General features: G+C 39.2%; 3 protein-coding genes and 1 long non-coding RNA gene across 10 annotated transcripts; all 4 read right to left on the bottom strand.

Annotated features, from left to right (window-relative positions):
- Nucleotides 1-29,554: 29,554 nt before the first annotated feature.
- LOC129349038 (uncharacterized) lies at nt 29,555-56,991 on the bottom strand. 4 transcript variants are annotated; one of them, XR_008601840.1, is made up of 6 exons: nt 56,768-56,991; nt 56,448-56,508; nt 54,295-56,376; nt 46,868-54,197; nt 42,457-42,607; nt 40,062-41,548 (listed from the first exon to the last, which is right to left on the bottom strand). It is a non-coding gene; the product is annotated as an uncharacterized LOC129349038 (long non-coding RNA). The 4 variants fall into 4 exon arrangements; XR_008601839.1 differs by lacking the exons at nt 46,868-54,197; nt 54,295-56,376; nt 56,448-56,508; nt 56,768-56,991 and adding exons at nt 29,555-32,308; nt 36,624-36,695; nt 44,879-46,855 and having other exon boundaries at nt 41,252-41,548; XR_008601838.1 differs by having other exon boundaries at nt 56,448-56,991.
- Nucleotides 56,992-60,288: 3,297 nt separating this feature from the next.
- LOC111577019 (proto-oncogene tyrosine-protein kinase Src-like) lies at nt 60,289-85,310 on the bottom strand. Of its 3 annotated transcripts, none has more exons than XM_023283080.3 (13): nt 84,877-85,310; nt 76,322-76,603; nt 74,641-74,740; nt 73,631-73,648; nt 71,232-71,330; nt 70,855-70,958; nt 68,441-68,590; nt 68,160-68,315; nt 66,173-66,352; nt 65,843-65,919; nt 65,588-65,741; nt 63,904-64,035; nt 60,289-63,392 (listed from the first exon to the last, which is right to left on the bottom strand). In XM_023283080.3, the coding sequence occupies exons 2-13, from the start codon at nt 76,593-76,595 to the stop codon at nt 63,184-63,186; spliced, it is 1,653 nt and encodes a 550-aa protein (XP_023138848.1). In that variant the 5' UTR covers nt 76,596-76,603; nt 84,877-85,310; the 3' UTR covers nt 60,289-63,183. The 3 variants fall into 3 exon arrangements, with proteins under 3 accessions (XP_023138848.1, XP_035810046.1, XP_023138849.1); XM_035954153.2 differs by having other exon boundaries at nt 85,083-85,310; XM_023283081.3 differs by lacking the exon at nt 73,631-73,648.
- A 1,434-nt stretch (nt 85,311-86,744) lies between these two features.
- manbal (mannosidase beta like) lies at nt 86,745-90,212 on the bottom strand. The gene is made up of 3 exons (XM_055010728.1): nt 90,032-90,212; nt 89,447-89,632; nt 86,745-87,298 (listed from the first exon to the last, which is right to left on the bottom strand). Exons 2-3 carry the CDS (start codon nt 89,594-89,596, stop codon nt 87,188-87,190), a joined length of 261 nt encoding a protein of 86 aa, XP_054866703.1. The 5' UTR covers nt 89,597-89,632; nt 90,032-90,212; the 3' UTR covers nt 86,745-87,187.
- Nucleotides 90,213-91,785: 1,573 nt separating this feature from the next.
- On the bottom strand, nt 91,786-103,007 carry LOC111577020 (nuclear factor of activated T-cells, cytoplasmic 2-like). 2 transcript variants are annotated; one of them, XM_023283082.3, is made up of 10 exons: nt 102,645-103,007; nt 101,054-102,053; nt 100,683-100,854; nt 99,940-100,142; nt 99,067-99,239; nt 98,502-98,642; nt 96,471-96,526; nt 96,008-96,140; nt 93,967-94,620; nt 91,786-92,331 (listed from the first exon to the last, which is right to left on the bottom strand). In XM_023283082.3, the coding sequence occupies exons 1-10, from the start codon at nt 102,769-102,771 to the stop codon at nt 92,285-92,287; spliced, it is 2,706 nt and encodes a 901-aa protein (XP_023138850.2). In that variant the 5' UTR covers nt 102,772-103,007; the 3' UTR covers nt 91,786-92,284. The 2 variants fall into 2 exon arrangements, with proteins under 2 accessions (XP_023138850.2, XP_023138851.2); XM_023283083.3 differs by having other exon boundaries at nt 100,683-100,851.
- Between the last annotated feature and the right edge of the window lie 22,196 nt (nt 103,008-125,203).

The raw sequence follows: 125,203 nt of genomic DNA, 5'->3' as shown, positions 1-125,203 counted from the left end.
TAATCTTTAATAATAACACTGAAGTCCCCAGGTTCAATTACCAAAATCTAGGAGGCAGCATCTTTAAAAAAAAAAAAAAAAAGAAACATAAAAGGTCAATGTGACAATTCAACCAAATTAGTCAAACGTATGAAGGCAGACTGTCAAAATAGCTATTTACAGGGTGCCCAGATAACTCAGCTGGCTGACCAGGCCACTCATAAACAGGGCCTGCAGATCCTGATGCAGCGGTCATGGGTTCGACTCCAGCCCAAGACCACTTACTGTATATCATTCCCCCACTCTTCTACCCATGTTTCCTTGTCCTATACATAATAAAGGCCAACAAAAAAAACAGTTCACAGACCTCAAGCGTGCTTAAAATGTTACTATTTGTGTTCACTGCAATTGTAGGTAAATGCAAAACAAGAAAAGCATTCAGAGAACGCAGTACTCCACCAAGGCTGTTCATTCCCCCATATGGCATTGTCAAAAATGTAGAATATTTTCTTTGAAATGCAGCATTTTTTTTAGTCATTGATGATCAGAAATCAGGGCACCAAAGAATGTGGACATTTAATATAGACGTACCCACAAACAAAAGGACCTTGCACTGAGCACAGGCGTGTACTATACATGTGTACATTATGTACGGATACCGGATCGCATGACCTAAATATGCAGTGTGCGGCAGGAATTGATGGAACTTGGAAACACCCCCACAATTTAATCAGTTGTTCCTTGTATCATTTCTGATAAGTCGGATGAATTTGTAGTAGAATCGCAATCATGTGATCATCAGCAGGTAGCTGATGTAGCGTTCACCTGTTGTCATAGTTACAGTGACACTGTGCCACTGTCACGCAATGATACAGAAATCTTTAACAAATCCGTGGATCCAGACTATAAGCTGCATCACTGCCAAAATCTAATAAGGAGTTCCTTCTGTCATTTCTGACCTTCCCTGAAAATTTCATCCAAATCTGTTTTTGAGTAATGTTGCGCACAGAAAGACAGACAAACAGACAAACGTACGCCGATCGTCACATAACTCCACTGCGTTCCTTGGCGGATGAGAAACACTGCTACTACCTACAAAATGTTACTTGTTAATATATTTTATGTAGAAAGAGTGTTTTGTTTACAAGTTGTGTTTCTTACCTCCCAAAAGTGCAGAAAGTTGCAATAAACCAGAATTTTCCTTTAATTTAGGGGGAAAAAAAACAAAACAAACAAACCAAAAAAGAACTAAACAACAGTCCTCCTTCCTTGGCTACTTTTTCTTTGGACATTCCCGTCCTTGGTTCCAGTCGTTGCAGCTATTACTATGGGAGAGCCTAATCTGATTGCTGATCAGCACCGCTGGCTAAGTGCTAACTTGCTGTGACAGACCCCACATAGAGCCAAGAGGAGGGAGGACAGACGCCGCTGATCTCTGATCCCAGATCTGACAGCCGGCTCCCTCAGGAGGACACTGCCTGGGGTGTCAGCAGCTTTGATCCACTCAGGCTCCTCTCAGGAATGCACACCCACACACCCGCACACACACACACACACACACACACACACACACACACACACACACACACACCCACACACACACACACACCCACACACACACACACACACACACACACACACACACACACACGATCATCAGTGGCACTCCGATGTTTATGTAAATGCATGCATTCCCAATTTTTCAATGTCAGCCTCACTCCCTTTTTTCTCTCTGCTGTGTCAAATACACACACACTCATACATCTACACACACACACACCCACACACACACACACACACACACACACACACACACACACACACACACACATATTCCCACACATATCACAGGGCCTGGCCTGCTGGCACACAAACACAGGAGCTGGCATGAGTTGCCGAAGAACACACAGTCATCGCTATTTTATAATCAAATAATTTCTCAATCTTGTAACTAACACCCCTCCGCAGAGCATGAGCTATCAGCTTTGGTGGGCTCTGTGTGTGGTGTGTGTTTGCTTGGGCACACATCCTACACCTCCACACACAGCTCGCACATACACTTGAATAATCACATCTACGTACACATGGACAGCACGTTCACACACAGTTTCAGAGTGGGTTCATTCATGCTGGTCATTCTGTATTCTGACCGAGGCGGTTTCTGTTCCCTGTGCGAGCTATCAGCGCCCTCAGTAGGGCTGAGAGTCTATGTGCATTTAAGAATAATTAGCTCTTATCCTTTCTTTTTCTCTTCTCGCTTTTCACCTCCATTCACTTCCCTTCTTTGTCGACCGAAAACAATAAAGAGAGCAGAGATGAGATGAGAAGGATTCACATTAACTATCAGACTTAAAATGTTGCACAAAGCTTCCTCGTTCTTGCTAATCTTAAGTAAGACTAATTTGCAATGACTTTTTTCAGTCTTTATAGCGACAGAAAACATTTGACTTGCCATTGTGCAGGAGTGTGACTTCAGTAGAATTGAATCTCTGCAGTGTGGACCGGTGGCAGAGCTGAGATGTTGGGATTAACTACCACACAGGCAAATAATGCAGCTGCTTTGTAGCACTATATAGTTTGTACCAACACAGACAGACACATTTTTATTAATGCAAGTTATCGCACTATCATATCAAAAGATTTTTGAACTTTATAAATAACCGCTAAGCACTTATTTTCCTCAGTGAGTGAAGTCAGCTGTTTATTGGTGTCACATACTTGATGTCATTCATTCACCAAATAAATAACAATACAGTAACGTAAGTGTTCTACATATTCACTCACTTCTCTATATTGTAAATTCACTTTAGATAAGGGTTGTTAGATGATTTAAAGTTCAAAAATAAACCCTCTCCAGATGTTGCACTATGGAAGAGAGGCAGGAGACAGCCAGACTGCAATCTGAATAGCAAACGGTACCTTATGATGCCCACTTTGACTATCTTGCACTGACAGTGACTTCTTAATGTGGCAGTCACTCATTAAAAGGATTGACAATGTTTTCGATGTCTGACTGTATATTTCTAACTGATTCTTCAGATAAAAGTTGCTCACTGTATGTACAAAAAACCCTTTCTCAGCTGAGCCAGCAGACAGCCTGTGTGTGTGTGTGTGTAATTTAATAATAGGGCGCTTCTGAATGTCCTAAATATTATTGTTCTTAAGAAATCAAATTATGGTAACAGTAAAAGCACAGAGCACAGTACTCTGCCAAGGCTGCTCAGTTGTTGCATAATTTCTGATGGATAAGTTCCGATAAGACCACCGTGGTGGATTTGTTGTAGGATCGCAATCATTTGATCGTCAGCAGACAGCTGATGTAGTGTTCACTTGTTGTCATAGTTACAGTGACGCCATGCTGCTATCTTGCAATGATACAGAAATCTTTAACAGATATGTGGATCCAGACTATAAGCCGCATCACTGGCAAAATCTAATCACTTGGTCCTTTTCTTGGTTCATTTCTAACCTTCCCTGAAAATTTCATCCAAATCTGTTTTTGAGTAATGTTACGAACAGACAAATGTATGACAAATTGCCACATAACTCAGCTGCGTTACTTGGCGGAGTAATAAAAACTGCTGTTATGGAGACTTGTGATGCTCAGAAAAGCTGCTCTCTTTCATGGCCAGACCAGGCTTGGTATTAGATGTGAGTTAACTTTGGTGTAAGGCTACTCTGCTAACACTACATCCATCCATCCATCCACTATCTCTGCACCACCTAATCATCATTAGCATAGAAATCTATCCCAGCTGACTTAGGGTGAAGGCAGGGGACACCCTGGACAGGTCGCCAGTCTATTACAGGGCTACATATAGAGACAATCACACTCACATTCACACCTACAGACAATTTAGAATCACCAATTAACCTCAGCATGTTTTTGGACTATGGGAGGAAGCTGGAGAACCCGGAGAAAACCCACGCCTGCACAGGAAGAGCATGCAAACTCTATTCCCAGGCTGGGACGTGAACCTAGCTGACACTACAGAACAGTCAAAATTGTTGACCTCAGAACAGAACAGAGACCTGGAATCTTGTGCTCTGGTTTCTTGGAGCTGCATGCTTTCTTCTTCTGGGCTGCAAAAAACAAATCCTGCCTTCTACTGCCTCACCTGTTGGATGGTGGTTTAATGTTGCATTTGTGTGGTTCGGTTCAGAAGACCAGATATCATCCTGCCTTCCTCACACAGTCAGACATGTTGAGCCTGCTACAGATGTGACCCAAGCTCTTTAATCATCACATATTCACATCCATCCTGCTTGTCTGCAAGATGCATAACCCCAAACACAGAGCCAGAGAAAGACCGGCACTTTCGTCTCTTGGATGTTATTTTTTGCCCTTTGTCCGTTTAATTTCACCATGCAGAAGAAACTCAGCCAGGGTGCACTAGTGCCAGGATTTGCTCAGGCTGTCACCCAGAACTAAACAGTGCAGAGGGATTTTAGGCCTGTTGACAGTGCTGGGTGGTGTAACCAGGTGAGGTCTGAGATACTGTGATGTTTTGATGTTTTTTAAATGTGCTGATGAGAAGATAGTGACTGTGTTTGAGCCTGATGTTGTAATCCCACACCGCTGCAGATGTCTCAACATGTTACAGTATAATCAAGAAGAGGAATGCTGTAATGTCTGCTATTTCTCTGGGGAGCTTTGATGCTCACCATGGATCTAGTTTGCTGTTTTAGAGCCGTAGGTTTTCCAAGCAGTCATTGTTGCTCGACAGATCTATCCTTCAAAGGGTTATTCTGTAGTTTTAGCCACAGTTCCTACTGCTTGAGATATAATTCTACTCAATAAAGTCAATAGTTAATAAAAATATGGTGTCATCACTACAACAAAGCCAAATGGAAACAGAGATGATTTGAACAGCTTAACTAGAACCACTTTACTTGGAGAGCACACCTGAGGTGTTGGTAATAATCCCTTTAAGATTAGATCAACTTTAATGACCCCTTACTGAGGAAATGTGCACGTTAGAGCAGGTAGATACAAATGAGGCTGAGAAGAAGCAAGACAAGAAATACAGAAATACAATAAAGTTCAAATGACAGACATAATGTTTACTTTTTACACAGTAGAATTGCCTTTTCATATCTCATACATGCCCCTTTTTGTATGTACAACCAAATACAACCACACGAATGCCTCTAGAGAGACTGTTCAAAAGTGTACACAGCAATCCTTAATCCTTATTTTAATGATTATCACATTGCTGTTGTATATGATGGCTTTTTGTCCTGCCTTTGTGAGTGCAAAGTTTCAAAAGACAACTTACAATCTAGTGACTCCGCCAAGGAATGGCAGAGTTATGTGACGATGGGTGTGCGTTTGTCTGTCTCTTTGTCTGTTAGCAACATTACTCAAAAACGGAGATTTGGATGAAATTTTCAGGGAAGGCCAGAAATGACGAGGGCCATCTCATTAGATTTTGGCAGTGATGCAGCTTATAGTCTGGATCCACAGATTTGTTAAAGATTTCTGTATCATTGCCAGATAGCGGCACGGTGTCACTGTAAGTATGATAACAAGTGAACACTAGGCAGCTGATGATCACATGATTACGATCCTACTACAAATCGACCGTTGTGGACTTGTAGGGATTTATCCATCGCAAATCATACAAGGAACAATTGATTAAATTGTGGGGGTGTTTCCGAGTCAAATCAATTATTGCCGTCCACTACATATTTAGGTCACACGATTTGGTGACTGTACATAGCATATTTTGTTCATTGGTCATTTTGCTTGTGGGTACATCTATATTAAGTGGCCATATTCTATAGTGCTGTGATTTCTGCCACAAATTTTTTTAAGATTTCAGCCGTCAGAAATGACGACGGAGAAGCCTTGGCGGAGTACTGCTCTCTCTGAATGCTTTTCTTGTTTATTGTGATTGAACCCCTTTCCTTTGGTTACATTCATGCAACAGTCCTTGTGGTTTGTTTGTCATGCATCAAAATGCATGTTTTTTTCCTATACAGACATTTAATATGTAATGATTGTGTGTAGTGATAAGAAGTATTGTGCCAGTGTGTATCTCTTGTATAACACTAATTGTAGCCACTACACCAGAATCTTTGCACAGCCCTGCATTGTTCCTGAAGCGATGGTGAATTGCAATGGTATTTACACTGGACTGTCACATGAGTTTGAATGACTGAAGATTTGTGTAAAATCTGTCTGACCACATGTGTTTGTTGCCCTGCCTTTTTCGAGTTTTTACAGGATTTCCACATTTCTTTAGTTTAGACTTTAGGAGTAAAACCCAGGCTGTATGAAACATTAACTTATAGCTAAAATCAGTTTATTTTCTACATTGATTTAGGGTTTTTGTAGATTCTCAAAGCAACTTCTCTTTGAGTCAAGTCTTTGTAAAACATCAAAAGAGTGGAGCTGCAAAATATAGCACAAGTAAGAAAAAAAACACCACCATGCACTTTTTCTACAGATCCTCAAAGGATCACGGTGGGATTTTTAAAAATAATGCTACGTTCCTTTGATTCATATACAAAAGTATTGCAAGCATATTAATTAAAAACACAAAATAAATAACATTTGGGGCTCTGTACATTTACCAATGCATTAAAAATGTAATGTTTTAAATTAAATTCTTCATGTAGAGCTTTGGAAACAAATTAAATAAAACTTAAATAAAACTTTAAAAAAAACTTTTAAACTAAAAAGGTGTTTTGCCACAAATAAGCAGTAAATGAAAGACTTTGGAACACAGCTGAAGGACGGTGAGTTGGTTATGAAATCATTCAGCTGCTGGAGTTGCTCTTTGTCCCACTGTGCTGCTTTGCCAAACAATCACCCTTCACCCACACAAACACACACTGCCGGGACTCCAGAGGTTGGCAGCTGTAAGAGCCGTGTGTTGGTTTTACACGCTGATCTGTCATCGTATAGATCTGGCGGTCACAGACAGCCTCACTAACTGGTGAACTGGAGGTTTGTCATACCTGGTTGATGACGTCCTTATGAATACACAAAAAGCATGGAAACATACAGGCGTGCATTCATAGTCGTGCATAAATCAAGGACACACGCACGCACGACCACGAACGCCGACTCAAAGAGAACATTGGCAGCTGAGACACAGATAGAGTGGTTAAGTGTGTGTGTTGGAGCAAAGTGTCTCATGACACTGACAGTGAGAGCCAGATGGAGATGGATCTCTGGCAGAAATGTACACTCAGGGAAAAGTTGAGCAAATATTCAGAAGCACTGATCGCTGACAGATGATTACCAGCCACAGGCTTATTTATTCCCCCAGCTGCACGTTGCCACAACTGCTGCTCTGTCACTCCAATTCTGCAAAGTTTCCATCTCCATTAGTGTAATGAAATGTATCAGAATGAATTTGTGCTATTTGCCCGTCGACAAGGCGTCCCTTTTAACACGTGAACCACCGCTGGGTCAAAACAATGATGTGTTCATTTCATTTTACATGAAAAACCCAGATGGTTTTCAGTTTCTCTACATATGAAAATGGTGTGATTAGGACTGCAATGAGAGCATGAAAAAGTTTGGAGTTGTTTTATCCTTTTTCCTACAACCAGAGACATAGAACAAAAGTGCGAGGAGCACATTTTAAAGTCTATTTGCTCTTAAATCATTTTCCTACAATATTACAGCTAAATTGTATGGCTATGGCATCAAATCAATCATTTAACCAGGCGTCTCAAATGTCAAACTGCGGTTCAGATACTAGATCAAAATGTACTGCAGTTACCTGTGGGTAACCATGACAACAGGCTCTGCTTTCTGCAGTGTTACCAGTTAAATCAAATCAGACAGCATACACACTCTTATCATGTGTTCATTAATATTTTTGACGATACTGTGGAATCTTTAGCGGGTTATTTGTCATGACTAATCTTCTGCAGATGCTCATAACTTTTCTTTTTTAGGTGTTTTGGGTTTTATAGCCTGCAGACTTATTGAAGCCAAAATATCTGAGCCTCTGGCAGATTAATAGCAACTAAATACCCAGATTAAGATAAAGCAGAACTGAAAAGAGAGTAAATATTGGACTTCGGTGTCTCAGGTGACCAAATGTGACTGCCAGTGAATTTCACAGATAAGGATATTTTCTGTATTTCTATACATACAATGCCTGTAAAAAAGTATTCACACCTGTTGGAAATGTTCCCCAGTTTATTGCTTTTCAACATTAAATCATGGTTGATATAATTTTATTTAATTCATCATTTTCTTTGCCACTCTCTCATAAAGTTTTGATTGTTGAATAATCCGTGCAACGGTTATGCACAGTCTCTTCTGTCTGAACTGTTGAAGTTTCTAACTCCTTCAGAGAAGTCATAGGTGTCTTGGTGGCCTCTCACTCCCCTCCTTCTTGCATTTTTACTCAGTTTATGGTGACAGCCTGCTGCAGACAGATTCACACGTGCCATAATCCTTTCATTTCTTAATAATGGATTTAACTGAATTCTCAGGGATATTCAATGACTTGGAAATGTTCTTGAATGTATCCGCAGACTTGTGCTTTTTGATAGTCTTTTCACAGAGTTACTTTTGTCTTCATGGTGTCATTAAAGCCAGAAGTACGGATTTCACCAGCGACTGGACCTTCCAGATACAGGCGTCTTCTTGCTACAATCATTCGAGACACATTCACAGCACTCAGATGATCTCCATTTTAAAATTTAAAAAATGGTGTGACTTTTAGCCTCAATTGGCTACAACTATGGTGAATTTTTAAAACCACTTTAAAAGGGATGAATATACAACAAGAAAAGCAGTCAGAGAGCGCAGTACTCCGCCAAGGCTGTTCTTTCCCCCATATGGTATTGTAAGAAATGAAGCATATTTTTTGTAGAAATGCAACATTTTTTATTAGTTATTGATGATCAGAAATCACAGCAACATAGAATGCGGCCATTTAATATAGATGAACCCACAAACAAAATGACCTTGCGGTAAGCACAGGTGTGTGTTATGAATGTGTATGTTATGTACGGATACCGGATCGCGTGACCTAAATATGTAGCAGGCGGCAAGAATTGATTGAACTCGGAAACACCCCAATGTTGTGTACAGACAGACAGACAGACAGACAGACAGACAGACAGACAGACAGACAGACAGACAGACAGACAGACAGACAGACAGACAGACAGACAGACAGACGGCGATCGTCACATAACTCCGTCACATTCCTTGGCGGAGTAACAATCACTTATTTCACATCATATTTTGAATTTATTGACTAGACTTTGTGAAAATGTGTTTTATTAATATTTAAAATAAAAAACAAATACATGTGGGGTGGAAACCTTTTGTAGGCACTGTACTTGTTCAGCGTGGGTGGCTGCAGTGAAGATCAAACCTCAAACTGTCCTTCTTCTCAGTCTACTGCATCTGCTGTAGAAGTAAATGTATAACAGCATGTAATGACAGTAAACAAGGACGAGGAGGTGGAAACTTTACACTTTGCTTGCTCTATCGCCATCTTAAGAGCTGGATAATCTCATGGCATGTGACATATCTGGTTTTGCTTCTCATATCTTCTCAGTTAGAGGAGAGATAATAGATAGCTAAGTCCTCGTCTTGTACAAGAATGTGCTACTTTAAAAATGTGGCCACCCACTTTCCTCTCAGAGCCTTCCAGATTGTTGTTCTTCAATGTACAATCATCATATCTCAACTTGCATTAAGCTCCCGTGAAATAACTGAGATACATTATCATGTATGCAGCATTCTGTAACCGAATACAAGTGCTTTTCATTAGTTTAATGTTTAAATGAGCCCGAGCCTGGATTGAACATGTGTTTCAATTTATGCCATGTGAGGTTTTCCTGATTTATGCTGCTCTGTGTAGACACTTTGCAATGTCATTGTCCTCCAGAATGGAAACTCACATCAAGTTGTGTGCAATCACTTTCGCGAACCGCGTCCAAACTGTAATTTAGATAAAGCTTTTCAGCGTAAGTAATTCAATTACGATAATATACAGTTGGGCGCTGCTTCTATTTTGGGGGTTTGTTTGGCAGGCAGCTGTGAAGGAGAAAGGATTGTGTGTAACAGATGAGCAGTGGCGTGTTTGCGGGTGATAATTACTCTCATCGTAACAATCTTCATTTTACTAAATCAGGTAAAATGTGAGCGATCCAAAGGAGAGAGACGGTGAGGGGTCATGAGTGTGACAGATGTGGGCAGGAGTCACATCTGGTTGGTATAGTGTACAAAATGGAGCTAATGGGGTGAGAGGGTGAGGGTTCGAGGCTGGCAGATGTCAGCAGAGGCTGCGTCTGTTGTTGACATAGCTGCCATCTTAGGTCTTCTTTTCATCCGTCAGCCGGAATTGACCAAAGATCCCCACTGCTTTGTAATATGACCCAGATGATGGATCTCCTGCCACGGGGAATGTTCGGGCACACACACACACACACGCACACACACACGCACACACACACACACACACACACACACACACACACACACACACAAATACGTAGAAAGGAAACACTTGAACAAACACACTCTCTCTTTAGACACATGCACACATTAGCGGTCTCCTCTGCTGCTGCTGTCATCTGCCATTTGGATCCATATCAGCTGCCTTCCAAATCTGCCCACATATTATTTTACTTGACCTCAGCCGGCAGAGGAGATTTCGCCCCGAGTTGCAAATGGGATCCTGACATGCAAAAGTCATGTTGGATTAAATCCGCAGGCCGAGCGGGACCTTTAACTGGCCAACTGGAGATACTGATACCACCCGCTCGCTGCCACTGATGATTTATGAGCAATGTAACACGTAATCATCACATTCTTTCAGCATCAGACTCCCATGAAACAGCAGACGTGGATGATTATGTAACATGTGCAGCACATTTTTGAAAATTAAAAATAGGTCTTGTCTTGGGTTGAACATGTGTTTCAATTTATAGTCTGCAAGGTTTTTTTCTTGATTTATCCTGCCTGGCATACAGACTTTTCAGGTTGACTGAAATGCCATTGTACTTTGTGCGGTAAATCAAACACACCTCGAGTATTTCAGGTGACCTGGGTCAGCTACTATTGTGTCTCATATCCTCCGCTTTATAGCTGTTTTCCAGTCTGTGCGTGAAAGAGGGAGCGAAACAGAGAGGAAGGGAGGGCGGGATGCAGCAGTGGCAGTCTCATGACTTGTCACATTCCAGTGGAGGTCTCTGCAAGGGCTTCTGGTCCCAGTATGAGAGATTAGAGGAAGACATGAAGAGGCCGGCCGAGGCGAGAGCTGATCCCGACCACAGATAGCACCTCCGGGGGCAACGGTAGCAGTTTCATGTTGGTGGTCTGCTTCTATAAAACGACCAGTACTCGGTTAATTACCACAGAAGAGCTGAAGAAAGACCTCTGGAGGGGTCAAAGTTTGCAACTACAATGTAGAAACAAATATTTAGTCCGCAGATATTTCCTTCAGTAGTTGATGAAGAGCTAAGAGGAGGCTGGGTTAGGGTTAGTTGTGTGCTGATGTTGCTCCCTGTCAGCTGGATGTGTAAACTGTTGTCTGTGTCTGTATTGAATTATTAATTATGGTGACCTTTCTGCTGCTCCTATTTTTCCCCAGTGTTTCCAAAAGTGGTTTTATTTCATGAGGACGGATGTTTTATTTAATGCAAAAATCTTTTCCTCAAGGAACTGTTTAACCAATCCATTAGCGCCTCATTGTTTTGAACAAACTATGCAGCAGATGTGTCAAAGTCATTTTAGTTCAGGGGCCATATTCAGCCCAATTTCATCTCAAGTGGGACGGACTATTAAAATCAGAGGATAATAACCTGTAAATAACAACAACTCCAAATTTTACCTTTGTTTTAGTGGGGAAAAAGTACATTCTGAAAATGTTCACATTTAAGGAATTATGTTTTTACAAAACATCATGAACAACCTGAAATTTTTTAAGAAAAATCAGTTCAACTTCAGTAATATTATGCCTCAGTTCACACATTACAACCTCCAGATCAGTGTTTCTACACAGGAACAAAACATTTAGTCATAGGTATCTGGAACTGAATGATATAGTATTTTACTTTATGATCAAAATGACAAAAACCAGACAAAAAAAACAACACAAACGAGACAAAATATTACAAAAATCAGACGCAAAATGGCAAAAACGAGATACAAAACGACAAAAATGAGACAAACGACACGAAACAAAACAAAAAACACAAAAAATGTTACAAAGTGACAAAAAAATGGACAAACGACAAAAACAAGACAAAAAAATTACACAAATGACACAAACAAGACCAAAAATGACAAAAGCGAGAAACATAACAAAAAAGTAGTAAACAACACAAGCCAGACAAAAAAAGCCCCAAAATGACAAAAACGATACAAAACATCGAATAAAGCAAAACACAAAATGACAAAAATAAGAAAAAAAACACAAACGAGACAAAAAGGGAACACAAAACGAGAAAAGATAAGAAACAAAATGACAAAAACATGAGACAAACGACAAAAGCCTGATAAAAACAACAAAAACGACGAAATATTACAAAAATGAGACACAAAATGACAAAAGAACAATGAACAATGTAGTATTTTACTTAATGATGAAAACAACTTGTCATGGTCTAGACATTATTTTAAATTTGTAGTTTTGCAAATTTACAATTTGCAGTTAATGTCTTCTCTGTAATTTTTACACTTTACAAAGTCATTCCATGGGCCCGATTGGACCCTCTGGAGGGCCAGTTTTGGCCCACGGGCCGCATGTTTGACACCCCTGCTGTATACGTTACACTATAGCTAATCGTCTCTGTTGATTTTGGGATTTCCCCTGGGGACGGGCATGTTTTTTTTGTTTACTTTCTATGCTTTTGCCGTATACGTGTGACATGAATTTCTGTGCAAAGTGGGAGTTAAATGTGTCTTTGTGTTCATGTATAGTTCTGGAATTGTGACGATAAATGCCTAATGTTGTGTGTGTGTGTGTGTGTGGGGGGGGGGGGGGGCAGAGACTGCATTTGCTGCTGTTTGTGGTAATACACATGCAGAGCATTAAAGAAAGACCCCGGGAATGTTCTACATTTGCAATGAAGTGCAGAAAGAACGTCCTGGAAAGTGTGGGATTTACTCACTATGCAACACAATGCAGCCCCACTACAAACATGATAACTTTACAAGGTGATAATAGTCAGTGTTGTGTTTACAGCTTGTTTACATTACCCCCAAGTGGCCAAATCTTCAGTTCCTGCAGCTTTGAGCCTGAAACTGTCAGAGTTAAAACTATTTTAAGAGCAGACAGGCATACCTCCAATCTAAAATGATTTATTCTAACATTAACTTGGCATTAAATCATGATTTTCTTTTGTTTTAGGAGCTCCAGCAGAGACTTAGCTGACAGAATTTCTTGCTAAATTGTCCCTACAACTTTTTCTTTTCCAGCAACAAGCAGCAGTAATTACACAGCCCGACTGTTTGACTGAGCGAGGTGTTTGAGTCTGCAAAACAAAGCCTCTCCATCCTGTGGCTTTTCTTCACTCTCAGCAGGAGATAAAGAGCCAGAGAGAGATTGCCGTCTTACTGTCATGCTGAATTCTCAATGGTTTCCCGTTTTTGTGTGTTTGGTTCTAAACACCTCTGGATTGCAGATCTCTTGTCTGATTGTAATCATCATTGCCTTCATTTTGTGCCACTCCAAGCCTGTAATTTAGTCGGAGATATTGATGCTGACAGATGCGGTGAGAAGCAGATAAGGACGGAGAGATAAGAAGAGGGTAACGGGCAGGTGAGGGAAGACTTTGCGTGCAGGCAAAAGCCCCGAATCTCTTTCTCGCTCTAATTTCATACCTGCAGACAGGTGCTTGGCAGGGCAGAACGTGCGCGTGAGAGGCGGAGGAGGCGTGCAGAGGGAGGAAGGAGGAAGACCTTCAGAAGGGATCAAAGAAGGTCACGCTGTTCCTCCCGCTTCACCCCCACACTCTCCCTCCTCCACTGATCTGGAAACGATAGATTTCATTCCCGCTTTCGCTCCTGAAGAGGGGAAGTGGTGTCGGATTATCGGGGCGGGGCCTGAGGACGCGATGTGGAACTAAGACCAGAATGCAGGACTTGTGTGGATCATCACGACACTCTCAACGGGAATGAACGATGCCATGTCCGCTAAGCAGAAGCTGAGTTCTTATGTAGTTCTAATGAACACACCAGTTTCTCTGCATGATGGACTGTAAATGTGTGTCCTCTAAGGGGAGCAGAATAGATGGGAAAGTTCAAATGTATCTTTGGTTATTTTTGTTGGAATTTTGCTTCCCTCCCCAACGGTATACTGACGGAACTACTTTTTTTCGTCATTATTACCAAGACTTTAAGTTTTGCTCTTGTCGAAGTGCAAAAAGTTACCAAAAATTACAGATAGTGCTTAGTAAAACCACAAAAAAAGTCTTAATTTACATTTTGGCTAAACAAACAACAGGTTAAAATTGTACATATTGTTCACAGTAAAAATTAATATCTTTACTCCGCCAAGGAATGCAGTGGAGTTCTGTGACAATCGATGTATGTGACTCTGTCTGTGCACATTACTCAAAAACGGTAACGGATTTGGGTGAAATTTTCAGGGAAGGTCAGAAATGACACAAGGACCACCTGATTTTGGCTGTGATGTGGCTTACAGTCTGGATCCACAGATTTGTGAAGGATTTCCGTGTCATTGCGAGATAGCGGCATGGCATCAATATAACTATGACAACAAGAGAACGCTATGGCTGATGATCACATGATTGCGTTCCTAAGTGATACAAGGACCAATTGATTAAATTGTGGGGGTGTTTCCAAGTCCCATCAATTACCACCACCCGCTACATATTTAGGTCACGCAATTCAGTATCCATACATAACGGACACATGTATAACACATTCCTGTACTCAACGCACGGCCATTTTGTTTGTGGGTACATCTATATTAAATGGCCACATTCTATGGTGCTGTGATTTCTAATTATCAATAACTAATAAGGAATAAGGAATGCAGACACAGACTGAGCAGCCTTGGCGGAGTACTGCGCTGTCTGAGTGATTTTCTAGTTAGGAATAGTCATTTGCTCTATTTCAATGTGTGACCGTAAAATTACAGCTTTACTATATTTAAATCCACTAAAAAATATTAACATTTTACAGATTTTTGCCGTTATTGCCATATTTTTTTGTTTTTTTAAACAATTTTTGAACAGTAATATATTCCACCTTTTTCCGCATGTTTTTTCTGACCCCCTTGCTGCCGGATTGTCACTTTTTTAACAGGAATTTTATTTATTTTTTGCAGTGTATAACTGAACATGTGTTTATTTCTTCAGTTTGACCTACACTGGCAGCACCATTCTGATCCAGACCATAAATGTATATTAAAAAGAACATCGTGTGCCACTCCAAACTGAAGCCAAAACGTTTCTGTAACGGGTGCTGCCATTTGTGCTGGTGACATCCTCTGCTGGTAGTGACATCACCAGTACAGCATGACAGCGCCCATTTCCCAGATATTCCAGTTTCCCTTTTGCACAATGAAAGGAAGTGGTGATACATTGGGCACCTTCATATTCAGCCTATGGTAACTCAGAAACTACTGGAAGGCTTTAATGACTTTAACGGTCTCCTGATTTTTCCTCAAGTGCCACCATGAGGTTGATATTTGAGGTGTTGGGTAAAAGGTGAAATTGGATTGGATTTTGCAGAGACATTCAAAATGTCCAGAGGATGAATTTGATGATTTTGGGGAACTTTAATTTAGCTTAATCACCATAAACAGGTTAATCAGGAGAAAAATTTGTTTTTTTGGATTTTTTTTTCTCTTGAAAAAATACATTTCCTGACTCCTGCACAGTTTTTAATGGAAAAATGCCATGATATAACAATACTGTAATTTTTGCGTTTAATTCTCAAAAAGAATAGTTTTTCTTAGTTAAATGTACATATCGTTGTACTGGTAATGGAAACATACTGCAATAATTACAACAAATAACATGGCAATTTCTGCATTTATTACATGTAAAAAATACAGTTTGTTACCAATCAAATTGATGTACTTTGTGTTAATAACGGACATATGCTTTAATATTTATGACAGCTTTAACCGCAATTTTTGCTAAAAATGCACATAATAAATGTTAAATACACTAACTGTTGTGCTGTGTCAAAAATGCTGCAATATTTATAGTAAGTTATACAAACTGTATTTTATATAGTATTTTCATGTAAATTTTAACATTTTTAAAGGTTAAAACTTTTTATCTTACAGTAAAATATGGAATGAAGCACGTTTTTTAACCCTGAAATCAACAATATCAATACATTTCTTTACCGTAAATGTAGAAAATGTTTTACTGTAATTTTACGGTGCATTGTGGCAACCACTGCTGCCGGGATTTTACCGTAAAACAAACTTTTTTTCTCACAGTGAGAGCTGCTAGTAAATCTGTCAAATCTAGCTTAAAAACATTTTTATAGCTATGAAGATGTTCAGTTGTTCTTTCTAAAGCTTTTCTGATACCTTGAATCAGCCATTTGTTCAGATTCTTCAGCCTTCTTAAACAAAACTGTTATTTTGGCTTCAAATTCAAACTGAATACACAATCAATAATCATTGAATCTCAACAAACTAAATGATCGGCATTTCTGCTGTGACCTCTACTTAACCTCTCTTTTGAGTTTGCCTGCTAATTCATAAGCAAGTGTGTCTTCTGCTTTGTCGACTAATGCCGTTTCCTTCCAGTGCTTTTCTTTCGATTGCCTAGTGCAGGCATATTTGCTACAGCCATCCTGATGTATTATGTTAAACTTCGCTATAACAATAGGCATCCTATTTCGAGGCTTTATGGTATTTAATTCATGCGGACAGCTCTGCACAGACATAATTCTCATCTGTGGAGTCTTTATAGAGCTGTTGGACGATGTGTATTTACGACTGGAGTCCCTTTATGATTTCTCTACTGTAAAGGAATAACAGCCTGGCAAGTAGAGGTGGAGCCCCCGGCCATTATTTACTGTGGTGTTGTACCTCGGAGACGCAGCCGTGATACGGGACAGGAGGCATGCGGGAATTAAATTACACCAGAAATTTAGTGATCCTTCAAAAGAATGGGCTCCCTTGTTGGATAGGTTTACCTATGTTTCGGCGATGGAGTTCCCCCTTTGGAAATGTCTTCAGGAGCAAATGGCAAAAACAGGTCGGAGGGAGCAAGTGAAAAATTTCAGATGAAGTGTCGAGGCGGTTTGTGGGCGCAGCGTGCGGTTGACATGTTGGCTCCTGTGTTATGGGCTCAGAAAGCTCCACGCTGTAGGTTCAGTTCAAGAGAGAAGGCCCGATGTCTAATTACCTGTTGAGATGTGGTTTGGATTGAAGCAGCTCTTATGACAGTGTGTCTTTTTTCTTGATGAGGAAATTACAGTCTTCAGCTGAGCTCATATTCCCTTGATTTGCATCTTGAGGTCTTCACCTGCTCCCATGCTCCTCTGTACATTTAAATTATGCGTTGGAAGAAATTCCCCCTCATCAGATGTGAAGTGGGTTTATTTTCACTGCTGCCTGGAGGAGCTGGAGTTTTTTTTTTTTTTAAACTACGAATTTGCACATGAGAAATATTTTGATTGCATTCGATAATAACACCCTGTAACATAAATGGACCTCAAATGCACCTTGTGACTTCTAAGATAATCGCATTTATCATCTGCAGTGTGTCTCCAGAGCTGAGTTATGGTGAGGAGCGCGTTGAGTAAACTGGCGGTGACGTGAGATCAAACAGCATGTTCGTCTGTGTGTTTTTGGTGTGTGTGGAAGGATAAAGGGCACATACAGGGCAAGCAGGATTATCGGGCTGCCCTTGATAACACACAGGTGGCTGATCTTGGGGCTTAGTGTCTGTCCAAAATGTGACAAAAACGTCATAGTTTAGTATGTCGTCCAAATGTGACAAAAACTTCATAGTTTAGTATGTCGTCCAAAATGTGACAAAAACGTCCATAATGTGACAAAAACGTCATAGTTTAGTATGTCGTCCAAAATCTGACAAAAATGTCATAGTTTAGTATGTCGTCCAACAAGTAGAAAGGCGGTGCCCGTGTAGCTCAACTGGTTGTGAGGGTGATTCTCAAAAAGCAAAACACTGGTTCGATTCCCGGTCATGACCCTCGACTAAAACATCATAGTTTAGTATGTTCTCCAAAATATCACAAAAATGTCATACTTTACTATGGTGTTTTTTGGGGCCAAAATTCATGATGATTTTTTTTTCAAAGAAAACCTTTCTGGAGTGTTTTTCACAGCCTACTTTACATTATTTCATCATATGGCACGTTTTTACAACATGTTGAAAATTCGCATTTTTTTTTCGACATAGTATACTATGGCGTTTTTTTGCGCCAAAATTCATGATGATTTTTTTTTTTCAAAGAAAACCTTTCTGGAGTGTTTTTCACGGCCTCCTTTACATTATTTCATCATATGGCACGTTTTTACAACATGTTGAAAAATCGCATTTTTTTTTCGACATAGTATACTATGGCGTTTTTTTGCGCCAAAATTCATGATGATTTTTTTTTTCAAAGAAAACCTTTCTGGAGTGTTTTTCACGGCCTACTATACATTATTTCATCATATGGCACGTTTTTACAACATGTTGAAAAATCGCATTTTTTTTTCGACATAGTATACTATGGCGTTTTTTTTGCGCCAAAATTCATGATGATTTTTTTTTCAAAGAAAACCTTTCTGGAGTGTTTTTCACGGCCTACTTTACATTATTTCATCATATGGCACGTTTTTACAACATGTTGAAAATTCGCATTTTTTTTTCGACATAGTATAGTAAGGTGTTTTTTTTGCGCCAAAATTCATGATGATTTTTTTTTCAAAGTAATCCTTTCTGGAGTGTTTTTCACGGCCTCCTTTACATTATTTCATCATATGGTACATTTTTACAACATGTTGAAAATTCGCATTTTTTTTTCGACATAGTATAGTAAGGCGTTTTTTTTTGCGCCAAAATTCATGATGATTTTTTTTTCAAAGTAATCCTTTCTGGAGTGTTTTTCACGGCCTCCTTTACATTATTTCATCATATGGTACATTTTTACAACATGTTGAAAATTCGCATTTTTTTTTCGACATAGTATAGTAAGGCGTTTTTTTTGCGCCAAAATTCATGATGATTTTTTTTTCAAAGTAATCCTTTCTGGAGTGTTTTTCACGGCCTCCTTTACATTATTTCATCATATGGTACATTTTTACAACATGTTGAAAATTCGCATTTTTTTTTCGACATAGTATAGTAAGGCGTTTTTTTTGCGCCAAAATTCATGATGATTTTTTTTTTCAAAGAAAACCTTTCTGGAGTGTTTTTCACGGCCTACTTTACATTATTTCATCATATGGCCCGTTTTTACAACATGTTGAAAATTCGCATTTTTTTTTCGACATAGTATACTATGGCGTTTTTTTTGCGCCAAAATTCATGATGATTTTTTTTTTCAAAGAAAACCTTTCTGGAGTGTTTTTCACGGCCTCCTTTACATTATTTCATCATATGGCACGTTTTTACAACATGTTGAAAATTCGCATTTTTTTTTCGACATAGTATAGTAAGGCGTTTTTTTTTGCGCCAAAATTCATGATGATTTTTTTTTCAAAGAAAACCTTTCTGGAGTGTTTTTCACGGCCTACTTTACATTATTTCATCATATGGCCCGTTTTTACAACATGTTGAAAATTCGCATTTTTTTTTCGACATAGTATACTATGGCGTTTTTTTTGCGCCAAAATTCATGATGATTTTTTTTTTCAAAGAAAACCTTTCTGGAGTGTTTTTCACGGCCTACTTTACATTATTACATCATATGGCACGTTTTTACAACATGTTGAAAAATCGCATTTTTTTTTCGACATAGTATAGTAAGGCGTTTTTTTTGCGCCAAAATTCATGATGATTTTTTTTTCAAAGAAAACCTTTCTGGAGTGTTTTTCACGGCCTACTTTACATTATTTCATCATATGGCACGTTTTTACAACATGCTGAAAATTCGCATTTTTTTTTCGACATAGTATAGTAAGGCGTTTTTTTTTGCGCCAAAATTCATGATGATTTTTTTTTCAAAGAAAACCTTTCTGGAGTGTTTTTCACGGCCTACTTTACATTATTTCATCATATGGCACGTTTTTACAACATGTTGAAAAATCGCATTTTTTTTTTGACATAGTATAGTTAGGCGTTTTTTTTGCGCCAAAATTCATGATGATTTTTTTTTCAAAGAAAACCTTTCTGGAGTGTTTTTCACGGCCTCCTTTACATTATTTCATCATATGGCACGTTTTTACAACATGTTGAAAATTCGCATTTTTTTTCCGACATAGTATACTATGGCGTTTTTTTGCGCCAAAATTCATGATGATTTTTTTTTCAAAGAAAACCTTTCTGGAGTGTTTTTCACGGCCTCCTTTACATTATTTCATCATATGGCACGTTTTTACAACATGTTGAAAAATCGCATTTTTTTTTCGACATAGTATACTATGCTTTTTTTGTGCCAAAATTCATGATGATTTTTTTTTCAAAGAAAACCTTTCTGGAGTGTTTTTCACGGCCTCCTTTACATTATTTCATCGTATGGCACGTTTTTACAACATGTTGAAAAATCGCATTTTTTTTTCGACATAGTATAGTAAGGCGTTTTTTTGCGCCAAAATTCATGATGATTTTTTTTTTCAAAGAAAACCTTTCTGGAGTGTTTTTCACGGCCTACTTTACATTATTTCATCATATGGCACGTTTTTACAACATGTTGAAAATTCGCATTTTTTTTTCGACATAGCATAGTAAGGCGTTTTTTTTGCGCCAAAATTCATGATGATTTTTTTTTCAAAGAAAACCTTTCTGGAGTGTTTTTCACGGCCTCCTTTACATTATTTCATCGTATGGCACGTTTTTACAACATGTTGAAAAAATCGCATTTTTTTTCGACATAGTATAGTAAGGCGTTTTTTTTGCGCCAAAATTCATGATGATTTTTTTTTCAAAGAAAACCTTTCTGGAGTGTTTTTCACGGCCTCCTTTACATTATTTCATCGTATGGCACGTTTTTACAACATGTTGAAAAATCGCATTTTTTTTCGACATAGTATAGTAAGGCGTTTTTTTTGCGCCAAAATTCATGATGATTTTTTTTTCAAAGAAAACCTTTCTGGAGTGTTTTTCACGGCCTACTTTACATTATTTCATCATATGGCACGTTTTTACAACATGTTGAAAATTCGCATTTTTTTCGACATAGTATAGTAAGGCGTTTTTTTTGCGCCAAAATTCATGATGATTTTTTTTTCAAAGAAAACCTTTCTGGAGTGTTTTTCACGGCCGACTTTACATTATTTCATCATATGGCACGTTTTTACAACATGTTGAAAAATCGCATTTTTTTTTCGACATAGTATACTAAGGCGTTTTTTTTGCGCCAAAATTCATGATGATTTTTTTTCAAAGAAAACCTTTCTGGAGTGTTTTTCACGGCCTCTTTACATTATTTCATCATATGGCACGTTTTTACAACATGTTGAAAAATCGCATTTTTTTTCGACATAGTATACTATGGCGTTTTTTGCGCCAAAATTCATGATGATTTTTTTTTCAAAGAAAACCTTTCTGGAGTGTTTTTCACAGCCTCCTTTACATTATTTCATCATATGGTACATTTTTACAACATGTTAAAAAATCGCATTTTTTTTCGACATAGTATACTATGGCGTTTTTTTTGCCAAAATTCATGATGATTTTTTTTTTCAAAGAAAACCTTTCTGGAGCGTTTTTCACGGCCTCCTTTACATTATTTCATCGTATGGCACGTTTTTACAACATGTTGAAAAATCGCATTTTTTTTTCGACATAGTATAGTAAGGCGTTTTTTTTGCGCCAAAATTCATGATGATTTTTTTTTCAAAGAAAACCTTTCTGGAGTGTTTTTCACGGCCTACTTTACATTATTTCATCATATGGCACATTTTTACAACATGTTGAAAATTCGCATTTTTTTTTCGACATAGTATAGTAAGGCGTTTTTTTTGCGCCAAAATTCATGATGATTTTTTTTTCAAAGAAAACCTTTCTGGAGTGTTTTTCACGGCCTACTTTACATTATTTCATCATATGGCACGTTTTTACAACATGTTGAAAAATCGCATTTTTTTTCGACATAGTATACTATGGCGTTTTTTGCGCCAAAATTCATGATGATTTTTTTTTTCAAAGAAAACCTTTCTGGAGTGTTTTTCACGGCCTCCTTTACATTATTTCATCATATGGTACATTTTTACAACATGTTAAAAATCGCATTTTTTTTCGACATAGTATACTATGGCGTTTTTTTGTGCCAAAATTCATGATGATTTTTTTTTTTCAAAGAAAACCTTTCTGGAGTGTTTTTCACGGCCTCCTTTACATTATTTCATCATATGGTACATTTTTACAACATGTTAAAAAATCGCATTTTTTTTCGGCATAGTATACTATGGCGTTTTTTTGTGCCAAAATTCATGATGATTTTTTTTTCAAAGAAAACCTTTCTGGAGTGTTTTTCACGGCCTCCTTTACATTATTTCATCGTATGGCACGTTTTTACAACATGTTGAAAAATCGCATTTTTTTTCGACATAGTATAGTAAGGCGTTTTTTTTGCGCCAAAATTCATGATGATTTTTTTTTCAAAGAAAACCTTTCTGGAGTGTTTTTCACGGCCTCCTTTACATTATTTCATCATATGGCACGTTTTTACAACATGTTAAAAAATCGCATTTTTTTTTCGACATAGTATACTATGGCTGTTTTTTTTGCGTCAAAATTCATGATGTTTTTTTTTTTTTTTTTTAAAAAAGAACAAAACCTTACCATAGTGTTTTTCACGGCCTACTTTACATTATTTCATCATATGGCACGTTTTTACAACATGTTGAAAAATCGCATTTTTTTTACGACATAGTATACTATGGCATTTTTTTGCACCAAAATTCATGATTTGTTTTCAAAGAAAACCTTTCTGGAGTGTTTATCATGGCCTACTTTACATTATTACATCATATGGTACGTTTTTACAACATGTTAAAAAATCGCATTTTTTTTCGACATAGTATACTATGGCTGTTTTTTTGCGTCAAAATTCTTTTTTTTTTTCAACGAAAACCGTTCTGGAGTGTTTTTCACAGCCTACTTTACATTATTTCATCATATGGCACATTTTTACAACATGTTGAAAAATCGTTTTTTTTTCGACATAGTATACTATGGCGTTTTTTTTGCGCCAAAATTCATGATGAGTTTTTTTTCAAAGAAAACCTTACCTCAGTCCACCACTTCCTACTCCTGTGCACACACACATACGCACACAGCTAGACAAACACAATACCTGTGCCGGGAGTTGCAATATCATGAGGGAGCTCTGGTTACTGTCTGGGTGCACAGCTTTAGGGTGGTGTAGAGTCAGGAAAGGGATGAAATAGATAGTCAATGTAATATTCTGCCAGTTCGTGCAGAGGTGAGTGGTTACTGATGGAAGCTTGGTTGTGTGAGGGATATATCTGACCTCCGCCTGGTTGATTTAAACTTTAACAGCCTGTTGCTGGAGAACTGAATGAGGCAGAGGGGTGGAGAAAGAGCATTTTAAAGCACAAATAACGTAAGCAATCACTCTTTCTACATCTCTGAGGCACATTCCTAAGTGACAACGATTCATCTTCAATTTCACACCAGAGTTTTCCCGCGTAAGACCCCCATAAAGTGGTGCTCGAGTGAACTAAAACTCTCCATGGTCTGCTGTTGGTGTTAGCGGTGGGGGCCAGAGAGCGAAGGAGTTGACATTTATGGATGAGGTTTTCCACCGGCTCTACTATCAGGTTTTAAGAGTTGTTCCTAGCAGGGAGCCCCTCAGTGTGCAGCGTTAAGGGCCGAGCGGAGGGACTCAGCTGACAGGATCTGGGGTGGCTGCACTGTATTCACGGAGGCTTTGTAAACTGCGGCTGTGATGTGAACATCCATCACTGCCCGGCGGCATGCTGGGCTTCAGGATGGGGGTGCATTCGTTATACTGACACGGCCGGAGGGGCGGCGAGGAGGGGAGGGAGATGGAGGTCAGGATTAGGGAAGTGGGGCAGAGCAGGCCGGGGTCAAGACTAGGATGCAGAGGTTGAGTGGACCACGCAGGCGCGAGGGTTCGAGATAAGGAGATTTCTGTGGGGTTTTAGAGGGGAATCAGGCTCCATGGCAGCAGTCTAGCCACGGAAGAAATCTCAATTGTTCGCTAGTCTTTGCATTATTTGGAGGGGATTCAAGGAAAGCAGGCTTTGTGTGGATGATGCAGGAGGCCACATTTTAGGAATGTCATTAACAACAGTACAACAGCAACACGTGGGCCAGACAATAAAACTGAGGAAAACACTTTTTTTCCAAATATTGCTTCAAAAGTGGGTCTCATTATGAGTTTAGGATTAGTTGCCGTTTTCCCGTTTTCAACAGTTTAAACTCATTTTTTTCACTGATGCTCTTGCAGGTGGAAATAGCGCCATCAAAATTATATTACAAATCTCATAAAAATAATAATGTGCTGGTCTGGTCCCAGTACTTCTCAGTTTCTCCTGCCTCTCTGTGGCCCAGTTGCTTCTACAGAACATTTAAACTGTCAGAAAAGGCTCTTAAATAAAGTGTATTGTTGCATTTTTAACTAAATAAACATGAATAAATACAGCATTTGATGGGGATTGTGTTCAGCTGTGGACTAGCAAGTACAGTACAACACGTTCATGGCAGTACATGTGCGCCAATGATGAGCATCTATTTTAACACAGTGACTTTTGGACACCACTGGAACTGAATGGCACAGACGAATCAGATACATCAAGCTTTGGCTGCAGAGACAATACTTGTTAGTAGGATCAGGTGTACCAACAGACTTATCCTTTAAATGAAGGTACAAGCTGAGAACTTTCTTAAGGAGGCAGGATTGTAAAACATCAATTTAACTCAATGACAGTGAGACTGCTGATCCCTTTCCTGTCCCATAATTTCACATACAATTTATTCATATTGCTGTAGAATGCAGTTTCAGGGGAAAATGTCACATTCTGAAGCAAAACAACACATTTTAAATTGTTTTTCACTGTAGAGAGCATCGCAAAGGCAACCTTTTGCATCTACATTGAATTGAGGCGGCAACAGGACTGACAATAGACACCCTAAAGATAAGTGAGAGAAAAACACACAAAGACATGACTCTGGCTTTCCGTGTACAGACAACAATGGAAAAATGATTGTTTTGTGTGTGTCTTGTGCTCTCTTCTCAGCCTCCACCCTGTAATCTGGACTAACCAGGGTGTCTGGTGTTGGGTGGTGGAGAGGGAGGAGTGACACTGACAAGGAACATCAAAGCAAAGAGAGGAAGGCGAGAGAACGGGGGAGGAAAGGGGGAGGCGATTAGAGTGATGGAGGAGAAAGTATAGATCTGGAGCAGGGCTGAGTGGAAAACATGACAGGGAAACAACAGGTCTGAGCTAATTGTCCTGTTTCAGAGCTTATCCGACTCTGGAACACGACCAGTTGCAAGATGGGGATCTTCTGTGTGAAACCGGGATAAATAAATCTCTGTCGCACACGAAACTTAGCAGTGATTCTGACTGATAGTGGCCTTTATAATTCTCTGAGCTGATTGCTTTATCATAAATAGCATCTGAGGGCCAATTGGTCCAGAGTGTCAGTCACACAGACAGTCGGGCTTTTCACCCTCCAATCACACATAATGATTTCCATTTGCTAGCTGCAGGCAACAGGAGAACTTTTGTCTATCGGAACACAAATAATTTCCCACACTGAAGCAGAAATAACTGGAAACCCTCAGTTCAGTGATATGTGAAAGATAACTGGTCTCAAACTTTCCTTCTATCTTCTAAAGCCAAGAAGACAAGACGTTTTTAGCTGAGTTATGTCCAGAAATATGATGTTGAGCAATTTTAGCAACAACAGAGAAGTTTGTATCACAAATAAGATTCACAAATACAGGAAGAGTTAGCGATAGAAGGATGACCAAATGAAGAGAAACGAGGAGGGAAAGAATGGAAAGGACATGAGGAGGAAAATGAGCAGAAAGGAGAAGAAAGAGGAAGAATGAAAGGAAAGAAAATTTGAAGAGAGGAGAAGTGGAGATGAGAGGATAGACGAGGTCATAGGAGGAAAGAAAAGAAAGGATGGGAAGAGAAGGCAAGGAGATGAGTGTGAAGGAAGAAAGGAAACTAAGGAGAAGGGCAGGAAGATGGAAATGAAAGGAGTGAAGAGGAGATGAGAGGATGAAAGCAAAGAAAAGAAAAAGAAAGGAGAGGAGATGAGTGAGGAGAATAAGGAGGAAGAAAGAAAAACAAAGGATGACTTGAGTAGAGAAAAGGAGAGGGGAGGAGAAGAAAAAGATGAAAAGAATAGAGGAGGTGAGGACAAAGAGGAGAGGAAAGGAGAAAAGATGAGAGAAGAGAAAGCAAGGAAGAGGATACAGGATGAGAAAGAAGAGAAAGAAATGGAGATGAGGAGGAATAATGAAAAGAGGGAGGATGAAGAAGAGTAAGAAGTACAAGATGAGATGATGAGAGAAAAGGAAAAGAAAGGACAGGAGAGAACAAAGGAGAAGAGGAGAGAGGAAAAAAGGCAAAGCAGAGGATGATGGGAAAAAGAAGAGAGAAGTAGGAAGAAGAAAGAAGAGAAAGCTGGATGTAAAGAGGTCTTTCTGTTTCACACTCCAGTGCAGCTGAAACCAAACGTCCACAACATAACATCTGTTGTGTTTGGCCGTGGTTCTCTCCCCCCTCTCCTCCTCAGCCGACCTCTCCGAATAAACCATTCGACTCTCCCTCCCACGAAAAAAACCCTTTATCTGGCCATCCATATACGACTCCTCTGACCTGGGAGGAGGAGGAGGAGGAGGCCGTGCGGGGCTGAACGCGAAGAGGAGGCTACAAATATACGATCCTCTCTGTGAGAAGAATCTGCCCCGTTGAAGCCAGAGCATCGGATGGTCGCATATTTCTCCAAACACAACAGCATCTGGCTGTAACGTGCAGTTATTATAGATCGTAGCTTTGCTGATTCAGTGATGATCTCATGCTCTTCTGGCAGCAGATTATCTTGCACTCGTCCTAAACAGCATCTCAGGTTCCTGTTTTTCTGGACACATGAAGCACAGAAAAATTAACTGTATATCCAGTCAAAATATTTTTAAAAGTGCCTAAATGGGGCTTTAATGAAAGTGCTTTTTCTGTGTGGAATATCAGATGAACAAGTGTTTGTTTGAAATATCTGCCGCAAGAGCTCAAAATTTCTGCTGTATTTGCATATTTAAAAGATTCTCATTGGATTCATGTGAAACCTTTGAGATTTGCAGGGACATAATAATAAAAAACTGCGAAGTACCCTCAAAAAAAAGAAGAAAATCCATGTTAAAAGTTTAATAATCTGTCTTTATCTTTTACTGTTTTACACCATGGAGCCTCAAAACTTACAAAACGCCTAAATCAAGAAAGCAGAAAAATCGGCAATGTTAAATTAATAAAATGTTGTATAGTGAGGCACAAAAATAATCAGTTGGTACCATGAGTTAAAATAGATTTTTTGAATAATCTGTTTAGCTTCCTCATTTAATTTGCTTGTAAAACCATGTTCAGATGACAGAGGAAAACAAGAACAGCATTCAGAGAGCGCAGTACTCCGCCAAAGCTGCTCATTCCCCCATATGGCATTGTCAGAAATCCAGCATTTCTTTATTAGTTATTATCAGAAATCACAGCAACATAGAATGTGGCCATTTAAAACAGATGTACCCTCAAACAAAATGACCTTGCACTTAGCACAGGCGTGTGTTATGCATGTGTACATTATGTACAGATACCAAATCACGTGACCTAGATATGTAGTGGGCGGTGGGAATTGATGGGACTCGGAAACACCCCCACAATTTAATCAATTGTTCCTTGTATCATTTCCGATGATAAGTCCTGATAAGTCCACAGCGGCCAATTTGTAGTAGGATCGCAATGTGGTAGTGTTCACTTGTAGTCATAGTTAAAGTGACGCCATAGCGCTATCTCACAATGATGCAGAAATCTTTAACAAAAATTTCCCTGAAAATTTCATCCAAATCCGTTAATCCGTTTTTAAGCAATGTTGTTCACAGACAGACAACAGACGGCGATCGTCACATAACTCCTCTGCGTTACTTGGCGGAGAAAACAGGTAAAGAGAGGCTTATTGCTGCAAATTCCACTTTGGTGCAATTTAAATCCAGCTTATCTAAAACCCCTGATTGCTATAGACACTGAACTCCAGCCTAAACAAAAAGCCTAAACTAACTTTCCTCATAAAACTGCACCTGAACATTAGTTGTCCATCCTGCACTGCAAAGTGCTTGATCAGAAAGCTTTCACTTTTTTTTTTTTTTTTTTTTTTTTTAATAAACATAGTTTTGGTTGTCTGTTCTGCCTTTATGTGTTTTATCTCTAGAATCTCTTTTACCCTGTGACTGTGGCTCCTTCTCTGTGTGACGTTAACTATGTCGTGTCTGACAGGGAGCTTCTCGCCCTCCTGTCTGTCTCCAGCACTTTTACTAATCAGCCCCACAGTTGCCCTTTTGTCTCCTCCCGGTCTCCTGTGCCTCCAGTCGTGTCAGGCATGTGGACCAATAATAACCCAGCCAGGTAGCTCAGCCATGTGGAATTTAACATTATGTCCCGGGGCATGTTGGGCCCCTGGTGGGAGAGTGTGAGTGGACAGGAGACAGGCAGCGCAATCTTGGGTTTTATCAAGAAACACAAATCAGTGCTGTAGATAGTTTACAAGATGGGTGCTTATATTTTAGACCATTACACCAAAGCAAGTAGATGGATATTTTAAAAAAAAAAAAAATACATCTGTGCTTTAAACACTTAGAATTAAGAACTCTAGATACAAGACAAACAAACAACAACAACAAAAAAAATAATAGATGTTTGTTGGTCACCCTGAAACTGTAATAGAATTGGAGGACATTTGGTCTTCAATAGTTTTTGAAAAATTAACCTTTTTTAACAGCTTTCTCCTACACATTCAACAATAATAGGTAATAAATTATGAAAGGCTTGATTGTCTCAGCTTACACATCAATAGTAGCATTTTTATTCCATGTTTTATTTTTTGTTTGCTAACTCTACAGTAACAGGGTTGCTAATCCATGCTAATGGATAAAGCTAGATATTTAACAAAATCTGCCTGAGAGTTTCCAAGTTTTTATGTTAGATTTCTTCAGTAATTTAATGAGAGTTATCAGCAAAAATCAAGTGTTCATTTGATGAGCTTCATTTCCTAAAACATCCAGAATTGGAGTTTGGAATTATCTTTAGCAGCTGTAAAGTTTCTGCTCCTTTAAAGTTCACAACACAATGAATGAATTCCTAAAACACTCTCAATGCTGGAGAGCGTTTGATGCTGAAGCAGTGAGCAGTTTTTCCGTTTCTTCTCTGGAGATGCACAGTGAGGGACGTCTGCAGAGACTGAGAAAGAGTCTCACCACATCCTGACATGAGGAAAAAGACTTTATTGAAGACTACAATGAGAAAAACTATCAGACCGCAGACGGCATGCATTCAAGGTGAGCTCTGAACATTTGATCTGGAACAGGAATTCAATAACGGCAGCATGAGCTTCATTTTAGTCTGTAGCTGCTGAATTCATGGATGAATCATCTGGCACTAGAGAAGAAGACCATCAAACATCCACGTCAGCTGATGGAGGTCCAAGAGTCTCACCCAACAACCAAACTACAGAGTGAAGACCTCAAATCTGATTGGACGGCCTCCTATTCAGCCACGTGTGAACAAATTCCTCTAAGCTGATTTGTTTTCTAAAATAAATCTAGTTTGAGTCCTAATCTATGCCTATGTGTTTGCTTCTTTACACCGCTGTTAACAGTTTAGGCTGTTAGATTGTTCCAGATAAGACAAGTACAAGATTCTTCAGAGCCGTTCTACCACGAGCCTGACAGGAAGAACTCCAACAGCTACTGAATGTTCCTGTGGTTCCCTCAAGGCTACAGGAGGAGCCCTACGAGGACGAGCCGGTCCACCTGATGGAGGCCAGTCGCTGCGGTTCAAAGCCAACACCGACTACGTGGACTTCTACTGGACCACACGGAGGCCTTCAAACCGGACCAACAAGTTCAGCGACTCCCCGACTCGTGGGTCTGAGGACGCCGCTGAGCCTCGGCCCAACCGGCCGCCTGTCTGGGTGTTTGAGTGCTGAGAGGTTTGTGGATGCATGTGAACATGTCTGTGTTGAAACAGCAGCTTTTGACTCACTAACGCTGGGAAAAACCAAGAGCTCCTTTATTTGTGACTTCCACTAAAAAACTGATGAAAATAAGTTTGCCAGGGTTCTGACTGATAACAGATTATTAAATAATGAAAATAATCATTTAAATATTCCTTTAAACAATCCTTTTAGGTCTACATTTCCTTTACACTGTCTTCTTGGTATATGTACAAGTATTTTGGGTGGAATATACCATTAAGCCCAATGTTCAAGGGTTCTTCTGGGAATATACCATTAAACCAACCTTTTAGGTAAATGTTCCAAGATGTTGGGTAGAATATACCATCAGATCAACCTTTTAGGTCTACATTGGAAGATTTTAGAGTAGAATACTACTCCAAACTATCCTTTAGGTCTACATTTAAGGTGAAATACTCCTTTACACCAAGATTTTTTTGGTCTACATTGAATGATTTTAGGTGGAATATTCCTTTGAACGAACTTTTTAAGTTTATGTTCAAGGATGTTGGGTGGAATTTACCATCAGACCAACCTCCGAGGTCTACAGTAGTGAATTTTAGGTGGAATATACCATTAAACTCACCTTTTAGGTCTACATTGGAGGATTTTAGGTGGAATTTTCTTCCAAACCGTCTTTTAGTCTACATTTAAGGGTGTTTAGGATGGTATATTCTTCTAAACCAACTTCTCAGGTCTACATTTCAGGTGGAATATTCCTCCATACTAACTTTTTTGATCTACATTGAAGGATTTTTTCTAAACCACCCTTTCAGGTCTATATTTGAGGTTTGAGGTGGAATATTCCTTTTAACCAGCCCCTCAGGTCTCTTTGAGGATTTTGGATGGAATACTCGGTTAAACCAACATTTAAGGATTTTTGGTGGAATGTTCCTTTAAGATGGATGTGTGAGGACCTTGTAGGTGGAATACTTCCTGTAACCAACCTTTTAGGTCAACATTCAAAGATTTAAGGTGGAATATTCCTTTAAACCCACCTAAATTTCATGTCTTGATCATTATCAAGTGAGAAACCTCAATCCAGACTCCTCATAATGACGTTTGAGATTTATGCTGCTGTTATTTGTTTAGTCCAGACGAAATGACAGAAATCCACAACTGTAATTTTATTTCAGGACTCGGTTATTAAATGTCAAAACAATCCGTGTGACTCTAAAAACTCAACAGCTTTACAAACTCTAAGATTAAACTCTCCACAAGGATCCAAAATAAGTTGGACTTTTACATGATATGACATCACTCACCCAGCCCTCTGGACTTCCAGTAAGCTGTGTTCCTATTGGCTGTCCAGGTGGCTGCTAGGTGTTATCAGGAACACCTGAGCAGCTCAGTGTCTTCCTGCTTTATTTAGCTGCAGGCAAACATTTCCTCTGCTTCTGTTCACCACTGAACTGGGTTTGGCTCCGTTGCTTTAGCTTGTTCTTTAGGCGTTGGCTTGCAGCTTCCAGCAGTAAAATCGTCTTTAATGTGTTTCTTGGTGTGTTTTAGGGCTTTGTACTGGATAGTTGTCTTAGTAAATGTGGTGCTTTAGCCACAGTTAGCTGAGTTGTGTCTTTATCTTGGCTGTAGTGAGTCTTTAGAGGTTTTTGGTCAGACACATTCTGAATTCTTGTTTGTGAACCAACATTGGTTGTCCAGAAGGTAAGAGTTCCTGTCCTGATTCTCTGTTCTCAGAGGTTCTCTGGTAGGCTGCAGGAGACTTTAGCGTTTGGGTTGTGCTAGTTTGGTTTTTGTACGGTTTCATTTGGACGACTATCTTGAGGCCCCTCCATGTGGTTTAGTGAGGTTTTCTGCAACAGTTCTACAAAGCAACCTGCAGCAGAAGAGACTTAGAGTTTTTAGAAAGTTCTGGAGACCAGACTTTAGAGCAGCAGAAGCATTTGTCAGCAGTTTGAGCAGGAGAAGGTGAGCTTCAGAGTAGAAATGAGACAGAAACCTTCTTGACCAAGAGTTTGAGCAGGTTGTGAAGAGTCTGTAGTTCTTTGGTCTGAAAGCACAAGAAGAGTCGACTCATTAAAGAAGAAAACAGGAGATATTGTTGCTTCTTCTGTCGCTCTGAAGTTCCCAGTTTCCTTAGACTGAATATCAAGTTTATATTTTAAATGATTTCCCATGTGATCCCAACAAGACTTCAATAAACTCCCTCCATCCCCTGGACACAACATATTTTATTACCATGTTAAATCTTTTTTTTTTTTAATATATTTTTGAGTTTTAATCATAGTTTTAGCATAGTTTTTTTCTCTTTGCTTGTTTAGTTTTGTCATCTGTGTAAAAGGTGCTAAACAAATAAAGTTGAATTGATAAACTGAATAACTGACTAACTCATGATTGTGACAACAAAAGTATTTTCATTGTGATTAAAGGATTTGTTTCATTTTTAAGGTTGGGGTTAAAATCTTGACAGAAAAAAAAATTAAAGAAATAAACTACATAACAAAAAGCAATTAAATCAAAGGGGGAAAAAATTATTACAATAAAACTTTAAAAAAAATGTATAGTATTTTTTTAAATGTTTAATATTATTCTTGTTTAAAAAGTATTTTTTTAAATGTTTAATATTATTCTTGTTTAAAAAGTATTTTTTTAAATGTTTAATATTATTCTTGTTTAAAAAGTTTTTTAAATGTTTAATATTATTCTTGTTTAAAAAGTATTTTTTTAAATGTTTAATATTATTTTTGTTTAAAAGGTATTTTTTTTAAATGTTTAATATTATTCTTGTTTAAAAAGTATTTTTTTAAATGTTTAATATTATTCTTGTTTAAAAAGTATTTTTTTAAATGTTTAATATTATTCTTGTTTAAAAAGTATTTTTTTAAATGTTTAATATTATTCTTGTTTAAAAAGTATTTTTTTAAATGTTTAATATTATTTTTGTTTAAAAGGTATTTTTTTTAAATGTTTAATATTATTCATGTTCAAAAAGTGTTTTTTTAAATGTGTAATTATCAGAAATATTTTCTCTGTAATTTTTAATAATGTTATTTTAAAAAATGTGTTTAATTTCATACTTACATGTTTTGTATCGTGTTGAATTATCTAATTCCATATTTTGTCTGTTTAATATCATTTAATTGTAATTAATGTTTAACTTTATTAAACAGACAAAATATGGAATTAGATAATTCAACACGATACAAAACATGTAAGTATGAAATTAAACACATTTTTTAAAATAACATTATTAAAAATTACAGAGAAAATATTTCTGATAATTACACATTTAAAAAAACACTTTTTGAACATGAATAATATTAAACATTTAAGAAAATACTTTTGGGGTACCTGTATAGCTCAACAGGTTAAGTGGGTGGCCCGTGTACAAGGGCTGTTCCCTGACGCAGCGGTCTGGGTTCGATTCTCACTCATGGCCCTTTGCTGCATGTCTTCCCCCAACTCTTTTCCCCTGTTTCCTGTCCTTCTCTCACTGCGCCTATGAAAATAAAGCTGAAAAAAGGCCAAAAAAATAACTTTAAAGAAAAAAAAAAAAAAAACTTTTTAAACAAGAACAATATTAAACATTAAAAAAAACACTTTTTAAACAAGAGTAATATTAAACATTTTAAAAAAATACTTTTTAAACAAGAATAATATTAAACATTTAAAAAAACACTTTTTAAACAAGAATAATATTAAACATTTAAAAAAAATACTTTTTAAACAAGAATAATATTAAACATTTAAAAAAATACTTTTTAAACAAGAATAATATTAAACATTTAAAAAACTTTTTAAACAAGAATAATATTAAACATTTTAAAAAATACAAAACATTTAATTAGATTATTAAACCTTTAAAAAGACAAAACATTTAATTAAAAGATTAAATGTTTAATTATAAAATTAAATTTTAAAGACAATAAAACTTCAAATAGGAATTAAACAAAATACAATGAATCATTTAAAAAGAAAATTAAACATTAAAAGGTGGTAAAATATTTAACAAAGATTTAACAAAAAAAAAATTCGTACTGATTATCTTTTACTTGGTTCCTGGTTGGAATGCCCATCAATGTCAATGTGAAGTTCACTTTTAGTTCTGATTATTTATTTTTATTTTACTAACACCCATTTGCTTTTAAGCCCCTCACATGTTGTGTTGTTGTAAACTTACTCTTTCAAATAAATACTCATCTAACCCTCTGGAAACCAGCATTTGGACTGTTTTTGTGTTGCTGCTCACCTACTTCAGACAGCCGGGACGTAACGTTTTGTGGACTAAAGGCTTTTCTATGATGTTTTTAGAGTGACATACTATACTATGACTTTTTTGTGACATTTTGGACGACATACTATGACTTTTTTTTATATATTTTGGATGACATACTAAACTGTGACATTTTTTTCACATTTTGGACAACATACTAAACTATGACATTTTTTTCACATTTTGGACGACATACTAAACTATGACGTTTTTTCCATATTTTGGACAACATACTAAACTATGATGTTTTTTTCACATTTTGGACGACATACTAAACTATGACTTTTTTTCCACATTTTGGACGACATACTAAACTATGACGTTTTTTCCATATTTTGGACAACATACTAAACTATGACTTTTTTTCACATTTTGGACGACATACTAAACTATGACTTTTTTTCCACATTTTGGACGACATACTAAACTATGACGTTTTTTCCATATTTTGGACGACATACTAAACTATGACTTTTTTTCCACATTTTGGACGACATACTAAACTATGATGTTTTTTCCATATTTTGGACCACATACTAAACTATGATGTTTTTTTCACATTTTGGACGACATACTAAACTATGACGTTTTTTCCCACATTTTGGACGACATACTAAACTATGACGTTTTTTCCATATTTTGGACGACATACTAAACTATGATGTTTTTTTCACATTTTGGACGACATACTAAACTATGACGTTTTTTCCACATTTTGGACGACATACTAAACTACGACATTTTTTTGACATTTTGGACGACACTAAACTGTGATGTTTTTTTCCACATTTTGGACGACATACTAAACTATGACGTTTTTTCCACATTTTGGACGACATACTAAACTATGACGTTTTTTCCATATTTTGGACAACATACTAAACTATGACGTTTTTTCCATATTTTGGACAACATACTAAACTATGACGTTTTTTTCACATTTTGGACGACATACTAATCTATGACAGTTTTTTCACATTTTGGACGACATACTAAACTATGACTTTTTTTCACATTTTGGACGACATACTAAACTATGAGGTTTCGGTCAAATTTTAATCATCTTCAGGAAAGGACTTCCTCTTTGAAATAAATAGCCGCCTAACCCCCTGGAAATCAGCGTTTGTCCTGTTTTTGTGTTGCTCCTCGGCGACCCCACACAGCCGGGTCGTAATGTTTTTTGAGCAACACACCATACTATGACGTTTTTACAATGATGGTTCTACTATGGAACCAGTTTGACATGTTCAGGTGTTCTTTGTGTGAAAACTCAGAGATTTCAGGGATCAGAAGGTGGTTTTCAACTTTCTTTGTTAACTTTCTGCTTCAACTTTAAACTAAATTTCCTTCACTAAGCCAGCCCTCTGGACTTCCAGTAAGCTGTGTTCCTATTGGCTGTCCAGGTGGCTGCTTGGTGTTATCAGGAACACCTGAGCAGCTCAGTGTCTTCCTGCTTTATTTAGCTGCAGCCAAACATTTCCTCTGCTTCCTTCACCACTAAACCGGGTTTGGTTCCGTTGCTTTAGGTTGTTCTTTAGGTGTTGGCTTGCAGCTTCCAGCAGTAAAATCGTCTTTAATGTGTTTCTTGGTGTGTTTTAGGGCTTTGTACTGAATAGTTGTCTTGGTAAATGTGGTTCTTTAGACACAGTGAGCACATGGTGCTAATGTGTGCAGTGATTAGTGGATTTGCTGCAGCTGAGTTGTGTCTTTATCTTGGCTGTAGTGAGTCTTTAGAGGTTTTTGGTCAGACACATTCTGTATTCTTGTTTGTGAACCAGTGTTGGTTGTCCAGAAGGTAAGAGTTCCTGTCCTGATTCTCTGTTTAAAGAATTTCTCTGGTAGGCTGCAGGAGACTTTAGCGTTTGGGTTGTGCTAGTTTGGTTTTTATACGGTTTCATTTGGACGACTATCTTGAGGCCCCTCCATGTGGTTTAGTGAGGTTTTCTGGAACAGTTCTACAAAGCAACCTGCAGCAGAAGAGACTTTGAGAGTTTTTAGGAACTTCTGGAGGCCAGATTTTAGAGCAGCAGAAACATTTGTCAGCAGTTTGAGCAGGAGAAGGTGAGCTTCAGAGCAGAAATGAGACAGAAACCTTCTTGACCCGTGTGGTGAGGTCCTGTACCAAGAGTTTGAGCAGGTTGTGAAGAGTCTGTAGTTCTTTGGTCTGAAAGCACAAGAAGAGTCAACTCATTAAAGGAGAAAACAGGAGATATTGCTTCTTCTGTTGCTCTGCAGTTTCCTTAGACTGAATATCAAGTTTATATGTTAAATGATTTACCATGTGAGCCCAAGAAGACTTCAATAAACTCCCTCCATCCCCTGGACACAACACATTTTAATACCATGTTAAATCTTTTTTAAAAAATATATTTTTGAGTTTTAATCATAGTTTTTTTCTCTTTGCTTGTTTAGTTTTGTCATCTGTGTGAAAGGTGCTAAACAAATAAAGTTGAATTGATAAACTGAATAATTGACTAATTCATGATTGTGACAACAGAAGTATTTTCATTGTGATTTAAGGGTTTGTTTTATTTTTAAGGTTGGGGTTAAAATCTTGACAGAAAAAAAAATTAAAGAAATAAACTACATTTAAAAAAAGCAATCAAAGGAAGAAAACATTTAATACAATAAAACTTAAAAAAATTAAACATTAAATACAATTAAATGATATTAAACAGGCAAAATATTGAGTTAGATTATTAAACAGAAGCTACAAAATATGTAATTATGAAAATAAACATTTTTCAAACAAAATATTAAACATGAAAGATGAAATATTTTAGATAATTAAACATTTAAAAAATACAATTAAACAAGAACAATAAACATTTTAAAAATACTAAACATTTAATTAGATTATTAAACCTTTGAAAAGACAAAACATTTAATTAAAAAATTAAATGTTTAATGAGAAAATTAAATCTTAAAGACAATAAAACTTTAAATAGGAATTAAACAGAAAATACAATGAAGCATTTAAAAAGAAAATTAAACATTAAAAGGTGATAAAACATTTAAAAAGAAAAACCTTAAAGATTTAATCGAAAAATTAAACATGGGGAAAGAAAAGGAAATTTTTCAAACAAGCTGATAAACATTTGAAAAAACAACAATTAAACATTAAAAAGACAAAACATTTGGAAATCAAATCAGACATTAGAAAAGAATAAAAAGGTGAGAAAAGAGCAAAACAAAACATTTAAGAAGAATCAAACTAAAGACAAAACATTTGAAAAGACACCAGTTAAACTTTAGAAGATCAAATTAAACAGAAGAAACAATAAAATGATCAAAAGAGCAAAAACAGATTTCTTAAAGTGTTTTCAAGTCTAAAATGAAAACATCAAGTTGTTTCTTCAAACATTTCCTCTTTCTATGTTCTTGGTTTGATTGTGGACAGATTTACTAAGAACTCATTTCAGAAAACTGCTTTCCAGATAAAGTCTACTAGTAGTTGAAGGCATTGATCAAACTATTGTTACCTTCTGATCTCCACAAACTTTACTGTTCAGTGAAGAGAATCAAAGTTTGTTGAGGATTTCTAAAAAACCCACAGGTGAAGGTCTGAGAAGAACTCAGATGGATGGTCTAAATGTGAAATCAAGACTCATGGTCACAAGTTTTAAGGGATCTGTTAACCATAAAGTTCAAACTAACAGAGAAGTACTGAGAAACTTTTAAGATTTCAGTCCTCAGACTGTCTGAAGGTTCAAACTAACAGAGAACTACTCAAGAACTTTTCGGATTTCAGTCCTCAGACTGTCTGAAGGTTCAAACTAACAGAGAACTACTGAGGAACTTCGAAGATATCAGTCCTTGGACTGTGTGAAAGTTCAATCCAACAGAGAACTACTGTGGGACTTAGAAAATTTCAGTCCTCAGACTGTCTGAAGGTTCAAACTAACAGAGAACTACTGAGGAACTTCGAAGATATCAGTCCTTGGACTGTGTGAAAGTTCAATCCAACAGAGAACTACTGTGGGACTTAGAAAATTTCAGTCCTCAGACTGTGTGAAAGCTCAAGTCCTGAGGACTCGGTAGGTGTGGAGGCTTGGAAAGTCTTGGAACTGAAGGTTCAACCCTCCAGCACAAAGGCTGAAGTCCAACCTCCTGAGAAAAACGGTCGAGTCGAGACTCAAGTTAAAAAAAAAACTCGAAAACCACAAAAAATAGATGATAAATGTGCAAAAAAAAGAAGTTTTAGTATCTGAGCGAGTAGCTCAGGAGGATAAGAAGAGGACTACCAAGCGGAGGGTCGCAGGTTCAAGACCCACCACCGGCACTTTTCTTTCTTTGTCTTTGTCAGGATTTTGAGAAAATTTAAGAAGTGTCTGGTCTTGAACCAGCGACCTGCAGCTCCATAGGCAAATCCTTAACTCACTGAGCTACAGATCAGATACAAAGAAATAATTTCGTCGTCCCTTTGGCATCGTAGTTCCTCAAGTGACCTCACGGGCGGAGCCAAGGCGGAGTCTGGGTGGAGCCGGGGCGGAGAGTAGGCGGGGAGGTGGGTGGCGGCCTCCCCCCTCTACTCCCCCACATCCCCCCACCACCCACCACACCTTCCCCCGCCCCACGAGTTCTTCGAGTCGCCACGAGTTCTTCTAGTCTCCACAGGTTTTCCCCAGTTTCTGGAGTTTCCACCAGGTCTGAGGCAGAACAACTTGTCATGAAGAGGTGTTGAAGCCGGCCAGGATGGACTGACTTTTTACAGCCACTGGAAGGAAGACCACTAGAAGAGCAGGTCTTTAACCACCATCCAGAAAATCCATGGAGTTGGTCAACTTTTATCAACCTCCATCCACATGTTCAACTTCATATCTTTGAGATTTTTAGCACCACAAACCTTTAGTATCACACTTTATTATCAATTATGACTTTAATGGAATCCACCAGCAGATTTACTTTTTGTTGACAAACTTTATTCTTGTCGTCGTTGGACTGCAGTATTTAAAACTCTTCCTTCTATTTGACCTCATGTTTAGTAGTTTTAGTGGAGAAACTTATTTTAATTGTCCAGTAGTATCTTAAAAACCAAATAATAAATTTGATTAGTCAAGATGTTTAAATTTCTTACTTTGTCATGTTTTAAATATGACAAAAAAATATAAAAATAAAGTGTCTTGAGACAATTTGACCTGTAACTGGCGTTATATAAATAAAATTGAATTAAAACTGTATGTATCTTGTAATGTTGGAGTAATTCAGCCATATATGTTGGAAAACACATTTTCTTTGTCCATTAATCTGTTGATTGTTTTCTCCACTAATTCATTTCTTGTTTTGGTTTATAAAATGTCAAACCCAAATCTATTCAGTTTACTGTCATAAAAACCAAAAAGATTTACATTCATGATGCAGGAATCAGACAGTTTTTCACTTTTTATCTTAGTTTAGTCAGAAAGATAGTTGATAATGTGTGAATTGTTGCAGCGCGTGAGCTGTAGAAGGTTTTAATCTTTGGGGCCGAGTGTCAGAAAACATTTAGAAACCAACATCAACAAAACACTCAACAAAGATTTGAACATCATTAAAGGGAAATCCAACTTTTGCATGATAATGTCTAATTAAAGGACATTTATTTCCAACGTAAATGTGTGATATTCATCCTCTGGAGCTTTCTCTTCACATCACTTCCACCTGCACTGGTTTGGTCGGGAGCATGTGCAACAAACATTTGAAAAACTGCACTTTAACATCAATGAATGACACTGAAGTTTAATCTCTACATAAATGAGACTGAGTCTGGATGTGCTGCTCTGTCATTAACTCCTAAGTTTAGGGAAAGTTCAAACAAAAGAGGACAGTTCAGATAAGACTTGAAAATGAGCTTATTTTGAACAAACATCTCAGACTTTCTGAGCTTCAGCACCTCTAGCAAGATATTTTAACAACAAGCAACTCAAGAGATCCAGAAGTTGGAGAGCGTTAGCTTTAGCTGAGCCAAAGAACATGTGGGATGCTAACCTAGCAAACATTTCAGACTTTCCTCTGTGAATTCTGAGAAATACTTTCCTATTTAAAGACAGAGCTACACATCTTAACTCAGTCTCATGAAAACAGACTCTAATTCAGTGTCATCCATCCATATTAAAGTGCAGTTACCCAAAATGTTTGTTGTATGTGCTCCAACAAAACCTGTCCAGGTAGAAGGTCACTTTGACAAACAGGAAGTGGAAGATTCCAAGCAGATTTATAGAAGGGGGAACCGGACTGTACTAAGTGTGGTCGAGTATAAAGGGGTGTTTTGTGGGTTTTTAAGGCTGATAATGATTATTATTGAGACATTTGGAGTATGTTCATTTGGATATTCATTTGCAGTAAATGAAAGTATTTAAAATCTTGGAGTTAAACTTACAAGAACACAAACTCTAACAGAAAACTTTGTTGATACGTTTTTGTTTTGTTTACAGATGTTAAGTTAAAGAAGTTTTACTCGTGACGTATAACCAATCAAATCATTCCAGAAGACAGAGCGACCACAGGTAGATAAAGGTTCAGAGCCAAAGTAGCGCCATTTTTAAATGTATTTATTACCGTAAATCAGTAAAAAATAAAATACTGATAATCAGTAAATCAGTCAGCCCACAATTACTACAATTCTACAATGTATGTCTCTTTCCTTTGACTTGTTATTTGTACAATATACGATGTATATGATGGCGTTTTTTCATACCAAAGGCTCTACTATGATGTTTTCTAAGAGACATACGATGCTACTCTGTTTGTTCTGGCCCTGGGCCACTGCACTCCTCCTCTGTTGTTTTCTGGATTGTACTCAGCTGCATGCCTTCGTCCACCCGGCCTCCGTTGACTCGTCCCGCCTGCCGTCTCTGGAGCTGAAGCTGGATTGGAACAGACCAAAGTACAGTCCAATCACGATGCCAGCTGCCTCTCAAAAGGCTCCTTCATCTGGCAGGTGGCGGCACTTCTCCTGAGGGGAAGCTGAGCTGGCCCGGCAGAACTTTGGAGATGTGGTCCAGTGGTTGGTGGATGTGTGGGGAGATAGAGAGGGACCTTTGAATTGTTCAGAAAGGAAAACAGGAAACCCATTGGTAGTTTTAGTTTAGGGTGCTACTGCGGTGTGTTTTTGGGTTTTAAGAGGTGAACAGGAAGAGTTTTTTTTTTGTATTGATTATCTTTCACTTTGTTCCTGCTTGGAATGCCCATCAATGTCAACATGAAGTTCACTTTTAGTTCTGTTTATTTATCTTTATTTTACTAACACCCATTTGTTTTTAACCCCCTCACATGTGTTGTTGTAAACTTACTCTTTAAAATAAATACTCGTCTAACCCTCTAGAAACCAGCATTTGGACTGTTTTTGTGTTGCTCCTCACCTACTTCAGAGAGCTGTGGACTAAAGGCTATACTCTGACGTTTTTAGAGCGACATGCTATCCTATAGGCTTTTTTAATTGACATATAACTATGACGTTTTTTTTGTTTTAGTTTTTTTTTTTGTTGTTTTTTAGCAACATATTCTAAGAATTTGAACAGTTTTAAAAATTACTATACTTTTACTTGTGCAATGAAATATTATTCTATGGCATTTTTAGATGACATATTATACTCTGATGTTTTCTTGAATAACATACTATTTTGACAATATATTGCACTATGACATTTTTTGAACCACATATCATACATGACAATTTTAGGCAACATCCTATCATTTTGCACTTTTTGAACCACGTAATAATCAGTTGGTTTTTTTGCCGACATGCTATACTATGAACTACAGGCCATACTATGTTATTCTTGAAAAGTATACTATACTTTGACATTTTCTGAACTACATCCTGTACTATGGCGTTATACACAGAGTGCTTTGGTTCCATGTTGATTTATAATCTAGATTTTTTTTCTGTTTTGTTTTTTGACAGGATTTCCACAGACCTGACCGTGAACACCACTGACACCCACCTGAGGGAGACGCTGCCTAAGATCTCAAGGCTGCTTGGTCGTGGTCTTTCTGGTCCTGCTCCAGAACGCCTTCATCAACTACGTCTTCTTTTGAAGAGGCCCTCAGATGCTGCAATCTCTGACCAGTTCTGGAGGAACTGCTACTTTCACTCTGTAACGAGACATCAGTTATTTTAAAGACCCAGCTCCTGGCGGCTTTGAGTGAAAATTTAACATCCATCAAAACGAACTACAGACAGTTAAATCTGAGCTGTTTGTCAGTATTTCAAACATCAAGTCCGACCCTGCTGCCCTAAAGCACACTGTGGGTGAAACGGAAACTTTACTCTCCACATCACCGACGACATCGTCACACTCCAAAGCTGAGCACCTGTCTGCTGAACTTTTAAAAGTGGACTATAAATGTGTAGAATGTGAGCAGCAGAACAGATGTGATCAGAAAGAAGTCATTTTCTTTTTTCTTTTCTTTCTGGTTGACTTGATGCTGTCAGATGCAGATGTTGGAGCTGATTCTGATCTTTCAGGATAAAAAGCTGCTTTTCCTTCACAGACTTTTCAGGAACTTATTCTCTCAGGTTTTCTCTGCTATTTATATTTTTATTATCTGTGATTATTTCATTATTGTAAAATAAAGTTTGAGCCATAAAGACTCATTTAGTTATTTTAATCCTGAAATCTTTGATGTAGCAGAACTAAACTTCCATTTTCCTTCTTGTACTTCTGATACTAGAACTAAACGTATCTTCAACATGGATCATCTGCTTTTAATGAATCAGCAGCAACATCACAACAACAAATGAGACAATTTTCAACAAATTAACAAAACTGATGTCATTTAAAACTATCAGAGTCTGATTTAGTGTCAAATTAAAGCTGATTACTGACAACTAGAACATTAACGTTACTGTTTTAATCACATTTAAGTTTCTTGAACGTTACATTAACATCAACCAGCCAGTTTTATGAACTTAATGAACCACATTACAGGAACACAACACACTTCAGCTCCTTACAGGAAACAACACAAACATTGTTAGCTTGATGCTATATTTAGCTGCTAATCAGGACTGGTCAGCTAGCTCTGTTAGCATTGCTAATTCACATTAAAGCTAATATTCACTGGATGCTAACTCTCTTCTCTGGTCAACACACACAAATAAACTCCACCGACTCCTGGGTTTCACTGCTCACATTATATCTGACTCTGAAGTTGAACGTAAAGTTCATTAAAACCGGCATCGATCAGTAAATTATCATTTATTACCAACCAGCTGTCAGAGTCCTTCAGTGTCTGTTGGTCCAATCAACCAAAGGACTGAATTACTGAACTGAAAACTGATTAAAACAGGACAACGGACAGTAAAAATGTGTGGAAAATGTGCTGCTGCTCCACCGATAAATACCAACAAACTATAACAAACTTGGTGGAAGTGTTGCTTTTAGTGATTTTTTAATAAATAGCAAATATGAGGATTTTATTTTCCTGGAAGTAAAAGGAAGCGCTGCTTCTCCATAGTTTTGCTAACTTAACTTTAGCTGCACTTTCACCATGTTCTAACAGATAGATCATTTTTTTATATTAAAATAGCTGCACTTCCTTTGTATATTTGGTCGTTTCTTATGTTGCTGCTGTTTCATTGCAATTATATTTTAATAATATCACTTTAAATACAGATAATTGAAAAGAAAAAAACTGTCTCTGTAATACTTAATGAACTGATATGTCATCTAGTGTTAAACTGAATAAGTATTCTTAATAATATAAAATGTAACTGAGTGAGCTGTATTAATTAAATTGAGATATTTCAAATTGAAAGAAACACAACATTGACTGAAAGATTTCAGTCAGTTAAACCTTAAATTCATTTACCTAAGAAAACCATCCTTTAATGTCTTGCCTTAAAATGACCTACATTTTTTAAAAAAATATAGGTGCAAAGTAAAAGTTTCACACTAAAGATGAATCACTGATGAACATTTAATTGCTCAGCAGATATTCAGGACTACTGACAACACAGAACCTTAACCTTACTGTTTTAATCAAATTTAGGTTTTCTGAACGTTACATTAATGTGAACCAGTGTCTCCATGAACAGTTTTATTAACTAAATGCACTACATTACAGTAACACATCACACTTCAGCTGTTTACATGACACTCAACACAAACATCGCTAGCTTAATGCTACGTTAGCTTAATGCTACGTTAGCTTTAATCAGGCTACAACTGAACAGCTAGCTCGGTTAGCATCGCTAACATTAAAACTAATATTTACTACATGCTAACTTTCTTTTCTGGTCAGCACACACAGAAACAAACTCCACCAACATCTGGACTGCATGGCACACATTATATCTGACACTAAAGCTGCATATAAAGTGCATTAAAAGCGGCACCGATACGAAAATAAACATTTACTTACGGAACTATCAGAGTCCTTTCAGTGTCTGCTGGTAGAATCAACTGAAGGCAGAAAACTGGTTAAAACAAGCCAACGAGAAGGTAAACTGTCTGTGGAAAAGGTTCTGCTGCTCCACCGATAAATAAACCAACAGTTATTATATCAGAATTAATCCAAACGAGGAGAACAGAGTCTCTGCTGCCTCCTCCATAGGACCTGTCAAGCTTTCCAGACCGGACTGTCAATCAAGTAGTCCCGCCCCCTGGCTTCGCAAAACTTTAACGCTCTATAAAAAAATCAATATTGATTTATTTTAAGATCGGCCACCTGATCTCTCATTCTGACCATGAAAACTCAAGAAAAAATATGTATATACAGTCTATGCACCGTACTCTGTTTGGCTCCACACTTGCTGATGACCACTTCCGGTCTCAGAAAATGAAAAAACGGACCTTTTTTATTTCCGTCGCTTACTGGTTTTACTTTTTTGTTATTCTAAATATAAAATGAAAATCAAAGCATTTTTAAAATTTCATATATCCGTTTTTGATCATGAAAAGGAAAGATGCCTTGTATTTCAATTTAAATTTTTGTATTTTAAAACGAAAATCAAATAACCACTCGTTTGTTTTTCAATACCCGTTTCAGAACGGAAAATCCAATTGCCAAAATATACACGGACCCACATGCATAGTAATTATTATTTAAAATAATATGTTGATTAAAAAAATGTTGCCACAATTACAAGAGACATCAATAAAAAAAAAACAAAAAAACGGAGGTTTAGGTTTAATTTTAACAGTTTTATTTGAGATTCAATTTGGTCATCAGGGGAGAAAAATGGTATTTTAGGGGGAACTCCAGACTTATCTGGTATTTTAAAAAATATTTTCAAACATTTTTTTCCTGTTTTTTTTAGATTTAGTCTCAGGACAAGTGAATTTACACAACAACTCCATGTTTTAGTACATGCACATGGATTATTTGACTTTGATGGGTGGGACATAAAATGTCCTCCAGTTCTGGATTGACCCAGTTCACATTTTTACTCCCTTTACCATCATTTCTGTATTGAGTTTTGCACAATTAAAAAAAAATCTCTGATCAGTGTCTATAGTAGGTGTTTTTGCAGTTTGTCTTTTGTTCACATCTCAATTGTTTATCTGGATTATTTTGGTATATGAGTTGACCGTGATGTCAGTGTACTCAGTTTTGCATTATGGGACATTTTGATCACCTAAATAGCATTTTAAGAGAAAGAGTTATTACTCAAATAAGAATCTGACTGGATCACACAAAGATCTACTTCTGCACAATCATAAAAGCTTTCACTTATTTTGCCTAATATGTTTATAATGTAATTATTCTCCTGTCTCAACAAAATATAACTACGTGCTTGTAAAAAGTCTTGAGCCACAGATATTATTCCATATGTGGGCAGATAATAGAAAAGAGTAGTGTGATTTAGTACTGTAGCCTTGTTCTTTCAAGTAGTTCCAACAATTTCAGATGAATGCTCTGCAATCCATTAACGCAAACTTGTTCTGTGCAGTCAAGCTTTGCTCAAACCCACAAAACTTCATTAACACAGCTGTCACACTCAGAAATCCTAAATATGTGAAGCTGAACTTATGTACTATAAAAACCGAGGGAGTCTCAGATTTGAATAGTTCATTTAGCAACACGAAAGATAAGTTGATGTTGAGACGTTAAGAAATATCATACCAAACTATCTGCTTCCACTATGTTCTCCGCCAGCTGGAGTGTTTCTGTGGTGAACACACAAGACGAGAGTCTGAAACACACTGCAGAGTATGCATGTGTGTTTTCCTACGTCTCCGTTATCAGATTGTTCTTTCTTTATCCCTCGCAGATAAACCATTCCTCTAATAAAACCTGTGTAATGACACGTGTAGCATGCTTTGCATCAAAGAAGTGAACATACATCCAGATAAGCTGATAGGGCACATACTGCACACACAAAAAGCCCTACTGTTGCACTGCACATACTTCAGCCCCCATACACTTCTCATCCGACCTCCCATTCCTCTTCCTCTCTCGCTCTCTTAGGACGGCCAGTCGGTGGCTTGCAGAAGTGGGGGCAGAGTGATTCATGAGCCGGGCGGAAGGACTGCGTATGAGCACCACATGTCTCTTCAGTTGCATTGCTATCCACGCACACATACGTGCACGCACGGACATGGTGACAGGTGCAGCCCTGCAGGAGAGGACGTGGCACTGAAGAGGCCCTTGTTAACGCTGGCACCGGACCCTCAGCTGTGCCCTGTCGCACCACTGGAGGCTGTGTGGTCACAGGGTGATATATGGGCGGCTCTATAGGAGCAGACACGCCATCATATTCATTCATTGTGAAGTAGCGAGCACACACAAGCTCTGTATTCTGTCCAAGACGATGATGAATATTAATTATCTGAAGACACGTATTAAAGAGTCACTTCATTCAAATAACAGACATTTTCTCATTTACACTAGTTGTGCTTTGCTTTGCAGTTTGTTTTTTCTTCTACTTTTCCAGGACGGAGTCAGTCACCTCTGAGCTGTTTGCCTCCTCCCCACTGTGGATTATGTGAAGCAACAGGGGACACAGTTTCTGGAAAGATATATTGCTGCTGATTAACATTTTTATTGCCGTTCTGCGTCAACAATTTTCTCAGGGACTGTTTCTTCAGAACAAACGAGTTCCAATGAAAACTGTTCACAGTCAGGTCTGAGGATTATCCAAAATAAGCAGAACTGAGTTTCTAGAAAGTGAAGTTGCTGTTGAAGGAGATTTTGTAATGTTGTGAAAACTCAAGTTTGTCCCCACCTGAAATATCCCAACTACTAGATGGATTGCTGTGAAAATTGGTGCATGTATTAATGTTTCAAATACGATGAATTTTAACACATTTAGTGGTTCCTTACGTTTACATGCAGCACCACCAATCAGGTCAAAATTGTAACTTGTGCAATACATATGGAACAAGAAAAGCACTCAGAGAGCGCAGTACTCCGCCAAGGCTGCTCAGTTGTTGTATGATTTCTGATGGATAAGTCCCGATAAGTCCGCAGCGGTGGATTTGTAGTAGGATCGCAATCATGTGATCGACAGCAGGCAGCTGATGTAGTGTTTACTTGTTGTCATAGTTACAGTGACACCGTGCTGCTATCTCACAATGATACGAAAATCCTTAACAAATCTGTGGATCCAGACTATAAGCTGCATCACGGCTAAAATCTAACCAGGTGGTCTTTGTGTCATTTCTGACCTTCCCTGAAAATTTCATCCAAATCCATTAGTCCGTTTTTGAGTAATTGCTAACAGACAGACAGACAGACAGACAGACAGACAAACCAACGCCGATCATCACATAACTCCGCCTCCTTGGCAGACTAATAAGTCACTGGACATGGCAAACATTATATATTCTTAACGTCAACTTGTTAGTCTCAAAACAAGCACAGCCTCACAGAAGAGAAAGCATCAGTGCTTCCAGATTAGACTGAGAAAACATAACTGAATCAGAGCCTGCATCCTCATAAAAGTAGCCCAGTTTAATATGGTACAAGGCAAACTCCAAACCACAGCTAATAAATAAATAACAAGGTGGACAGGGTTCTGAACAATCCGACCCAACCCAATAATAAATTATTATAAAATTCATAAAATAAAATGATCTTGTTATTTTTAATTTTTGTGAGAAGATGCAGGCTCTTTTGTCTTAGAGCTTTGACAGGGTCATTACTATATATCAGGAAAGGACATGAAAATAAGTTTTAGCTCAGTTGCTCTGACAGTCATTCGCAATAAGTCATTGCAGATTTAGTGGAAACTTCCCAAATATTTCAAAAAGAAGCCCAAAATAACAAAACCGCCACAAAAATATCTTCACCTGCCCAAAAAAAAAAAAAAGTAGCCGAGTAATTGGATAGAAAAATGCTCCATCTGGCAACACTGAGACTTTGACTTCTGGTTTGTTAAGTGTAATATTTCATCGTGGTCAACACCACAGATGATGTTCAATTGATTATCCATGTAATTCTAACGAGGCCGTGACTGAAATGTCAGATAAAGACATTCTAAAACATACTAGTAAAACCAAAACTATTTGTGTGGGTACATACCTCTACACTGCAAAAAATAGTTTTTTGTGATTCAGGTTCAGCTGCTTCTTTAATTGCTAAACGGTCACAAAGTGTTGAAATGTTTTTGATATTAGTGTTTCATTTTTGCAGTTGACACCTGGAGCCCCATTTGGTAAACACAGAACATTTCGCTATCGATGAATAAAAATAATCCTATATAAAACAAATTTTAAAAAGCTTGACATCTACAGATTTTTTCAGATTGGTTGTGAAAAGGTTTAATAAACTAGGGTTTAAATAATTTTGGCAGCCGTGAGGGAGGACCATTAAGCAACAGCTTAAACTGAAGGAAAACAGTAAAAATCACCACAGTGAGGTCATGGGGAGGTTATGAACTGTTCAGCTGGTGGTGATGATATAAACCCACTTTCCAGAATGACACATTCCTGCTGACAGATGCCTAAACTATACATTCACACTTGTGTATATTTCTCTGTCCGTCTTTCATTCGTGCTCTCTGGGGGGGGTAGACGATTTAACTGGTGAGACTGAAACGAGGACAGCGACGGGCAAATGAGCTGATTTGTCAGAGCCTGAGACAGCTGCGTCCTCTGAGAGCAGCGGCGTTAATAGACACATAAAAATGTTCGCACTGTTATTAATATCGCATGGAGATATTGTGGGTAGTTTATATTCTGCTCTGTGTGTGTGAACACGGTGAAACCGGGCAGTGTTGTTAGGAGCCCTGTCCACCTTGTTTAATAGTAGAGACGTGTATCGGTGTGTGCATGAAGAGAAGTGTGTTTTACAGAGGCCCTGAACTTCCATCAGTGTGTGCTTTTGTATTTGGTCTGAGCATGTGCAAACATTTATGTGTAACCAGAGGAATGCAGAGGTGCCTCAGTCAGAGGTCCACCTTTCTGTCCATCTCATGAGCGTGTGCTTGCTAGTGTGTATTGGTGGTAGGTAGTTTTTAATCAGGATGAGTCTCCATTTAATCAGCAGCTGCCACAAGAATGACTCTGTATGTAATAATATTCTGATTATTATTTAACTTTTCCTGTAATGCCACCATGACACCAAAATGTTTCAGTCTGTCTAATAGATGATGCCTGTAATCAGTGATCAGTGTTAAAACACTGGCATGTCATTAAGCACACATTAGCATTAAGCTCAAAGCACCACTGTGTCTCAGTATTTAGTTCCTTGCCTTTCTTGTTTCTAGCTAACCCCATGAGGAATTCATGGTTTATTCCTTCTCAAATCATCAGGGGCCTTCTGTTTAAGCATCTCTGATTTGCTTGAAACATTTTTTTAATCACAAATTATAGACATTAAAATTATATCTGTGAAATTTTAGCATCATATCTAATACTTTTTGACATAACTGAAAAAAAAATGTCTATTGACCTACAGTCAGCACATTTCTTCATGCCTTGCAACTTGAAGCTATATTTGGATGACAATATCTCAGGAGCTATTAAAGATCCATCCACCCATCTTCTATACACCACGTTATCCTCTGTAGGGTCATGGGGGAGCTGGAGTCTATCCCAGCTAACTTAGGACAGGTCACCAGTTTATCACAGGCTATATATAGAGACAAACAAGGACACGCACATTCACACCTACGGACAATTTAGAATCACCAATTATCCTCAGCATGTTTTTTAACTGTGGGAGGAAGATGAAGAACCCAGTGAAAACCCCCAGAAAGATCCCAGGCCGGGATTCAAACCGGGGACCTTCTAGCTGTGACGTAGCCGTGCCACCGTGCAGCCCGCTATTAAAGAAAAAACCCTGAAATTTTTAGTCATTTTTAATGTCATTGATTCTGAACTGCACTTTTTAGGAGAAGAAGGGCACTCCTGAGGTCCCTTTCCTCAGCAATCTTTTCCAGTTCCTCCTGGGAGATCCCAGGCTAGATGACATATGTAACTGTTCCAACAAGTAAAGGGTCCATCCAGGGGTGTTCTTCCTACTGGACATGCGGGAAAACCTCCAAAGAGGGCACCCTTAAAGTTTCATCATCAGATGCCTGAACCACCTTAACTGGCTTGTTTCAATGCAAAGGAGCAGCAACTGTAAGTTCCTTCTACATGTCCAAACTCCTTACTATCTCTAAAGTGGAGCCCAGCAGCTCTACAGAGCAAATTCATTTTCATTACCATCGTTGAGAGTTGGAACACAAATCAGCTGGTAAATCGGGAGGTGTGCCTTCCAATTCAACTCTTTCCTCACCATGTTGGTCTGGGAACAATAGCTCCATTACTGCAGATGCTGCACCAGTTGTCAATCAGATAAATCATCTCATTTGCTTGGGGCAGCAAAGCACCCCAACCCAAAGGGAGCATTCCATCGGTTTCCTCTAGACAACCGCGTGGTCTCAGACTTGGAGGTGCTGACTCTCCTCCCAGCCATGTCGCACTTGGCTGCAAAACCGCCCCAGTGTGCACTGAAGGTCACGGCCCGATGAGCCTAACAGAACCACATCATCTGCAAAAGGCAGAGATACAACTCTGAGGTTCCTAAACCAGATACCCTCCTAACCAGCTGCACCCTGAGATCCTGTCTGTTAATATCACAAACATAATGAAGACATGGGCAAAAACTGCCAGCACCCACTGGAAACATGTTTCACACTGTGTCGAGAATATGAGCACACAGACCTAACTCAAGGCTAAAACGACTAAATGTTACGTTCCACCATGATCTGTTTTCATATGCAACATCTGTACACATTTGTATTCTTCTGTCACACAAAACAAACATAGAGACATGTCTTTTCACAAGATGAGGTACAACTTGGAAAATGGACAAATAATGTTTAATTTTTACAACAATATCTGGCAATACTATCATATACCACCAGTGACTTCTGAACGCCAGGCACATTGTATGTTCAGTCCTATAGCTCACAAAGTCAATCTCACAAGGCGGATTTCATGGCAGCTTAAATTTGAGGTGTTCTCTGTTATGATCTTAACAGATGCTTGGCAGCCAATCACAAATATATTTTGCAGCCAAGGCTTAAGTACACATAAATTTACACTACCCAGTGTTAGCTAGACTCATATTCAGGTCTGACAAGCTAATCAGCAACAAGTGTGTTCATTCACAACTCCTGTTACTTAAAACAGAGTCTCAAGTCTCATAACTACAATATACATTGTCTGAATTACATTCTATCAGGCTATGATCTCTAAATATTGAACACTATGTAATAGTCTGCTTCAAAGGAATCATTCCTTTGGGGAAATTTTCCAGAATACTTGCTGCACAGTTTCAAGTGCCGTACAACATTAGGAACCAAACCCTGAGCCTATACATTTCTGGGCCTGTGTGCCGGTTGTTGTATGAGGCTGCGGGACTGCTGGCTGGTTGATGAATGAACCAATAGCGTCCTGGCTTTGTGATGAATAGACCAATAGAGGATGATGGATAACAGTGAAGGGAGCAGGCAAGGAGTGGATCATGGTCTCAGTGAGTCCTGAAGCATGAATGTAGCAGCAAGATGTTAAAATCAGGAGAAGGAAAAGGGAGGCAGATAGAGGAGACAGGTAGAGGGAGAGTGTGTTCACAGTGATAAGTGAGGGGAAAAAGGAGTGAGTGGGAAAGAGCAATGTGACAAAATGTTAGCGAGGGGAGAGCTGACAAAGGAGGGGAGGATTTATGAGCGGGAAAAGGTAGACAGAGTGGAAACTAAGGCCGAAAGACAAAAAGAAAGACCGAATGACATAAAAGAAGGAGTCCACAGCCACGGTAACAACTCCGAGATAGTACTAAGGGTACTATAAGCACGTTTAAAAAGTGTGAACATCATTTATTATACCCCAGCACAGTATAACAATCTGTGCCAAGGCCCATTTGGAAGAACAGCAGGCATCAGGTGTCAACTAGCTGTACCAAAATGAGGATATGGAATCAAGATTACACAACTGTCTGCTACTTTTTCCAAACATGGCCACAATTATATAGTTTCTTATACTGTTAAGTAGATATCTGGTTAGACAAATGCATCTAGCATTGATTAGATAAAAGTCCTTTTAAAAAGCGTGCAGAGTCTCATCCTTGTCTGTGCATCTAACTGTTTATACTTGTGACTCATGGATGATAACATCAGCGTACTGTGGTATGGAGCATTAATGTGAATCCTCGCCTGCAGGGGTGCTGGGAAGGGGGACAGTCACACTCAGACACAGTTCACTTCAGTCATAGACAGTTTCGGAGTGCTCTAAGACAAAGTGAAGCTACAGTAAATGCTAATGTCAGTGTTAGTATAATTTATCCTGAGCCGAACCTGGACTTGGCTGCCATTTTCAACGTGATGATGATGTCATGCATGCAGTTGAGGAACATCTGGAGGCTCAAAACATGACCTTCTTCCGTGAAGGGATAGCAAATCTTCAACATCAGTGTACCAAGAACATTGAAGTTAAATGAGACTATGTGAGGCCCGAGAACTTTTTGAATTGCCCTTGTATGTCACAGGATGCTTGACTTGTTGGTGGCACTAGATGAAAAGTCAACAAATCTCCAAAGTCTTCAAGAAGTTGTTGAGATTTTTGAAGCTCTTTCATCATTGCCATCATTGGATTTGCCGCTAGCAGGGGGAACAAAAGGATGAAGCATTGAGCATATTCCCTGCGTTATTCACTGACAAAAATCCTTCTACTGTGTGCCGTAACACCACAAACAAGGTTCAAAAAATAGCACGAAATAAAAGCCCACAAATTTGCCTGGCAACCCTGCAAAAACAGATTATGACAAACAAAAAGAGCATTATCCGTTCATCCTGAGTCCCAAACTTCCAAAAACAAACAAACGAAAGGCAGTGAAAGAGTGTGAGATAACCCCTTTAAAAAACTCCTTTGAGCCCATACTGAAGAGAGATTAAATCCTCGGCTCATTCCAGCATCAAAACAGTGGAAAATGCGGGGCATATTTTAAGGTCTCTTGAAGATGTGTGCACAGGTTTTCATGCGTATCAAAACTGTCCCAACACAGTTCTCGCTGGCACGAAATGACTGAGCCCGAGGCGAAGCTTCTCCTGCCAAGGTGACTGATATCAGTAATAGCTACAGGGTGCGACTTCATGCCACAAAGAGCTCCATAACCCATGGCAACTTGGCAGGCAACTTGTAAGGCGCTCATGCAGGTCGGACTCCAAACAGCTCTGTCAACACAGCACGGCGCTTCACAACAAAGGAAGACTGATTAAAGTTTGGGGCCGTCTGCACACCTGTTCATCCCCCTGATATCAAAAAGAATCTCTTGTTACTATTCACGGGCTGCGCAGTGTGTATCCTTCAGAGTCTGACAGAGCCATTAAGAGCACAGAGGAAACTCACTGGATTGTTCGTACACGTAGCTGAGTGATCTTCCTGCTGTTTGAAGTTAGCTGATGATGGAGAACATGTGGGTCAGTTTCTGCTTCCTGGACCAGGCCTTAACTTCAAACAGAGAATATCTCGAGTGCAGAGGAGGAGGTACGAGAAGAAGAATTACAGGAGGGAAACAGTGAAGTAGTGAAGAAAAGCATTGGAACTGAAATTGTAAAAACAGATGATGTTGCAGTATCAGTCTATCAGTTCACACAGCTCATTTACCTCTTCCTGAGCTCTCACGTCATGAAGGCAGATTCTTGCTTCCAGATATTTACATCAATTAAAGCGGTGCGCTACAGAAACGCTCAATTAGAAGTAAAAGTTCTGCAATTAGAAGTACAGAAGTATAAGGAATACTATGTGCTTGAGGTAAAAGTAGTTATTATGCAGAATTACATCTAAAAGTAGTATTTTTTTAGTTGTAATTGATCAAAATAAAGATACTATAAGTGCTTTGTATTTGGCTATATAAAGTACCATATTTCCTTCTGAGGTAAAATACTAATATTTTTATATTTACTTCAGTTTTGTACTTACTGCAGTAACTTTTCACTCCTGTTCATACTGCAGCTGTGTTGTAAGGTTGTGTCCTCTGATCCGGAGCAGACTGGATTGAGCTCATTGGGACATTTTATTTTTCTAGAAAGAGCCTTAAATTTGAGTTGCTGAAACCATTAGCCAATTAGCTGTTGTCTGTTTCCAGTAGGGGCTGCACAGTGGCGTGGTGGTTAGCACTTTTGCCTTGCAACTACAAGAGCCCCCGTTCACATCCCAACCTTCCTGGGTTCTTTCTGCATGGAGTTTGCATGTTCTCCCTGTGCATGGGTGGGTTTTCTCTGGGTACTCCAGCTTCCTCCTACAGTCCAAAAATATGCCTGAGGTTAATTGATGATTCTATATTGCCTGTAGATGTGAGTGTGATTGTTTGTATATGTAGCCCTGCGACAGACTGGCAACCTGTCCAGAGTGTCCCCTGCCTTTGCCCCACGTCAGCTGGGACAGACTCCAGCCTCCCTGTGACCCTATAGAGGATTAAGCGGTGTATAAATAATGGATGGATGGACGTTTCCAGCAGAGGATTCTGAAGTCAGACAAACAATCTGTCGAAGTGATGACCAAAGGCCGCTGTTAGCGGGATAGAGATGTTGCTCTGTTACATGAACTATTGAGGAAGTTTTATGTAAACACTCTGGAGCTTTTGTGTGACTCCTGCCTCTACAGATGCCCTTGTGGCAATTGTGCATCTACTATTCTTACTAATTCCTTGCATTTGTAAGCATCAGCTACTCCTCTATCAAAATTCAGTGAGGGTGTAACCAAGTTAGGACTGGTGAGGGTCTTCTGGTTTCTTTTAACATGGAACCGACAACACCACCGAGGGACTTTCACCCTAAGAATGTTAACAATCCTGCCTCTCAACAGAGGGTTTCCCCTACTAAACACAGGTACGTGCACAAATGAATACAGAGGCGTGTTTAGAAAAATATAAATACAATTTTTTATTCTGGTACAAAAATATGTTCCGCACACACACTAATGTTACTATAAATGCAGTTATTAAAACTGACAGTCACACAGGCCCTACACAGCTATGGAGGGGAGAAACCTGACTACTGAGCCAGAGAACCAGCCACAGCAACCTGAGGATAAACACACAGTAATGTTAATATAAATGCAGTTATTAGAAATGGAGGTCACACAGGCCCTACGCAACTATGGAGGGGAGAAACCTGATTACTGAGACAGAGAACACAGCCACAACAACCTAAAGATAAACACCCACATGGGGAGAAACGAAACTAAACTCGAACGGCAAAACAACTACAAACTAAAAGAAACAACAAAATAAACAAGCAAAAAGACAAGGCAACAGAGGCAAAGCTGTAATGAAACAAAGAAATGTTTAACCACAATCAAGCAACAGAACGATAACAATAAACATAAACATTTTGGTTACCTCGGATGTCCGACCCTACACACGCATGACGCCGCCGATAAGCAGAGACACCGTCAGCAGACTCTGCACTGCAGCCACAGAAGACTGGTCTTAAAAGAAGAAACAATATTAATACAAAATCTAAACCTTACCAGTGTTTCGCGTGCTGCACAGCGCCTACCTGTCCAGGAGTGTTCAGGAGTATACTGGAGCTACGTCCGTCAATCAATTTGAACCCCCTGCTGCAACGGCCAAACCAATCATTAGTTCCCCCACAGCTGTATGGCTGATGGCTAATCAGCCGGTCACAAGAGTATTTACTGGTACAAAGCAAATCTTTTTTTTTCTGAATACCAGATGACTGGCAGTGCAAACACTTGAAATAAACAGAAACTGCAGCGGATCATCCAGCAGCAAACAGCTCTGATATCTTGATATCTTCATCCGCGCTGACAAGCACGCACACAGACCGGGTATCATTTAGAAATAAAGAGCGCCAACCTGGGCCATTAGTGGAGAAAAAATAAAACTGGACTATTATCCGCCTCCCCTCTGGGGTTGCCGTGCTCCTGTCACTGTAATGAGATGAAAACAAACAGTAACTGTAGCCCTGTGTGCTATATTTTTGTGTGTATCTGCAGCGCTCTCTCGTCTGGTATCAATGGCAGTCACTTAGAGAGTGTGAGTCAGTGTGTTTACTGTTTTCACAGATGGAGCTTTGACACTGTCTGGATAACTGAGATAAATGACTCGCACTGCGGCTCAGCAGATGGGAAAAACAACAGCCAGTCACACACATTAACCGCACATGCGCAGATATACTGTATATGCTCGTGCATGCCTGTGCAGTCACCGATACCCGTGTGCACGTGCATAAAAGCAAGCATGCGCACACGATAGATGAAAGTGATCTTTTAGGCTTGGTGCAGATGCCAGCTCAACATCCCCTTCGCTAAAACAGACTCTGTCTTGTTAGAAAAGAAACACTTTATCAACTGATACGTTTTTGCTGCTAATCACAGCAGAGCAGAAAACCACAGGAAAGAAGTAGCTGTTCATTAGTGGGGGAACGTCAGCTGCCGATTGGCTCAATATGGCCACAGATTCAAGCCAATATAGGCAGAAGTCATCTGTGATCAATTACCAGCTGCAGTTACTGTCGGTGGGGTGGTTTGACGTAAAGCAAAAGACAGAGACAAAGTGAACACGGGGGCCAAAGAGGTCTTCCCACGTGTAATGAATTTTAAATTACAGTCTAGTGCCAAAAGTCCGATTTTCTGAAAAATGTATCTCTAGCTGTAATCCATCAAGTCATCTGTAAATGGCGAACAAAGGTTAATGTTGTTTAGCGGAGGTTACCACACAGCAGGTGGGTTGCAATCTGCTGCTCAGTGTGGCCTGCTGCTCCTCGTCCACCAAGTGCCCTTGATACGCCTGACAAATACTGCCACCATGTGGAGGAAAACACCTCCACTGCCCAGTGAGGCCTGGCCCCAGACATTAACTTAAACCTCCCTTAATCTCCTGTTAACAGATCCAGTATAAAGGCAGCTGTAATGAGGCAACACATCTGTTTTAGGATGTAATTATTTTCACTACTGCCTCTTGTCTAAGTCTTATAGTGTTTTACATGAACAAGAACCAGAAAATGTAATATAATGTCAACATACAACAATTGATCAGTTCTTTCAGAGAACAGACAAGGTCAGATGTATTAAAGACACCTGCTGCAGTCAGTTCAGCTCGTAGCTCATTAAAATCCAGGTATTGTTGCTGCTTGCTAATCTGATGAAGGGCTGATCTATTATGATATTGATGAATATCAAAATGCAGAAAATATAGGCAAAAATTCATTAAAATGATTGAATGGAAGTTATGCTACAGACACATACACACACAAAAAAAAACTATCAGCAGGTGCTGCAGTAAGCAAAGGATCAAGTTTCATTTTCCATTGCCTGAAAAGAAGGTTTTTTATTCACATTAACTGGAGCTAAAATTATTGGCTGAGGTACAGAAGCAGGACCACACCTCAATCACCCCCCTTCCTGTCGTACACCTATATACACTGCAAAAGTTTGGGGTTACCCAGACAATTTCATGTTTTTCATGAAAACTCACACTTTTATTCATGTGCTAACATAACTGCACAAGAGTTTTCTAATCATCAATCAGTCTTTCAACACCATTAGCTAACACAATGTAGCATTAGAACACAGGAGTGATGGTTGCTGGAAATGTTCCTCTGTACCCCTATGGAGATATTTCATTAAAAAATTCCAGCTTGAATAGTCATTTACCACATGAACAATGTCTAGACTGTATTTCTCATTAATTTAATGTTATCTTCATTGATAAAAACAGCTTTTCTTTCATAAATAGGGACATTTTTAAGTGACCCCAAATTTTTGAACAGTAGCATACACCACTGAGCCCTTCCCACTTCTTTGTTCTGCTTCTTGTGCCTTCCGACCCTCAGTTTGCCACAATCTGATACCGATTCCTCTTCCACTTCAAGAAGGTCCTGACGGCATCCAGAATCCTTGCATGTCCCCTCTCCACTCCTTCCTTTTTCACGCAGCTTCCAGCTGAGGGATTCAGGGTCACTTAATGAAGGCCCTCGAGGCATACATTACACCCACTCTTTGTTTCTTTCTTATGAGGGTCTGCTGCTGATCGACTAAGCGTTTCCCTCCACATCGCATCAGCTCAACTCAGTCATCACCAACATAACGATCCTTTGCATCCAATAAACAATCAAGCTTTGGTCCTTGCTAGTGAACAGTCAAAAAAAAAGTTAAAAAAAATAATTTCTTGATTTTACCTTTCTTTTTTTCAACTGAATTACGTCCAATAAAAGAAAGATTGAAAGAAAGTTTATATGCAAAAGAAATTTCAGCATTTCAAATTGCTTTTGACTAATGTTTTGTCCATTTTATTATCAACTACTTTATTGTAAATTTTTATTTTATTGCCAGTTCTAATCTGATTCGAGTGGGACATTCAACAAGAATATTTACTCCACCAAGGAATGCAACGGAGATATGTGACGATGGACGTACGTTTATCTGTTAATCTGTCCTTCTGTCTGTTCACAACATTAGTCAAAAACGGACCAACGGATTTGGATGGAATTTTCAGGGAAGGTCAGAAATGACACAAGGACCACCTCATTAGATTTTGCCAGAGATGCGGCTTAAAGTCTGGATACACAGATTTGTTAAAGATTTCTGTATCATTGCGAGATCGCGGCATGGCGTCACTGTAGCTATGACAACAAGTGAACGCTACGTCAGCTGCCTGCTGATGATCACGATTGTGATCCTACTACAAATCGACTGCTTATCAGGAGTTTTCCGTCGGAAATCATAAACGACTGAACAGCCGTTGTGGAGTACTGTGTTCTGAGGGCTTTTCTTGTTTTAAAACACCAAGGAAAAAAGTGTTTAATTCAGGAGACACTTGATGCCTCAATGTGTCAGAAATTCTACCATCTTGAACTGATGATCTTAGGCTCGCTGACAGCCGTCATTTTACCTCCTTTCACTGCTGACACTTCAGACACTTGTGACAGATGCATTTAAACCATGAAAGAAGCCTTTAATCTGTTCTAATTCTTAAGAGTTCATAGACTAATTCCACCAATTCCTTCCAGCAAGTACACCTCAGTTAATACCCCAGAAGAGGCACTTTCTTTGAGGACTTCCACTTCAGTCATCACCTACACTCTATCACCTACTTTCAGTGCCTTACACTTAAACTCAAATTGTAACTGCAATGAGCTTCTCTATATTAACTGGTTGCACTACATTTCATTCATGAAATCCTCCTCCCTCATCGCCTGAAAGTCCCAAACATTCTGACTTGAACTGATCATTGTCACATGACGTTCTCACTTCCCTACACATTTAGCCTGTGGTGCAACTCATCATTGTATTAAGAAGTGACTGAGTCACGCACCGGTGGCGTGATATATCCAAGTCCTAAGACAGCACACACACCCGCACACACCCTTATCAAAACACATTTGAAATATAATTTATTGCACATTTAAAGATCAACATAAAGTGGCACAATACTTATTTCAATCCTGTTACACTTGAACGAAAAAATCTAATAAAAATAAAATAAGACTAAAGAAGTCCTTACAAAATGCTCACACCTTCTGTTTATGGTCATTGTTTTTGACTTTTGAACAAAATGGCCTTTAAGTTGCAGGAATCCCAGACTGAAACTGCATAGATTTATAAAAAAAATAACAGTGATAGTTTAAAAAAAAAAAAAAAAAAAAAAGACTGAGACACTTTATTATGGCACAAAAAATCCAATCGGACCTTGGCGTTACTCATACTTGTCATGAGCCCACTGACTTACACTTTGTCCCAGTGACTTGGAGACGGTCCAGTGAGTCAAAACAAACAGGGTAATTCCCATTCTAAAAGAGGAAAACACTGAATAATAATATGTTCCCGGAAAGATCCATATATATATTCATATAAATAAGACAAACCCGATTCTGAATTGTCTTTTGCAGATGTAGAGGTTTCAAACAGAGTATTATTTTTTAAAAGTCGAAAATTAAAACATTATTTAAGCTCCGTTTACAGTAGCATCTTATCAATGATTAGACATTTTGGGAGCAGGCGTGTGTCACTGTAAAAACCTCAACATGGAGGTGCAATGAAAGAAAAACTATACAAAAACAAATTACATGATAGTCACAGTCATTTGTTTAAGTTACTATTTACATCTTTGACCTCATTTTTCACGTCATCACAACTCAAACTCCCTTTGTGGTTTCAGAACTGTCCGTATTATTGATTAAATTAGCCATCGTCATTAATTGTCGCTGGATAATAATCATTTCATGATGTTGATCTGTCTTATTGCTGCGTGGCTCATGTTTTAATAACTGATTTCATACCACTTGTTGGCAACTATCTCTAAGTTTCTATCTGCTGTTGTTGTATAGACTACATCATAAAACAAAGCACTGTGAAATGTGTGACACCCAACATAAATAAATGCCATTTAAAAGTGGAGTACATGGTACAAAAAAAAAACAAAACAACCCTAAAGAGCTACAGTATGTACAGTATGACAGTGAAAACTGGCAGCAGTGGGTGAGATACAAAAAAAGCGGTTTGATGGTACTGATGTTCAGAAGTCTGTATATGATCCCTCACCTGAACCTCGAGTAAAAGTAAACATACACGCCGATGTACAGTACAGCATAAATACAAACCCAGCCAAGAACGGCACAAAAGCATGCTAACTGGCTTCAAAATCAATTCTAATAGTAAAGTCATAAACACAGTTTTATTAGGGTTACCTGATCAGAGTTTTACAGTTTCATTAGGGCTGCCTGGTTGCATACTTTATATGGGCAACAGCTGAGAAGTGAATCAAACCTTCTGTCGACTTCAGCAAACAGAAACAGGTTTGTCTGTCCTCATTACTCATTAACATGATGTTTACTGGGGAGGGGGTTAAGTAAACAGTTGCACGTTGAATAACTAAAAGCCTCTTGATAATAAAACAGTATATACATGAACAGCAGTAAAGAAATGTGATTTGTTTGGCACCACAACAGGAGGCTTTTACACTCAGGGTTTTTCCCGTAGTGAATTAGATATTTACCAGAAATGTGATCGATTTGGCAGCAATGTCAGCCTTTTAACAGGTCACATAAAAGTTTGATGAAAGTTACCCCATTCATCTGAGAAACTTTATTTATTAAAACTACCCTTTAGTGCCACCACGACAGTGCTAATTATTATCAACGCATCCTTCCAGTTAAAATCAAGGTCAGTCAAAACAACAAGCATTCAGACGCTACCTGCATCAAAATCAGCTTTTAATCAAGGTTGGATCCAGCAGGCTGTTCAATGTATGGCAAGAAATACAGCTAGAAAAGGGAAGGATGGTTAAACAAGAGAGAAAGGCCTCAAATGTTCATTGAAATGATCTAATTCTCAGCGTTACAGAACCTGCCTGTTGAACGTGTTTACCATGGCCCTACCACGGTAGCGAGTGTACCAAGCTTGCCTATTGAAAACCACTGAAAAAAAAAAATTGTAATGAAATCAGAAAGTTATTTTTTGTCTGCCACTGAACAAAACCTTGAACCACGGGACATGTATTGTCCAAGTAAACATAAAGATAAAGATGCAAAGTAGAGTTCCAGAGCTGAGTTATTTGGAGACACTTTGAAGAAGCAGCACTTGAGAAAACTGGAGAAAGATACTGAAAGTCAGACAGAAATAGAGGAAGAGAGGCAGAAGGGAGATAAAGGACGCTAAGAGAGACAGACTTTCCTTTGGCACCTGAGCCACAGTGGCAGTGCTCTTCTGTGGGCGGAAAAGGTACCAGACGAGGGTAAAGAGACACGACAGAAGAGGGAAAGAGGGAGGTTTCACTAAACAGCTCATGCCCGATTGAAATATCCTCCCTTGACCTTCTCTCTTCGACGGGAGGCTTCTTTATTTTTTCCCTCTCGCTCCATCTGTAGATCCTGATTTGGTTCCTCCCACATCAGTGCACCTTTCAAAAACATCTACCCGCAAGTTTAGTCACTCGATTTGATCCGAGCCAAAGTCTGTCCGGCAAGAAGTTGTCCATTTACAGCTCCGAACCTCTTTTCTGCAGGAGAGCTTGAGTAAACAGTGAGTGCTTGCAGAAAGGAGGTTCTCCGGGTTCTTCTGAAGCGGTTCCTTAATGGCACTCGAGGGGGACTTCTGCGGGTTTCTATCTCGGTTCTGCTTCCACGGAAGAGTCTCAAGTTCCTCACAGATGAGTTTCACAGGCTCAGATCCTCCCACAGGCGCTCCCTCTGAGGTCGGTTAGTGCAGATCGTTCTGTGCTGAGGCCACCCCCACCACCCCCCATTCTCCCCTGGTTCAGTTCAGCGTGTGGTTCTATAGGTTCTCCCCAGGCTGATACTGGGGTTCTGTGGAGGTGAAGTAGTCCTCTAGGAAGCCCTGCAGGTACTCAAATGTAGGCCTCTCTTCTGGATCCTTCCTCCAGCAGGAAAGCATGAGCTCATGCAAGGAGCTGGGGCACTCAGCCGGGCAAGGCATCCTGTAGCCGCGCTCCACCTGGTCGAGCACCTCGCGGTTAACCATACCTGGAGAGACAAGCAAGAAGTTAGACTGAAGAGAAGAAAGGCCATCATTCAGTAAATCTGGCAGATTCAGTTAGATCCAGTTCTAGTGTGGGTGCTTTGCAAATGAACTGATGTTTTAACAGCCTGTAGTTTTAGCATTTCTATCCCTGAAGCTAACCACTGCCTTCAGATTTACTATATCTGCTGATTGTTTTCATTTTGATCTACAAACAAAAAGAGATCGTCACAAATACGACAGTGCACAATATGATGTCCTCAAATAGCTTGTTTTGTGTCAGCAACAGTGGAGAACCCGAAAACAATCCCCTATAAAAGGAAAAGTAGCAAATTCTCACATTTGAGAAGCTGGATCAAGATATTTTTTTGCATTTTATTCTTGAAAAATGATGACTGATTTTCTGTTAATCGACTAATGATTTCAGCTTCAATTATTCTGTCATCCAACATGATTCCAACATGTTTGTTTGTTCTTGATAAATTGTGTGATTTTCTGAAGTTGACTGGATCTTACCTGGATAGGGAACCCTGCCTTTAGTTGCCAGCTCTGTGAGCAGCACACCAAACGACCAGACGTCTGACTTGATGGTGAAACGACCGTACAGAGCTGCCTCCGGTGCTGTCCATTTGATGGGGAATTTAGCTCCTGGGAAATATTAAAAAAGTTAAACTTAAATGCACCATGATGTAAACTAACATGTTACATGCATATTACCTTTTTCATTCTTTTTTTTTTTAATCTGTAACCAAACCTATACTTCTCTCTGTGGCTAATTTGAGAGTTGTAAAGCTAATATATGTAGATCGGTTCCTCCAGGAAAATTCGAATTCAACCAATCTCTGCAAATTCTGCATGACCTTGCAATTTTGTCCAATCACCGCAACTTTTCCGCAATTTTGGCCAGCCTCTCATGAGTTCCACCAATCATAGCAGTCCCCAGCGCAAACGTAATGCACGTACATCACCAAATTCACTTCCTTGTTTTTGATTGGAAGATGCAGACATGTGATTCTAATGTCTCTCATTTACCAACAAAAATTACGGCTAGAGACCATGCAAAAAAAATAAATTCATCGACAAAAACTTTTCTACCGTGAAACATATTAGGAGAATGGCTGAAATGAGCAGACCACAGACCAGACTAATCACCGTGATGGAAGCTGTTGCATCCACAGCTGTTGGAGCACTGAAAGAATGAATGTAAGTTAGATTAATTACTCCACCAAGGAACGCAGCTGAGTTATGTGACGATCGGCATACGCAAATCATTCCTCTGTTAGCAACATCACTCAAAAACGGACAAACAGACTTGGATGAAATTTTCAGAGAAGGTCAGAAATGACACAAGGACCAAGTGGTTAGATTTTGGCAGTGATGCAGCTTATGGTCTAGATCCACGAATTTGTTAAGTATTTCTCATTGAGATAACGGCATGGCGTCTGATAGCGGCACGGTAACCATAACAACAAGTGAACACTACCTCAGCGGCCTGCAGACGATCACGATTGCGATCCTACTACAAATCCACGACTGTGGACTTATCAAAAATGATACAAGGAACAGTTGATTAAATTCTGAGAGTGTTTCAGAGTCCCATCAATTCCCGCCGCCTGCTACATATTTAGGTCACTCGATTTGGTATCCGTCCATACATGAATAACACACGCCTGTGCTCAGCGCAAGGTCAGGGAATGAACAGTCTTGGGGGAGTACTGTGCTCTATGAGTGCTTTTCCTGTTAACTGACGTGACAAGCTGTGAGCGTGTGTGAATACCATACAATATGAAATTGCCACTGACAGTTATGTCCAAATGTGATTCATTAGTATTAAATGATCATTTTGTGTCTTAAATCTTCCAACCACTTCATGTTAAACCAGTATCTGGCTGGTGCTAATTTACCACCGTTGTATTCGAGCTTTTGTGTAAATGGGTTGGAGTGTTAAAGAATTAGTTTTGGAAAAAATATTGTCAATTAAAATGTTGAAACATGTTCTATAAGCTGAAAAAATGCATATTTTTTAGCAACTGTCACTGTGTCCCGGAATTTCACCACAACAAATACGCTTAAAACATTGCAACTTACATTGCAATTTTTTAGAAAAGCTTCTGCGATTTCAGGTATTTTAGGCCACAACAATCTTGAAAAACACCCGCGAAATCCTGGAGGGACTGATAGATGTAAAGTACAGACTTACCCTGTCTTGCAGTGTACTCGTTGTCTTCAATGAGTCTTGCCAAACCAAAGTCAGCCACCTTACACACCAGGTTGTCTCCTACCAGGATGTTGGCAGCGCGCAGATCTCTATGGACGTAGTTCATCCTCTCCACGTAGGCCATGCCTGCCGCAATCTGGAAGGAGAGAGGACAGTTTTCATATAATACTATCATTTTTAGAGTGTGAACAAACAAATCACTAAACCTCAATGACAATGAATCTTTAGTAGTTGTACCTGAGCAGCCATGTCTACCAGCTGAGGCAGGCGAAGCATCTTCCCTGCTTCCCCTTTAAGGAAGTCCAGTAAGCTGCCTGCAAATACAAGAGCAACAATACTGTGTTTATAAAAACTACAATAGCAGATGATTTGTCAAATGAAAGATAATCACTAAACACATAAATATCAGTTAGCAGGACTGTCATTTCATCCATCTCTTGTGTTTGTGAAAGTGTGTTACTAGAAATGTCTACATTGTAGTGCCAATACAACGATTACAAAATATATTAACTACTTTAAAATCCTCAAATATTAAATATTAAAGGTTCAACACCCAGCCCTAGTTACCTTGGCTCATGTACTCCGTCACAATGTAGATGGGTTCCTCAGACACTACGGCGTACAGCTGGACCAGCTTCTCGTGCCTCAGCTTCTTCATGACCTGTGCTTCCTGAAGAAAGGCCTCCGGAGACATAGTGCCAGGCTTCAGAGTCTTAATGGCTACCCGTGTTGTACCGTTCCACGTACCTGTCCAAACAGAAACAAGATAACCTCGTTGTGTTGTTCAGGAAAGCTCTGCCTCCCTTCCTGAGTCTGACACATCACTCATTACTGAAGATTTAATATGGAATAAGAGTTAAAACAGCTTTTAAATGGATTTAAATTTAAATTATGCTCATGTGTTGCATATATGAGGGTGCTTCAAAAAGTTCTTGGCTTCAGCTGAAAACAAGGAGCCTATTTCTCATTTCGGGGTATAACCTTATACTATAAAGCGTGATATCACTGTCCGCAAAAACTCAAATGTTTGAAGCAATTCAATTCAATTCAATTTTATTTATATAGTGCCAATTACAATTCAAGTTGTCTCAAGGCACTTTACAGAACCTATATGCCTGAACCCCCAGGGCAAGCCCTAAGGCAACAGCGGCAAGAAAAAACTTGCTTTTAACAGCAAGAAACCTTGAACAGAACCTGGCAATTATGGGAGTACCCATTTGCTTTATTTTTTTTTTAAAGAAAAAAGGGAAGGAAAGCATCAAGCTGTAGTGCTGTTGCTTCAGCACAAATAGTTCCGTCCACAGGTGGCAAAAGCAGCCAAATGTGGCTGTAAACTGTTGCCCCATGACCCTGACTGACCTGACCTGCACCATGTGACTTCCTACTAGTGTGGTGGTCATTTTGAGAGTGATGATGAAGTCATGCATGCTGTTGAGGAGTATCTTCTATCTTCCTCCATGAAGGGATAGAAGCTTGAACATCGGTGGATCAAGTGCACTGAAGTCAAAGGAGACGAGGTTGAAGAATAATGCATTTCTCCTGTGACATTTTCTGGGGAGGCCGAGAACATTTTAGAGTACCCTCATACAGAGTCTAACCCAGGGGTGTCAAACATGTGGTCCGCGGGCCAAAACCGGCCCTCCAGAGGGTCCAATCTGGCCCTCAAAGTGTTAAAATTACAGCGAAGACATTAATAGCAATTTGTAAATTTGTAAAACTATAAATTTAAAATCATTTCTAGACCATGACAAGTTGTCTTGATCATAAAGTGAAATACTACATTGTTCATTGCTCTTTTGTCATTTTGTGTCTCATTTTTATAATATTTTGTCTTGTTTTTGTTGTTTTTTGTCTTTTTTTGTCTGACTTTCATCATTTGTGTGACTTTTTTGTCGATTTTTGTCCCATTTTTGTCATTTTGTGTTTTGCTTTATTCATTGTTTTGTGTATGGTTTTTGTCGTTTTGTTTCACGGTTTTGTCCTTTTTTGGTCTCGCTTGTCCATTTTCTTGTTGTTTGTAACTTTTCTGTCTAATTTTTTGTCACTTTTTTTTCTCATGTTTGTCTCAATTTTTGTCATTTTGTTTCTCACTTTTGTAGTTTGTGTGTCACTTTTGTAACATTTTGTCTTGTTTTTGTTGGGGTTTTTTGTCTATTTTAAAGTAAAATACTATATTGTTCAGTTCTAGACACCTGTGACTAAATGTTTTGTGCCTTTGTAGGCACTCTGTGATCAGGAAGTTGTAATGTGTAAATGATAAACTGAGTCACAATGTTGTTGAAACTGAACAAGTTTTTCTTAAGAAATTTCAGGTTGTTCATGATGTTTTGTAGAAGGATAATTCCTTAAATGTTTACATTTTCAGAATGCACTTTTTTGCACTAAGACAAAGGAAAAATTTGGAATTGTTGTTATTCATCAGTTATTATGTTATGATTTTATTGATCCAGTCCACTTAAGATCAAATTAGACTGAATGTAGCCCCTGAACTAAAATGAGTGTGACACCTTTGGTCTAACCCATCTATTGGCCATTGTGTGTGAGGAATTCATACCCATCCAGACTTCTCCAAAGCAGCCCTGTCCCAGTTTAAGGTCAAGGCGGAGCGACTCCCGGGGAATCTCCCAGGCGTCCCTGGCCAGTCCCTGGGTCTGAGGTTTGGCCACAGGACAGACGTCTGTTAGAGCGTGGCACAGTCCATCAGAGTGCTCTGAAAGAGGGGCAGCAAGAGAAAGTGAAAAGGGCAGGTTGAGGCCGGTGGTGTTACAAAAGGTTAACTGTCGGGGCTGTTGACATTGTCTAACTATCAGGGAGCAGATGTGTGTGACTACTCACTGCGGTAGTGGAAGACTAGCTGCTGTAAGCTGGTGAACTGGGTGCGGGAGGTTATGTAGAAACCTCCGCTATCCAGCTTCCTGATCTTGTAATGTTTAACATTCAGGCCTTTGGTGTTGTCATAATCCAGCACTGACAGGCAATACGCCCCTGTAAAACAAGACACAGCGACAGACAGAGACAGGTTAGATCAATAACACCAGGTGGCTCTGGGCCTGTGTGTCAGCTGCTCTTTGGAGTTTCCAAACAGCTGTGCCTGTTGGTCCATTTAAAAGCCATGTAGATCCAAGCACGCCTTCACGTCTTTGTCCAAGGCCAGCTCCTGTGTAAAGGTTAAAATTTTCAAGGGCTTCATCAACTTGTTTTATGCAGCAGCTTTCCAGAAAAACTCCACTTCACGATCCCTAAAAAAAAAGTTGTTAAGCGGAAATGACAAAAATAAAACAACAGATAATTAGGTTAAAAATGATGACAAAAATAAAGAATCCAAGATCTTGCAAATGTAAAAGGAAGCAAACTTGTAAAAATATGTGAATCAAAAGACTGAACCGACGTAGCAAACCTAAGCTCAACAGGGAGGTTGTTCTACAGCAAAACAAAATGAAAAATCAATCGTCTTTGATCTGGAGTTTTGCTGACTGATGTTTGCTCTTCTTCCCTCATCAAAAAGAAAATCTAGTGCAAGAAAGACACGCTTCCAAAGGATAGCAACGTTATTATGGCAGTAGTACTGCTGAAGTTTACCCCTGACCTTTCCTTCCAGGTTCAAGACCAAACTGTCTTGACTTCATTTCTCTCCTTTGGTTATCTACAAGAGGGTCATAACTTGTGTGCCTGTAGCCTGAGCCTTTAAATGGGCAGATTCATCTTGAACGGTCCTCCGTGATTTAAAATGTTCGACTACATGTGAACGGCATGCTTCTGCTCGTCTCTGTCACACTGTGAACCTCACATTAGACATCTGATACTGAACGCTCCCAGAGGCCAAAGCAGCTCCTGCCAGAGCTCCTCCTACCCTCCCTGATCCTCCCCCTTTCCTACCAGTCTCCCCCTTTTACAGTTCTTCCCTCTCTTCATGCCTCTCCTCCCCACATCTCAGAGTGTGTATGTTGAGAGAACAGAGACTTATAGCCAGGGGGAAATCGAGCACCCGCCTAGGTTGACCTAGTTCTGGCAGAGTGATTCACCCCTATCCATTCACAAGCCCAACCCACTCCACTCTTTTCCTTTTTCCCCACACTTCCTCCAAAACAACCCCCAAAAGAGTCCACCTACGTCACAGAGACTAGATCTGAGTGCAGACTTTCAGAGAAAGATGCAAAACTCTGCCATAAGCGTAGAGAACAAAGACACGGCGCCACAGGCTTGTGTGAAAGTTAACAGATGACTTAATTACAAGGTTCTGCCTCTTTCAAATTGAGTCCCTAAAGATCTACTTATTTCAAAGTAAAACACATCTGCTGCACGACGTGAGCTCCAGGGACGCAGAAACAGTGTCATCACTTCCTTTTTTCACACATTTTTAATGCGTGCAAAATAAAAAGGCCTTCTTTTTATTGAACATGTTTTGCAGAGAGAATTTTCTTAGATGTTCCGTGTGTTTCCTCACAGCATTGTTCACTGCTAAGAAACACAACTGTAAGCCTGTAACTCAGGAACAATCTCTGATTCTTTGACAACTTAGTTACAGCTGCAACTCATACTTGTTTTCATTATTAACATATAGCATTTTTCCCTTAACTAATTGCTTAGTCTACGGTCTCTGAGTCTAGAGTGAAGCCTTTAATGTGCTCATTTTGTGCAACTAGCAGACCAGAACCTTAAGATATTCAATGTAATGTCACATATGACAAAGACAAAAGCCACATTTAAGAAGCTGGAAGCAAAAAGTGTTGTCAATTTGCTTGAAAAATGAATGAAACTAATTATCAAAATAGTTGCCAATTATATTTCTTCAGACTAGACTAATTGTTGCAGCTCTAAATCTCATTGTCAGCTTGTACCCACAATGCATAATTTCACTGTTGCAGTTTAAGTTTTGTGCACAAATGACTTTATCTTGTTCAATAGGCAGTATTTGGGGACCTAAAATGGGTAATACTTCTTACAAAGATCATTTTATGGTGAAGTTAAACCAACCTTTGCACATTAAGTAGGTTGCAACTTTACCAGGATCACATGTGAAAAGCCTTGAAAAATACCCCGACCAAAAACACGTTGGTTAAAATAAGAAATGGCACTTTGTGTAAGTCAAACAGTGTTACTAATTTGTTTTCCTTTCCACATTAAATACTCAAAGTGGCTAAGAGTCATACGTTTAATGCACCATTATGAACTGGTGCAGAGAAAGGGGGAAAAGCTAACTGGTCTTGATAATGGCTTTTGCCCCTGGAGTGATGCATCTGCTCTCTCACCTTTAGTGGTCTCACTCTCCCTCACCAAGAAGGTTCCTCGTCTGTTCTGCAGGTTCAAAAGGAGCCTCTCTGAGTCGCGCCGAGTGATCTTCCCAAAATACCACCTGCCAAAGTGGGCCACAGAGAGGAAGATCAGTGAGGAGCTGCTGGAGCTGGCAGGCAGAGCTAGGTTTTTTTACTGGAAGTGTGTATGAAATAGTGTGCCAGTGCACTTTAGACTTTATTTGCAAACATGGCCTTGTCACGCAAGCATCATTATAATGCACACAGAATACAACTAAATTGGACCTCAGCACTGGAAGCTGCCTTTAAATGTATGTAGGGAAAACAAACAGCACAGTAAACTGCGAGAGCGAAACAAGGAGAGGATAATGTACTCTTCTGCTTGGATGGAGTCGGACGGAGCCACATAGTTGCTGGGGATATAACCACTCTCTCCTGTCGTCAGGGAGCGAGCGAGCCACCAGTCCCCTTCTCTGTGGAGGAGGAAGACAGAGAAAGACAGAGCAGGGGAGTCAAGCATAAACGAAAAACTGAACGAGACAAGCATAGCATTTCTTAGTTTCAAGATCTCCTAGAAACAGTAGTTTATGGGGGAGGAACACTTAAAGAGTATGAATGATGTTAATGTACATTTTTCTTATTGTCGACAAATCCCATGAAAAAACCTAAACTATATGACTCCTATTCCTTGTCTCTGTCCCTCACTTTTGGATCTTTAACTGTTGCTCTACATCTTGACACACAATCTAAAAAGCAAACTAGAGCAATAATTTACTATTACAATGAGAACAATGTGAATCTATATTTTCTTGTTGTCAACAACCCCCCCCAAAAAATTATACATATATATATATATATATATATATATATATATATATATATATACTAAATATAATCTGTTGCCATCGTATGCCTTTATGTAAACAAGGTCTATTTGGCCCTAAATTCCGAAATGAAGGGAAGAATTTGAGGTAATGGGTTGGACTGAAGTAAGACTAAAGGTGTAACACAGATTTGATCGACAATTTATACTACATGCTTTAAACAACAGTCAACCATCACCAGACAGGGTCATTTTTGACCCCAGAGGACAAAGGGTGTATGGCAACTGGTGACATCGGTGGATTTTTACATGTAGGACTATACTACTACTGTTCAAAAGTGTGAGGTCACCCAGGCAGTTTCACGTTTTCCATGAAAACTCACACTTTTATTCATGCACTAACATAACTGCAGAAGTGTTTTCTAATCATCAATTAGCCTTTCAACACCATTAGCTAACACAATGTAGCATTAGAACACAGGAGTGATTCCATTAAAAATCAGCCGTTTCCAGCTAGAATAGTCATTTACCATATTAACAATGTCTAGACTGGATTTCTGATTAAATTAATGTTATCTTCATTGAAAAATAACTGATCTTCTTTCTTTAAAATAATTCTAATCAAAATGCACCACGTTCCAAGTGCCTGTTTATCATGTTTAGTGATGCATTTAGTGCTTTTAATTTAATCCAGTACCTTTGCCATCATATAAACCCCACAGGTCTACTTCCATCCTGGCAGCAGTAACATGGATCAGATACAGGCATCTGGATGTTAGCCTACTATAAAACTTGACCCAGACACATTCTGTTACATGTCAACATCCAGAAAAAATCTAAATCCAGCTCAAATAGTCATTTACCACATTAACAATGTCTAGACTGTTTTTCTGATTAATTTAATGTTATCTTCATTTTTAAAAAATGCTTTTTTTTCCAAAAATAAGGACGCTTCGAAGTGACCTCAAACTTTTGAACGGTAGTGTAGTTCATGTATGTCTTGCATAGACAAACCATTATCGAGCCCTGTGTAGAATGGTCTGACTCTACCTCAATATAATTCTGCTATAGGGAATGGTGGAAAAAAAACAAAAACTAAGGTGTGTTTTTTCTTCTTCTTCAAATTGATAACAATTGTCTTTAGAAGTACTAACAACAGGAATCTGTAATGGTGTTTACTCAAAAAAGCAGGAATTTTTTTGGTGGAACATTTGCATGCAGGGAGGTGAGCACTGTCCTTCAAACGGTTAATTCAACGGATAAAACCTCACAGGGCTCTTTTATTGCACAATCCAAATCTTCAGCAGAACTCTGGCTGCCTGGAAGTTGTTGTTGTCGGTTCCCTTAGTGAAGGGCATTTTGAAAACGGTAGCATGTAGATAATGGAAAGGGTGTTATATCTTATAGACTAGCTGTGGATGAACACATTTGTGTCCAATTATGTTAGTTTCAGTAGTTTCATTAGATTTGTTTCCAATAAGAAAAATATGAAACATTATCAGATTTATCTCAGAAATATTATAGGATATGTATCTACATGAAGTTTCAAACCTCATATTCCTCAAACAACTTCCACATCATTTGACTGAAACCCACAACGCCCTTAAAGCAAAAGTGAAACCTTTTCAAAAAACGCACACCTCATCCCACACCAAAGTTCACAGAATGATGTGAAGTAAAATACATCCTTAAGAGAGGAACTAGACAGGCACAGGCAACCTTTTATTCTACGTGTAGTCCCTCACTTTTAGACCTTGAACTGTTGCTCTACATCCTAACACACACAAACTACCAAGCAAGCTGGAGAATTACTCAGTATCTCTAATATTTACTAATTCATCACGGTTACACTCTGAACTTGATCAAACAAATCCGTGCAGCAGCAAAGGGACTGTGAACAAAAGGTTGCATAAGGGATTTTTTTTTTTTATTGCATTAAATATTACTGACCTGAAGCTGTACTTTTTCCTAGGAGAAACCATGAGGCATGAGAAAGGAAGAGAGAGGGAGAGATAACAGACACAGCAGACACATCAAAACACAGCAAGGAGACACAGCAAGGCAAGCAGCACAGCACAGACAGATAGCAGAGGAGCTGAATATGCTGTGGGACTACACCGTGGGGCTGATTTAAGCTCGACTTTCCATTTTAGTGTGGTTTATAATATTTGTAATAATTCCCCAATAGGTTGGTATAAAAGTATCCGTCATTTACTTTGCAAAAATGACCAAATCTTCATGTTATGTTTGATTGATTTACGGTATAACTGCTTGTAATTCATGATTTGCTTTTAAAATATATCGAAAAATCTGCCATGCCCTGAATAGCACTTTGCAATGCAGATATTGCACTGTTTCCTTGTGCATAAGGTGTGAAGTTATTCTGTTTTCAGCCCTACAATGTGGTGCCAGACTATAGATAAAGAACAGCAGACCTGATTTATGGCAGGAAGTTATGGAAAGAGCTCATAAGGGGGAAAAAAAAGACAAAACACCATTGTTCTGATGTTAAACACCTGCAGCTTTTAAATACACATCTAATTTCTTAAACCTGCTCCTTCTAAATTTAAAAGACAACGTTACACAGACAAGACTTCAACATGTGCTGACGTCCAACAGGGAAACACACTTTTCCAGGCGTCATCTGTGTGGAGGAAAGGAATGTGAGCGCACGTCTCAGTATGGCAGGCTCCCTATAAAGTGTCTTTAAGATTATGACGATGGCAGTTGCCCAAGAGGAACAGAATGCATTAGCTAAGTGCCGTTCTGCTCCGTTTTAGCAAACAGATGGGCAGGATCGCTCAGCAGTTACCACTTCCGACTCTCGCCGCGTGTTTGCGTTCATTCACATTTGTGCGCATCCGTGCTCACGTGCTCGTCGAGAAATCTGTTCATTTAGATAACTGCGAAGTGGTGGCATTGGATAGAGAATGAAAAGACGGATGACTGTTGTTTCTTACGTGTTGTTGACAATCTGCAACCGGTCGCCTTTCCTAAAGGTCAGATCAGATGCTGTCCGTGACTCATAGTCATACAGCGCCACAAATGTAGTCACACCTCCTGCAGGAAACCACACACAGAAACAGAGATATTCATTTAGGGAAAAATGAAATGAAAATAAAGTTATTAAAGGCTACTTCCTCTTAATTTATCATAACACGGGCCTATTCTGTGAATGTGCTCTGTTAAGCTTTACATGTGAAGTTATTTTGCTCTTGCTCTGGGGACTAATGAAATACACTGACTTTCAGACAGCCAACCAATTGTCCTTGGAGGGCAAGGCAATCATATTAAAGGTTTTCTATTTTCTGTGAAGCTTTGTATCCCTTCTTTTTAATGAACCTGCAATTTAAAGCAGGGAATTCTCCGGCCAATCATCGATCGGCTCATTAGATGCGCTGCAGGACGACGCGACCAGCAGAACGGTTCCTGATACACCAGCAGGCCTCTGCTCTCTGGATGGAGCAACATTAAGCCAACCATCTGGACAGTCTAGACAGCTCAAATGTCAAGCAAATCTGGACAGTTTGGCACATTGGGCTTCAAAGTCAAAGCAACAGTTTTAAGTCAGGCTGCTTGATGGTGGGAAAAACAGACAGCTTTCAAATATTTTTTTGTGTCAAGGTGACTCACTGTGGATCAGGTTTTAGATGTTTGTCTTTTCCCAGGACTTCTGTGATTGCACGTTAAAAGCAAATCTGTGGGCTGACTCAGAGATAAGTCAAAGTTCTTATCAGATCCTATTAAATCAGCTTCTCAGCTTCATTCACACTTAAATTTGCACTAAAAATTTCAAACACAGCCAACAGCTGGTTAACTCGGCTGGAAACTGGAGGCGATGCAGAGGCTTTTCTCTCTCTGGAGACACTGACTGTTCAAAATTTCAGTTCATTTACCTCCATAGAGGAGGTGGGTGAGAGGAGGATGTTGTCAAAGCTCACATCCATCATGGACAATCCCTCTCACCCACTGCATGACACTGTGGGGTCTTTAAGCAGCTCCTTCAGCAGCAGACTGAGACATCCACCCTGCAAGAAAGAGCGCTATCGCAGGTCCTTCATTCCATCAGCTATAAGACTTTACAACATCAGCATCACTGGCTGATGTTAACATAAACTGGACTACATCATTACCACCCCAAACCATAAAATTTGCACAGACATTCTTGCACTGCACATCTCTGCACTTTTAAACTTTATTTTTATTTTTATTTTTTCTGTTAAAAAATTTTGCCACCCTTGTATATATTGTAAATAAAGCTGCTGTAACAATGTAAATTTCCCCTGGAGTGGGGAGAAATAAAGAACTTTATCTTTATCTTTATCTTTATCTTTATCTTATCTTATCTTAAAGGTTGAAGACATTTCTATTTGGTGCTGCATTTTATTGAGTTAAATCTGGCACTATTTTTCACACTGAAAATGTATTTATTTCGATTCTTATCACCCTGGTTAATCTATTAATCTGATCTCTATCGCATTTTATTTTTTATTATTATATTCTACTCTTATTAGAAACCTATTTGTGTCTTTTTATATTGCCTTGTTTTATCTTAATGTCTTTTCTGTTGTTGAAATTTGCTACATACATAAACTTGCCTCACTTGGTCTTACCTGACCGATTTAATCATGCATTTCCTACCTGACAGAGGTCCTCTCTGAGGTGACGTGACAGTTCCCGTGTGGTCCACCCCTCCAAAGAGAGCTAACTCAGGAGTATTTGTCGGAGCGTGCTGGTGCTGCCCCTGGTGCCCCCTCCTGCCAGTGCCGACGGCAGGGCTCCTGTTGGGTGTTTGGGTCTGCTGGGCAGGGCCCAGGTGGTGGAAGTGCCCGCTGTCTGAGCCTGTGCCTATAGTACCGTCAAGGCTCATGGAGCGCTGGCCTGGCTCCTTGGGCTTGCTCTTGCCCGCCCCCATGTGCAGACCTGAAACGAGAGCCAATGACAATTAAGAATGCAGCACCTAAAGCTCTCAAGCTGCACTGCCACAGCTTCTGACCATCATGAAATGACAAAAATGTACACTACCGTTCACACAGACAATTTTATGTTTTCCATGAAAACTCACACTTTATATTCATGTGCTAACATAATTGCACAAAGGTTTTCTAATCATCAATTAGCCTTTCAATGCCATTAACTAACACAATGTAACATTAGAACAGAGGAGTGATGGTTGCTGGAAATGTTCCTCTGTATCTCTATGGAGATATTCCATTAAAAATCATCTGTTTCCAGCTAGAATAGTCATTTACCACATTAACAATGTCTAGACTGTATTTCTGATTCATTTAATGTTATCTTTATTGAAAAATAACTAATTTTCTTTCAAAAAAAAAGGACATTTCAAAGTGACCCCAAACTTTTGAACGGTAGAGTACTTTAAGTAATTCTAATCAAAATACCACCACATTCCAAGCACCTGTTTAGCATATTTAGCATGCATTTAGTGCTTTTAATTTCATCCAGTACCTTTGCCGTCATATAAACCCCACAGGTCTACTTCCATCCTGGCAGCAGTAACATGGCTCAGACACAGGCATCTGGGTGTCAGCCTACTATAAAACTTTTATTTAAGTGCAGTTTGACCCACACACATTCTGCTGCATGTCAATCCAGAACAAAAATCTAAATGCCATTTCTCTGGACAGTTTAAAATATAGATTTTTTTGTAAGACACGGTTCAAATTCAGATGCACATTTGGTAGATATGATACTTTCAGGATGACCAAGTCCAAATGAGATAAGAATCCTGTGCAACTACTGTTTTAATCAATCAGAATTTAACAGTGTTGATTAAAAAAAATTCACTGAGAAACAGGAACTGACGTTGACTTCTCAAACTGAATTCCTCTCAGCAGCGTGCACTTTGTGAGCGTCACTTTCACTTTAGCTCTTCTAATCCACCACAGAGTATCCTTGGAGCTGTTCCAGGTTCAGTTAAAACCATTTAGCATGCGAGCACTCTGGGAACAGGACACATAAAAAGCACACATGCATTCAAGGTCACTCCTATCTGATTCAATCTGTTCTGAATCAATAAGCATCTACAAGGAAAACAGGGCTGCAAACAAAAGGAGCCGTGGGCTGCACTGAAGCCGAGCGCTAACATTTGGTGACATGACAAGGACACAACAGGTACCAATTCTCGTCCCTGTTCTAATACCGATAACATCTATTATGACCCGATGACATGCAACGGGTCAAGAATGTGCCGTCATCGTCAGTGCCGACAATGGCAAACACGCTCAGACAGTAAAGTGCACCCACAGAAAGTTGGAGTGCCTTGTTCACACACCAAGTCCAATGCTTCCCTCCAGGCGCTGTGCAGTGACTCACTGTGAGACCAGCTATTTCAGGCCAGCTGAAACAGAGACAGTCACACACACATGAAACAGCCTTGTTCCTTTGTGAATAGAGGCACTCTCAGTTCCAGACAGAGTGTATGCATGTGCGTAGGTGTGTGTGTGTGTGTGTGTGTGTGTGTGTGTGTGTGTGTGTGTGTGTGTGTGTGTGTGTGTGTGTGTGTGCGCGAGTGTGTGTGTGGTTATGTGCATTAGCAGCTGTTCCTTGGTCTCTGGGAAACGAGGCTCAGTCGCACACTAACACCCGAGCACAGTTGCGTCTCACATCCTTTTTCCAACACATGCATGTACCCTTGCGAGTGTTTCCAGCACACTTGTGTGAGTCTGACAGACAGGACAGAGGGTTATTAACAGACAAGGAGGAAGGAACTGCCGGTGGCTGTAAAAAGAACATGTAGGTGGTTGTTGTATATTGCATGGACAGCTGAGGCTTAGTGGGTGTTTTAAGTGTGATGTGTGAGCATAACATAATTACACAGGTCTGGGAATTCTGAAAGACATGGAAGGATCCCACTGTGAAGATGCGTGGGCGTGTAAGCTCCTGAGTGTGCGTGAGTGCGCACGAGCGTTTTCGAGCATGCACGTAAAGTCATGCAATCTTGATTCAACTCCTGCCAGGATGTAATCTAGCGCACTGGGGGGTTAACGTATCCCATGGTGCAACACTGAGTCACATAGAGATAGGCTCACAGGCCTGCAGAGAAAGATGGACAGGATTGTGTGATTTGCGTGAAAAGTAAACCAACCACTCGATTCGTCCAGCTAGTCCAGATATCAGGAATCGACTTCGTGGCCGGTTGGATCTACCAGCTCTCTGATGATCTAAACGCCACCAAAATGACAAAACATCAACAAAAGTGGGCCAGGACCACAGCTCCACTGATCGCAGTCTTAGCAGGTTTTAAAGAATGTTAGAGGAGCTTATGCAATAGATATATTTAGCAAGCCAGATAGTCAATATATGCATACAAACAGGAAAAACTTGTGGTGGAAATCTGTGCAATAGATAGTAAGTAGAATTCACCAAAAAAAATAAAGATTCCTTACTGAATGTCCCATTACTTCAGATTTACAACCACTGACTGCTGAAGAAAGCAAACTTTCGTGAAGCTTGAAATATGGAACTCAGTCCTCACTTTTCATCACTGGTCCAAAGCTTGAGCCTCTAATCTACAGGACCTCTCTGTGACAGAAATCCTGTTCTAACTCAAATTTTCACTGCTATAGAGATGGATTTTTTAAAAAAGGAAAAACTATATACAGTATAAATCAACAACAAAAGATGAAAATATAAGAACTAATAAGACATTTGATAGTATGAATAGAAAGAAACACATTGTTGCCATGGGAAATGCTAGATAATCTGAAATAATTTAAACAAAATCGATAAATAGCACTTCATCATTGCAGATGCGACGCGAGATCAGCACACATCAGATATGTGGATGTGTAAATATACTGTGATACTAGTGTAGATGCAATACAGAATGACACTCGATGAGTTGATGAGGTTTTAGATATCTGTCTCCAAACTGATACCAGTTCTACACATTCTTATCAAACACTATTAAAAGTGTGTATTATAAATGATTATGCCATTTTTGCAGTCTTATTACTCCGCCAAGGAACGTGGCGGAGTTCTGTGACGATCGGCGTACGTTTGTCTGTCTGTCTTTCTGTGTGCAACATTACTCAAAAATGGATTTGGATGAAATTTTCAGGGAAAGTCAGAAATGACACAAGGACCAACTGATTAGATTTTGACATTGATCCAGCTTATAGTCTGGATCCACAGATTTGTTAAAGATTTCTGGATCATCGTGAGACAGCGGCACGGCGTCACTGTAACTATGACAACAAGCGAACGCAACGTCGGCTGTCTGCTGACGATCACATGATTGTGATCCTACTACAAATCGATCGCTGCGGACTTATCGGGACGTGTTCTTGTTTAACCTTTTTGGTCACATCTGGACTAAGTTGACAGAATAACTGAATTATACCTTTCTCATATCATATCAAATCTGCATTTCACCGCTTCCTCCTTGCTAATATATACAGTGGAGCTTTGTGAATTTGGACACAGTACAGAAACTTCTTCATCGTGCGCAATGCAGCAAGGCAAGCATTTGGCAGAAAAGGGGTCATTTAACCCTGACGCTCTGATTCTGGCTTTGATCTGGTCCCAAATTGATTTAGAAAACTGACCAATCATTAGGATTAATCTCACGCTGATGAGGAGAGTAATGATCCTTACAGTCAGGTCCTGTGAGAGCTGCAGTGGCCAACACTAAACTCCGGATCTGTCCAGGACGCTGTACACACCGGAGCACCCTTGAAAGCCTCAGAGCCTGCGTATGTAAACAGTACAGCCGGCTCTCTAACACAGCCTCACGCCTTTTCCTAATATGGTGTCTGAGTGCCCTAATATCAATAAGTGCGAACACATGACTCCATCCAACATTGTGATATAAAATGGAGCAGAGAGGAGGAGCGATATCGATTCAGGATCACAGACAAACCTATACATCAGACAGATAAAACGAGCAACAGGTATAGGGAGGGTGTACTGTAGAGTCTTGTGAACATAGAGGAGTAGTAGAAATGAAAAAATGATGAGGAATGGGAGGTTTCAATCCCTGTGAGTCTTTCCATACAACAGGAGTGCAGAGGAACGTGGGAGAAGCAGACTGCACCGCGCTGCTTCCATTGCCAGCGACTGCAACAAGAACAGGCACCTGAGCAGCAGGAGGGCAGGATGGGAGGAAGGAAGTGAGGAGGGAGATGAAGGAGGAAGATGGTGTGGGGGCCAACAAAGAGGCTCTATTTTCCTGGTTTCCCAGGACGCTGAACCTCTTTCCAACAATAACCCCTGTTGCTTTGCACCTTACATTATATAATCATGATATTACAAATTACTTATCCTCATTTATAAATCACAGCACTCGTGTGTGGAACTTAAGGTGCCTTCTGGATGTTATTATGTCTTCTTCTTCAATAGGAGTTGCTTTCTGGTACGGACGGTGCTATAAAGTCATTTGATTTGTGGTTTGAGAATGTCGATAAAAGGGTGACACAACGCAAAGACTCGCCGACTCCGTGAATCAACCTCTGCCTTTTCGTGTTGTCGGATGAGAGATTTTGAGGATTAGATATGAATCACGCAAATACAGGTTTCGCTCAAAGGCTCGCTGTCTGAGTGGTATTTACCTCCGATCCACAACAGAGTTGAAGAGCACTTCAATATTGACAGTACATTTATCTCCAACCTCTGTCTTTCTCACAGTCCCAGTGCTGAATGAGCCTTATAAAATCTATAAACTATCTCTGAACATGAACTGAATACTGTGGAGAAAGAGGCCGAAAGGAAAAGGAAAAGCGTCCAAATGTTTAAGAGGACTGCCGGTTGATAAAGCAGAAAAGTCCTAATACATTTCTGGTACTGAATCAGGTCAATAGTTTCACTATAGTATGTATGTTGTTCATCCGATCTGAATTTTGTGTACAATGAAACCGTCTTTGCTTGCTGTGTAGTTCATTCTGTCCATACTGGCCACAAAGAGTCCTGCTGTGATTGTGGTGTAAGAGATGGAGGTAAAAATTTTGTCATCTGAAGTGATCATCATGCAGTTTTCTTTGGACATTCGTCGCCCCCACATGATGGTGATTCCCTGACATTTCCTCTACAGTCACTACATCCGCATGAAATTTGGTTCAACCATTTGTTGTCACCAGAAAATGATTCCTCCTGAGTTTAGTGTTGACATTTGTGGCTTTGGCTCCAATATCTTTACAGCTATCACATGCATTACTGTGGCTATTCCTGCAACAGAATGCAATAAATTCCAGGAAGATGCTCGTAGCATTAAACACCACACTGCTTCTGTTTACCTCAAGTTGTAAAAATCCTTCTGATAAGCCTTAAAACTCGTTAATCCGATACTCCAACTGGACTTCCCGGATTGTATTTCATTGTCTCACCACTTTCTTGACAACACCCACCAATGATGACCCCTGCTCTGTTTTATTGCATGCAGTCCCTGATGAATACAGCCTGTACACTCACAGCACCACTCTGTCTCACTGTTCATCCACCGCAGCCCAACAAGGAACCATTGTTTGAGGAAACAATGAAGGAATTTGGTGCTAAAATGACTTGGAAAGACACCCACTCTATCAGACGAACACTGATGAAGTCTCATATTAGCTTCAGGTGAACTTAATGTGTCCTCGCACAGAACGACGACTGCAGACTTTGTCTTTTATGTCGTGTCAGGAAGGAATCTCTACACAACAGGCAAAATGCGAACCCGTTCTTCAAATTTTGGATTATCTGATGTCAACATTGTGCTTCAGGCCATTGCAGTTTTCCTTCTGGCCTTGCAATTATGTTGAATTATCTTCTAAATACAAACCAAATGCCAACATGTTCTGACGATGGGTGATTCTGTTTTAAAGAGAAACGGACATTCAAAGACCACATTTCAGTACTATAAAGTTTAAAACTCTGATTTTGCACAGCTTGCAAGTACACACACACAAACACAAAACTAACTCATTCTCACGTTTGACCTGCCGCATCAAACATTTGTAATCCTCCATCTGAAGCCGAGCACAGTAGGCTGTGCATTTCTGGTCGGGCACATGAGCACATTTGGCCACGGCGAACCTCACTGAGTCACAACAGACGGTAACAGTTGCCACCGTGCTGCAGAGAGTGAAGAACCTCCAGCCAATGTTTCAGCTGAATGGGAAAATTACAGTTTGCCCTTGGGAGGGGGAGGCGAGGGAGCAGGAGAGGAGGGAGCAACGATAGTTCCTCAAGATCAAAACGAGAGGAAATGTGCACATTAGCGTCACTGTCTCCCTCTGATATATGTGCCGTGGTGACATGAAACATTAAGAGTTCACGTACGGTACATGAATAATACGCACATCATCTGTGTCAGGGAGAGAACGGGGCTGAGAAAAGACAATGCGGCCACATTAATCATCAAGTCTCTTTTTAGTCCTGTGAATCCCATCTTCTTCACTGTCTGTCCCCCAAAATGTTTCTTTTTTGCACAGACTCTGGGAAGTGTGAGCCTGTGCCTGGCTGTCCCATCTCATCTACCGTCTTCCTCAGCAGCAGGCACACACAGGAAAGGCCACATAAAGAAGAAGAAGAAGAAGCAGAGGAAGAGGAGAAGGGGGACTGTGGCTCTCAGCTGATAAAACCCATTTCCGTCCATGTGGTGGCTCTGGCAGAGAGTGATCCAGGCCAGGAGGAATGGCTGCTACGGCATGATTAATTTTACAGGACGTGAAGGCTGTTTCATGTCACACTCTTTGCGAACGATTAGCTCTACAAATCGGGCTTTTTTTTTTTTTTTTTTAAAAAGACAGTCAGTAATTTCAATTTACAAGCAGCTTATTTTGGTCATTTAAAATAAAAATAAACTCAGGGTACTAATTGTAACATCTGCTCTCCTCCCAGTATGCATAGATTATCTGCACATATAAGCCAAACAATTAAGTGACTCATAATGAAGTCAATTAAAAGACAAATAATAAATCAAACAATTTTGATGAACAAAAATCTCTAGTTTTCTCATCTCCTAAAATGGGAATCTTTTCTGGTTTTCTTTGTCTCTTGTGGCAGTATATTAACTGGGTTAATTTGGTTTTGTACTGTTGACTTGACAAAAGGAGACATATACAGATGTAACCTTGGGCTGGTGGAACTTCTCAGTGTTTTTTCTGATTCTCATGGCCTAATTATTAACTATTGACTGAGAAAACACCCAGTAGATTAATCATTTCCACTCAAAACTAACCTTTAGCTGCAGCCTTAAAGCCAACATGAGTCCTTTACTGCCCCCTGAAAGGGAACATCATGTATTCTGACCCACTTTCTATAGTCTTTCTGCTTGGAAATCATTTCTGAGTAATTTTAAGGACGACTTCAGCAATCACACAATGCGTCTCTCCATGCTAAGCTAACCCCATATTTGCCAGATCACATCCTCAAAGGTCGTCCAACACTGAGCTTTCCCATGATTCAAGCATCTCATTCAAGGCAAAACTGAATCCACCGCCTTATGGAAATTAGTTGGAACTTGTCCAAAGCCCCCCCTAAAAAACCAACTGTAAATAGATTAACCACGTAATTAAAACTCTATATCCACGGGATTAAACACCAGTTGTCAGCAAAGCTGCCTTCAAAGAAACACGGGGTGGGGTAGTTGCTGCCTACAGGAGTAGCAGCTGTCAAAATGATAATGTCTTTGCTATGGGATGTAATGGGGGACGAATAAAAAACGGAAAAACATCCACTGTTTGCCAAACGGATCCACACTGCGCACGTAAACAAGGATTTGTGAATGGGATCTAAAAACAGGGACAATGCTCCTGTGGCTGTCGTGGGCTTCGGCTCCCATACGGCGCATATGCGGCCCGATGAATCAAAACAGGTGCTGTTACAGCTCCATTTTGAATTTCGATGGATTGTTGGCTTTATTTTTTTTTCCCGTGCGCACTCGATTTGCCGGTGCATTTGTGGTCGTGACAGTCAGAAATGTGACATTTGCACGCGGGGCTTTGCATTTTTGCGGGGTGTGTAGTGAATCGTCAACAACCCGAGTCCTGGCACAGACTGGAGTGGCACTGGCCAAACGTGCGAGCAAACCCTGGCTGAATGGCCTGTGCAACAATGAAATACAGTCAGTGGAGATACGCTGTGCGTAAAACATCCGTATGAGGGGAAAAATGCGCAGCGACAAACCCGCAGCCCCACAGCTAGTAAACCGAAATAAACCCTCGCAATAAAAGGCTACGAAGCTCCAATTAACTCACCTTTTACGCGTCTGGAGATTCAGCCCAAAAATCAGAGACGCGCAGCGAGGAACCGTGTTAGATCCGAGCGGCTGTCCTCATTAGAAAAATAATGGAAGCGGATGGCCAGTTGCTGTGGAAACCTCGGGCCAGCCACGAATCCCATTTAGCGATTTTCGGCAGAATCGCAAGAGGAGGAGGAGGAGGAGGTCATGACGGGGACTTGCCTTATGGAGCAGAGGGCACAGCTGCCGGGCGGCTGCGGTGGGCCGGACCAAACACCGAAACTGTTCAGCTGGGGAGAGCCGACGGCGCGGTGAATTCATGCGACGGAGCGGGAGTGGCGCGGTGTGGACGAGAAGACATGCCTCGTAGGGGGAAAGGCACGGGATAGTGCATCACTGACGAAACACGAGAGCGCAAATATGATGAGGCTGGATTTTTACGCACTTTACGCAGCAACGTCGGCGTCGGAAGAATTCACGTCGCCGTTGCGTAACAGTCAAATTGTCCGAGGCGTTGGCATACACGACAACACCCCCGGTTAGCCTTTCTAAAATATTTAATCGTCACGACTTAGACGCTTTATTGTAGTAAAAGCAGCGCGACACGACACATATTATGAGAACATAGAAATCTCTCCTATATCCGGTTTGTGTCACCAACTGGTCCGGCTAGCCACATCGGTTGCTAAGCGACACACGACTTCTATTACGAGCGGAAAGTTCCTTGCGGCAACTTCAAACCGGCGCATTAATATTAAAAAAAAAATAATACTAATTTAAAAAAAAAAAAAAATATATATATATATATATTAATATTCATCAGACAACCACAACCGCAGACTGTATTTTTTTCAAATCACTTTTTAAAACCAATTTTCGTAGACTTGCTTTTATATGATTTTCGTCTTTTATACGTTTTATTCATTATTTTTTAAAAACTTTTTTTTTTTGGGGGGGGGGTTCCCCACATTTCCTTTTATTCCACTTTTACCCCTCTTAATTTGATATGGAATTTTAGTGCTTTCATTTATTTAGTTTGTTGTTGTAGATTTATTTTGTAAATCTGTTGTCTTCCTGTGTATCCTCCCATCTTGCCCTGTCTGTAAAGCCCTCTGTGAAGTCTTTTATTCTATATATTGTTTTCCTTTAATGTGATAGGGCTTTGTTGGTGCTTTTATCTTATGTTTTGTATCCATTACTATTTGTTCAAATAATTTATTTCTATTGAAATTCACATTTTTCATGTTGTATATTTTACTGTTTTACTCCACTTTGTAAAGTCTGTTTTTGAAAGGTTGTGTATAAATAAATGCATTATTATTATTTTATGTAATAGTTATAATAATTATATACAGTCTGATCACAACTGCTTTCAGGGAACTTGTATTATAATTATTATTATTATTATTATTACTGAAATGCTAACAACATCAATTCCAATTATGGTAATATTAAAATAATTTTTTTAGTAAAAAAATACTGAATATTATTGCTCAAAATCTTTCTTTAAAAAAAAAAAAAAAAAAAACTATATCACTTTTATGGGAAATTTTCAAACAAGAGCCTGGCCATAGTTCCAGTTTGCAAAACTGTGATAATTATATATCAGATAATCTGCATTTTTCTTTCATTTAAACACAAACATTTTAATGGCAGTGCTGTTATTTGATTAACAAATGATCAAATTATTTGGTGTCCTAATTATTTTTTTCTTTTTGCTTTGGACTCTCATGACATCTAAATACAGTAAAAAGTTAAGAGAAAAAGTATTATCAAACAATCATTACTTGCCCCAAAACAGGCAATTCTAGTGGCAGAAAACCATAGCTATATATTGTAAGATTAGGACATGATGTCATTCTGACTCATTTTAACCAGACTGTGAACAGCTGACTACATGTTTATTTGTCTGTTGTAATGCAAATACAATTCATTCGATGATGTTCGATTATAAACAAAGTAAATAAAAACATACCTAATGAAATATGTAGTAATAATTAGTCAGTAAATGCCACAGTAATTAGCGGTTTGTAATCCTGTGTTGAATGAGAATAAGACACAGCTAGAGGTCATTCTGAAGAGTATCAGTTCAATGAGCATCAGGTTTTGTACACATGATGAGTGTTTCATATACTTGTAGTGACAACTGAAATGCTAACTTTCATAATCCAGTATTGGCAATGACCAATCACACCCATTCACACAATCAGGACACACACACACACACACACACACACACACACACACACACACACACACACACACACACACACACACACACACACACACGCACACGCACGCACACACGCACACACGCACAAAGCTATTCATCGCTTTTTCTTGCTCTCTTTCTTTGGTTTTTGTCGAATCTGAGGTGCTGGTCCTTTAGGTTTTTTCATCTGTTCAGCAGATTTACCATCAGTGGACTCGGTTTCCTCCTGTAGAACAAACGCGGGAAAAATTTAGCACCCTGCAATTCAACAGAGAGGCTCTGAGGTGTTGAAATATGGTGTTAAAATACACGACTGCTAACCACATAGAGGTAAGTGTGATCTGGAGATATATCTGATTAATGACTTTGCTGAAAACACTAACACAAGGGTTAATTTTTCAAATTAAACCTGTCATGAAACAGTATTTTATACAATATAGTATGAACTGAAGTGTGAACAATTAATATACACTTTGGTAATGTTTTTTTTTTTAGTTTGTGGTTTCCCTCATATCTCACCATGTGTATGAAATTATCTCAATTAAATGGACAGCTGAATGAAATTCCCAAATGCATACATGCCAAACAAAAGAAACTCTGACAGGTTTCAGCACTTCCTTTCTGTCAGCACAGCTTCTGTGAGTGCAATCTTTCCTATTGTTCTGGCAGAGGAGACTGACAGCAGGCTGCTGTGAGAGATGAAATGGCGAAATACTGTGGAGAGTAATCAGCGCATCTGATAACAATGCCTGAAAATAGAATAATTAGACAGTGGATTTAATTGCTCTTGTCTATAAATAATCTCTCCTGACAATTGTTAGTATGGAGATTGTGAGAGTAGCCCTTGGTAGCTCTATAGTCACAGGCTTTCAACAATAAGATACTCCACTTGTTAAGTTACATCAGGCTTTTCTGAATTTCAGAAAGACTGATTTTTAATAATTTTTTTTTTTTTGCAAACTGTGCTTTTGTAGAGCATCTAGATCTGTCAAGCATCACATAACAAAAAAAAACACACAAATAAATTCACTTAACCCTCATGCTGTCCTTAGGGTAATTCTGACCAGAAATAAATTCTTTTGCTGTCGTACACTTTTATGTAACAAGGTCTATTTGGCCCTAAATTCCGAAACGAACGGAAAAAATTGTGGTAATGGGTTGGACTAAAGTAAGAGTAAAGGTGTGATGCAGAATCGATTGACAATTTATACTATATGCTTTAAATAACAGTCAAACCAGACGGAGTAATTTTGACCCCAGAGGACAAAAGGTGTATAGGTAACTGGGAAGACATTATAAGGGTTAATTAATATCCTGTTATCATCAGCATTGCATTATTTTGGTATGACATGTAGTTTGAGTGCGGGAGATTGTGCTCCCTGGACATCATAACAAGAAACTGAGCTCTTCTGTGACATGGCAGAAGTTTCCACAATTCTGCAGTTTCATTTAGCAACGTACATCTGAGAACATTTACATCACATGCGCTGACTAAAGACTGTCGACCTACTAAATGAACTTGTCTTTATGGTGTCACTGCACAGTCTTAAGAACCATTATCTCTTCTTGAGCCCAAAATAGATCACTCCTTATTGGAGTAATGCTGAACAAGTCTAAATGAGGTCAGTGATCCAAGGCATAAGAAATGCCTCTCTAGAGTCTTCACGTATGTAGTGAGCACATTTTTTCATTTGTTGTGAAAAATTAAACTGGGCGGCAAAAGAGAAATGTTTTTTTCCGTTATAGTTACGCTAATTTACAACCAACTCAAACTCATATTGTCATGCTGTGAAGAAATAAACAAAATTTAATTGCCCTTCACAAAAACTTCAGAAGAGCGTTTGGAAATCAGTGTGGGAATGTTCTTTGAATACATCTAAGCCATCAAAATGACTGAACAAATGATTGAAAGGCTTGTAAATTGTGGGCAACATCTTAGACTTATTTCAGCAGTTCAATTCTGATAATAAAGTGAAAATAAATTGCCAATTTAGTTTTTTTAATGGGTTAAATTGATAACACGAGTCCAGGTAGCTCAGGTAACTGACACGTGAAGAATCTAGATGTCATGGTTTGCCATATTATACCAATCACTTCAACTTTTAATGTCCTCCAACAACAACAAAAAAAATGTATAAAAAATGTCATTAATAAAATACATGACAAAAATAGATGTCACCTTGCATGATACTTTAAGATATTATACTTTATGTTGTCATGAAAGAAAAGAACATCAGTTAGAGGTGTACAGTGACGTTTCGATCACTGCCTGTGTTCGATTTGTGATTCCCCTCATTTTACCGGAGCTTTATAACATCCCTAACCCTGGTCATTTGCAATCTGTGATACCTAACATACCGTGGTGTCTACCCACCTGTTCATGGCCCTTGGACGTGGGGAAGATGACAGCCAGGATGCAGATCAGCTGGAAGATGGCGCCCAGAAACAACCCATAGCGCAGGATGCTTTCTAGCAAAGTGGGCTCAGGGACCTCTGGAGGGGACAGGTCCAGCTCTGCAGACATGATGCTGCTCTGTTTGGTCTTCCTTCAGTGACCGATCTGTGGAATAAACAGGAGCACAGCCAGGAGGAGGATATATCAGTGACTCAGTAAGTTGTGTGTGTGTGTGTGTGTGTGTGTGTGTGTGTGTGTGTGTGTGTGTGTGTGTGTGTGTGTGTGTGTGTCACAGGTAGGTTCAAGGGGTCCCAGACAAAACAAAGAAGCTAAAAGTAGCTACAGTCCCACCAACATTATAAACACCTAAGACAGTTCGGATTAGTGAACAAATAATGCATCCTGCTCTCACATAATGACCATGATTTAAAAATAACCGTTACTGTACAGTTTTTAAAGTGAATAGACCAAGTTAGGACTCATTTACACCGCAGGGACAGATCTGCTAAGGTAGAGAAGAGATAGTTACACAATAAGCGTCGAGTATGTGGAAGAAAACCTCACCAGTGGAAGAAGCGCTTCGCTCGTCTTTACAGTTACAGGAATGTAAACGTCACAGTCAAAGCAGAAACAAAACTAAACAAAACAAGTAAAAACGCGAAATGATACCAATGGGTGAAAAAACCCGCTAGTTTGGTTTACAAAGGCAGAAAAAATAAATCGGATGAGACGTCATCACCCTGCGCCGCGTTTCTGCTCCGGGAGATGATTGGTTTGAAAATGTCGCCCCCCAACGGTCGACACGGGCATCATTTTACTGAGCCTCGGATAAAACACAACAGTTCACAGGAGGGTTTACAACACATGAAACTACACTATCTACTGTTTTTTATGACATTGTTCAATTTGTTGTAGAAAAAAAAAATAAAGAGTCAAGTAGGAGAGTCTTTTACTTCCTCGTTGTTAGTTTCACAATCTCTTTACTCTTCATTATTTGTGTCTTTTTCTATTTTTAGAGAATGTTCTTGTTTGTTTTCTTAAACTCTGTCTTGTTTTGTCAGAATTGTAGAACAGTAATTTTGCATTTCACTGCCCATATTGTGTGAGCATGTGGCAAATAAAATTTAAAAATTCAACATAGTATTTAAAGTTGTGGTGATCACCTACCTGGGTGGAATGTAACTGAGGCATTTTCTTAAAACTTCTATCTATCTATCTATCTATCTATCTATCTATCTATCTATCTATCTATCTATCTATCTATCTATCTATCTATCTATCTATCTATCTATCTATCTATCTATCTATCTATCTATCTATCTATCTATCTATCTATCTATCTATCTATCTATCTACACACATCCATAATATCTGAAAATTCCTGCCTACAACAGATGACTTCTTGACCTCTTCAGCAGTTTATCAGTAGGCTATATTAATAAATGAACAAATCAATCAATAACAACAAAAACAACAACTACTGCAACAATAATAATAATCACTGACATAGCCTGAATGCAAATTGTAATTGAATATTTTGTTGTGCAATATTGCAACTTTTTTCCACTACTTCTATCTACATAAAATTGAGTTTAGCAATTCAGGCACAATTAGTTTAACTTTTAAAAAAATCAATTAGAGTAAGTTGGTAATTTTTTTTTACACAAAATCTATATTTTAATATTTAGACATTATTTTCTTGCTCTAGTCAAAATGATTTAAAATCATTTGTGCCACCTTTTAAACATTTTTTCTTTAAAAGAAGTACCCACCCATCCATTTTCTATACACTGCTTTATCCTCTGTAGGGTTGCAGGGGGCTGGAGTCTATCCCACCAGATTTGGGACGAAGGCAGTTCACCCTGGACAGGTCAACAGTCTTTTTTCAATTCATCTTAATTCAATTAAATTCTATGTATATAGCACCAATTCACAAGATATGTTATAATCAAGACAATTTACATAGTAATGTGAAGACCTTATAAAATTTAGAAACCCTTCCTTTGGCCTTAGAGTTTTTTCCAACCAAGAAAAAGTAATCTAATTTAGTATGTATTTGGTAAACATTACCAGATACACCTCATGCAATATTAACAGAAGTATGTTATTCAGAGAAATTATTATAGTAAAATATATAAGATATTAAATAAAATATAATTTACCTGATACATGAACAGTTTTTAAATAACTCAAAGGCAGTTGTAATATGTATTTAAGGAAGCACTTTAAGTGTGTAAATTAAGAATATTGAATTTTATCTCCCCTTCAAATCTGCACTTTACATACTCGCAATTAATACTCAAACTCATTCATTCATTCATATAAACAGAATTTATTTAATATAAAATATTTTTCTACATGCTTACAAAGAGCAATTGTACAATTATATGAACAAAGTGAAGTCAAATATGTTAAAGTGAAGAAAATAAATGCACAGTATAAGGTAAGACACATGTTCTACTCTCTTTCAAAGGCTATAATGTACGGCTAACTTGAAGGCTAACAGAGAGCTGAGCCATTGTTTATGTAAAATGTTGAGGAGTGAAATGAGGCGTGATGGTTGGCAGAGGACTGGCCAGTAAACCACCACCCTTTCTACAGAAACATGACGTAATCCTGACATAAATTTAATACAAGCCAGTAATTGGATCAGTTTCTACTGTTTGACAAAAATGCCTGCCACCAATTCTTACAAATACAAGCTTCTTCCAAACTAATCAGGATTTTATGTTAAATAGTTCCTGATGCCTCAAGACAACACTTGCTGCTTAAGCTTTTATAAGAGATGGACATCAGGACGGATGTAGGGCTGCAGGATCACTCTCCACTGTGGCCTGTCATGTCTCTTCTTATGATGTCGTTCACTGGAAAACATTGAAAATAAGGATGAGCAACTATAATCTTCTCAACAACATTTAATTAGTCAAGATGAGACGCTTATTTCAGGTAGCAGTTTAAAGGAATTTATCTTGTATTTCTAAAGGTTATGTTGCTTTAACCTCATCAATTGTTATGCTATTTGTTAAGATACTGCCAGTAGGAGTCGCCAAAGGCATATTGCTTTGGGTATTTTAAAGTCTTACAGTAAAAAAGACAGGAAATGGAGGTGGAGAGAGGTGGGAGATGCAAGAAGGTCCTCCACCACACTTAAACCAAGGGTGTTGAGGTTTGTGGTTGGCGCCTTACAGACCTCAGTCACCAGGACCCCCCTGTGAAATGACCTAGTTTCAAACATAAATCAGTCCAGTGATGACTTGCAATGTCTGCATGGATCAAGTACTGCAGTTACATTATTATTATGTGTTACATTTTATCTAATTTGTTTATGACACTCATCAGTGGTTAACTAAACTGCAACTACTGCCCCAGTCTGTATCAGACACCAGAACAATGAACATTGCTGTTTTTTTTTTTAACCACAGGTATGTCTGCATATATTTGCCTACACAGTTTACTTCCTGCTTCTGTCCTTCATCGCAAAGGTGTAAACAGAAGCTTTCTCTCACAGAAAACATGGTCAGGAGAAATCACACGTTCTTTTGCTTCGTGGTGCCGTTGCTTCTGTCTTGTTCATATCCTCAAACACATCGTAAATTACAAGCAAGCTGTATAACTCAAATGAGACTGAGTGTGCTCATGAAGCTTCAGAAAGTGTGTGTTTGTGTGAGTGTGGGAGAGAGCGAGAGTGAGTGAGAGTGAGTGAGAACGAAACAGACAGGAGAGTGGATAGAGAGGCCCAATAGAAAACCACAGGGCAGGATTTGCAAGTAGTACAGCTGCAGTGTGCTAGTATGCATTGCAGACTGGAAACACCCATTCCACGGTGTATTTATTAGTGTACTCTGTCTTTTTCGATAACACATTCAATATCCTTTTTGAGTATTGCAGTAATCCTGTGTTAAAAACTTTTTAAACCAGACAAACTGAACCCAGAAAAAAAATCTATTATATATTATATTAATGTGTGGCTGTCTTGTCTTTACAGGGTGGGACATAAGTTTCCATACATAGGAAAATGTATAATGTAAACATTTTTTATGTTTCAGATACCCTAGAAGATGTGTTTGACGCTATCTTTGGGGGCACTTGAAGGCCATGGTGTATCAGGTGAAGATACGAGACATAAATCTTCTCAAGGAATGTATCACCAACGCCATTACAAGCAGAACTTCAACTTCAAACATGGATTAATATGTGTTTTCAAAACAATGGTAATCATATAGAGCACATTATATAAATAAAAACGGTTGTCCGATATAAAATGTTTATTTTTCCTATGTATGGAAACTTATGGCCCACCCTGTAGACATGATATGAAATTAAAGCAGTTTTTCAGTCTCTGCATTAAATGAGAATGCTTGAAGTGAGGTTATACAACTCTCCAGCTCCCCCAGTTCTGATGCAGAAAAGGTGTAAGAGGGATAACACATGTTCAACAATTTTTCCCATACCCCATCTGAAGAATACTGATCCCTTTACAAAAGCATGACAATACTCACCATCCTCCAGGTAGGCATAGCTGAGGTTCTCCTGTTTGACCGTGATCTTCTCTGGAGCTCGTTCCTCGTGGCGTCCTCTAGCGGAGCCGATCTGGGCCAGAGGCTGCCCGACTGGCTCCACCCGGCTTCCAGCCTTCCCCTGGGTTTGACCTTGAATGTATCTTGAAGGTGGCGACTTTCCAAGTGGCAGCCCTGTCTGCGCGAATCCCTGATGTCTTGACACCAAACAAGCCTCGAATGAATCGCCAACCTGAGGGCCTTCGCTCAGTTTGCCAACAGCGGTCCTAGCACTTACGCACTGGCTGGGAGCGGAAGCAGGATGGGAAGCCATTGGGGAACCACCAAGCAGGGCAGGACTGCAGTTGCTGTAATGTTGGTTGGCAGTGTGGTACAGCACTGGGCTATTGATCAGAGTGCCAGCCCTGGACTGGAAGTAGACTGGCTGGTCGTCCAGTGGGTCAGTGGTTAACACGTGGGCTCGGGGGTCTACGGTGGTTAGGTGGTAGAGGGTAGAGGGAACATTCAAGGCTTGAAGGTTGTTCTCATGCTCCAGGTGATGGTAGAGTGACTTCACTGACATGCCAGTCAGAGGCTGATTATCTAGGTAGCCATACGAATTCAACTGATAGTCATCCAGAGGCTCTGCTTTGATGGCTGAAAAAACAAGAACAAAACTAAATTGTCACAACATATCTTGTGGATGTTGAGTTGTTTCATTAAATATGTATATACAGAGTCAGCCAAAATAATGTATGCACACATCAAGAAAAGAAAAACGTGCATAAATATTTAATTTGTATAAGTACTTCTATACATACAGATACCTCTTTTGAAGACTGTGTAGTATTGTACGATGTTTTCCCAACAGATGGCATTACCCTCATGAATGTAGCATCAACAAGTGACGTCTACAACATAACGTAAATGTCTGGAAGCCAATGTCCACCACTTTGAGCACCTCTTGTAATTGTAGCAGCCAAAGGTAACTTGTATTAATCTCGTGATGTCTTAATAAATTTGGTACTGAAATATTTATGCAAGTTTTTCTTTTCCTGATGTGTGTATACATTATTTTGGCTGACTCTGTATGAATATGTAAATTTGACCTGCTTGTGGCACCACAGGAAAAGTCAGATCATCACCAAAATCTTTAGGATCTCTGTTGGTGGCAAATTTCTACATCACATTTCAGGGCAATCCATTCAGTATTAAAGATTTTTCAGTGTGGACCAAAATGGAGCACCAATGAACAGACTGCTCTACCAATACATTTCACGATAAAACACTGAGATTATTATCTTATTTTTTAAGGTACCCAATTTGCCTCAACCTGCCTAAACAAATGTAGAAATAGCCGTGTTTCCACCTAAACCAGTAATGGTGTTAATTTCTTGGAATGCCCTTTGAAATCTGCCAAGTAGTACGATGGCATTTCATCTGCGGGTAAGTCACGTAGGTGTTTACGGATTAGTGAAAACTGTAGCAGAGCGACATATTTTCCTCTTGAGAAAAAATGAGATTTGCCGCCCCTGCACAGCTTGTGTTGGGGCTACGGTGTGCTGCCAACAACAACTGACTGGCTGATTTCTTAAGATGTGAACAGAGTTCTTGTAAAACTGTACAACAGATGTGTAAAATATTTATCTGGATAAGGGTTAAGCTGTTTTCAGGTTGAAATTTTAGAGCTGTCAGATTTAATCTGGCTAAAATGTTGCAATTTCCTCTGACTTTGACTTGCTCAGAGACGGCTGACCTAGCGCACAGTTCCTTCTTTTCAGCAACATCACACCTACATTAGTGTTCACTTTGTGTTTTTTCTGCCATCACTTGCTGACATGAATGAGATAACAAGGCGAAGGGTTAAGTGTAGTTCATCACGTCTTTCAGCATTAGATTGACAGAGATCAGTTTCCTCACAACCCTGACTTTACGCCACGCCACTGATGGGAACTGCTGACCTTTCCGTCACCTTCCTATTTCTCAAGCATTCAAGGTACAGCTGTTCCTCCTATAAAGACAGTGATGGCTAGCAGATATACACCTTTCACTGGAGTGTAGATGAAGTGCTGAGGCTGACTGCGTTTCTTCTTCCCGTTGATCACGTAGAAGTTGACTTTGGCCGGCTGGCAAATGGTTCGGTCTCGATACGGAGGAACCTCAACAAACAGCATGTTCTAGTGGCACGACAGCAAAACAAAATATTCAGCCACACTTTCATGTTGAAATGGATTGATGTAGGCTGCCCCAAAACTTATCCCTTGTGTATTTCAGATCAAAATCCAAATCAGAAATATAATTCTTTGAATATAATGATACTTGATCAGCATATTGAGGCAGTCAGAAAAGCTGGGTCACAGCTTTTGTGTTTGCCTACTGTTTTGTGAATGTGTCATAGTACCAGACAATGTTGACATGAATATTTAGTATCTGAAAAAAGGTGCACTATATTGTGAGTTATGTAAAATTATTGCAAGGCTCACTAGAGATATAGGAAGTTAACTTACAGCTTGGGTTTTGTCTCTGTCCACAGTGGCTTCCACCTCCCAGATTTGCTGCCCATCTGAAGCAGAAGGAATACAGTGTGCAGATGTTAATGCAGCTCCTATAAGGCTCAATAATTCACCTGTTATATCGTATTTAATGTGAAACATGTTGTGGTTATATGCTAGACTACTGCTGGGTTTTAGAAGCACGAGCTTTCAAGTTTTTTTACCATCTTACCAATCCATGCTATGTGTTGATATGCTGTCTTTAAGTTAGGCTCATCAGCTGCTCACTGCAGTGCAGCCTCATATCTACCAGACAGTTATATCATTTAAAGCTCCTTGTCCAATATTTTCCAGAGTCAAATAATTGTTGTACACTACCAGTCAAAGTTTGGACACACCTTCTCATTCAATGGTTTTTATTTAATTATTTTATACATGGTAGATTAATAATGAATACATCAAAACGATACACATGGAATTATGTTGTAAACAAAAAAGTGTTAATCTTCAGTATCAATCTACAATGTAGAAAATAATACAAATAAATAAAAAGCATTGAATGAGATGGTGTATCCAAACTTTTGATTGGTGGTGGATATAAAAAAAAATACAATGAATAGAAAAATAAAAAAGTCTGACTGTGAAAGTACATGGATTTAGAAGAAATCAGATTATAATAATCATGTCTGTAATTGACAGTACAGTGTGTTAGCACATCTGCTCACAGTGGAAAACAGACTTCTCTTTTATGTCTGGTTTAGTGTTTCAGTCCCATGTCAGTTTTTACCTGCTGTTTCTGTTTTCTACCCACGCAGTGAAAAAAAAAACAAAGCCTCTGCTCTGGGTCTGAATCTTTATCAGTCTCTCTAACCACATCCTGTTGCATAAAACCCCACGCCAAGCAACAAGGAGCCTTCATATGCAGTCAGCTACACTTATCCTGCTCTCAAACCATGCAACCTTACAATATTGTGTGGGCAGGAGGAGCAGTGTCAAGGTGAGAAATTTCCATTTAGAAATAAATAAAAGTTGTCACCGACAGAAACAACGTTAATGTTTGAACCAGTGGTCCTTTTTATCAAAGTTAAAAGTGGGGGCTGGAGGAAGTCATGTGTCACTGAAAGCTGATGTTCCCCCATTAAGATGCAAATCATCAAAAAATATAAATACTATTTGTGGGGGTGGACACACTTGAGCAGGATATTGAGAGGCCACATAAGCATAATTAGTCTATTTTAATCATAAAAAGTTGTGATCTAAAAATACACAGATAACAATCACATTATTAGTAACACTTTCATGTGTAGATGGTAAATACAAATCCACTGCCAGTAGCTGCTTAACTTAACATGAAGACATTAACAATGACTGAACCAAGACTGAACTTTCCACACTTTTCTTTTTGAGTGTACTTAAGGCCTGCTGGTTGGCAGTTTGTTTGCCAGCCCAGCTCTGTACAATGATCACAAAAGTTTTTAGCATTTTTATTGACTGATTAACAATTTTCTTTCATAAAGATAAAAACAACATTTTGTGTTTTTAAGAGGTTTATGCATTTGACTACACTACCATTCATAAGTTTGGGGTCACCCAGACAATTTCATGTTTTCCATGAAAACTCACACTTTTATCCATGTGCTAACATAATTGCACAAGGGTTTTCTAATCATCAGTTAGCCTTTCAACACCATTAGCTAACACAATGTAGCATTAGAACACAGGAGTGATGGTTGCTGGAAATGTTCCTCTGTACCCCTATGGAGATATTCCATTGAAAATCAGCCGTTTCCAGCTAGAATAGTCATTTACCACGTTAACAACATCTAGACTATATTTCTGATTAATTTAATGTTATCTTCATTGATAAAACTGCTTGTCTTCCAAAAAAATGTATATTTCTAAGTGACCCAAACTTTTGAACGGTTGTGTATTTCTTGACCAGAAGCAATGACTTTTTGTAGCTATTTACCAGCCAAGAAATATGAGTACCTCTAGAGACTAGAATTGAAAAGATCCAACGGATGGAGATCAAAAATAACATCTTACCTTGCGTCTTCTCTGAGAATATCACCTTGGAGTCAGATGTGAAATTCTGTCCGGTTAAGACCATCCGTTGACCACCATGTACGGAGCATCGGTCCCGGTCCTGTCTCTCAACAGCAGGCAGCTCCTGAGCTGAGCGCTGAGCTGTGGATACACGAAGACACAGATTTATGAAGGACTACAGAGGAGTGGCGATAAATCTAATGGGAACACTGTTGGCTGCTCATATTTTTGGCATATAGTAGCATTCACAAATCTTTGTAATTTTTGTTGAATAGAAGCCACTATGGCCACAAGTGACATTTACATTATAAAATTAAATGTTGAAAACATAGTGTAATGTTAGCACAAACAGAGAGGATTCATAAAGTCAGCAAACTCACTCAGTAATACCAGGTACACAGCCTTATTTACCTAACATCAGATAACATCAAACACCGCAATCTACTGCTCATCAGACTTAAGAAAGGCTGTAGCAAAAAAAATGTTGCTGCAAGGTCCACAAAACTGGATGTCATGGCCCAGCGGAAAGAGTTCTTCATCTAAGCAGGAATTAAACACTTCTTACAGCATTCGATAGGATGAGAAGCCACTTGAAGAGACACAAGTGTCCCTCCAGGTTGAGGGACGTGGACACGAAACACCAAACGGACACGCGTGTTCTTTCGTCCAATGTCCGTCTCACCGTTCCTCAGTTCGATGTCGGCATTTCTCAGCTTCAGGATCCCTACACAGTCAATCCTGTGCAATGTAGGAAAAAACATAGAAGGTAAAAGGGGGTTCTAAAATGACGACAAAGTTGTCACGTTGTTAGAAACTTCCTGCAGCATCGTTTCCGCTCACACAGAATCCCTGTTGCTGATGTGATCTGTCTCTGTTTCTAATGATTAGTCAGGTATAACTTACTTTTGTTCAGAGTACTGATTTATGACGTTTTGATACAAAAAAAACCTACTTTACTACTGTTTCTCGGTGACTCATCATACATCACTTTCATCAAACCGTTGGTGTGCGCTGCTGCAAAGATTCAGTGCCTGTCTTGGGGAAAAAAAAGTCTCTGGCACACAGGAAATGATGCATTTTTTGTTTCCGACAGTAGCAACAGCAACGTGTTGGGAGTTAAAAAATACGATAACCTCATGGCTGACGTGAGCAGCCCTAGCTTTCATGGCTGAGTATAGACAGAAGAGAGCATTTGGTACACTGGAAGGTAAAACACATTATCACATCATCACACTGATGAGTTAGGTTACTGTAGATCTGCATCTCTAACTCTGCAAGATGAAGTGCAAAGACAGCACAGTGGTGTTTGCAGATTGCTTCAATGAGGTCACAGACAACTGACACATGGTGATATGTTGACTCATAAGTGACTCGAGTTTTTTTTTTATAACATAACTGTGTATTCCCCACCCAGTCTCAACCTCTTTGTTTTACTCACACCACTCTCATGTGGTTCTTTGGCTCCAGAGGGATCTCCAACACTTTCGTCCCACTGATCATCCTCTCCATGCTGGGTGTGGTGACGGTCTTCCCAGTGATGCGGTGGACCTGGTAAAAGGCGTGAGGTTTCAGCATCCTCTCGTCTGCTGTCCCAATGAACACCTGCAGCCCCAGTGGAGCTGTGCCTTGGTATCCACGGAGCTGGTGAGGGCAACGAAGGCACTTAGATGGACATTTCATGCTGATTTAAGCAAACTGTAAGATGATTAAAGTGTATGACTCTTGAGACCAAATTCACACGGCACTGTGGGGGTGATTTCACAGGTCACTATCTAACTGGCAAAGCAAGAACGCTGCTTTGCATAGTCCAATTGTGTAACAGGCAGGAAAGCCAACAGTGAAGGATTATTATTTAATTTAAATAAAGTATACCCTGTGTCAATAGTTATGTTTTGTCACTATACCTGATTTGTAACTGTTTGTTTGTTCATTTTAGCAAACTGACACAATGCATGCCTTAATAACTAACAATGTGGGGGTGGTGATCGTGGTGTGAGACTCTTTCTGTCATTTGCATGGCTGTCAGCTTTACACAAACACAACTTTATCCAGGAAATACCACCCCACAGGTACAACCTCTCACTCCCCCTTTGCACATTTCTCTGATGTGAATATGTGACACGAAAGGCCTCTGTCTTTCTTTTTCTTTCCAACATTGTGTCCACGCATAAGTCGTCACACCTGAACCTCTGGATGTCCTCCGTTAGGTGTCTTGACAGCTCCTCGGCTGCCCTCGGTCTCATAGTGAGCTCTGTGGTGAGATCTGGGCTGTTGTTGGATCAGTAGCTCGTACTGGCCGGACTGACTGGGTAAATGCCACTCTAAAGAGGGAAGCGGATCCACAGAGAGACTACTGGAGAAAAGATGGGGAGAGAAAAGGGAATAAAAATGTATCAACAAGTTAAACTTAAAAATTGCAAACCTTGTACCATAGCAATCAAGTTTGTGCATGTATAATTTCACAGTGTCGGTAAAGCGGTGTGCTTGATTATTTGGGCTTACATTTGAATTTATTAGTATTTCTAATTGATAAGACAAGACAAACAAAGCACCTGAATGTGGACCGTCCACCATGATGGACTGGATGAGCAGCAGACCACGCAGCTGGGAGCATGTAGAAGGTCTCAGCTTTGACATCAGGTCCAGCCCTGCCTATTCTCTCCTGCTCAATGGCCCAGTCGTACCCCTCTCCATAGACACAGTCCTGTCTCTGAACCTGCCCATGCACACCCCTCACCGCTGCAGAGGGCATCGTTCTGGGCAGACTGGAGCTGAGGCTGCTCAGCATCTCCTCCAGGCCTGAGGTCGAGGTCTGAGCCTGGGGCTGAAACTCAGCTTGGGGTTGGTGTTGCTGGATGTAGTAGGACCCCTGCTGCTCGTGGGGTGATGGGATAGGGCTGGGGCTCCTGGAGCGCTGCTTGACTGGCGTGCCCCCCTGACAGGAGTGGCTCTGGTCATAGGAGCGTTTCCCATGCGGCGAGACAGAACGTGAACGTTGGTGGGGAAGCGGCGTGGCTGTGTTGTGATGCTGCGGCTGGAGGAAGGTCTCATCTGTGATGCTGTTTCGAGGAGAGGCTCCTGGAGAGGAGTGGGTAGAAGAAGTGTGGATGCCCTGCAGGCCTGGGCAGAGGTCCAAGGCAGTCAACCCCACGCCACAGCCTGCTCCAACAGAAGGAGAGACGCATGGTGAGGCAGAGGGAGAGTATGCTTCTGGTGGCCAGCCGGTGGAGGAGTTACTACTAGCAGGGCTGACACACTCCCTGTAGGCTCCAAGGGCTTTGGAGCCGGGGCTCGGATCCAGGGGCTGAGAGTTGAGAGAGTCACCCGACGGAGTGATCTCTATCCTGGGGCTGGGAGCAGGGATGTTGCCGGCTCTTGATGTCAACCCCAAGCAGTCGAACACGGCCCCTGACAGGTTTTCTGTGCTGGGGCTGTGGGAGGAGGTGTCCTGGCGGGAAGCTGGATGGCTGGAGGTGGAGATGTACGCAGCGTGGTGGTTGACCACCAGCAGAGGAGGCTGGCTGTCATTCTGAAGGAGAGCACCGGGGTCATCTGCCAAAGACCAATGAGACCATTCATTGGAGTGCACACGTCAAAAATACCTGACAGTTGTGCTACTGGTACAACTACATAAGAGATTACAGCTCTCCGTCAGACTATTACTTGCTGAAAAGTTCTCAATATTACATTTGTACTCCAGCGTCCACTTGTGTAACTTCATCCAATGATTGCTTTTCAAAGTAGATATGCCACAAAATCCTGCTCATAACCTAAATGTACATCTTAATTTATATTTTAGCTGAACATAGAGAAGCTGTTCTCCTTCAACATCCTTGTGACAATAAGAAAAATATATTTTAACGTCAAAAAACTGCAGAAAAGACAGCACATGTATTTTTCTTTCGAGTTACTGAAATAGCAACAAGGAAGGGATGATTACAGTAGTGTATAACATCAGTACCTGACTGCTAAGCGCTCGTGGATATCCCAAAGCATCTTTATCACTTAATTCTCAGCTGAGAAAAACAGATTAGTGACAAAACGCCAGTAAAAGAATTAAAGACTGCCTTATTTAAAGGACGTATTATCTTAAGGGTAAAAAAAAAAAAAAAAAAAAATAGACATTAATTTCTGTATGCTCACCTTTATCACAACCGACAGGAAAGTCATCCCCAGGTGGATTATAGAGAAACAGGTCGGAGAAGTCCAACTCCTCCTGGCTGATGTCTTGACTCAGGCCCTCGGTGAGCCCCAAACCTCCAGAAGCCATCTCCAGCTCTGAATGTGCAGCTTTTCTCCCGACAAAAGTTGAACTTCTCAGCAAGGTTTCAGAAGGCGGCAACTTAATGAAGTAGCAGGCTGGATAATTAAAGAAACGAGCCGTGGTCGCAGTTTTTTCGTGAGATGCGTTTAAAACATCAGCAGCCGCTCGAGTAAAGCATCCAACATGAAAAAAAGAAAGAACGAGCGGCGTCAGACGTTTCCTGTCACTGCTGAAGATGACAAGCAGAGGGTGCGGACCTGTGTGTGTGTGTGTGCGTGTGTGCGCGTGTGCGTGTGTGCTTCATCTCTTCCTGTGTATATCGAGCAGGCTGATTGCTGCAAGATATAAAGGCAGCCTATGTATCGATGAAAATGTAAAGACACACGACTGACTGTTTTTAGAGATTTAAATGTATTAATTAGATCTTTGTTTTCCTACCAATTCCACAAATTGTTTTAAATCAGAAACTGTAGGCTTTGGTTACATTTATTCTTTCTTTCCCCTTTTATCTGTTGTGCATACTGTTGCTTCTGCAGGGACAAATAAAGTTGTATTGAACTGAAATCCTGTGGTAACCCTAATATCATAAAGCTGACACACTTTATACATGATCTAGAGTGCCATCAAGTACCGGGAAGGTCGAATAATAAATTATAGACTGCTCCTTAATTGTTGTGTCAGGGAGTTTATTTAAAATGTCAAAGTGAATATGGCCGCCAAATATAACTAAACTAAAAATTTATGCATGCAGCTTTTGGCCACTGAGAGGCAGTGTTGTACAATTCCTAGCTGCACCTTAACTCATATGGCTTCAAAGGATCAGTTCACCCAGATTTAGACACTTTATCATATTCTCACTCTAAATGGCTGATGTTATAGTTGTGAAATACTGAGCAACCATATTCTCCACTGTGCATATTATTATAATACTGTTTCAATAGAGCCATTCATTCTATGAGTTTTATGTATTTTTCCATGATCCTGTGTAAGCACTTCAAACTAATTTCTTCCTCTTTTCTTGTTAAGAGGATAAGTCATTTTGAGTGGGCAACCAAAGATTAGCTTATGAGTCTTACTGGATGTTAAACCGACAAGCGGGCATCATTCATTTCTCTGTAGCTTAGTGGTTCAAGTACCGCTCTTGTAAATCAGGGGTCATGAGTTCAGCCCTCACTAGAGCCTCTAGGAATTCTGTTTGTGCTCATCGGAGCAGCAGCAGCTGCGACTCTTTCCAGTAACACCAACCCTCGTACTCTGTGTAATGTAGTTCACAGTGTTAGCAAGTTTTGTACAAAGCACTTCTGAATACAAATTGGGGGAAAATAGCTAAACAGCTAAAGCTTTGCTTTTCATGCTGAATGAAATGTTTGCCAAATGATTATAATCTCATATAATTATCTCTATGGGTAGACACCACTACAGTTAATTGAAAAAAAATTCCCTGCAATTTGGGTGAACTAACCCCTTTAAATTACAGCCTCATACAATCTGAACAGACAGTAAGGCTATTCACAAACATGCCTGTATCCTGAAATGATCTCTCCGCTCAGTGAGATAAATATTACACTTTCCTTCACTTATAGAATTGAAGTTTGTTTTGCTGAAGAAAAGTCGGAACAGTTCTAGGAAGTCATTACTGGAAATATAGATGAGAAAACAAGATTGTCACATTCTTGAGTCATTCATCATGAAGATGTTTTGCCGTCTCCTGACAGCGGAGGCCTCTTGAACTTGGGTTATGTGTGAAGTCACCTGAGGTCACATGTGAGTTTTTAGGTCACATGGAAGTCATGCGAGAGTCGCAACAGTAAGATGAAACGTGGACTAAACTGATATGTGACTGTCAGGGAGGAGATATCAGGACAACAAATCTGAGAAACTGAACCTCTCAGTGCTGTCTTCATAGGAGGACGCTGATGTCCTCGCGTGTCCCTCAGACTACAGCTGAGCTGAGCGCTGGTGGAAAATGCAGTCTTATCCTTTACTCAAGTAAAAGTATCAGAAACATGTGAATTTAGTTCATTTCAACATGATGTCCTGCATTTAAAATTTGGAAAAGTATTTTCAGCAAAATGTACTTAGAATATCCAATGTTAAAGTATTCATTCTGCATAACTGGCTCCCGTGGATGATGTGTTTTTATACGTCAGATTAATCCACTGTTAATACCGATACATCTGTGGGTCACAGATATAATGCTAAATGATTGTGAGGTGTTTAGTCTTAATCTTTTCAGACTTATTTTTTCTAAAATATTAAAGAATTTTCCCTTTGTACCTCAAAGTTATTTGAACGAAATCATCTAGAAAGGTAAATCATCACCAGTCTGTGATGAAGCCCGAACGGTGTAGTTCTTTTATGAAGGAATTGCAAGCAGAGAGATCTTTAACAGTGTATTGTTTTTGTATCATGTGTTGGTTTATATCAAATCTTCACTTGAGAATGTCAAATAAATGTGATGAAGTAAAAAATACTTTATTTTAATTTAGTTTTAAAATACTGTAGTTGAGTATAAAATAACATTAAATTGAAATATTTAAGCAAGCATTGAAGTTATATGTGCAGAGTGTTTACATAATGTCTTTTTTTTTTTTTTTTTTAAATTTGACCATTGCTGTTAAGTTGACCTAAAGAGCTGACCCAGCTCTGGGTCCTTGTGTTGAATTTCAGATGTTGTGTTGTTTTTCTTATATCACTTAGTTTACATTCTATAAGTTACTAAAGCAGATAAGCTTTAAAAGAGATTATGTGCTTTGACTTGCTTCTCTTTTCTCCTTCCTTCTTTATAATTTAGGCAAGTTATACTTTCCATTCCAAATGGCCGATCATGACGTTTAAGCTCCTAACCTCATAACTCACTTTCTTAAGCAGACTATGGTATTGTGTAACATGATTTTGAGATTGTAGGATCAGTTAAATGTAGCTCAAAGTGACCCTCACTATGAACCAATGCGTAACAGATTGGATAAGGTTTAAGACAAGGTGAGATTCATATTTTTAAAAAAACCTGTAATCCAACTTTGTTTAAACTTGGCGACAAAGCTCAGATTGGCTCATATTTTGCCACCAGCAGTTCATTTCAGTTGAATGGTCAGTAATGAGTGGCAACAACTATTGACAATTCTGACAAAGTTTAAGCTATATTGCTACATCCACCATTTCCTGCACATAAACATCACATAAACAACACTTTATTAGTAATGTATTCTATTGCTAAAAAATATAGTTAGGTCTCATTTGGCTCCATGCATATACAGATGGGTGACAAATTAAAGGAAAAACCTGAACCCTTGACCCCAACAGTGACTTGGTTATACTGTGGGCGACATTTTGCTGGCAGGATTTGGTTTCACTTCAGTTCAAAGTTGGTCTGAGGATCACCTTTCTAGTCTATTCCACATTGCAAAAACTCAAAATCTTACCAAGTCTATTTGTCTTATTTTTAGTCAAAATGTCTCATCCCACTTGATTTAAGATAAATTCACTTAACAAGAGACATTTCAGCAAGATGGAGGGACTTGTTTTAAGACACATCTTAAATATCTTGTTAAGTGAAACAATCTTGAAATTATCTTGTTTTGAGTTGAATTTTACAAGAAAACTCAAAATAAATTTAACCCTCGTGTCAAATTGGCCCGTTTTAAAGTTTGAAAGTGTGGGGGGAAAAAAATATATTTTCACAGTGAAACTTCTGATGTCCACATTTTCAACATTTTTTGGGAAATCTTTGAACATTTTTTTGGTGGAAAAAAATGCTAAAAATGTTTCTTAAGAACATTCACCCAAAAAAAATCAACCAAAATCCAGTGAATTTTGCTGGATTTTGGTTGAGTTTTATGTGAATGTTCTAAAAGAAATTATTACAAGTTTTACTGATATATATGTAATCACTTTGGATATTTTTAGGATTTTTTGGAAGATTTTTACTCATTTTTTGAAAATATTTACAAGAATTTTCTTGCCAAATTTGGGGGATTTAAAAAAAAAACTTTTAAGGAATTACTGGAATTTTCTTCCTGAAGGTTTTGCAAATTTTCAGAAAATTGGGCAATTTTTCTGCTCGATTTTTGGATGTTTTTCAGACAAGGAAACCATATTTTTTGATGCTTGTAAATGAGGACAACAGGAGGGTTAATACATCTCAAATTAGGAGGTTACATGTGTTAGGTTTTTTTATATTATCATTAATAGTTGTACTGTGAACTGTGTTAACCCTGATTGTAACATATGATGTTTTATGCATTTACCACACCCATTATACTTTTATTTCTGCTCTTCACTCACACCCACATTCAACTTTATTCACTCCCATTTACTTGCATATCATTATCCTGTAACCCCACCTGTATAAATAAAGGATGACAGGGACCACCTCTTTGTAGCTTACACGAGACGTGTCTTGTTACACTGGTGTGGTTACCCTTGCTGCAAGTACAAGGAAGCCTCCGTGTCGTTTTTCACAGCGAGCGGTCCCTGGTTGGAGAGTCCTCCTCTCTGACAACATGAAAGCAAAAATCAATTTTTAAGTGAAAAACTGCTTTTTTAAAAAGCATGTCTGGCTTATTTTAAGACACCTAAGCTTGACAACCCTGGTAAAATAGAGCTTAAAATAAGTTTTCCCAGCTAATTTTAAGATTTAATATTCTAAATATCATAAATTATTTCAAGGAATCTTATCAAGCCATTTTTCACTTGTTCTATTGGCAGATTTTTTCACTTATTTCAAGGTAAAAGTTCTTTGAAATAAGTTTTTTCTTGTTTTGAGAGGGGCATTTTTTCCAGAGCATCTTTCTGATTGCAGTCTAATCCTCTGCTGTACGTTAAACAGACCCTAAACTACAAGAAGAACAGGAAAAAGGACACCACATAGCAAAACTAATAAGATCAGAAGGGAAACCTTGAAGTCTACAGCTGAGGAAACATCTCAAAATCAGTCACAACTCCTTTTTGCAAAGGGACACATCTGCATTATTTAATTTGTGCTTTGCCACAGCGGTATCCTCACAGAATAACAGGCTGCACTCGTCTTGTCAGAGCTGTCAGGCGACGCTTTATTTTTGTCACGCTTCATGTGACAGTCACCCTCACCAGTAAGGCAGGGAACACAGGGAAAGAGCAAAATTTACAGCAAATCTTGTTAGAGATGTTCTGTAGTATGAGTTATAGTTGTATCTCTCCGTGGTTCCACCTGCCTCCAGCAACAACTGCTGATTAAACAGACGATACAGCAGCGAAGCGCGACCTTTAGCTACCCTTTTAAGTTTGGTTTTAATGAAGGATAACACTGGAAAGGCAGTAAAATACAACAAATCGTTTGTTTGAACTGTCTTTTAAATGGCTGGGCCGGGCAGTTTTGGTCAAAATAGCTCAAATAGGAATACACCAATCAGCCACAACATTATGACCATTGACAGGTGAAGCGATCGATCGTCTTGTTGCAATGCAATACTCTGTTGGGAAACCTTTGGTCGTGAGATTCATGTGGATCTTTGACATGTCATTTTGTCTTATTTTTGTGGTTCTGTGTCTTGTTTTGTCTTTTTTGTGCCTCTTTTTGTGTTTCATTTTTGTCATTTCATGTCTAATTTGTCATTTTATGTCTCATTTTTGTGGTTTTGGGTCTTCTGTCATTTTGTCTAATTTTTGTGGTTTTGGGTCTCATTTTCATCATTTTGTCTCATTTTTGTGGTTTTTGTGTCTCATTTTCGTGGCTTTGTGTCTCATTTTTCTGGTTTTGGGTCTGGTTTTGTCATTTTGTCTAATTTTTGTGGTTTTGTGTCTCGTTTTTTGTGGCTTTGTCTCATTTCTGTGGTTTTATGTCTTGTTTTTGTCATTTTTTGTCTTAGTGTTGTGGTTTTGTGTCTCATTTTTGTCATTTCATGCTTTCTGTCTATTTGCAGCCTGATTGACAATCACAGGGATGGAGTGACATGTAGAGCAGTCTGGAACCAACTGCCTTTCCATACATGCAAGTGGGAAAGGTGAGAGAGTTAGGATGGTTTGGTTGGAAAGAAAAGAGGGGAGAGGGCTGGAGCGTGAGACTTGGTCCTGGGATGTGACAGGAGAGGGAGAGGAGGATTTGGGAGTGGGCGAGTGATTATGAAACAGTCATGCTTGCAATCCACAGCGGACCACATACTGGATATTGAGGAAAGCATTTGGCTACAGTACTTGTTGGGCTGAACCCCATCGCTTTTAAGAAATGAGGGACGGTCCCAGAGCAGGTTGAAGTTCTCAATAAAAAAACATGTTGAAAGCTGTGCATGTAGACTGCACCCAGGTGTGTAGGGGGAGGATCAAGCTAAAACTACGTGATCACAGGTGTCGGCAGAGCGAGCAAATGTCGGCAGGGCGAGCGAGCGAAGAGCGGCGGCAGAGGGAGCGAGCGAACGTCGGCGAGGAGAGCGAACGGATACCTGTGATAGCTTCAGCTGGATCCTCTTCCTGCACACCTGGCTGGAGTCGACATGCAAAGCTTTCAACATGGTTTTTATTGAGAACTTCAACCTGTTCTGGGACCGTTCCTCACTTTTAAAAAGCTATGGGATTCAGCCCAACAAGCACAGTAGCCAAATGCTTTCCTCAATATGGAACACTTCGGCTGGAACACATTGGCTGCAACACCTGCACATTAGTAGTACATTAGCTATAACACATTAGCTGTAACACACTAGATCTAATACATTAGCTGTGGTACAACAGACACAAAAAATTACCTCGTATACATTAGCCTCGGTACAACACATGCAAAAAATGAACTTTTAAGAATTAGCTGCGGTATAGTACATGCAATAAATGAGCTCTTAAATATTAGCTGCGGTACAATAGAGGCAAAAAATGAGCTCTTGAATATTAGCTGTGGTACAACAGATACAAAAAATGAGCTCGTACACATTAGTTGCGGTACAATACACAATGCAAAAAATGATCTCTAAACCGCTGCGGTAAAACAGATGTAAAAATGAGCTCAAACATTAGCTGCGGTTCAAAGATGAAAAAAATGAGCTCTTATACATTAGCTGCGGTAAAATACACAATGCAAAAAATGAGCTCTTGAACATTAGCTGCGGTAAAACAGATGTAAAAATGAGCTCTTAAACATTGGCTGCGGTTCAATAGATGCAAAAAAAGAGCTCTTAAATATTAGCTGGGGTACAACAGATACAAAATATGAGCTCGTACACATTAGCTGCGGTACAATAGATGAAAAAAAATGAGCTCATACAATAGCTGTGGTACAAAACACAATGCAAAAAATGAGCTCTGAAACATTACCTGCAGTAAAACGGATGTAAGAATGAGCTCTTAAACATTAGCTGTGGTACAATACATGCAAAAAATGAGCTCAAATATTAGCTGTGGTACAACATACAAAAAATGAGCTCAAATACATTAGCTGGGGTACAATAGATGCAAAAAATGAGCTCATACATTAGCTGCGTTACAATACACAATGCAAAAAATGAGCTCAAACATTAGCTGCGGTAAAACGGACGTAAGAATGAGCTCTTAAACATTAGCTTCAGTTCAATAGATGCAAGAAATGAGCTCTTATACATTAGCTGCAGTACAATTCATGCAAGAAATGAGCTCTTCAATATTAGCTGTGGTACAACAGATACAAAATATGAGCTCGTATACATTAGCTGCGGCACAATAGATGCAAAAAATGAGCTCTTATACATTAGCTGTGGTACAATACACAATGCAAAAAATGAGCTCAAACATTAGGTGCGGCAAAACAGATGTAAAAATGAGCTCTTAAACGTTAGCTGCGGTTCAACAGATGCAAAAAAATGAGCTCCTACATTAGCTGCGGTACAATACATGCAAGAAATGAGCTCAAATATTAGCTGTGGTAGAACAGATACAAAAAATGAGCTTGTATACATTAGCTGTGGGATAATACACAATGCAAAAAATAGCCTCAAAGATTAGCTGCAGTACAACAGATGCAAAAAAACAGCTCTTAAACAGTAGCTGCAGTACAACAGATACAAAAAATGAGCTTGTATACATTAGCTGCGGTACAATAGATGCAAAAAATGAGCTCATACATTAGCTGCGGTACAATATACAATGCAAAAAATGAGCTCCAACATTAGCTGCGGTAAAACGGACGTAAGAATGAGGTCTTAAATAGTAGCTTCAGTTCAATAGATACAAGAAATGAGCTCTTAAACATTAGCTGCGGTTCAATAGATGCAAAAAAAATGAGCTCTTATACATTAGCTGCGGTACAATTCATGCAAGAAATGAGCTCGTAAATATTAGCTTCAGTTCAATAGATGCCAGAAATGAGCTCGTATACATTAGCTTTGGTACAATAGATGCAAAAAATGAGCTCCGATACATTAGCTGTGGTACAATACACAATGCAAAAAATGAGCTCAAACATTAGCTGCAGTACAACAGATGCAAAAAATGAGCTCTTAAACATTATCTGTGATACAACAGATGCAAAAAATGAGCTCTTAAACATTAGCTGCGATACAACAGATACGTAAAATGAGCTCAAACATTAGCTGTGGTACAATATATGTAATAAATGAGCTCTTAAATATTAGCTGTGGTACAACAGATACAAAAAAAGAGCTCGTATACATTAGCTGCGGTACAATAGATGCAAAAAATGAGCTCTTAAACATTAGCTGCGGTACAATAGATGCAAAAAATGAGCTCTTATACATTAGCTGTGGTACAATACACAATGTAAAAGATGAGCTCAAACATTAGCTGAGGTAAAATACACAATGCAAAAAATGAGCTCTTGAACATTAGCTGCCGTTCAACAGATGCAAAAAATGAGCTCATACATTAGCTGCGGTACAATACATGCAAGCAATGAGCTCTTAAATATTAGCTGCGGTAAAACAGATACAAAAAATGAGCTCGTATACATTAGCTGCGGGACAATACACAATGCAAAAAATGGCCTCCTAAAGATTAGCTGCGGTACAACAGATGTAAAAAAAGAGCTCTTAAACATTAGCTGCGGTACAATGGATGCATTAAATTAGCTCTTAAACATTAGCTGTGGTACAATATATGCAAGAAATGAGCTCTTAAATATTAGCTGCAGTATAACAGATACAAAATATGAGCTCGTACACATTAGCTGCGGTAATATAGATGAAAAAAAACTAAGCTCTTATACATTAGCTGCAGTACAATACACAATGCAAAAAACGAGCTCTTAAACATTAGCTGCGGTAAATCAGATGTAAAAATTAGCTCTTAAACATTAGCTGCGGTTCAATAAATGCAAAAAAAATGAGCTCTTATACATTAGCTGCGGTACAATTCTTGCAAGAAATGAGCTCTTAAATATTAGCTGCGGCACAACAGATACAAAATATGAGCTCGTATACATTAGCTGCGGTACAACAGATGAAAAAAATGAGCTCATACATTAGCTGTGGTACAAAACAATGCAAGAAATGAGCTCAAACATTAGCTGCGGTAAAATACACAATGAAAAAAATGAGCTCAAACATTAGCTGCGGTAAAACAGATGTAAAAATGAGCTCAAACATTAGCTGCGGTTCAACAGATGCAAAAAATGAGCTCATACATTAGCTGCGATACAATTCATGCAAGAAATGAGCTCTTAAATATTAGCTGCGGCACAACAGATACAAAATATGAGCTCGTATACATTAGCTGCGGTACAACAGATGCAAAAAAAGCTTTTAAACATTAGCTGCAGTACAACAGATGCAATAAATGAGCTCTTAAACATTAGCTGTGGTACAATATATAGAAGAAATGAGCTCTTAAATATTAGCTGTGGTACAACAGATACAAAATATGAGCTCGTATACATTTGCTGCGGTACAATAGATGAAAAAAATTAGCTCTTATACATTAGCTGTGGTACAATACACAATGCAAAAAATGAGCTCTTAAACATTAGCTGCAGTACAATACACAATGCAAAAAATGAGCTCTTAAACATTAGCTGCGGTACAATAGATGCAAAAAATGAGCTCTTAAACATTAGCTGCGGTACAATAGATGAAAAAATTGAGCTCTTATACGTTAGCTGCGGTACAATACACAATGCAAAAAATGAGCTCTTAAACATTAGCTGCGGTACAATAGATGAAAAAAATTGAGCTCTTATACGTTAGCTGCGGTACAATACACAATGCAAAAAATGAGCTCTTAAACATTAGCTGCGGTAAAACGGCTGCAACTCCAATAGGCCGAACCCCCCGGCTGCAACTCCAATAGGCCGAACCCGCCGGCTGCAATTCCAATAGGCCGAACTTGCCTGGCTGCAACTCCAATAGGCCGAAGCTGCTGGCTGCTACTCCAGTAGGCCAAACCTGCCCGGCTGCAACTCCAATAGACCGAAACTGTCCGGCTGCTATTCCAAGAAGCCGAATCTGCCCGGCTGCTACTTATACATTCGCTGCAGTACAATACACAATGCAAAAAATGAGCTCTTAAACATTAGCTGAGGTAAAACAGATGTAAAAATGAGCTCAAACATTAGCTGCGGTTCACCAGATGCAAAAAATGAGCTCATACATTAGCTGCGGTACAATTCATACAAGAAATGAGCTCTTAAATATTAGCTGCGGTTCACCAGATGCAAAAAATGAGCTCATACATTAGCTGCGGTACAATACATGCAAGCAATGAGCTCAAACATTAGCTGCGGTACAATACATGCAAGCAATGAGCTCAAATATTAGCTGCGGTAAAACATACAAAAAATGAGCTCGTATACATTAGCTGCGGTAAAATACACAATGCAAAAAATGAGCTCTTAAACATTAGCTGCAGTACAATACACAATGCAAAAAATGAGCTCTTAAACATTAGCTGCGGTACAATAGATGCAAAAAATGAGCTCGTATACATTAGCTGCGGTACAATAGATGCAAAAAATTAGCTCATATACATTAGGTGCGGTACAATACACAACGCAAAAAATGAGCTCTTAAACATTAGCTGCGGTAAAACGGATGTAAGAATGAGCTCTTAAACATTAGCTGCGGTACAATACATGCAAGAAATGAGCTCTTAAATATTAGCTGTGGTACAACATACAAAAAAATGAGCTCGTATACATTAGCTGCGGTACAACAGATGCAAGAAATGAGCTCTTATACATTAGCTGCAGTACAATACACAACGCAAAAAATGAGCTCTTAAAAATTAGCTGCGGTAAAACATGTAAAAATGAGCTATAAACATTGGCTGCGGTTCAATAGATGCAAAAAAATGAGCTCATACATTAGCTGTGGTACAATTCATACAAGAAATGAGCTCTTAAATATTAGCTGTGGTACAACAGATACAAAATATGAGCTCGTATACATTAGCTGCGGTACAATAGATGCAAAAATTGAGCTCATACATTAGCTGTGTTACAATATACAACGCAAAAAATGAGCTCTTAAACATTAGCTGCAATAAAACATGCAAAAAATGAGCTCAAACATTAGCTGCGGTACAACAGATGCAAAAAATGAGCTCTTATACATTAGCTGTGGTACAATACACAATGTAAAAAATGAGCTCAAACATTAGCTGAGGTAAAATACACAATGCAAAAAATGAGCTCTTGAACATTAGCTGCGGTTCAACAGATGCAAAAAATGAGCTCGTATACATTAGCTGCGGTAAAATACACAATGCAAAAAATGAGCTCTTAAACATTAGCTGCAGTACAATACACAATGCAAAAAATGAGCTCTTAAACATTAGCTGCGGTAAAACGGCTGCAACTCCAATAGGCCGAACCCCCCGGCTGCAACTCCAATAGGCCGAACCCGCCGGCTGCAATTCCAATAGGCCGAACTTGCCTGGCTGCAACTCCAATAGGCCGAAGCTGCTGGCTGCTACTCCAGTAGGCCAAACCTGCCCGGCTGCAACTCCAATAGACCGAAACTGTCCGGCTGCTATTCCAAGAAGCCGAACCTGCCCGGCTGCTACTTATACATTCGCTGCAGTACAATACACAATGCAAAAAATGAGCTCTTAAACATTAGCTGAGGTAAAACAAATGTAAAAATGAGCTCAAACATTAGCTGCGGTTCACCAGATGCAAAAAATGAGCTCATACATTAGCTGCGGTACAATACATGCAAGCAATGAGCTCAAACATTAGCTGCGGTACAATACATGCAAGAAATGAGCTCTCAAATATTAGCTGTGGTACAACAGATACAAAAAAATGAGCTCGTATACATTAGCTGCGGTACAATAGATGCAAAAAATGAGCTCATACATTAGCTGCTGTACAATACACAATGCAAAAAATGAGCTCTTGAACATTAGCTGCGGTAAAACGGACGTAAGAATGAGCTCTTAAACATTAGCTTCAGTTCAATAGATGCAAGAAATGAGCTCTTATACATTAGCTGCAGTACAATACACAATGCAAAAAATGAGCTCTTAAACATTAGCTGCGATAAAACAGATGTAAAAATGAGCTCTAACATTAGCTGAGGTATAATACATGCAATAAATGAGCTCTTAAATATTAGCTGCGGTACAATAGATGCAAAAAATGAGCTCTTAAACATTAGCTTCAGTTCAATAGATGCAAGAAATTAGCTCTTATACATTAGCTGCAGAACAATACACAATGCAAAAAATGAGCTCTTAAAAATTAGCTGCGGTAAAACAGATGTAAAAATGAGCTCTTAAACACTGGCTGCGGTTCAATAGATGCAAAAAAAATGAGCTCATACATTAGCTGCGGTACAATTCATACAAGAAATGAGCTCTTAAATATTAGCTGTGGTACAACAGATGCAAAAAATGAGCTCATATACATTAGCTGTGTTACAATATACAACGCAAAAAATGAGCTCTTAAACATTAGCTGCAGTAAAACATGCAAAAAATGAGCTCAAACATTAGCTGCGGTACAATAGATGCAAAAAGTGAGCTCTTATACATTAGCTGTGGTACAATACACAATGTAAAAAATGAGGTCAAACATTAGCTGAGGTAAAACACACAATGCAAAAAATGAGCTCTTGAACATTAGCTGGGTTCAACAGATGCAAAAAATGAGCTCATACATTAGCTGCGGTACAATACATGCAAGCAATGAGCTCAAATATTAGCTGCGGTAAAACATACAAAAAATGAGCTCGTATACATTAGCTGCGGTAAAATACACAATGCAAAAAATGAGCTCAAACATTAGCTGCAGTACAATACACAATGCAAAAAATGAGCTCTTAAACATTAGCTGCGGTACAATAGATGCAAAAAATGAGCTCGTATACATTAGCTGCGGTACAATACATGAAAGAAATGAGCTCTTAAATATTAGCTGCGGTACAACACATACAAAAAATGAGCTCGTATACATTAGCTGCCGTACAATACACAATGCAAAAAATGAGGTCTTAAACATTAGCTGCGGTAAAACGGATGTAAGAATGAGCTCTTAAACATTAGCTGCGGTACAATACATGCAAGAAATGAGCTCTTAAATATTAGCTGTGGTACAACAGATACAAAAAAATGAGCTCGTATACATTAGCTGCGGTATAATAGATGCAAGAAATGAGCTCTTATACATTAGCTGCAGTACAATACACAATGCAAAAAATGAGCTCTTAAAAATTAGCTGCGGTAAAACAGATGTAAAAATGAGCTATAAACATTGGCTGCGGTTCAATAGATGCAAAAAAATGAGCTCATACATTAGCTGTGGTACAATTCATACAAGAAATGAGCTCTTAAATATTAGCTGTGGTACAACAGATACAAAATATGAGCTCGTATACATTAGCTGCGGTACAATAGATGCAAAAATTGAGCTCATACATTAGCTGTGTTACAATATAAAACGCAAAAAATGAGCTCCTAAACATTAGCTGCAGTAAAACATGCAAAAAATGAGCTCAAACATTAGCTGCGGTACAATAGATGCAAAAAATGAGCTCTTATACATTAGCTGTGGTACAATACACAATGTAAAAAATGAGCTCAAACATTAGCTGAGGTAAAATACACAATGCAAAAAATGAGCTCTTGAACATTAGCTGCGGTTCAACAGATGCAAAAAATGAGCTCGTATACATTAGCTGCGGTAAAATACACAACGCAAAAAATGAGCTCTTAAACATTAGCTGCAGTACAATACACAATGCAAAAAATGAGCTCTTAAACATTAGCTGCGGTACAATAGATGCAAAAAATGAGCTCTTAAACATTAGCTGCGGTACAATAGATGAAAAAAATTGAGCTCTTATACATTAGCTGCGGTACAATACACAACGCAAAAAATGAGCTCTTAAACATTAGCTGCGGTACAATAGATGAAAAAAATTGAGCTCTTATACATTAGCTGCGGGACAATACACAATGCAAAAAATGAGCTCTTAAAAATTAGCTGCGGTAAAACAGATGTAAAAATGAGCTCTTAAACATTGGCTGCGGTTCAATAGATGCAAAAAAATGAGCTCATACATTAGCTGCGGTACAATTCATACAAGAAATGAGCTCTTAAATATTAGCTGTGGTACAACAGATACAAAATATGAGCTCGTATACATTAGCTGCGGTACAATAGATGCAAAAAATGAGCTCATACATTAGCTGTGTTACAATATAAAACGCAAAAAATGAGCTCTTAAACATTAGCTGCAGTAAAACATGCAAAAAATGAGCTCAAACATTAGCTGCGGTACAATAGATGCAAAAAGTGAGCTCTTATACATTAGCTGTGGTACAATACACAATGTAAAAAATGAGCTCAAACATTAGCTGAGGTAAAACACACAATGCAAAAAATGAGCTCTTGAACATTAGCTGGGTTCAACAGATGCAAAAAATGAGCTCATACATTAGCTGGGGTACAATACATGCAAGCAATGAGCTCAAATATTAGCTGCGGTAAAACATACAAAAAAAGAGCTCGTATACATTAGCTGCGGTAAAATACACAATGCAAAAAATGAGCTCTTAAACATTAGCTGCAGTACAATACACAATGCAAAAAATGAGCTCTTAAACATTAGCTGCGGTACAATAGATGCAAAAAATGAGCTCGTATACATTAGCTGCGGTACAATACATGAAAGAAATGAGCTCTTAAATATTAGCTGCGGTACAACACATACAAAAAATGAGCTCGTATACATTAGCTGCGGTACAATACACAATGCAAAAAATGAGGTCTTAAACATTAGCTGCGGTAAAACGGATGTAAGAATGAGCTCTTAAACATTAGCTGCGGTACAATACATGCAAGAAATGAGCTCTTAAATATTAGCTGTGGTACAACAGATACAAAAAAATGAGCTCGTATACATTAGCTGCGGTACAATAGATGCAAGAAATGAGCTCTTATACATTAGCTGCAGTACAATACACAATGCAAAAAATGAGCTCTTAAAAATTAGCTGCGGTAAAACAGATGTAAAAATGAGCTATAAACATTGGCTGCGGTTCAATAGATGCAAAAAAATGAGCTCATACATTAGCTGCGGTACAATTCATACAAGAAATGAGCTCTTAAATATTAGCTGTGGTACAACAGATACAAAATATGAGCTCGTATACATTAGCTGCGGTAAAATAGATGCAAAAAATGAGGTCTTAAACATTAGCTGTGTTACAATATACAACGCAAAAAATGAGCTCTTAAACATTAGCTGCAGTAAAACATGCAAAAAATGAGCTCAAACATTAGCTGCGGTACAATAGATGAAAAAAATGAGCTCTTATACATTAGCTGTGGTACAATACACAATGTAAAAAATGAGCTCAAACATTAGCTGAGGTAAAATACACAATGCAAAAAATGAGCTCTTGAACATTAGCTGCGGTTCAACAGATGCAAAAAATGAGCTCGTATACATTAGCTGCGGTAAAATACACAACGCAAAAAATGAGCTCTTAAACATTAGCTGAGGTACAATACACAATGCAAAAAATGAGCTCTTAAACATTAGCTGCGGTACAATAGATGCAAAAATGAGCTCTTAAACATTAGCTGCGGTACAATACATGAAAAAAATTGAGCTCTTATACATTAGCTGCGGTACAATACACGACGCAAAAAATGAGCTCTTAAACATTAGCTGCGGTACAATAGATGAAAAATATTGAGCTCTTATACATTAGCTGCGGTACAATACACAATGCAAAAAATGAGCTCTTAAACATTAGCTGCGGTAAAACGGCTGCAACTCCAATAGGCCGAACCCCCCGGCTGCAACTCCAATAGGCCGAACCCGCCGGCTGCAATTCCAATAGGCCGAACTTGCCTGGCGGCAACTCCAATAGGCCGAAGCTGCCTGGCTGCTACTCCAATAGGCCAAACCTGCCCGGCTGCAACTCCAATAGACGGAAACTGTCCGGCTGCTATTCCAAGAAGCCGAACCTTCCCGGCTGCTATTTATACATTCGCTGCAGTACAATACACAATGCAAAAAATGAGCTCTTAAACATTAGCTGTGGTAAAACAGATGTAAAAATGAGCTCAAACATTAGCTGCGGTTCACCAGATGCAAAAAATGAGCTCATACATTAGCTGCGGTACAATACATGAAAGAAATGAGCTCTTAAATATTAGCTGTGGTACAACAGATACAAAAAAATGAGCTCGTATACATTAGCTGCGGTACAATAGATGCAAAAAATGAGCTCGTATACATCAGCTGCGGGACAATACATAATCCAAAAAATGAGCTCTTGAACATTAGCTGCGGTAAAACGGACGTAAGAATGAGCTCTTAAATTTTAGCTTCAGTTCAATAGATGCAAGAAATGAGCTCTTATACATTAGCTGCGGTACAATACATGCAAGAAATGAGCTCTTAAATATTAGCTGTGGTACAACAGATACAAAAAATGAGCTCGTATACATTAGCTGCGGGACAATACATAATCCAAAAAATGGCCTCTTAAAGATTACCTGCGGTACAAGAGATGGAAAAAAAAAGAGCTCTTAAACATTAGCTGCAGTACAACAGATGCAATAAATGAGCTCTTAAACATTAGCTGTGGTACAATATATGCAAGAAATGAGCTCTTAAAAATTAGCTGCGGTAAAACGGACGTAAGAATGAGCTCTTAAACATTAGCTTCAGTTCAATAGATGCAAGAAATGAGCTCTTATACATTAGCTGCAGTACAATACACAATGCAAAAAATGAGCTCTTAGACATTAGCTGCGGTAAAACAGATGTAAAAATGAGCTCAAACATTAGCTGCGGTATAGCACATGCAATAAATGAGCCCTTAAATATTAGCTGCGGTACAATAGATGCAAAAAATGAGCTCTTAAACATTAGCTTCAGTTCAATAGATGCAAGAAATGAGCTCTTATACATTAGCTGCAGTACAATACACAATGCAAAAAATGAGCTCTTAAAAATTAGCTGCGGTAAAACAGATGTAAAAATGAGCTCTTAAACATTAGCTGCAGTATAACAGATACAAAATATGAGCTCGTACACATTAGCTGCGGTAATATAGATGAAAAAAAATGAGCTCTTATACATTAGCTGCGGTACAATTCATGCAAGAAATGAGCTCTTAAATATTAGCTGCGGCACAACAGATGCAAAATATGAGCTCGTATACATTAGCTGCGGTACAACAGATGAAAAAAATGAGCTCATACATTAGCTGTGGTACAAAACACAATGCAAAAAATGAGCTCAAACATTAGCTGCGGTAAAATACACAATGAAAAAAATGAGCTGAAACATTAGCTGCGGTAAAACAGATGTAAAAATGAGCTCTTAAACATTAGCTGTGGTTCAACAGATGCAAAAAATGAGCTCAGACATTAGCTGCGGTACAACAGATGCAAAAAAAGCTCTTAAACATTAGCTGCAGTACAACAGATGCAAAAAATGAGCTCTTAAACATTAGCTGTGGTACAATACACAATGCAAAAAATTAGCTCAAACATTAGCTGCGGTAAAATACACAATGCAAAACATGAGCTCAAACATTAGCTGCAGTACAATACACAATGCAAAAAATGAGCTCTTAAACATTAGCTGCGGTACAATAGATGCAAAAAATGAGCTCGTATACATTAGCTGCGGTACAATAGATGCAAAAAATTAGCTCATATACATTATCTGCGGTACAATACATGCAAGAAATGAGCTCTTAAACATTAGCTGTGGTACAAAGGTGCAAAAAATGAGCTCATATACATTAGCTGCGGTACAATACACAACGCAAAAAATGAGCTCTTAAACATTAGCTGCGGTAAAACGGCTGCAACTCCAATAGGCCGAACCCCCCGGCTGCAACTCCAATAGGCCGAACCCGCCGGCTGCAATTCCAATAGGCCGAACTTGCCTGGCTGCAACTCCAATAGGCCGAAGCTGCCTGGCTGCTACTCCAATAGGCCAAACCTGCCCGGCTGCAACTCCAATAGACCGAAACTGTCCGGCTGCTATTCCAAGAAGCCGAACCTGCCCGGCTGCTACTTATACATTCGCTGCGGTACAATACACAATGCAAAAAATGAGCTCTTAAACATTAGCTGAGGTAAAACGGATGCAAAAATGAGCTCAAACATTAGCTGCGGTTCACCAGATGCAAAAAATGAGCTCATACATTAGCTGCGGTAAAATACATGAAAGAAATGAGCTCTTAAATATTAGCTGCGGTACAATACATGAAAGAAATGAGCTCTTAAATATTAGCTGCGGTACAACAGATACAAAAAATAAGCTCGTATACATTAGCCGCGGTACAATACATGCAAGAAATGAGCTCTTAAATATTAGCTGTGGTACAACGGATACAAAAAAATGAGCTCGTATACATTAGCTGCGGTACAATAGATGCAAAAAATGAGCTCATACAATAGCTGCGGTACAATACACAATGCAAAAAATGAGCTCTTGAACATTAGCTGCGGTAAAACGGACGTAAGAATGAGCTCTTAAATTTTAGCTTCAGTTCAATAGATGCAAGAAATGAGCTCTTATACATTAGCTGCGGTACAATACATGCAAGAAATGAGCTCTTAAATATTAGCTGTGGTACAACAGATACAAAAAACGAGCTCGTATACATTAGCTGCGGGACAATAGATGCAAAAAATGAGCTCTTATACATTAGCTATGGTACAATACACAATGTAAAAAAACTAGCTCAAACATTAGCTGAGGTAAAATACACAATGCAAAAAATGAGCTCTTGAACATTAGCTGTGGTTCAATAGATGCAAAAAAAGCTCATACATTAGCTGCGGTACAATACATGCAAGCAATGAGCTCTTAAATATTAGCTGCGGTATAACATACAAAAAATGAGCTCATATACATTAGCTGCGGGACAATACACAATGCAAAAAATGGCCTCAAAGATTAGCTGCGGTACAACAGATGTAAAAAAAGAGCTCTTAAACATTAGCTGCGGTACAACAGATGCAATAAATTAGCTCTTAAACATTAGCTGTGGTACAATATATGCAAGAAATGAGCTCTTAAATATTAACTGCAGTATAACATACAAAATATGAGCTCGTACACATTAGCTGCGGTAATATAGATGAAAAAAAATTGAGCTCATACATTAGCTGCGATACAATACATGCAAGAAATGAGCTCTTAAATATTAGCTGTGGTACAAAGGTGTAAAAAATGAGCTCATATACATTAGCTGCGATACAATACACAACGCAAAAAATGAGCTCTTAAACATTAGCTGCGATACAACAGATGCAAAAAATGAGCTCCTGTACAGTAGCTGCGGTACAATACACAATGCAAAAAATGAGCTCTTAAACATTAGGTGCGGTAAAACAGATGCAACAAATTAGCTCTTATGCATTAGCTGCAGTACAATAGATGCAAAAATGAGCTCATACATTAGCTGCAGTATAATAGATGCAAAAAATGAGCTCTTATACAGTAGCTGCAGTAAAACAGATGCAAAAAATGAGCTCAAACATTAGCTGCGATACAACAGATGCAAAAAATGAGCTCGGATACATTAGCTGCGGTACAATACACAATGCAAAAAATGAGCTCTTATACATTAGCTGCGGTACAATAGATGACAAAATGAGCTCAAACATTAGCGGCGGTACAACAGATGCAAGAAATGAGCTCATACATTAGCTGCGGTACAACAGATGCAAAAAATGAGCTCCGATACATTAGCTGTGGTACAATAGATGCCAAAAATTAGGTCATACATTACTTGGGGTACAATATATGCAAGAAATGACCTCTTAAATATTAGCTGCAGTACAACAGATGCAAAAAATGAGCTCATATACATTAGCTGCGGTACAATACACAATGCAAAAAATGAGCTCAAACATTAGCTCGGTAAAACAGATGCAGAAATGAGCTCAAACATTAGCTGCGGTTCAATAGATGCAAAAAAGGAGCTCTTATACATTAGCTGAGGTACAATACATGCAACAAATGAGCTCTTAAATATTAGCTGCGGTACAACAGATACAAAAAAATGACCTCGTATACATTAGCTGCAGTACAACATATGCAAAAAATGAGCTCTTATACATTAGCTGTGGTACAATAGATGTGATACAGCCATTACAACTCCAACAGGCCGAACCCCCCAGCTGCAACTCCAATAGGCCAAACCCGCCCGGCTGCAACACCAAAAGGCCAAACCTGCCGGCCGCGGTCCGACAGATCCGACCTACTGGCCGCACCCAGACAGAGCCAACCCACTGGCCACAACCAGAAAGAGCCAACCAACTGGCCACAACCAGACAGAGCCAACCAACTGGCCACAACCAGACAGAGCCAACCAACTGGCCACAACCAGAAAGAGCCAACCAACTGGCCACAACCAGACAGAGCCAACCCACTGGCCACAACCAGAAAGAGCCAACCAACTGGCCACAACCAGACAGAGCCAACCAACTGGCCACACCCAGACAGAGCCAACCCACTGGCCCCAACCAGACAGAGCCAACCCACTGGCCGCAATCAGACAGAGCCAACCCACTGGCCGCAACCAGACAGAGCCAACCAACTGGCCACAACCAGACAGAGCCAACCAACTGGCCACACCCAGACAGAGCCAACCAACTGGCCACAACCAGACAGAGCCAACCAACTGGCCGCAATCAGACAGAGCCAACCCACTGGCCACAACCAGAAAGAGCCAACCAACTGGCCACAACCAGACAGAGCCAACCCACTGGCCACAACCAGAAAGAGCCAACCAACTGGCCACAACCAGACAGAGCCAACCAACTGGCCACACCCAGACAGAGCCAACCAACTGGCCCCAACCAGACAGAGCCAACCCACTGGCCGCAATCAGACAGAGCCAACCCACTGGCCGCAACCAGACAGAGCCAACCAACTGGCCGCAATCAGACAGAGCCAACCAACTGGCCGCAAGCAGACGGAGCCAACCAACTGGCCGCACCCAGACAGAGCCAACCAACTGGCCGCAACCAGACGGAGCCAACCCACTGGCCGCACACCCGACAGATCCAAACCCACTGGCCGCACAACCGACAGATCCAAACCCACTGGCCGCACAACCGACAGATCCAAACCCACTGGCCGCACAACCGACAGATCCAAACCCACTGGCTGCACTCCACTGGCTGTAACACAGAAGATGCAGTACATTAGCTCTCAGACATTCGCTGTAGTATATTAGCTGTAGTACACTAGCCATAACACATCTGCTGCAATACATTAACTGCAATACACAAGCTGTGGTATATTAGCTGTAGTACAATAGCTGCAGTACATTACATATACACTGTTGTTTAAGAGCTTATTCTCGAAAACAGTTGCCTGCTGCCAAAACCTATCCTGCAACAAGAGCTATTCACACTATTTTCGATGTATGATGTGATAGACATCTTTAAAAACCTCTCTCTCTCTCTCTGTCAAACAAAACCTTCTGATTTTTATGCAAATGGGGACATTTTAAAATAAAATACCTCATTTGCAGGTCAAAAAAGTCAGAAAATGCTTCTACACAAATAAAATCGTCTTGTTGTAGGTAAACAACTGGAGCCCTAACTTTTTACAATTCACTTGTATTATTTGAGATGTACAAGCTTTAAGTCCACGAATTGAAAACTTTAAAATCCTTCACAAGTGAGTGGACGGGTCTTATCCTACAGCTCTCTTATAAAAAGAACCCAAAGTGAAAATGCAGTACATTATGGCCAAAGCCTCAACAAATACAAATCGGCTTGTTTTTTGGGTCATTTTTTTCGGGGTTGCTTATTGGTGTCTAATCTCATTTTACATACTGTACTAAACTTCAGCAGTTGAAGAGAGAGGGGATGTAACGAAATTATGAAAAATCAGAGGTAATGTGCAATATTGCACAATGTAAAGTGAAGAACAGTTTAATTCAAACCAATTGGTTCAAGGTGGTGACAACAGTACCTGCTCAGCCGGCTACACAAGGAGGTCAACACACACACACACACACACACACACACACACACACACGATAGAGACAC

This window comes from Amphiprion ocellaris, chromosome 5 (assembly GCF_022539595.1).
Source record: "Amphiprion ocellaris isolate individual 3 ecotype Okinawa chromosome 5, ASM2253959v1, whole genome shotgun sequence".
Taxonomy (NCBI): Eukaryota; Metazoa; Chordata; class Actinopteri; family Pomacentridae; genus Amphiprion; species Amphiprion ocellaris.
The sequence above is the reverse complement of the archived record's forward strand: the minus strand, read 5'-3'. Positions and strand labels throughout refer to the sequence as shown.

Coding starts and splice junctions, on each gene's coding strand:
- manbal (XM_055010728.1), bottom strand. CDS start 89,596: ATGTCTGCAGAGCTGGACCTGTCCCCTCCAGAGGTCCCTGAGCCCACT. Junction 87,299..89,446: donor CGTCCAAGGGCCATGAACAG/GTGGGTAGACAC, acceptor TTTGTTCTACAG/GAGGAAACCGAGTCCACTGA.
- LOC111577019 (XM_023283080.3), bottom strand. CDS start 76,595: ATGGGGGCGGGCAAGAGCAAGCCCAAGGAGCCAGGCCAGCGCTCCATG. Junction 70,959..71,231: donor GACTCCATCCAAGCAGAAGA/GTACATTATCCT, acceptor CCACTTTGGCAG/GTGGTATTTTGGGAAGATCA. Junction 63,393..63,903: donor AGGCAGGGTTCCCTATCCAG/GTAAGATCCAGT, acceptor TTGTCTCTCCAG/GTATGGTTAACCGCGAGGTG.
- LOC111577020 (XM_023283082.3), bottom strand. CDS start 102,771: ATGGCTTCTGGAGGTTTGGGGCTCACCGAGGGCCTGAGTCAAGACATC. Junction 96,527..98,501: donor ATTCTCAGAGAAGACGCAAG/GTAAGATGTTAT, acceptor CTTCTGCTTCAG/ATGGGCAGCAAATCTGGGAG. Junction 96,141..96,470: donor ACAGAGACAAAACCCAAGCT/GTAAGTTAACTT, acceptor TCGTGCCACTAG/AACATGCTGTTTGTTGAGGT.